The sequence below is a fragment of the Labeo rohita genome, chromosome 7 (assembly GCF_022985175.1).
Source record: "Labeo rohita strain BAU-BD-2019 chromosome 7, IGBB_LRoh.1.0, whole genome shotgun sequence".
Classification (NCBI taxonomy): Eukaryota; Metazoa; Chordata; class Actinopteri; order Cypriniformes; family Cyprinidae; genus Labeo; species Labeo rohita.
Genome location: NC_066875.1, coordinates 28,747,942 through 28,887,974, shown reverse-complemented (window position 1 = coordinate 28,887,974; position 140,033 = coordinate 28,747,942). Strand labels below are relative to the sequence as shown.

The window sequence follows — 140,033 nt, the reverse complement described above, 5'->3', positions numbered from 1 at the left end:
TAATTTATAAATATGTTTGTTAAATTCAAGCTTTTGTTTTTTAAAGTAACGACCAAGCAGCCAGTGGCGATGAGTTGAGCATCAATTTAGCCTTCTCAAATCAACACGACTTGCCTAAAATAAAATCTATAGACATAAAACACTTGATGCATTTCACCATATTAATTTAAACATTTAACCTAGATACATGTGTGCTATTAGACGCATATCCAATTGTTTGTGTGGAGAGTGGAAGCTAAAGTGCGCTTTGCAGGACGTCAAATTGTCAGCATGATCACTATTTTTTTCTTAATAAGAGTGGCAACATAAAATACACCATCATTTTTACTCATAAAGGTAAGAGTAATACATCAATCGGAACTGCAAAAGGTCTATTTTTATTTGTGTGCACTCACAATATCAACAAAACCGTGTGCTTTTGTAAAATAAAGAAAACAAACATACGCTTTCTGCCCTCTCGAGGAGGAACACTCGACAAAAATGATCTGAAACCCAGCGAATATTTGCCACACAGACATGATAAATATATCTATAGAATGCTTTAAATTACTACTTTAAAACGAAAGAATTAATGTAATAATATCATGTTATATTGCGTAAAGTTAATGCGAAAATTCCACCTACTCCGCACCCCCCCCCCAAAAAAGTCTGTGGCATCCAACCTGACTTCACATTTAACATGAAAAACAGCAATAAAAACATAGGCTTTAACTTGGTTAACTGGCTGATTTCTAAGAAAAATAAAACAGTGTTGGCAAAGGTATAGGCTTGTTGGCTTTTCTTTTTTGAAACTCTGATTAATGGATTTCATGAGACATTGTTTTTATTTATTTATTTTTTTTTTTACATGCGTTCAAATATTTTTTCATGTTTATTTAGTGCTGCAAATATTAAAGAGAAAAAGATAACTGATGAACTGATCAAATGGCGCTTGATCTGAGGCGAATATAGTTATCTCACTACAAATTAAAGAGCATAAAAACACATTTATTAATTGTATTTTATCATAAAATTGACAGACTTTATAAGCTGAGACTTGCGTGCCACAAGCATTTATACCGTAAATAAAACAGCTTGTGAATACTCACTTAGCGTTATGTACTTAAGAAAAATCAAGTTAGCTAAGTTGCTGCCCATAATGATTGGGGGGCCGTAAAAAAATTTTTGCATATGGGCCCTGGGCTGACTTTTCACGCCATTGCTTCAACCTATTTTCAATGTGTGACTACAATAGGCCTACTTATGTGCAAAATGACCACAATATTTATAGTAATGTGACATTTTCAATACGCTCAGTTAACCTGCAAAGTCTCAAATGGAACAAAAGACAAATTCTGTTGCTCAACATATGATTACAAACAGACATAAAATGATATATAAAGGTGTGTTACAGCTGGAATCTTCCTGTCCAACCAGCAGAATCCAATCTCCATGACCACAGACTTCTCGTTTTCTCCTCCCCTCCCTCTCCTACAGACCGCTTTTTTCAACCAGCAGCTGCTTTTCCGTTTATCACACTATTACATAAACCCTGGAAAAATGTGGGAGTGGAGCTTAACTTCCCAGTCAAAGACCATCTTAGGTGCAGGATTATAATGATTAATATCCTTAGCAATAGTATATGATTCATAGCAAGAGTTTCTCTCTCCCTATAGACATTTTGTACACCAAAGAACATCACTGATGGTTTGGAGATCAGATCATTTTTGTGACATTAATGCTTGTGCGTTTGGCCTAATGCACTACTGGAGGCTATTTTCACAGTCAAACTGAAACGATAAAGTAATGACCTACATAGCATCACCACCAGGTACAAACAATTCAACAACTTTTGATTTGCAGTTCTGGCAGTGATATTGACCTTAGATATGGTGAACACATGGAGACGGTTTCAGAAAAGGCTTTGTTTGAACAAAACAAATTGTGCAAACACTTAAGGGCATCTGGTGAGTGACTCAGAGTAAGATCAGGGCTTAGAGCTACTTTTTTCCTAAGAATTGTTCACCTCCTGGGCACATATGACTGCAGGCCAGAACACAGAGAGAGAGAGAGAGAGAGAGAGAGAGAGAGAGAGAGAATACAAATAGACAAATAAAAGAGAAAGAGAGAGAATCCAGACCTAAAACGCTTCCAGATTTGAAGGAAAGACAGAGAGAGATAATAGGAGAGAGACTTTCCTCAGACATGAGCTCAGCATCCTGCTTCACTTATGTTTCACTGCTGATTGATGCCCTGAGGAGGCCAGAAAGTGGCCTGTTTGAAGACTTGAGAAGGAAAACTTGGAGTACTGCTGCAGCTTAAATTTAGGGAATGTGTGATAAAACATTCCTTTGTGAGACTTTTTGACTGACGATCTAACCCTTTATCCATAAAAACACATTTTAAAAAACTAGGTCACTTGGACACATTTGTTGTTTTCAGCTGGATTCTATCAATTACAGAACTCATACAGACTCCACAGACACACACTCACTCACACACACACACAATGATACACGCAAACCATACATTAACATAAAACTTAATATTACACTAATCAATGACAATTATTTTAAATTATGGTGATTTTTCAAAAAGCTCACATACACAAAAACATGCACAGATGTATGTGAGAAAAAGCATCTGGAGACTTGAAATACTTGGATATTTTGTAATTCACAAAGGGTTTTATAAGCTCGGCCAAAAAATGTTTGTGTCTTTTCCATCTCTATTTCGTTCAACCCTTCATCCATCATTATGTCTAATTTTAAATTGCAGACCTTTACTGCAGAGTGTGTATAATGACAATGACGTAAATCTCAATAAGAAGATTTCATTCTTAGGTGGATACACTATGTAGATTCACATCTTGGACTTTTATTATCTTTAGATCTGTCAGCTCATTTCAGGCAGCACTTTTGCATTGTTTGCAAATGGTTTGGTACTGCAATATCAGTTGCCAAAAAAAAAAAAAAAAAAAAAACAGTTGGATTTTGTAGCACTGCACTATAACAAAAACACTTGAGATCTGTTCCAGTAACCATGAATTGTTCCTATAAACGATAAAATAGTGAAAAAACCGTGATCCCTGAGAGAATTTTATTTTTAGTTTATGGCATTAGGCACAAAGCTCACAGCCATCTGTGGAGTTTCTGTCACACTTTCATCACTGTTCTCAATAAATACTAAATGTTATTGACCAGAGAGCACAACAGTGGTTTATTTTCCGACTGATTTAAAAAAAAAAATCCAATATAATTGTCCCTTCGCCAAGAGTTTGATTGACAGGCGAGTTAATCAAGCATAACGCAGAATATGCCATTTTTGTCCCACAAACAAAACAAACAGTTGAGATTTATGTCGGTGGAGTTGAACTTGAAAAATGGTGTGTATTGACGGTTGATTAGATACCTTCTTAAGCTCATTCATCTTTATTTCATCCTATAACTAGTAAATAGGACGATATGTTACATTAAATATCCACAAAACGGTATTCATTGTTTGAAATTCTTAAAAAGCCTTTGTTTCATACCTAAAGAAAGCTGCTTTGTCTACTGCTCACTGCGTAAGAACATGATGTGTGGCTTGAGAGAACCTCAAGTGTCAATTTATTAAAAAAAATGCCAGCTATGCCTCTATTCTTGGTAACATGCCGTCATGTGCAATGTCATTTTAAGTGTTTTTAAATAAAACACAGTGGCAAAAAATACAGGGCTACGAATGAAAAGAAAACAAACTCACTGTCAGCTGTGTTTTATTAAATGTGACAGATATTTTTGAAAGCTCAGAATGACCTTGGCACTTTCCCGCTCAATCCATTTGGGAGGAATGTGGAGTTTAATTAGACAGAACTCTGCTTGGTTGAGTTCAACATTATCATCCACAGAACAGATCTGAAGCAAAAGCTGCTGTAGTCACAGCTCACAGGGGGGCCACCATTTTAATGTTGTGCATTTTTTGACACACTGTAATGAATTAGTCATGAAGGTGATGACGAGTATGTCTGTAAGAAAGTGCCAAAGTACCAAAAGAAAGCATCAGCAATACTGCAAAAAAGTTTCTTTCTCAGTCTTTCTCATTTTTTTCTTTAAGAATCTCACATTGACATCTCAAAATGATCATTCCACTAGACACTAGGCCTAATTTTCCTGAGAACTTAATTGACTAGCCCCATGCTGACATTTGCTGTTTTTTTTCTTCTGCTTCTTCGGCGAATACGGCTATTTTCAGTCACAGCGTGGTAGGACATGGTGTGGCGTGATCTGCCTGACTCTGGCAGCATCTTGGGCACAATGAAGGCATTTATGGAGCTAATATGTAGTGAGACAGAACTGCTTCTGCGGCAGCGTTCCTGGCAGATGCATGGAGGTTTAACACTACCGCAGCTATTCCTGTTGAGCACGCTCCAACCATTACTGCACCAAAGAAAGCCCAGTGTAGGTTCACTGTTGGCTCAGCGTGGGTCTCTTCCAGCTGCTTCAGTGCGCCCAACACTTACTGCATGTGGAAAGCATGTGTGATCCTCCTCCCTGCGTTAAATAAGGACCAAGATGCTCTAAACATTTCCACTGTTTGAATATTTTGCACACCTTAGAGCATTGCAGCAACACTCAGTTATAATGAAAACTGAAGTGTGTTTATGTATGTGCTCTTTCACTCTCCTCTAGCCTTTATCCTGCTTTTATGTATGATGGTGTTTAACAGGCCTTGGAAAGACAAGCCACTCTGTGTGCCCATGCTAGTTAAAATGTACTCATCATTATTTGCCTCTTTTAAACATATTGCAGTGCTGACATCACTGTTCTGGTCAGCAGGAGATTCTGAATGAATCCAGAGTGACTCAAAACGTATAACCCTCTTAACAGCACGATACGTTAAATGCCCTTTCATCAACATAAAACTCTGCTTTAAAGTAGTCATCTGATATACTCTGGGTGAAGTGCAAATTATTGTGTAAATTATTGAGCTCATATTGTCAGTTAGAGCAAGCAGTCGAGAGAATATTTTCAAAGTGTCATGATATTGGAGTGATTCATACAGTTTTTGGAACTGGCCTTCGCATATCACCATATACCATACTTAAAAGCTAAGACTAAGCTTAACATAATATTTATCTGTCAGGAATCTTTTTTTTAAAAACACATCAGTTTCCCGGCAAAACTAATAAATCCTGATAAACATATCAGGGCTTCAGCGTTTTTTTTTTTTTTTTTTAGTAAATTAACTACAGCAATCCATTGCTATCATTTAAAGAAAGTGTTTTGGAATGTACTGTCTAATTTATCTCACTCTGTTTTCTTTTAGAGCCTTTTTTTTACTTCCTTATTGTTTCTCACACATTTATCTTTTGTGTTTGCTCTCTCTCTATATCTCTATTTGAAGCATAAATGCATTTAATGAAGGAAAGGTGTGGATTTTATTAAAGTAAAATAGAAATTGATGGATTTGATACAAGTAATTCATAACTTTAAAAACCTATAATTATGTATTATAATTACATAAACATGATCATATTGGTAAAATGTGAAATATTGAAAATGTATTTAATATTACTGATGGGAGACCAATATGCAGCATACATGGACAGAGTGCAAACCATTGCGGTCTGTAATTGCCATGTTGTTAACACAGCATTCATGAATGGGAAAATTAAGCTGTAAAAACTTATCATTATCATAATGCATCAATGTAACATTTGTCAATATTAAATTGTTACATAAAAATCAGTGGGATATCAATGGGATGCCACAAATGTGGCAAGGTTAAACCTAAATACACTTACAAGGTTCAGCTTTAATACATTTAAATACACATGCATGATCACTATTTGGAGAATGAAAATAAACTTCATGAAAATGTCATTACTGGCACCAAATCTTTTATTTATACTATATAGTGCTAAAACTGGTGTAAAATACTATATGAACAGGGCAAAATGCACATATAGTTTATGATGTGACGACCAGTACTACCAGTTGCTGAACATCACAATTTTAGTAAACATTTGGGGAAAAAAATTAATAAAAAACTTCCAAATAACAACATTATGGTAAAACAAACACAAATGCTATTAAAAAAATTTATAATAAATCAGTAGGTTAAAAAAGAGCATTTTAATTGCTCGATTTATTTATAGTCCGGGATGATAAATTAAGCACAGAGCACAGAGAGCCCTCTTGTGTGCAAAAACACGGAAAATGTCCTTCCTGCCAGACAGATCATCATTTACAGTCTTATCCATATTTGTGTTGGTAGCTGTTGCTCTGGTCATTTTTCACCCTCTTCCTTCTGTCAGTTTCACCTTTATTGCTTGTTAATTTCTCATTTTTTGAGATGGCACAATTTAGACTGGTTGACAAGGCAACTCTCAGTTTTTTTTTTTTTTTTTTTTTTTACCAGACTGTCCTTGAGCACTCATTTTTTCCACTCATTATGACAGAGCAGTATGCATACTGAATCCTTCTGTGTCCGCCTGCAGAGTTGGTGTACAGATGACTGGAGTCTTTGGCTGCTACTCCTGCTGTGCTCCTCACTGACTAATAACTCAAAAACCTGCACAGCCACTTAGTTTAATCCTACACAAACACTGAAGTATTTACAGGGAAGCTTTAAAAAGAAATTTAAGCCAGAACAACCCATTTAATACTTTGGTTGATTTAACATAAGGTGCAATACTGGTAATGCAATGCCTCACCTGAGAGCAAAGAAGTCTTACATTGACCAAATAAATAAATATTCAACCAACTGACATATGACCTGTTATTGGAAACTGAGTAACTGCGTGAAAAGTGTTAATTATTTATAATTAAAAAAAAAAAAAAAAAAAAAACATAACAAAATACAGCCTCCAAAGGCGTATGCACAACAAGAAAACAAGTCCAAACCACCGTCGCGAGTAGTCTAAGCCTATATAAATAGAAGACAAGAATACAACACACTTCATTTTCCTTGATCGATCGTGATGTGAGTGCTCTAAAGTGCTAATATGACTAAGTTTGGGCGTTCCTTATGCGAATTAGTAGATCAGTAGCACAAAACTGTCTGAGGAACAAAAGGCGTTTGTGGTTGGACAAACTGAACATGGATTTCCAGGGCAGGAACCTTGACAACATTTGTGTTTGTTCTTATAATTTCCAGTCAGGTAGGTGAAATATTAGGCTAATACCTTAATTAATACTGCTTGTACATATCTTTACCACCTATTAACTTTAGTTTGTCAGAATATTGTGCCCTTTCCTGCTTTCTAAGTCCTTCTCCATATGATTTAACAGCTTCCACATCTTTTTTCTGTGGTTTAGACAGCAAAAATTAGCATAACAACAAATCCTCTATCCACCTTTTTCTGAACACGGAGATCTCGCCTGAATGGAGAAAAGTGCTTTACTTTTCCTCTCTGGTCTCTGGGGTTTGTAGTCAAATTAACATATTCAGATAATATAATATAATATAACGTTACACCTGTGCACATTTTTATATTTAGTTATACTGAAAAAGTTTCAATTCAGTCTGTTTTAACATGGATTTATATGGAGACCAGAACACGAAAGCACCCAAATGGAAGTTAGAATCCTTCATGCCGCCGCTCACCAGGAAAAAGGTGGATAAACCGGATTCTCATCGAACGGAGAGCGGAAAAAAAACAGCTGTATGGGTGTGTACACATCTGTTGTGAGCTTTGCAGAAATTTTGTGTGAGACCTTTATCTGCACACATAAATAATTATAAATAAACAATCAATAAAGGCATATTTTAGTATGTTTGTACACAGAATTTGGAGCAGGCAAAAACTGAGCCACCTCAGAGGAGCTGGTTTTCCCACAAAGCGGGTATGGGACACTGAGAACCATCTCAGACAAAGGGGTGCCAGAACTTAATTAACATACAGACCACAGCTGTTACGACAGGATCAACTTTATTTACATTAAAGGTAGTAAACTGTAATAGTATGTAAGATTTGAGCTTAGGATGTTCTGGGTTAATTCCGACTGTTGAACCCAAGGTATTACATGTGCTTTACACTGCTATGCTGCAATAAACATCTTCATTGAGATCTTCAACGTCCTCTTCAGTTTTTCTTACACCCCTTAAATTCAGTTCAATTCAAGTTTATTTGTATAGCGTTTTTCACGATACAAATCGTTGCAAAGCAGCTCTACAGAAAATTAAAGTTTCTACAATATATTTAGTAGTGGCTTACTATATTAAATTAAATGTGAATTTTACCATGGGAAATCCACCAGAAAATGTGTATTTTATCTCTAGAATACAATTTTAACCAAACCACCATTGGGCTAGTTTTGAGTACCAGTTGGGCACGTTTTGTTGTGAAAACCTGGCAATCCTAGCCTTTACTGTGTATAGCAGGGGTGCCCAAACTCGGCCCTGTAGGGCCGGTGTCCTGCAGAGTTTAGCTCCAACCCCAATTAGACACACCTGAACTAGCTAATCAAGCTCTTACTAGGCATGCTAGAAACTTCCAGGCTGGATACCTTCATGTATGTTCAGGGTTTATAGCAGGCCTACTTGTGTCTCAGTTCTCAAATGCTTAATACAACATTTCAGGCAAAAAGGAGCAAACAAAGAGAACCATGTGCTTTGGAGGTTTCGATGACGTCTTACAAGCAACCCAATAAATCATCATGAATAAATGAATGGGGAAAAAGAGCACCCGCATGCAGCAATTTGTCCAAATCCACACATGTAGCTCATTAGAGCCGGTGGTTCGTTTTAAACATAAACATCCTCTGATCTCACTAATATGTACTAGCCCTTTGGGAATTTACCAAATTACACAACAGGGAAGGGGTGCATTTGTTTATTTCTTTATTTTATTGTTTACCCGTTCCTTGTTTGGAAATCTTGCAATGTAAGCCAGTCTTGTCACTACTCACAGAGGTTTTGTTTCCATTTGTGATCACTGGGGAATAATCGTAGCGTAATCATTTTGGCATTCCATGAATGGAGGCTGATGCACTTAGACTATTGGTAATGGAAGACAAAATGCCCCCCTCTATGTGCTACGTGGATACCGTGAGTAGACAACAGAAGAAGATGCTGAAGTTATGCCAGGAAAGACTGACGAAAGAAAGAAGAGGCAGGCTTACACATAAAGGAAGTGACTATATTATAACTGGGACTGATTATTGGACTCATTTAAATGTAAATTTAAATTCTGATCTAACATTTCACACACTTTCACGTATACTGCACCTATTTAACATCTGACCATACCTGGGTAAATATTGGGCCAATTAAAGTTCAGAGATTCTCTCTTTCTTGAAAGATTCTTTAGAAAAGAGAGTAACTTCAGGACTGTAATGTGCGTGTATGTACATTTGTCTCAGAATATTTCCATATGGAAAATGTATAAATGAATAAAGGGGTTGTGAGGGAAGCAGTTGACCACAAAACAGCTGGAAAAATCTCCTCAGTACTTCTTCAACAAACAACTCCAATTCCTTCGATTCTCCCTGAGGAGATTTACCCGTGTTCCATCCCTCCCTCTGCCGCACTGTCTGATTACTGTGAACCTTTATGCACGGTGAGGCAGATCTTTATCCATAATGGATACATATATATCATAGATACAGATATATCATTTCTGTTGAGTGTGGTTTAGTAGCTCTACAAATACAGTCAAGTGGACCTGTTTTCTGTCTTCTCTCAGCACATTTTAAGCATATCTCGTACTCACTTTTAAAACGTTGTTGTAGTTGTTGCCGGGGTGGTTCTCTTATTTACAAATGGATCTGGTTTGTTTTCAGTCTCTTGAGTGGATTATTTAGTTTGATTAACTGATTCATTTGAACATGTGGCTTTCTTCCAGGGATCAACATTGCTCCTAGATTTGCGTCATGAGGCGTTTTTAACTTAATGGACTTGTAAATCCAGAGGTTTATAGAATTGGGCAGCTATCAGAAAAGCTGGTGTTAGCTCACCATTGGACAGATTTCCTGGAACATGTGTGTATGATAAAGGAAAAACTCAAAGGGACCAAAGTCTTCATTAACCTTCTGACGCATTAGGGAGCAGGAGATTTGTACGTTTTCATGCTTGTCTAACCTAATCAGTCGTATTCCCGGCAAATGAGTGCACCTGTTGATTGTTACTTTCAACTGAGATTGGGACAGTGATAGCTTTTTAACGTTTGCTGGCCTCCCATATTGTCATCTGGCCCTCATCATTAGTCTTTCCACCCCAGTAACAATTAAGATCTTTTCCAAACTTCAAAAAGGTATGTAAAAGTAGTCCATATGTGCTGTATTCCTAGTCTTCTGAAGCCACAAGACAGGGTTCTCTCATAACAACTCGTGGGGATTGGCATGGTAATGTACATGACAATGTAAATATATTTGGTCTTGGCGGAATAGATCTGCTAAGCTGCTGCTGCTTCTGCGGCAGAGCAAGTACCGAGACTCGCTACTGCCAATACATCCACAACATGCTGCTGTGAGCATGTAAGACAGGGGTGCTCAACCCTGTTCCTGAAGATCTGCCTTCCTGCAGAGTTCAGCTCCAACCCTGATCAAACACACCTGAACCAACTTATTAGGATTTAAAGGAGTGCTTAATAATTACAGACAGGTGTGTTTGATCAGGGTTGGAATTAAACTCTGCAGGAAGGTAGATCTCCAGCAACAGGGTTGGGCACCCCTGATATAAGATATATTGCTGCTGCATATATGAATAACCCGCATAGCATACATGAATCACCTCGTAGCAGATCTATACAGGTGGAGCTGGGGAAGGTGGAGAGTTTCTGAAGCATACTGCAAAACTGCTCACAGCTAGCATTAGTCATATATTTGAATGTTACACAGTGAGCTTATTGGCTACTAATACAGGAGAGAACCAACCAGCTGTGCCATGTGATAATGATTCATTAGGTCAGATTGAGTTAGACCTATCAGGATTGCGGCATCTAGACTTTCATGCCAGAGCTCTGTATTTGTGGAAGAAACAGACCATAATTCAGGTTGGATCTTTTCAATGAATCATTTGATTCAGTTCACAAAACAGATCTGAATGATTCATTCACAAGTTCAACTCGATGACTCATTGAACCAGTCACAGAGTTCACAGCTTGAATGAGAGGAAAATTATCAATGAATAACATCTTAAAATGCAGTCTGTTCTTCACACACAGCATTGTATGACTAAAGAAGAACATGAGTTATATTAACTGCTTCATGACATATTTTCTGTGCTTTTGTGGCCTTTTTGAAGCTTAAAAGTCATCATTCAAAAATTTCTTCAGCATTTGAAAACGAAAGCCAGGTCTGGAATGACATGAGGGCGAGTGGATGACAGAATATTAATTTTTGGTCAAACATTATTTACTTTTTTTCTATGAAGTGAGCATGCATGCCAATTTTTTGTGCGTCTGGGCTCTCAGAGGTCTTCTAATAGGTCCTGTAGAACATGATGTTGGTGTATTCTGTTTCATGGCCCCACTGACCATGTTCCTCCAGCATCTGTATCTTTTATGAGCGTCTTGCTGAAAAGCTTCAGTAATTGAGTCTTATTGCCCTGCAGAAAATTCCATGGATTAATGATGAAACAACTGTTCTCCCATAATTCTTCCCTCAAAAGATTAGACCTGGCCTGGAGTTCCAGTTCACGCAAGGTTCACGGCATTTAAGTCAGTGCCCATTTTATCCCTGCCAAGCTGATGGCATGAATTCAATCAAACCACAAAGGAACTGTGTGCAGCTTTCATTTACTTAAGAGGCCCGCCCAAGGGCGACATGATGACTTCAGTAGTGTTTATGATGCATCCTGTGAGTGAAAAGTCTGGCAGAGGTGTGCAACTCACAACATGATTCTCAGTAAGAGTTTGGGCAGTATGGTCTTTTTCTGCAAGCTTAAACTGATGTTTAACTTAACTTTCTATGAAAAATACTAGGAAGCTAACATTACTTATAGACCCCTTTTATTAAGATCATTAGCAGGGCAACAGTAGGGGAAGTTCTCCAGGAGCTGGCATCGTTCCATCCACTGGGGTTTTAAGAGACGGGCTAAGTGTGGCGAGAGAGAGAGAGAGAGAGAGAGAGAGACGGCCCCCTTGTAGTGGATATCTGCAGGAGGAACATTGGGGGAACCAGGTTCAAAGGGGTACAGGGCATCTGAGAAGAGGTACGGATTACCATAAAATGAAAGCATGCTAAAGAATAGATTCTAGTAGAACAACTTTAAATGTAGTGGAAAACGAGACTGCTTTTCTTTCTTTCTCTCTCTCTCACACACACACACACACACACACACACACTCAACTCTTTTTCTCCACTCTAGCTCATGTTCTGCTTTGCATCTGTGCAGACTTTTACTGGACTTTGAAGAAGAGCTATTATTTCACAGGAACTTCGTCTCTTGGTGTCAATGAGATGGTAGGGCACACATCCGTACCGTAATAAAGATACATCACAGCGGTATTCCCTATTACCTCATACTCACAGACAAATACCAGACTGGGAGACTATTTGCCAGGATTCAGTGTTGTAAAAAAACACATGTGAGCATCTTGAAAGGTTTGTGTTGTGTGGGGTGTGTCTGTTGGTGTGTGGGTATATGTGTTTGCTTAAGAGCCATATGGTGAAGTGAAATGAAAGAACGTTGGCCGTGTCTGTACAGTGTCTGTAAAAATGATGAAAGACGGTTGTAAATCCAACAAGGCCCGAGCAAACAAGACTTTCCATGGCCAATGCTCTGATGCGATTCTCTGTGATCCAAGTTTTGGAGTGGATTTGCAAATCCATCTTCATCCATCATGACATCACCATTTTCGTGACAGTTTCCACAAAATGTTTGTCTTTTGGTTTTCTTGGAATGTGTGGTGCATTAATGCCTTGGGCTTTGTAAAAGTAAAGAGAGAGTATATAAGTCTGAGCTCACTGCTGTTCTCTCGACAACGGCCTGCGCAGGAAAGTTGCACATCCTGATGCCGAAGCAGAACAGCTTCTGCTCAGTCTCACGCTCTGTCACGACCTTTCGTCATCACTCAGCCATCCTCTTTAGGTAATCGGCATATGGAGACCTGCCTCTGAGAATGAAGACCTCCAGTATAAAGACAGCCGCCTTTTTTCAGAGGCCTCTCAGACATACCTTCAAGACAAATTGAAGAGAGAAGCATGCAGGATAGCCATCTGCAGTGTCTGCTTTTGTCTCTAATAAGTATGGTCACATTCTTGGCTTTCAGCTCGCATAAGTTTATGACACGCTGCTGTTTATGTATTTTTAGTATTTATCTGAGACAAGTGTGTGCCATTGCAAAAGAGAGAAAAATATAGAGATATAATACAGAAGGTTCAAACACTCACTGATGCTTCAGAAGGAAACAATGCATTATAGCTGGGGGGGTGAACATTTTTTTAAATTAAAAGATCAGGGTAAATTTAAATTATTTTGTCTTCTGGGAAACGTGTCTTCTGTAGTTTCTAAAGGGCAGTACTAAATATAAAAAATATGATATAATTTTTTTATATATAATCTTCAGTCTGTTCAAAAGTTTACACCCCTGGCTCTTAATGCATCGTGTTTCCTTCTGGAGCATCAGTGAGCGTTTGAACTTTCTGTAATAGTTGCATATGAGTCCCTCAGTTTTCTTAGTGTGAAAAGATGGGTCTCAAAATCATGCCGTCATTGTTGGAAAAGGGTTCAAATACACAAAAATGCTGAAAAAAAAATTTGTGGGACCTTAAGGATTATTTTCTCTTGTGGACAATATGTAAATGTCTTTTATATGAAATATCTTAGTACTAAATAAATCATACCATGCGTTTTGTATGATCCCTCTTATTTGGGTAAAATAATTAACATTTTGCAGATTCTGCAAGGTGTATGTAAACTTTTGGTCTGACCCATTTGTCACAATAATAATGTTATTCTCAATTTTATTGTTTTAACTCAGCAAACAGATTTATGTTTATAATATTTTATTTGTCCAAATAATTTCACAGTTATTTAATTTCAGTTTTATTAGTTATCAAGGCATAACTTTACTTTTTGCTAATGTATTGTCTTGAATTTTTTTGCATTGAAAAAGAGCAGATTTTCATCTTTCAATTTTTCTGCATTTCTGTGGCAGCGTTGCACTTTTTTCCTGTTTTGAACACAAAACTGGACACTCTTCTCCCTGTACTTTGCAATGGATAGTACTGCTAAAACAGTTGTTTTTAACAAAAATAGCATACAAAATGTAAATTCTCTACAATAAGTGACCCTGGACCACAAAACCATTCATAAGTACCACAGATATATTTGTAGCAGTAGCCAACAATACACTGTATGGGTCAAAATTATCTATTTTCCTTTAACGGCAAAAATCAGTAGGATATTAAGTAAAGATCGTGTTTCATAAAGATATTTTGTAAATTTCCTACCATAAATATATCATAACTTAATTTTTGATAGTAATATGCATTATTAAGAACTTCATTTGGACAACTTTAAAGGCGATTTTCTCAACATTTTGATTTTTTGCAACCTCAGATTCCAGATTTTCAAATAATTGTATCTCAACTAATTAAGTTTAAACAAATTGAGCCTTATGACTGGTTTTGTGGTCCATGGTCACATATATAAAAATATCTACTCATTAATAACAAGGATCATTTGTATTTATTTATTTTTCATTCATACATGCGTTAGGCTAGCTTCATCCCACCTCCATCCAAATTTAAGATTTGTATGACTTAGGGTTGATTTAGTTGATTTGAAATTGACTTAGTTTAGGCTAACGTCCAGCCAAATTCTAAATTATGTTCCGTAGCTTTCAGGAGCCCTTAACGCTAGTGCAAACTCGCGATCTTTTAATGACAACCCCTGTCTGCTGCTATGTGTGCTGCCTTTTAAGTGAAGGAGTGACGGGCTTGTAATTTGAGAGTCTGACCGGGGGTATTATTATCTAAACCTAGCACAGAGTCCGAACGGCCCAGATGTTGAAACACACACAAGGACAGACACGGCGATGTGGCTCACGCCTGCTGATTTAGACAAAAAACAGGCAGGAAAGCGGACAGGAAAGTTGCAATCTCAAACTGAGGACGATTCTGTGTGATTTAGCCGTTTCGTGTCGGGATTGCTCGGCATTTCATGCTCTGGACATGCGTGGGGCTGGAGTAAGGGGGCTTGTCTAAAGTTTGAACAGCAGAGCTGAAGGTACTACAGACTGTGTGATAAGGCAGAGTGGGCAGGATGGCTTCCCCTCTGTTCCTACTGATAGCCTGTCTGGTCCCAATGCGTGTCGGAGGGGCTTTATTTTCGGGACCTCTGTACCCGGAGATGTCCAATGGCACTTTTCATCATTATTTCGTGCCGGACGGCTACTACGAAGAAAATGACGACCCCGAGAAATGTCAGATGCTGTTCAAAATGACCGACAATCGCAAATGCACCCTGGACGAGGACCAGGACTCGGTGATCCGGGACGATTTTATCATCATCAAGCGGCACATCGAGGACGCGGCGCGGGTGCTCGAGGGCATCGGGAAGAGCATCTCCTTCGACCTGGACGGAGAGGACAGCTATGGGAAATACCTGAGACGGGAGACGACCCAGATCAGCGAGGCGTTTTCGAACTCCGAGAAGTCTCTTCTGGAACTGGAGGTGAAATTCAAACAGAGCCAGGAAAACGAGCTGAAAGAGGAGCACAAAATCAACGACGACTTCCTCGACATGATCGTGCATACGCGCGACGTCTTAAAAGAGACACTGGACATCTCGCTGGGACTGAAGGACAAGCACGAGTTGCTGTCACTCATCATTCGGAGTCACGGGACCCGGTTAAGCCGCCTGAAGAACGAGTATATGAAGGTGTAGAAGACTGTTGTCTGTTTTCAGTAAGCAGGCAAATCTCACTCTGTCTTTACGGCGAGGCATTTACCATTAATTCCTTCAAATTAAGTAGCATTTTACTTGTACTTGTTTTTAGCTAATTCCACCCACTGTTATTTATTAGTCATATTTGCCTAAAGTTTCTAGTAACTATTCCTGTTGTCCTGATTTAATAGCTTGCACGTGTTTATTCAGTACAGATTTCATTTCTGTGAGACATCTGTGTCGATCCTAGTTGTTGCTAGTAATATATACTCTCACTAGTTACAGAACACACACTGGTCTAATAAATAGGTAGTTTGTATGTAGGCTACTCAATTAGTACTATGAATAGTATAGTGAATAGTTACTAATAAAATTGGACAATACCAGCAAAAATTTGAACACATACTAGTCAGAAGTGAATAGTTAATGAACCTTGGATCCTTATAGAACTCACTGAAAAAATGAGGAAAATATTTGGAATCGTCATAGTGAATAGCAGAAAATAAATAATATTGGATGTGAAATATATTAATCGCTACCAAATTGGATTTTCTACCAAAACGAAGTACTAGTATAACAACAGTACACTCTTAAAAATAATGGTTCTTTATTGGCATCGATGGTTCCATGAAGAACCTTGAACATCTATGGAACCTTTCAAATGCAGAAAAGGTTCTTTATAGTGGAAAAGCTTCTTTAGATTTTTTTTTGAAATTCTTCAAAATGGTTCTTTTAAGAACTGTTCACTGAAAGGTTCTTTGGGGAACCAAAAATGGTTCTTCTGTGGTATCACTGCAAAAATAACCCTTTGGAGCCTTTGTTTTTAAGAGTGTTTACTACTTATTTTGAAGGAATAAATGTTCTTTCTCTGTAGCTACTTGGCAAAAGTGACGCAGCTATTTTGTGCAATAAATGAAAGCCAGTATTCACTTAATAGCAGCAGGCATACATGATGGACAGCCATTAAATGTTTTAAACTTGGCAATATTACTGCCATCGAGTTGTAGTCATTAATGACATTTGCAGCTTATGATAATACGACTGGAATTTCAGTCTAACCAATATAGAGGCTTTACCTCTCAGAGGAGACATACAAAACACTGAGTTAGAGTCAGCGTTGAGTTGCTCACTGTTTTCTCAGATATGATGTAGGGTGTATTTGTGGAAACTTTTGTTCATTTGCATTGGCATTACTTGAATGTTTCAGAGAAAATTCATGTTGGTTAAACAAAAAGAATATAGTTTTCATTGTACAAATGTTAGCTGTCATATTCATATTTAGGTTATATAAGAGCATGTACTTGGAACAGTTTTTAAGCATTCAGTCTGACAGTCCTCCTAAAGATGATGGCATGAACATATTAAAAACATCAATTTTATTATTATTGCTTTCTGTGATACACTTGGAGGAATGAAAACACATTTGCTCTACTTTGTACATGTAATTATGTTTTGTGTGCCCTAAGAAATCTATATATTTTATAATGAGCTTTTAAAATATTAAACTGTGAGTGTTTATATTTATGAAAAAGCGTAACTGTATTCATTTTATGAAACTGTACGTGTTGCATTAAGTACTCTTGTAATCCTCTGAGAAGTAATGGGAAAAGGACCATCTGGGATGACATATTCCAGACAAACCAAGATGACTGCGGGCAGGATTATTGGACTTGAAGCGTTCTACCATGTGTAGTTCCATTCCTGAGATATATGTTGTGTATATTCCTTTTTGTAATAAAATCTTCAAGATAGTTTGCGTGTGTGTGTGTGTGTGTGTGTGTGTGTGTGTGTGTGTGTGTGCATTGCTTGAACTGATTCACTGAATGATTCATTGACAAATTGGCAGTGCTGGGGAGTTACTAGTTGCATGTAACAGCATTACATAATTTAATGACAAAATAAATATACCTGTAATCCATTATATATGTTAACAATTACAAAAGGGATTACATCTGAATGTTTTCTGCAGAAAGCTAGGATATGATGAATTATACTAATTTGCTGCTTTGCCTGTTTTAAACGCCGTTTAGTAAAGCAGTGCTTATGCTTTTGACTGGTTCTCTTGTTTGAATTTGCAGCACAGCATGTCTGCCAATTACATCAACCCACATTGCCACTGAAGGCTTTAGGTTACAACCTGTCTGAGAGTCGCCATAGTGGCGAGTGATAAAATGCATTCCACTGCTGGAAATTTAAAAATAATCAGAAAAATCTCAAAATAAAAAGTGATACTAAAGTCTGATTTTGCGTTGGCTGTGCTTTAAAATGAAATTATTATAATCTTAATTCAAGTGATGAAGGATTTTGAAAATCTGACAGTAATCAGTGTTGAGTACTAGTGTAAGGTTAACGCTGCCTGGTTTAAATGTTTGAAAATGATTAACTGTTGAAAACATTTGTTATTCTTTAGAAAAGTAATCAAAAAGTAATCTCAGTACTCAGTTACATTACTTTAATAAAGTAACTGAAATAGTTACACTACTTATTACATTTTAAATAGGGTAACTTGTAATCTGTAACCTACAGTATCACATTTCCAAAGTAACCTTCCCAACAGTGCAAATTGGACTGATCTGGATCTTGAGTTCAATGTATTTTGGTTTGTTTCACAAATATGTATCCTAAACTGGTGCACAGCTTAGAATTTGCCAATTGACACATTACGAATTGAAGTTACAATGAGAACATTTTTTGGCATAACATTATACTTTGTGATAAATTCATTTGTATACACATGGTTGATACAAAGTGACACCTGTATATGCTTAGAGTCTCTAAGCATATCCAGGTGTCCCTTTGTTTCATGTTAAAACACTGAAACAGCTGTTGGAGGACACCAACCTTATAAACATGCATAGCAAGTCAACCAGCTATGGGTGATCTCTCACTTTGTGTGTGAAGAAAAGGGAGAAATTTTTAAATTGATAAGGGGAAACCCAATATAAACCCAGTATATATATATACAGGGGTTGGACACCAACATCACATAGTGACCTGGCCACTGTTCTGCGAAAGGAATGGCTCAAAATCCTTCTGGCTACTGTGCAGGACTTGTATTTGTCATTCCCAAGATGAAATAATGCTGTATTGGCTGCAAACGGAGGCCAAACGGCATACTAATTGTGGTCTAAACCCAGGTGTTTCAGTTTCACTGTCCAACCCCTGTATATACTACCAGTCAAAAGTTTTTGAACAGTAATATTTTTAATGTTTTTTAAAGAATTATCTTCTGCTCACCAAGCCTGCATTAATTTGATTATTTGACTGAAAATATAGCAAAAGCAGTAATATTGTGAACTATTTTTACTATTTAAAATAACTGCTTTCTATTTGAATATATTGTAAAAGGGTCATCGGATGCCCATTTTCCACAAGTTGATGTGATTCTTTAGTGTCTTATGAAAAGTCTGTAATATACTTTGGTTAAAAATTCTCAATAGTTGTGTAAAACAACACCCTTTTTACCTTGTCAAAATGAGCGCAGCAAAAATCAACCCATTCCGAGGGATTGTTCCTTTAAATGCAAATGAGCTCTTCTCGCCCCGCCCCTCTCTTCTCTCTACTGCTCTGAGTACATTTAGCGCGTTTAGCTGCAAACCTTCTACTAACTTCTGTAGGTGAAGCTGGATCACAAACGATTTGCACGAACATAGATGCATTTATGTAGATCCGGAGGTGCATTCCCTTCACAAACAAACATAATTCACTGCATCTTCAGCAGCTCAGATGTCGGGAGTAAGTGAGGACCACTATGTTCATTATTACATCCAGCAACATAACACCTCAGGTCGGACTGTTACAGCTGATCTGAGGTAAAACGCTCATTTTAATCAACTATGGTGGGAGCGGCCTCTGTCAGTGTGATGCCACACCGACAGGCATCTGAGAACGGTCCGATTTGAAAAAGGGAATATTATTTTTACAGATTAATTAAAATAGATTTGTACATACACTGCCAACACACATTAATGTTCAAACAACATGTAAAAGTGAACTTTGCAACCGATGACCCTTTTAAAATGTAATTTATTCCTGTGATCAAAGCTAAATTTTCAGATCATTACTCCAGTCTTCAGTGTCATATCATCCTTCAGTTCCAATATGGTAATTGGCCATTCAAGAAACATTTATTATTGTTGTTATTATTATTATTTTTATTATTTATTATTATTATTATTATTATCAGCATTTTTCTGAAATAAAAAGCTTTTGTAACATACACTAAACCTTTCAAAATCTTGGAGTCAGTATTTTATTATTATTATTATTTTTTTTTTTAAAAGAAATTATAGAAATTAATACTTTTATTTAGCAAGGATGCTTTAAATTGATCACAAGTGATGATAAAGACATTTATAATGTAACAAAAGATTTCTATTTCAGATAAATGCTGTTCTTCTGAACTTTCTATTTATCAAAGAAACCTGAAAAAAGTCTACTCAGCTGTTTTCAACATAATAATAATAATAATACTTTTTAAACAGCAAATCAGAATATTAGAATTAATTCTAAAGGATCATGCAACTGGAGCAATTACGCTTAAAATTCACCTCTGAAATCACAGGGGTAAATTACATTTTAAAAATATTTATAAAAATGACTGTTTTGCTGTACTTTGGATCAAACAAATGCAGCATAAGAGACTTTTAAAAACATTAAAAATCTTACTGTTCAAAAACTTTTGACGGGCAGACACAAAACATTTTTTTATATATATAATCTAAATAAATTCTGAACATAAAAAATGATAGAGTTATTTAGAAAAACTCTCTAGGCTGTATTTTATTAACCGATTAACTGGCACACAATCAATAAATAGTACTGACCCAATAATCTTCAAAAAGGAAACAAGGGGCGAATTCCAGTAATCAGGGTCATGTCTGTCTGTGACCTAAATATTGCCATTATTATATAAGCAAAAAGAACAAAATTAAAACCCTCACTATCTATCTATCTATCTATCTATCTATCTATCTATCTATCTATCTATCTGTCTATCTGTCTGTCTATCTATCCTTCTGTCATGGACACATGCTTAGTTCATACTGTACAATATGTATTTTTTAAATTAATATATAAATAATAATTAACATAAATGAAATAGTTTGCAGAATAGCAGGCCTTGGAAACAATGTAGTATGTCCACATGACAACTGCAATAAAATGTAGTTGCAAAAACAAGCATCGAACAGAACAGTTGTCGAGCAAAGCTGCACGTAATTTTGGCGAAGTGTCAGATCCAGCGGCTACAGTGTGTGTGCAGCAGCAGCAGCAGCGCTACAGTGCGTGTGACCCTTCACCCACTTCCAGAGCAGTGAGTTCTCACGCTCCTCAGCGCTATAAAAGGCTGAAACAACCGAGCACACCTTACCCACGTCTTCACGGTAAGTGCCATATGCCGTTTTTGTTTTCCTTCATGTCTCATCAAATGTAAATAACGACAATAACATTTAGTGGCTGGGCTACATATAGTACACGGGACGTTCGCTTGTATCAGCCCGATGAATGAAAGATCGTTTGCGTCTTTGTCTATGTCTGAAGTGTCAAACTCGTGTTTTCCTCATGGCGCGTGTAATATTTTATGAATGAAAACCTCTAGTGTAGATCTCCTTTAGTCAGCTGCTCCATAGATCATTTACTAAAGCGCGCTACAAAGAGGACGAGTGCTAAAAATACCCGGAAACAGCAGGGCAAACGCATATTTAGCTATTAAGTCTAAATAAAACCAATATATGTTGCTTTTCGTTTGGTTTCTATTTCATAGAAACTACAGTGTTTGTTTGGGTACGTGCTGTCGTAACGCTGGAGGCGGTAATGTGTTTGTTTGCAGGGGAATGAATTGCTGACCTTTCACCTACTTCCGTGTTCCCTGATATATGCAGCACATGAGCCAAGGTGTTTGTACATTACATAACCCACAGGTCTATTTAGAGTACTTTGATTATTAGAAACATTAGATTCTAATAATCCAGTCATTCCATTCCAAATGACATTTTTAGAATAATACAATAATGTCAGACAGTAGGCCTAGCTAGTATATACATCTTAAAAGTAACTATAGCTGCCAACAGAATAAAATAACTGGGATTAATGCACTAATAACAACTAAGAATTTGACATCCAAATGTGCTAAAACAATTTATGACATTATCAGCACTGTTATTATGATGCTTATGAGACTGAACAGTGGATACGGAATTGTAGTGAACCTGTTCAACTGTTCATGTTTTATTGTTTAGATTTTTATTGTTAAGATTTTCTGTAAAACTGTACACATGAAATAGTCTAATTCTTCAGACTAGTGCAAGTAGGATTAAAGTGCAGAGTTCAGTAAGTTATAGTTTGATGGCAGTGCTAAAGTCACCTTATCCCCAGATTAGCTTTGCTTTTATCTCGATTGCTTTGATGTAACACTGTTTGTACTCTGTGTAGTCAAAGTTATGCACCCTTACAGTCATTCAGATAATTCAGACCTGGATGACGTAAGTGCATTAATCATTTATCAAGAGCTAACACAGCTTTTGGGCTGTCAGACAAACAGCACAACAAAATGTCAGTCACCTGCCTTCTGTAGAAATCAAATGAATTGTAATAAAAATGAACTATACAAAACTCCAGCCTGGCTTGTAAATGTTTTGGGAACAAGCCTAAAATGAAGAGAACACAAATGTACACATTTTTAATTTGTGTTTTTGTAACACTTTCTATTACCTTTCAAAAGATTGGAGTCACTAAGGTTTTTTTTAATAATACATTTATTAATACATTTATTCAGCAAGGATGCATTAATTAATTAATTAAGGTGACAGTAAAGATAAATTCACAAAAGCTTTCTATTTTAAACATATGCCGTTTTATTTTTTTTTATCATTCTTTATTCTTTATATCAAAGAAATCCTGAAAGAAAAAAATATCATGGTTTCCACAAAAATATTAAGTAGCACAAATGCTTACAACATTTGTATACAGAAAAAATGTTTCTTGAGCACAAAATCAGCATATTACAATGGTTTCTGAAGGATCATGTGACACTGAAGACTGGAGGTATGATGCTGAAAATTTAGATTTGCCATCACAGAAATGAATTAATTTTATAAATATATTTAAATAGAAAACAGTTGGTTTTAATTGTGATAATATTCCACACTATTCCTGTTTTTACTATATTTTGATAAAAATAAAATAAAATGCAGTCATAGTGAGCATAAGAGACTTCTTTCAAAACCATCAAAAAGTCTTGACCAACCTCAAACTTCTAAATGGTTGTGCGATAATTCTGGAAGTGGTTTGGTGACTATACTATAAGGGCAGAACCCTTTTTAGTTTCTTTAAAACTCTTTATCAAAGCTGACTTTTATAGCTATTTAGTGACTCGCTGACTGAAAAAAATACTCATAACAGTTAATTTTTTGGTAATCAAGATTTACACTACCAGTCAAAAGTTTTCGAACCGTAAGATTTTAAATGTTTTTAAATAAGTCTCTTCTGCTCACCAGGCCTTTTTATTTATTTAATTTAAAGTACAGCATAAATAAATAATACTTAATTATTTTTTTCTATTTGAATATATTTTAAAATGTAATTTATTCCTGCGATTTCAAAGCTGAATTTTTAGCATCTTTACTCTAGTCACATGATCCTTCAGAAATCATTTTAATATTATGATTTGCTGCTCAGAAAACATTTATTATTATTATGTTAAAAACAGCTGAGTAGATTTTTTTTCAGGTTTCTTTGATGAATAGAAAGTACAAATTTTTGTAGCATTATAAATGTCTTTATCATCACTTTTGATCAATTTAAAGCATCATTTCTAAATAAAAGTATTAATTCTATAATTTCTTGCCAAAAATAAAAAATAAAAAAAATATTTCAGATAAATGCTAATCTTTGGATCTTTCAGACCATCAGAGAATCCTGAAAAAATGTACTCAACTGTTTCAAATATTGATAATAATAATAAAAATGTTTCTTGAACAGCAAATCAGCATATTAGAATAATTTCTGAAGAATCATGTGACACTGAAGACTGGAGTAATGATACTGAAAATTTAGCTTTGTTCACAGGAATAAATTACATTTTAAAATAGAATACAATTATTTTAAATAGTAAAATATTTCAAAATTTTACTGTTTTTGCTGAACTTTGGATCAAATAAATGCAGGCTTGGTGAGCAGAGGAGACGTCCTTAAAACATTTAAAATCTTACTGTTTAAAAACTTTTGACTGATAGTGTATTTTTTTAAAAAAATTCATAAAATGTGACATTACTAAAGACTGCGAAATGGATTTGCAGTTGCGTGATAGCAGTTTGATGTATGTTTACTTGACACACCTGTGCACTGCTTACATCAGTCATACTCTGTAAGTTTACAGTACATTCTATTGTGGTGACTCATCGAATTTTTGGGTGAAAGGTGATTTGTAAGGGAGTGACTGAACGCACTATGAACGCAATAACCTTATAAATTCTTTCTCCTCAAACTAGCATCTACTACTCACAAATCAGGATGTTATCCTATCTTACTCGCTGGGTGTCCAGAGGTGCTATCCAGGCACTGAAGGGGACAAGCAGTCGGCCTCAGCTGGTCAAGACACCTCATATTGGGAATCAGACACTGGCAGCAGCTCCTTTACCCTTTGCTGGAGGGAGTCCAGGAGTAAGGCAGGCCCGGGCACTGGACCAGGAGAGACTACTGCAGATTGATTGGGATGATGGAAGTTGCAGTCTGTATCCGTTCACCTGGTTAAGAGATAACTGCCAGTGTCCTCGCTGCACGCTGCAGTCAGCACAAGCACGCAGCCTGCTGTTCTCAAATCTGGACGTGCACACCGGAATGGACCAAGTACAGCTGATGGACAATAAGGTTGGTCTTGGTAAGCAAGTCTTAAAGGGAAAGTTCATCCTAAAATAGAAATTTGTCATCATTTGCTCATCAATTTATTGTGTCATTTAAAATGGATAAGAATTTATTTAGCTAAACACAAATGAAGATGTTTTGCAGAATGTCCATGCTGCTCTTTTTGATACAGTGAAACAGAAGGGGAATAGAGCTGTTGCATTCAGAAACCGTATTTCAAGTTTATTCACTTTATTCCATTTATTCTTATCCATGTTGCTTTTTTCTCATTTTTAATTTTAAAGCTTGATGGCCTCGTTTATTTTCATTGTATGGCAAAGAACAACTTAAGGCCCTGTTCACATCGAGAACAATAACTATAAAGATAATTATAACAATAATTATATTATCATCCACGCCCACAAGATAACGTTCTGTTTATTGTAAGAACATGCTGATGTTTTGTCATCTGCTACTTTAAATGCAGGGTGGATTCTGATTGGCTGTTTTTATCATTCATTAGCTGGAAAAATTGTTTTGAAAGTGATTTCAATACAGTTGTTCCTCTGTGCCCTCATTGCTATACTGTAATTGTGTTGTGGCCTTTTTTTTTAATTTTGAATTTTTTTTTAAAACTATTCACCTTATTTTTGCTGTTCGAGCTTCTGGTCTCATTTGTGTCCAGCTATTTTTAGCTGTATAAAACAGCTGGTTTTGCTGCTTGATATTACAAATTGGTGTGTCTAACCATATTATTTTTAATGTATTATCTTAATTAAAAACACACTGGTTTGTAGTGCAAACCATTTTACCATTTACTGCACATTGTTATTCTTCTCGTTATCGGCTAATGAACCGGAAGCCTCGTTCATAGGCTTACTTCCGCACTGAATAATAAAGTGGAAATAATTAGTGTTATAGTTATTGCCTTTGATGTGAATGGGCCTTTGGAAAGTTTGGAAACAAAATGAGTGAGGGTTAATGAGAATTTTCATTTTTGGATGAACTATTCCTTTAAATCTAACTCTGTATTAAAACATCCTGAGACTAAAGGTGTGGTCACATTTACAGATGTTCTGCGACATTTTGCAGTCAAAATTCATTCATTTAGGTAGGATGAGCAGGATTTTGTGCAGATTTCACATCAGGCTCAAGTTGGTCATGCAAATTCACTGCGTTGACCCACACAAAGCTGTTTGTTTTGTGCGTCAGACATTTCTAAAGTAATGACAATGGACCTTTATTTGCTAATGTGACCTCACCTAAACACTGTATATCTGCTGTAGTATTGTAGTATTGCTGGTTGAGACAGTTAGGAAGTCTGGTGGAGGTTCCAGCACACAGTGAGCAACTATTTTAGTCTTTTCCAGTCAGATTTACATGTAACTGATTATATAATAGTTCTTAAACCTGTTTTTTCTCAAACTCACTGTAGGTGTCCATTACTTGGCCTGATCAGCACAGTAGTGAGTTTGATCCTGACTGGCTAAAGAAACGCTGTTTTTCTTCTGAGGCAAGACAGGCTCTGCAAGAGGAGCTCTTTCTTAATGGTGGGTTCACTGTCATCTATTTGTCTTCATTGCTATAATCTTTGTATTAGTCATGTCTCTCTCTCCCTTTTTTTTTAGCTTTATACATTTCTAATCCTTTGTGGTTTATAATGTATAGCCAATATAAATGAATGCATTTTATATAGCAATCCAGAGATGTTCTGTATAAAGCTACAGTCCAGTTATGCAGACAAAATGCTCTCAGCCTGCTGTTGTTGTTGTTATACTTTTGATTCATGTACAGTTGAGGTCAAAAGTTTTTGCCGAATCTGCAAAATGGTAAATTTTAGTTATTTTATTGCAGATATTGCACATAAAATGTTTACATATGGTCCACATGAGAAAATAATAGTTGAATTGATAAAAATGACCCTGTTCAAAAGTTTAAATACACTTGATTTTTAATACTGTGTTGTTACCTGAATGATCCACAGCTGTATGTGCTTTTTTTTATTTATTTATTTTTTTTTAGTGATAGTTGTTTATGAGTCCCTTGTTTGTCTTGAACAGTTAAACTCCCCACTGTTCTTCAGAGAAAATTATTCAGGTCCCACAAATTCTTCCATTCCAGCATTTTTGTGTATTTGTACTCTTTCCAACAATGACTGTATGATTTTGAGATCCATCTTTTCACACTGAAAACAACTGAGAGACTCATATGCAACTATTACAGAAGGTTTAAAAGTGCTCACTGATACATCAGAGGTGAAAATGGTGCATTAAGAGCTGGGGGGTGAAAACTTTTTTCATTTAAAGATCATGGAAAAATTAACTTTTTAAATTTTTGTTTTCTAAAAAAACATTCAAGTATCTTCTGTAGCTTCTGAAGGGTAGTACTAAATGACAAAAATATGATGTTTATTTTAAAATAAGAAAAATGAACACATCTTCATTCTGTTCAAAAGTTTTCAACCCCCGACTCTTAATGCATTGTGTTTCCTTCTGAAGCATCAGTGAGTGTTTGAACCTTCTGTAATAGTTGCATATGAGTCCCTCAGTTGTCCTCAGTGTGAAAAGATGGATCTCAAAATCACACAGTCATTGTTGGAAGGGCCAACCTTCCGGTTCAATACTAAATAAAAAATAACATGCATTTTGTATGATCCCTTTTATTTTGTTAAAATAATTTAGCAGATTCTGCAAGGCATATGTAAACTTTTGACCTCGACTGTATGTATGCTGAAGTGTGTGGGGTGAATCTGACCATACATTTGTTGATATCCATACAACACTACCACTACTAAGACACACTTTTAATCGAAACAACACATTTTTTCTGATTCTTTCAGTTTAATTTTTTTTTAAATAAAACGAAGCCTAGGTTTTGTTTTAGACAATGGTTTTTAGGATAGCTTCATATATAGTTGAAATGCATGTAGGCTAATATTTGTGCATTATTTGAATTAATATGTGGTGCGTGTGGTCTGGACAGCAGCTACTTTTGTAGTGTGCAGGCATTTCTCCCCAGAATCGCCCCTGAATGGAAAGACTTTTTCCACTTCCTGCCACATGGAATAGAGATTTAAGGCTATTTGAGAAGAGTGAGCTGTTGTGCTTACACCAATCTTGAGGGATGCTGTGGTTGGAGCAGACTGAACATTGTGTCTGCCAGAACAAGCATCCTGCACATTTACGTGTCCTGAGATTTTAAGATTAAATGTTCAAAATTAATGCATGTCACTGGGGCTTTATAACAAATTTTGTTGGCCACAAAGTTTTAAACGTCTTACTACTGTTTTTAACTTTGTGATTTTCCCTTTTAAAGTTTAGGAAGTTATGCTGTTGTTGTGTTCAAAGGCACAAAAGGCATCCCCATGTGTCCCTTAAAACTGAAAGACAACCAATAAATTTACACGGTTTAAAGCATGGACTACACATCGCAAGTGTCTGCTTGTAACTGAGGTGTAAAACGCACAAGGCTTGCATGTGTTTAACAAAGCTCCTTAACTGTCACATAATATGACAGTTCTACCCCTTGTTTTAAGACCTCCCATATAAACTCTCTTCAAACTGCCTAAAAGAGGCCTGTAAAGCTCTCACCTTGGTATGATCCGTCTGTCTTGGGCAGTAATCTGCCAATAGCCATTTCCTGACAGGTTAGCACCATTTGTAAGACAACTAATGTGTCCTTCATGGTGTTAAACAATCTCTCTACAACTGAGGAGAACTAAGGGTTGGGCCTTATGTCTGTTTAATTGTCACACCAACCTGTCCATTCTTATTTTTAAGCTCTATCCACTTTTTTTATTAGTGCAGTGTAAGTGGTTTATTTTTGTGGTGTTTTTCAGAGGTGAGGCAAAATTGCTGTGTAAAAGTATTAAAAGCAATTTAAAGGAGACATTGGATGCTCATTTTCCACAAGTTGGTATGATTCTTTAGGGTCTACATAAAATGTCTGCAGAATACTTTGGTTAAAATTACTCTAAAACTCTTTAAATGCTAATGAGCTCTGCTCACCTCACCCCTCTTTTCACTTTTTTGCATATTTGGTGGTGTGTTACCACCAAAAAGAAAATTCATTGTGTTCTCAGCAGTGATGGGAAAAACTGCGTTATAAATAAACAGCATTATTTTTTTCAGTAACAAGTAAAATGCGGCGTTACTATAATTTATTATAATCTTATTCTAATTTTATTTAATTGGATGCGCATGCAGAGTACCTGTATTTGACAAACCGCAAACTCTAGTGTGAAGGACTAGCCGTCACTTTGTCTCACATGCAAAAATACAGAGCGAGAGTCTTAAACCATACAGAATTGACGCGCTATGTAAACGATATTCTTTGTTGTATTTTCCTCTCAAAAAAACTGATGCTCACCGATTATCATCGCTGTTCTGATTTCAGCAAATCAGTTCGAGCGAACGCAGATAACGTGATTAATATTCATGAACCCAGCAGCTCGTTAATCCTTAGTGCATTTTATATTGTTATTAATAGTAGATTTCGTAGTAGTTTTATCTTGTCAGTATCATTTTAAGTTTTTCCCCCCCTTTTTGTTATAGAAACACTAAATTACAAACAATATCTTAAGCACCACCACCAGTCCTAAGTTCAGTCGGGGCCTGAGCAATATGACATCATACTGCTCCAAAAATGGAAATGGCTTGATATTTGAGAATGTTTAGGTTTTTCAGGGATTAAAAAAAAGGAGTAAATGGATTTTTATTTTGTAGGGTGGTTGTGACCACACACTGCGAACACACATTTATATGCAAACACCGTGTAAAAGTGAATTTTGATCTGATGTTCCCTTTAAATGTGTTTTTGAAAGGATGCATTGATCTCTGATCAAAAATTGCATTAAAAACAAATATATTCTTAGGCCTTTTTTTTTATTTTAAATAAATGATGTTCTGTTGAACTTCTGATGAACTATTCATTAAAGAATTCCAAGAAAATGCATCACAATTTCCACAAGGATGTTATCAGCAGAACTGTTTTTAGCATTGGTTATAATAGGAAATGTTACTTCATGTGATCATGTGACACTGGCTGGAATAATAGCTGCTGAATTCAGCTTTTTTATTGCAAAATATGCAGTAACATTAAAATGGAAACGGTTATTTTAAATTGTAATGATTATTTTTAACCACTTAGCTTTTTTGTTTTTGAAAGTATGAAGTACACAGTAAGATTTTTTTATGACCCAGTGAACTGATTCATTTTAAGGAGGTTTTCTAGTGTGGCTGTAGTGTCTCATTTACAAGAGGGCACAAGTGTGCTTTACTGCGGTTCCAGCATGTCCTGGTTCAGCTGACATCATGCATGCAATGACATCATGATCCTACAGAGCACCAAGACCGCATTGTTCCCATCTAAGTTCAAAAAACAGCAAAACAGTCACATTGCTGCATTAGATGAAAAACAGCTTACCATTCCCACACAGAAAAAGACCACACTGGCACAAGCCAATGATTAAGATTACTTAAATAACAGCTGAAGTAGTACTTCTAAAACCTTATTTTCCAAATGGCTTATGGAAACCTAATGGCTGGACTCAAAAGAGGTGTCTTATTTCATTTTCTTGAAGCTCACGGGATGTGAAATTAATATAGGATGCTGCACACATGCAGACAGAGTTATTCAAATCACATAAATGTATTTTCCATATCCCATTTGAAAATGATCACTGTAAGTGGTTTGTGCTCGGGTTGTGAGCTTCTGTCTGTCCTGTTCTTGGTGAACTCTGCTCTGTGCTGAGCTCTCAGTAGGGACTCTGTTGACTGAGTTTGACTGGACGTAGCTGCCTGCCAGCTACAGCAGCCACGGCTTCACATTACCATAGCTGGAAAAATCACAGAGGATATGCTGAAGGAAACTGTTCAAGCACACATAAGCTGACACCTCTCTTTTCCGGCATGCCTTTGTGTGCATAAATGTATGTGTTTCCATCTGTTTTAGAGACTGAAAGGGTCATTGAAAAATAAAGTCAGCTTTTATTAAAGTGTCTCAGAAGCCTCAGCTGGACAGAATGATAGCATGATATTAATCTCTGGCTCTGAAGTCAGCATTAGCACTGCCAGGAAACCCTAGTATGTCAGAGAGACAGAGAATATTACACATTACATGCTCATAAGAGCCCAACATTACTGACCTGAACTGACTGAACCACTTCACCCTGGGCCCAGTGCCCAGCTCACTCGCTATCGCTCTCTTTTTCCAATCAAAAATGATACCAGAACCTAAATGTTAGTGTGAGATTGTGGGTATTTTCTCTGTCTTGTCTGTCAGTTAATTCTGGATTTGTTTGCATTAACTTGATTGCACGTTTATATGATTGCGTATTCATACTTCTGTCTGTGTGTATCATGACTGATTTAGCAACAGGGTTTTCTCTCAGGGTTACATCTGTTTTCAATGCATTTTGTCAATTTTAAACGACACATTTTATTATGATTGGTATTAACAAAATACCATTTTAGCAAGTCTGCTGAAGCTTCTGAAGATAAAATCATTAAAAAAAAAAATGCATTTTATAGGAGAGTAGTCCAGCAGATGTGCATTCAGTAGTAAACAAAGAGTCACGTTTCATTAAAATGTTTAATTAAAATTTCAGTGCCTCTAGTGATGCCAGACAGAAATGCATCAATCTAGACAGGTTTCTTAAACATTCCCCCCATCTTTCATTGTTCAGATTTCAAGCCGTCCAGTCACAGAATGTTTGTTATGAGCTACAAAGAAATAGGTCTTATATAGTTGAGGTCAAAAGTTTACATACACCTTGCAGAATCTGCAAAATGTTAATTATTTTACCAAAAGAAGAGGGATCATGCAAAATGCATGTTTTTTTTTTATTTAGTACTGACCTGAACAAGATATTTCACATAAATGACGTTTACATATAGTCCACAAGAGAAAATAATAGTTAAATATATAAAAAATACTGTTTAAATATTTACATACGCTTGATTCTTAATACTGTGTTGTTGCCTGAATGATCCAAAGCTGTGTTTTTTTGTTTAGTGATTAGTGTTTGCCCCTTGTCCTGAACAGTTAAACTGCCTGCTGTTCTTCAGAAAAATCCTTCAGGTCCCACAAATTCTTTGGTTTTTCCAGCATTTTTGTGTATTTGAACCCTTTCCAACAGAAGGAAACACGATGCATTATTTTGTCTTCTGGGAAACATGTAACTATCTCCTGTAGCTTCTGAAGGGCAGTACTAAATGACAAACATATGATATTTAGGCAAATTAAGAAAAATGTACACATCTTCATTCTTTTCAAAAGTTTACACCCCTGCCTCTTAATGAATGTTTTTTCCTTCTGAAGCATCAGTGAGCATTTGAACCTTCTGTAATAGTTGCATGTGAGTCCCTCAGTTGTCCTCAGTGTGAAAAGATTGATCTCAAAATCATACAGTCATTGTTGGTAGGGGTTCAAATATACAAAAATGCTGAAAAACAAAAGAATTAGTTGGACCCGAAGGATTTTTCTGAGGAACAGCAGGCACTACTAAATGAAAAAAAATCACATGCATGTTGTATGATCCTTCTTACTTTGGTAAAATAATTAACATTTTGCAGATTCTGCAAGGTGTATGTAAACTTTTGACTTCAACTGTATTTGTGCTCATGCTGCTCATCACCATGGATATCCTGCATGTGTGTCAGCTGTGGTTAAATAAATTGTAGATGCTCCTTTCCCTTCCTAGTAAAGTTTGCAGAGTTGGCATTGTGGCTTCTACCTAGTCAGGGTCTGGAATTATACAAACTTTATTTATCCTGTTGAGGTGTAATATACATCCGAGAAATCTGAAGCTTACGTCATGACGAAGTATCTTGAGGGACGTATCTGTGCCAGGAGAAAATACACTACCATTCAAAACTCTGTTAAAATAAGTCTGTGTTTATTTGATCAAATCAGTAAAATTAGTGGTATATTATTAGTAATACTGTGGAATATTATTACTACAATAATTTAAAATATCTTCTGTTTGAAACGTAATTGCATCTTTTATAACATTATGAATGTTTTTACTGTCACTTTTGATTAATTTAATACACCCTTGCACCCTTTTTCTGACCCCAGACTAATGAATGGTAGCGTAAATGACTTCTTAAATTGGAAAAATAACATAATCGCTCAGCAATTCTTTTCTTTGACTTGTTGGTCCTGAACTATGGATTTCTAGATTCTCTACTGAGACAGATTCTCCAGTGGAACAGTTTTCTAAATTGAGAGAATCTGAGAAAGAGGTGCAGGGCTGAAAACAGCACAGAGGTCCAAGCAATGCATTACAGACATAAGTGCGAGCGTTCTGCTTGCTCTCACGTGCACACTTCTCTAGAGGCCGTCTGTGGAAGCAGACATAAGAACCAGAGTTTTCCAGCAGTATTCCTTCAAACACGCAGGCCCTCACACAGTGTTCTGACCAGTGTGTTCTGGCCTTAACCCTGACACACACGCACACTCCTTTGTTGTGTTAAGACAGACACTAATTGCAACGTGTTTATTTGCATTGAAAATCAGGGTGCTTAGAGAATGAGTAACAGAGACAGGAAAGATGGGAAGAGAAACATATTTAGCTCGGAAAGGATTTTAGCTACATTTTAGTAATGCTGACATCATTCCCACATAATTATGTAGACTTGAACCACTTTTGACTTTGTTTTTTTAACTTACCACTGGACCTTTCAATGCAGTTTCCTGAACTGGGCCTGCAAGAGGTTTGTGAGATGCTAAAAACAAATAATCAAATCCTAAAAAAAAATCCTAAAAAAATTACATTATTTTAGGGTCGCACTTCATGACACTAGACACTAAGTTGTGCTATTGCTTTGTGTTGTGCACTGTAATGTTTCTTTATATGCGTATCTGTGTTTTAGAGCGTGAATACTGGGATTCAAGTCTGCAGATCCCTTCAGGAGATTTTGAGGAAGTTCTACACGATGACAAGGCTGCCCTGGCCTGGCTAGAGGCTCTGAGACGCACTGGCATTGTCTACCTGAGGGGGGCGCCAGCAGAGCAGGGACAGGTGGCCAGATTGAGTCAGAGGATTGGCTATCTTCGCCTCACCTTTTACGGGTATGGTCTGACGCTTTGGATGCACTCTAATTAAAGCAATGAAATTGGTATTTTTAGATAATTATAATGATTTAACAATGGAGTTAGTGAGCAGACACAAACAGAAGCAACAAATACAGTCATTTTAATACTGCAGACTACTTACCCTGTAAAGAACAGTTTGGAAATCTTCTAGACGGTTCTTTAATTGACTGCCTGTTTTCATAGTGCAAAATAGTCACTCAAAATTATATAAAAAGTAATGCACATTTCAAACCCGGTCAAAGTGCAATTACAAACACAGCGGTGGTACTGTAAGTTTCTTAAAAACATCATTTCAGAAATTGTTAAACTGATTTTGAACATCTGTGGATCTGAGTTTACACCATAAATTATGCAAAGCTGCCATTTATGCCAGAACTGCCATTCTTTCTCACTCCAAGGCCTACAAAGAAATACAAATAACCCGCTGCAAAGGGCACAAACCCATCCTTCATGGAAAAAAGTAATACAGTGTGATAATGTGGTCTGATCTTCCACCCTAATGCGTTACATCTGGACAGGTTTATAACTGAAGGAAATAAAAAGTCCCTCAAACCACCATGTCTGCTGAAAACATGGTAGGAGATGTGTAACGTTATTGGTCAGGACATCCGTCTTTGAGGATTCTCTCCAGCAGCCAACGAATACAAGGCTATTTTAAAGGACCAGGTCCATCTTACGCACACCGTGATTGTTAAATATTTCCGACTTTCCACGGTTGTTTGATGAACTCGTGAAAAACGGAGCGAGAGAGAAAGTAATGGTAGTAAACGCAAATGAAAATGGAATGCTAACGCGCTGAGATAACAGTTTAGATTAAAAGAGAGCGACATCAAAGTAGTTTGATAGGTAATATAAGAAATATGGTGAAATATATAAGAAATATATTTTAGACGTTTGATCAACTGAGAGTGATAGTAAGACTACAATTGTGCTTTAAGTATGTTTTGTAGCATTGGTCTTTATACTGTCACTTAATGCTTCCTTGCTGAATAAAAGTATTAAACAACAACAACAACAACAACTTACTGACCCAAAACTATATATAATTTCTCGAACACCAAAACTTGTTAGACAGCATTAAGAAGTACTAAAATTAGGCAATGAATGACCTACCAGCCATTATACTTGGTACTGGTATGTTGTCAGGTATTTCAGTTATTTTGTTCATCCTTGAGAAGAATAATGGTTGCTATTAGCTTTCTCTTTAGTCCTTAACCCATTTAATCCCTTTTTTCCACACAAAAATATCCAGATGATCTGTCATTAGTAACCCTTTAAGATAACCAATAACTGTTTTTTGAAAATTTGTTTTATGGTCACATAAAATTGTGACCGGTGGGATAATGTGTATACTGAGTTAATATATTTCTGCAGTCATTAAAATGTGTATATATCTCAGTCCAGTTATTTTATACTGTTTGATCACATTCTAGGGTTACTATTATGCATAAAAGCCCTTATGCAACACTGATAGGAATACTGAGATCAAAAAAAAAAAAAAAAACTCAACCATCAATGTATTTATTGTAACATATATCATAAAACTGTTATATTAGTGCTACCAGTATAATAACATCAATATTGTAACTTATTTGTAACATTTTAACTTTTAATTTTCCTGCAATATTTTGTCATTGCAACATTTTAGTACAGCCTTCCTAACAACTGCAACCGGATTTATATGTATACCTAAATTCACTGTTATCCCTCTGGTCACAATTGTGACCATAAGCGTACTCATTCTTTTACCACAGTGAAGAATAGTGAATAATGGTGTATTCATATTAATTGTAGACACTTTAAAGATGATGTGGACCAAAAATCTTTGTCATATCTTTATGTTAACATACTTTACTAGCCTTTTGGTTTGGAGCTTTAATGCAGTCGTCATCATCATCTCATGGTGCAAACAGGAAATAACTGCTTTGGTCATGTGACAATTTACAAGAATCATGTGAAACTGCACATATTTAATTGAGACCCTTTATTTTTTCCATATTTGCAGGAAATGCACTAAAACATCAGTCAGTACGATTTTAGAGCTTTATAAATGAAAACCTTCTTTACGGTCACTATTGTGACCGGTGGGATTAAACGGGTCAAATCATATTTCTGTTTCTGCGACACACATCTTGGCTGTTTACTTAAGAATAAAGTAGTGTGTAAAATTGGTAATGCAAGCATAGAGCATAAGATTATCATGGTTGTCACAATATGAATCATCTGGTTACACCATCCTTTGATGAAAGTATTTCGTGCTGTAACTGTTGGCCAACAATCAGAACAATGTTCCACCTCCCAAAAAAAAAAACCCTGCCTTTGACACCATCTGAATGAATGCGAAATCATGTAAAAGAACTTTGCTTTACATTGGTTAAACTTGTTCCATTGCTCATTAATCAAAAGCCATTGAAATTCTGATTCATTTTCTTGCCAGACACCAAAGCCTCTCACAAGAACATGCAAAGAACATTTTTAATAAGAAAAGATGAGTGAATGGAAACCACAGCCTAGGACAGACAGATAGAGGAGATGGAGAGAAGAGACAGAACAGAGACAGACAACCCGTAAGGTTCTGGCTATAATCACGAATCCACGCATGTGAGCTCCCTCTCAGCTGACACCTGTTATGTGACAGGCTGAGTGATTTAACAGCGCACTAGCCCCAGGGGCTCACTCAAACTGGACAAAAAAGCAGCTTCACCTGACCCTGACTGGAACAAAAACCACCGCATCTGCCAAATCAAGAGTTTACTGGCTAGGGATCGTCAGGGTGAAGGAGGAGGCCGTGGTGTGTCTGACATGAAGGATTCTGGTCTCTAATATGATCTTAACTACCTTATTGAGACCACTAATCTGGCTCATTTCCTTTTGAAAAGCCACACATACTCCTTTTTCACACTCCTCTTCCTTCCTTTGTTTTCAATTTGATAACAGCAGAAAATAGCTTTTTATAGATTTTTATATGCTTTTTGCTTTTTTGTGAGCACAAAGTGAAAAAAGGGTTATTAGAATAATTTTTTAAAGGAAAATTACAAAGTGTTTCCTTAAGAACCCAACTGAATCAAAAACGCTAGTTCTGGATAAGTGAGCAATGATTTATGTGACATCATTATATAATCCTTTTTTTTTTAATTGTTTAAGTCTTGCAAAAAAAAAAAATAAAAATCTTATTTTATTTGTGTCTTCCAGTAAAATATCTAAGAAAAACAAAATTATGTAAGACTTTTATTCAGATAATCTATTAAGTTTATTCTTCCGACAGTATGTTTCACAAATCTAACAAGATTCATTAGGCTTAAAACAGTGGAAAAAACTATTTGTCAATAGGGAAAATAAGATGCAAGATAACAGAAAATGTAGCTTGCATTTTAGGAAAACAAGTTTAATTTACACAGATTTACTTCTGGAATAAAAAAAGACAAAAATAGTTATTACAACTTTTTTTCTTTGCAGTGAGTAGGTTCACCAAGAATTCACTACCAAAAAAAAACTAAATAAAAATCACTATTAAGTTCTCGCACTGCGTTGCCACAACAAAACACCCCAGCTTTGTGCTTAGTTCATTGAAGTGATTCTTTAGTCTTTAAATTTACTCTCAAGACCGTACTAAATCAAGTAAGCATTTTACGGCTGTGGTTTCCTACAATAAATACATGGAGAGATGCAGTAAAACTTTACAAGTCCATAGTCACCTGTTCTCATCCATCGCCCCCTCTGTGATTTCACAGACACACGTGGCAAGTGCAGGACAAGCCCATGGCAAACAATGTTGCCTACACATCTGGAGAACTGAGTCTGCATACGGATTACCCCGCTTTGCACCATCCACCTGGAGTGAGTTCACACACAAACACACACACATACCATCCTGTGCTGCATTACTCATTAAGTGAATATATGCATTCTTTAGATCATGAGGACACTTCCCCTCACTGTGTTTTCAGATTAAGCTAATTACTACACCCTAAATAAATAATATAATAACTACTAATATATTTTCTGAAAGGACTGCCGCTGAAATTCCTACAGTATGTGTTTTTAACCACTGGGTGTGTGTAGGTGCAGTTCCTACATTGTGTTCGTCAGGCTGATCAGGGCGGTGAGAGTGAGGTGGTTGATGGGTTTCACATGGCGGAGCAGCTCCGTAGGGAGGATCCTGAGGCGTTTAACATCCTCTCCTCTCTCCGGGTGGATTTCACAGACAGCGGTGCTGACTACTGTGACTTCAGTGTGCAGTCCAAAAACCACATTATAGAGTAAGACAGACTGTGGCTCCAGCAGACACATACATACTCACATAATCACGCATTGCTAATGCAAAGGATTAACTTTGTCACATCTCATGGTCATCAACTCTGACTATACGTAAATAGTGTAAAACAGCACCATCTGATGGTTGGTTATGGTTGTTTTTTTTATCCAACATGTTGTTCCAAACTGGTCGCTCTTTTCCATGCAATTACAAACAACAGTACACTGTAGTAGTTCTCTTAAATCCTGGTAACTTTACAGACTTATATATAATTTGTAGTGTGGACTCTGAGGGCCGGGTGACGAGGATAAACTATAACAACGCCACACGAGACTCTGTGCTGGATGTGCCTCTGCATCAGGTTCAGCCCTTCTACTCGTCTCTAAAGGCGTTTGTGGAGCTGCTCAGCAGGCCTGAAAATGTGTTCACATACAGAATGGAACCAGGTAAGTGTAATCAAAAAGAGCCACATATTAACCTCTTTTACCTAATCAGATATAGCTCACGTTTGCACTGTAGAGGGTTTGCACTTATGTCACGATTTGGTCAGTTACCCGGATGCGCGGCCATACTGGCCATACTCGAATATAAACAACAAGTGGATTGCACTGAATACATTGCTCTGCTACTTTGTCTAAACCACGGGAAAAACGTGAAAGTGGCTACATCATATAAAGAAGGACTTAGGAAACAGGAAAGGGCGCAATATTTTGACAAACTAAAGTTAATAGGCGGTAAAGACACGTACAAGCAGTATAGAGGGTATGCACTGACGTCATTTTCCCGCCGGGCCCCTCAGCCGGACCGAGTGGCAAAAGAGCTTTCAGCATGAATGGATTTAATAGGGAAGATGCGAAGTAAAACAAACAATAATCGGTTTAAACTAAAGGTTGCTGAACTTGATGTAATGTTCCTAACAACTTCACAAATATCCAGTGGTCAGTGGATATGGATTCAGCCAGGAATCGTGTTTTCTAACACTTATGTGTCTGATTTTGACGCCGGGGAAAATAAATAAAGCAAATTTGCCTGTGAACTCATTTTGTAAATACAAAATAGGTTCCCGGTGATCACTTACATCAATGTTATATATATCGTCATATCATCCAGCTGAAAAACGTATATAGTTTTCGTCAGTGTTTATTTAAGAACATCCAGTTATGCAGAATTTAAGATGGTAAAAATTTAGTTGATGAGTTGTCAATACAATATACTATAATACAATATATAGGATATGATTTTACTGCACAATTCAACATATTAACATGAAATGATAACTGCAAATCCGTGTTTTCGCTGCCTGGAGACCATTTGTTTCTATGAATTGCAGCGATTAATTTGCTTCTTTTCAGTAGCTTTCAGCAGTCTGTAAAAATATACCTCAGGTTTCTTGTCAAATCTATTTGTACAGTCAATCGCAAAGCTCGTTCTGGTTTTAGAGGTGTTTTGTGTGTTCTGTCACAGCATTCGTGTTGAAGCCAATGCTGCCACTCAGTGGGCGGAGCTGCATCCGCTCCAGCTGACAGTGACATCACATGCACACCCTCTATTAATTATTAGCCTAATATTTGGTCACCTAATGACCGGAACACGCATGTTGTCAGGATTCTTGCCCTGGGTATCCTGGTTCAGTTTGGCCAACCACAAACCCCTTTTGTTCCTCATTTCCACATTTTTTTGCATTCTTCTCTTTGATTTGTTATAACTTTTGGCAGTCTATAGTACTCCAGATGTTTTTTCCAGTCCGACCGATTAGTACAGCCCAAAACATAATAACTGACCATTTTCAGCAGTAGTAATCAGCAAAATATGTGAGTTTTGTTCAGTTCAATGGCATTGGTTTGCGTTTGGTGCTGCCAATATGGTCGATTGATGACACGTTGTAAAAAACACTGTAGCTGACAGTCATAACTGCATAATAGGCAAAAATGAAGGATTTTTTGTACACTTACATGTCTTAGGAATTTGGGATTTGACTTTGGAAACTTTTCCATTTTATATCTCATGTCAGGGTTTTCATTAGAAAATATCCCATATTTCAAGTATTTTGAATCCCAAAACCTTTCCCTTTGCTGCTATCCTTCTTACTAACCAAATATGACAGCGTATGAATATGTGACTGATGCTGGTTGTTCAATTAATCTGATTCATTTCATCTCTGCGCAGGTGACTTGGTGACCTTTGATAACTGGCGTCTGTTGCATGGCCGAAAGAGTTACCAGTCACAAGGTCAAAACTTGAGACATCTAGAAGGAGCATATTTGGACTGGGATGAGGTCATGTCCCGTCTCAGGGTCCTCCGGAAAGCTGTCCGTGGAGATATCTAGACACTTATCTTCACCTGCCACACTACAGTGACAGTAATGACAGGAGGGAAAGTTGATGTCTGTCCTCTGGTTTTGGGCTAGTGTTGCTTCATGATAAGCTTAAATACATCTGTTCATTGTTGAAAGCTTCAGGCATTTCAGTTTTGGCAAGTAGATATTAGTTCTTCTGTAGCTATTATAATACTATTACTGCGGCCTTTTACTGAAGGGCTCTTGGAGTCTTCAGCTCTTTCTTGCACTTAGAAAGTGCAGTCATTTTCTTCGTCTTGACTTATTATTAGTTCTAATATAAGGGACAGTTTGCCAGAGGTAATTTGGTTTTAGTCTTAATATATTAATGACAATCACAAGTGATGGTGAAATTATGTTTAGAAGTAAACATTTTTAGCCAACTTTTGTTTGTCTTACAGGGATTATTGTTTTAACGGTCAGTACTTTTCCCTCTCCTTCACACAGACATTGTAGTAAGACCAATAATTAATATGATTTTAACTCACAAATTTTACTCTAATGAACCATTAAAATGATACTTGATTGTATTGTAAATAGTAGTTTGGACAATGATGGGACATTGACTCTAAAAGAGAAAAATGTTTTCTGTGGTACAAAATTATTTATAAGCTACTGTCCAAAACAAAGTGTCTCTGTTTTGATATACTGGCCAATTTGTGCTAATGCAGCAACAATGCAAATATAGCTCATGTAGCTAATAAATCTAATTAGTAAATTTGTTAAATTTTTTTGTAAATAGAAATGTTGATATTTAAAGAGCTCAGGATTATGAGCACCTCCAGTGGGTTTTAAAGGACGAGCCTCAATGTAAACAATGCAATGTTTATATTAAAAAAAAATGTTTGAGCTGAAGTGTTATGATGTTTTAGCAGGACTCCGAAAGAGACAATAAAATACATTTATTATATACGGAGATGTCACTTCTTTTCATTAATGCACATACACAACTATAAATCTACTGGGTCAGTTTTTAAATATGTAGCTAACATGAAGGATTTTGATGAAAAACTCAAATTTAAAACTGTATTTTTGTAAATAAAATGATCCTGCGTGAAAACTTATGTCTCTTCCGTCTGTATCATCTCAGTGAGTTTTTACGCATGCGCAGTATGGCGAATTCAACGTTTTCGTAAGTTTCAATGTGGATGAGAAACTTTTGGAAAACGCTTGAAAACGCTAGTGTGGACGGAGAGCGTTTTAAAACGAAAACTCCAATTTCAGATGTATCCGGATTAATGTAGATTAATTAGACGTAACGCAGTGAAAACACTAGACAAGGATCGTTTTCATTTTAAAACGCACTAGTGTAAACGGCCTGAGAATACCATCTCGACGGCCGTTTATGAGCATTGCTTATTCATATTATACATTTAAGCTTTTGGTATGGAGATAAAAGTTATGATTATAATTTATAATTACACCACATCGTGCCTGTAAATTAGCACCGTTTGTTGACCAAGAAGCGGTGATGCATGAGGTCAGATTTAACAACCGGATTAAGATAATACATTAAAATAATATGGGAAGACACAATATTAAGTAGCAAAACGAGCTGTTTTGCACAAGTAAAAATAGCTGGAAGCAGATGAGACCAGAAGCCAGACACATAAAATGTACAAAATAAGGGAAAAATAAAGTGGATATGACAAAAAAAAATTCTAAGAGGCAAGTTATGTGATTGTAATTCATAAAATAACCATACATAGTCACATAGTTGGGTTGGACATCTTTTATTTTCATATTGCCAAAGCTGTACAGGTTCTATAAATATTTTAAATGCTGAAATATTTACATCCATGTCTCTATTTTTCCTTTCCCTCTTGTTCTAAACAATACAGACTAAAACGAAAGCCCGAATAATGTGCAACTGTATCTCTCTCACACTTTCAAACAACATACCTGATCCACTGTCCAACTCAAAACATCTGTTTTGGGACACTTGGACACCGGAAAATCAGTTTTGTGCTATTTACATCTCTAAACCAATATTGAGTGGGCTTTTCAAGTCCATTTACAGTCTGCATACATACAAGAACTAAATTGAATGGAGACGCAAAACAACACTTCGTACATTTAAATTATTAAAAATGTGAGCAAAACATAAAAGAACATTAAAATATGTAAATGCGACAGCTGTACTGCCAAATCTAGTAGTCAAAAAGAGATGATCCGAGAAAATCTGCACCTCTACGAACAGACACGCTCTCTTGCCATCTGTGTTTCTAACACAAACACACACAATCAGACACACACACACACAAAACAGGAAGAGGACACTTCAAACAGGACATTTTGGACACGAGACTTTTCCATCACTATTTAAACAATCTCCAAATGCAGCTGTCTTATAGATTAATGCCTTTTTCATTGCTGTGTCAAAATAACAACAACAAATGAACAGAAAACATGATGCCTGATCCGCTTTCTAATCTCCTCATTATAAACACGGGAGGACAGTGGATGAACTCTGAGGACGTGACTGGACTTGTTCTTGGTACCCACTAGTGATAGTATTGCACATCTAGAAAACAAACTACAGTTTTTCATAAACATTTTAGTTGCTTTTTCAGCATTGCTTCAGAGATGTACAGATTCCTTTTTTAAATATTCATTTTTTTTTAAAGTGACATGCAAATTTAACACAGCAGTTCACAGACAGGGAACTTTACAGCAGAACTAGTACAGTAGTTTGAGCCTTTTGAGCTAAAGAGATACACAGACCTTAGACCACTTACAGCAGGTGGAGGAGGGCGAATGGAACATTTACGAATGGGACAGCTGCTCCGTCGCGGACGGTTAAGGCAAACCCCTCATACGTGGCAGCGCTAGATTGCAAAGACTTGAACATTTCACCCACCACAGACAGAACAGACTGGAATTTACAGTACAACTTAGCACATAAATATTAAATACACAGCCTGTTGACTGATATCAGAAGGGGTTGAAGTGGGGAAAGGCGTTTGCCTGATGTGCGCATGCCAGTGCCAACTCGCAAGAGCTGCGCATGGGACCTGCATGCAACCGAATGCCTCCGATTAAAATAAATAAAAGTGTACAAATGCGAGGACGTCAACCAATAGTAGTCAAAGTCTGTTCTTGTTCTGGTTGGTCCACATTATGAGAATGAAATGCCAGCATTTTAGTGTCCAAGGATTGGAATATTATATCAGGTACGTGATCGGATACATTATATGAACGGGTTGTTTCTTTTAGGACAGATGTGTTGAATATGTGAATACATCTACATTTGAATCGGTACAGGAGCTTGGCAGGAGTGTCAGCTTGTATTGAACAGGAGTAGTATTGCAGGGAGTTCAGGAGCTGAAGGGTTGAAGTAAACGTAGGAGAGAAGTGTGCTAGCTCGGTAGTGGACGAGGGGACAGCATCTTGGGCTTGCCCTCTGACTCTTTTCCCTTGACCGCCGCCATGTAGGAGAAGAGGCAGAGCACCGAGTAACAGATCTGATGTGCCTGTCCGAGACGGAAGAGTTAACAGCTGTTATTCATGCCAAAAAATAAAAAATAAATAAAATATCGCTCTATACCATTATTGTAGAGCTGGGAAAAAAATATTGATTTCCTGGTTAATCTTCTTTTGAACAATCTTGATATTCTTAAAATTACAAGTATATATATTTTTTTCTTTACTAGTGTTTTCTGTACTATATTTCAGTTTGTCACGCCACAGAAAAAAACTGGTTAACCCTCCAGCCAAATATGAATGATTAAAAATAATAATAATAATCGACAATAAGTCATCAAAATTTAGAGAAAAATAAGCATTATTCTCTGGTCTCAAATGTTGGGGGTGTGTCCACTGTCCGTGCTAAAACCACGCCCGCTCGCGGTAAAGCTGCCGCCCTCTCAACTGTCAAATACCGCTACAACCTTAATAGATGACCAAGCTGTTTTATAAATTATTGCAACTAGGTAATACGCACTTATGTGACGAAGGCTAGCTAGAAAACTGTAGGTAATGACAGTAACTCATGATTGAGTGGGCGAACCACTGATGTTAATGCGCTTTAGTTATTATAGTGTTAGGGGAGGGCCCATGCTCAGTGGCTTGAGTGTGTCATCGAGACATGATTTAAGGCCCGCCCAAAAAATTGTGAAAAAATGTTTAACGTTCTAACTCCACAATTCAGTACTACTTAGTTAACAGTCTTTCTAGCATGTTTCAGCAATACATTTCTAACATTTATAATGTGTTTAGAAACAATTCTCTGAACTGCCTTTACACTAGTGTTGCACGATATACCGGTACTTAAAAAGTATTGCGATACCCTGCTTTTTAAACGGTACAAAAAAAGGGTGTTGTTTTACACTACCATTGGGAATTTTTAACCAAAGTATATTATAGACTTTTCATTATCAGAACCATATCAACTTGTGGAAAATGGGCATCTGATGACCCCTTTAAAAGCGGTAGTTGTGTTGCAGTCTGTGCAGGGTCAGAAAGCTCTCGAATTTCATCAAAATATCTTAATTTGTGTTCCAAAGATGAACGAAGGTATCACGGGTTTGGAACGACATGAGGGTGAGTAATTAATGACTGAATTTTCATTTCCTTTAAGAATTTGTGAATCGGATTGGATCTGGAAATCCGTATTGATACCCAGCTCTACTGTATAGTACTGTATGAATACTGAAATCTTACCATAGGAGTCTTGTACTTATGGATCACCACTTCTTTAGTTTCAGGAACTGCAAATCCCAGTGCAAGACACAAAATAAAAAGTTCAACAGCAGTGGAATAACATATATAAAATATTTAAGGGCAGGGGGTAGAAACAGACAGAAAGAGTGAAAGAGACAAGGAGAGAAAAACAGAGAGAAGAGGGGAGGCATATATACGGCCCATGACAAATAAATATTAATAATCTCTATCTGACCCCGCCACATTTCAGACAGAGCTACAGAGCTCGCAGCGCTCATAAAGATCATATGACTGAACAGGATTTATCATCGGTAGATGTTTCCCACAAGGCTGAGAAACTCTTATGCAATGGGGAAGTGAATCAAGGCAGGCTCAGGGAGCAGAAACAAAGCCAGAGAAAAACGATACAGGGTGGTGGGGGATAGATGGAGAAATCAGAGAGAGAAAAAGTAAGAGAGGGAATATCTTAAGTTGAAGTTGGAAGGAAATCCGGGGACTGCTGGGTTTTTCCATCACTTATGGAATGACTTTTACTACAGGCATGAGTTTATGAACTCGAGTGTAGAAGAAGCGGCATCTGACATCAAGGCAGTGCAGTGCAGATCGACAGCCATTAGTGGTGAAAGAGGATGTATGAGAGATGATGACAGATGTAGAGTTAAATGAGGAGGACAGGTTAAGGTAGAGAAGAAAAGATAAAGGTGACAGCACTTTACCTGCTGGAGAATGAAGGTTTTCATAGCAGCAAAGATGAGGGGCGGATTACAAAAAGGAAGCACAAAGACACAGCACTAACCCAGTCTAGAGCGTCTCTATGACTACAGGAAAGACTTCATACACTGCACCTTCCGTCATTATACATATCTCCAAAAGAATCGATCTCTACACAGTGTATTTATCGAACTCTATAAAGACTTATATGTGACCCAGGACCACAAAACCAGCAATAAAGGTCAATTTCTTGAAATTTTGAGATTTCCAATGATGTATGGTTTGCTAAGATAGGACAATATTTGGCCAAAACACAACTATTTGAAAATCTGGAATCTAAGAGGTTAAAAAAAACCTTCGAGAAAATCACCTTTAAAGTTGTCCAAATAAAGTTCTTAGCAATGCACATTACTAATCAAAAATTAAGTTTTGATATATTTACATTAGGAAATATACAAAATATCTTTATAAAACACGATCTTTACTTAATATCGATTATTATCGATTATTTTAGAGCCATACAATGTATTTTTGGCTATTTCTACAAATACACCCGTGCTACTTAAGACTGGTTTTGTGGTCCAGTGTCACATATTCTAAAGATTATGACAAACATTTTAGTTGAACTATCAATTAAAGCAGTATTCCTGATTAAATCCTGTGACTCCTCTTCCAAAAGATGTATCAGAGGAAACAACTACAATCTAAAACGGAGCTGATCAGTTAATTCCTCAGAGACAAACTGTGCGTTATTTCTCAAAGCTGCAATACGTAATCCTCCAGAAGAATCCTATTCCCCTTCCTCCATGCCGGATAAAAAAAAAAAGTGTGTTATCTTGATTTAGCTAATAAATAGAGCGTTTCTTAACCAGATAACATTACGTAAAGCTATCAGCTTGCTAACAGAAGATGCACTGAAAACACAAAAAGAAAATTTAATTTAAACGTTTTCTATACTACAGTGTGATATGTGAATAATAAGAACAATATTTTGACAGATAGTGATTGAGTATTTTCATGTTAAAACTGATTAACAGATAAATATGTAGTGTTTGTTTAAATATATGTGACCCTGGACCACAAAAACACTGATGTATGGTTTGTTAGGATAGAAAATTATTTGGCTGAGATACAACAATTTGAAAATCTGGAATCTCACGATGCAAAAAAAAAAAAAAAATTGAGAAAATCGCCTTTAAAGATGTCAAAATTAACTCCTTAGCAATGCATATTACTAATCACAGTTTTAATATATTTACAAAAGGAAATTCACAAAATATCTTCATGGAACATGATCTTTACTGAATATCCTAATGATTTTTGGCATAAAAGAAAAATTGCAAATTTTGACCCATACAATGTATTGTTGGCTATTGCTACAAATATACTCACGTGACTTATGACTGGTTTTGTGGTTCAGGGTCACATATAACTAAAATATAACACTAAAAGCTCAAATCAATCATTTCAATTGATAGTGAATGTACAGATCACAATCATGTAGAGTATGAAAAATGGATATTTGTTTAAAGATCGCATTTCGATTACATTTCTATTATATTATTTGTGTTTTAGAGATTAACGTTAAGTGAGCATTTCTAGATGGCAAAGATACCTCTAGTGTTACACTAGCTATTTCTAGTTAATACTAATTCTAATATTAATACAATAATTAATATACCACTGTCTCTGACTTTGGCTCCAAGGGGGACAGGATTCTCCAGGGAGATCTGGATCCTTTTAGGTCTCATTCACAGAGTGTGCATTATTGGAGAAACAGCTAAAACTATGGTCCTTCTGTCTTATATTTATCTTTTGCTCCTAAAGCTCATTCAGACCGCCACATCTAACAGTACTGATCATTAAAACTTCTCTGTTCTGCGTGTGACTGAGTTACTGCTGTGTCGCGTACAGGCCTAGAATCAAAATGGGGGTAATTACCAAACTCCTCCAGGACAAAGACTCCTTTCACTGTATTGCACTTTTTAATGTGACTCAGCTCTATGAAAACCTAAAAACAAACAAAAACAAACAAAAAAACAACAGGACACACTGTTACCAACTCAATCACACACTTGTGGGAAAAACAAAAAAAGTATTTTCTGAAGAGATGACAATCTGGACAGTTAGTAACTGTAAACTAGGGAGAAACGAAGAAAGAACATGATAAGCAAGCTGTCGAAAAGCTATCAGAACTAAAATATGACTGCACAGAAAGAGAAGTTTCCATGTTGACAGGATTACATGGGCCTGGGACGCAAATGGAGAGCCGTTAAAGTTTCAACACCTGAGCAGCATTATGGGTCTTCATATTCTAGAGAGTAAAAATAAACTTAGATATATATTATTAGTCATTTTTAAATTGCATTAAGTTAATCAACAAGTCATCACCATAGCTCTTAAGAGACTCTCGCTTTTAAGTAAATCACTGTGTATTTACAATACTTGTTCAGCCAAGAGGAGAACTGCTTTAATTCTACATTCTATTCATTTATGATGTGCTCTTGAAGCGCTGGAGTCTTGTATAACATTTATTTCTGAAGCGCTAAAAACTAAAGAGCTAACATAAACCTGCAGCTGTGACCATTTGCACCAAAAGTGGGAATGAAATCATGGCACCGATCCCCCTACGTGCTGAAAGGGCCCATGCAAAGACATCCATGGAAAATTCCGTCATCAGAAAAAAAGACAGACACAGACCAAAAAGAAACCAAAAAAAGAGAGTACAAAATGATACAAAAGACATCAAAAAAATAAGCACACAAAAAGTGGCGTCTGCCAGAAAAGCTACAGTGCAAGGAAAAGAAAGAAAAGGTAAATGAAAATGTTACACTAAAAAGCAAAGACTGCAGAGGTTGTGTACCTTCCGCTCCTTGCAGGGGGAGAGAGCATGGGAGAGAAACGGTTTGGATTATTATTGGACAAAAAGAGCACAAAACACCCTCTGGTGCTACGAGCCCACCCTTACGGTATTAAACTACAACCACTGATTCCATCCAGAAAGAACAAAGTCTTCGTACATTAACTGTTGATATCTTCCATTATGTTACATTAGTTTTGAATCCCTCATGTGTTCCCACCCCATTACCCTCCATGCCTCCTCCACCAGCAATGAGGACCAGCTCCCTCACACATGCCTACAGCCAAAACAGAACAGTGCCAAAACCATTACAACACACACAACTACACTACAGTCACCATTTTTAAAACTTAGTTTTAATCAGCGCTGAACACTTTTGCTGACCTTTTACTTGTTAGCACTCTTTAAAGAATTAGTTCACTTCCAGAATAAAAATTTCCTGAGAATTTACTAAGCCCCATGTCATCCAAGATGTTCATGTCTTTCTTTCTTCAGTCGAAAAGAAACTGTTTTTGAGGAAACATTCCAGGTTTTTTTCCATATAGTGGACTTCAATAGTGCTCAATGGGTTGAAGGTCCAAATTGCAATTTCAACGCAGATTTAAAGGGCAAGAAATAAGTGTTTTATCTAGCGAAACGATCTATAAAAAAATACAATTTCTATTCTTTATTACCACAAATGCTCATAAATGATGTAGGCCTGAAGTACCGACCCAGTGTTTACAAAGCAAACGTGCAAAGAAAGTCAAACATCGGACGATTTTGAAGTTGGAGGAGAAAATGAGATGGGAGTTTTTCGCTCTACCCTACATTTTTTAACCAAAGTACACAGACAAAGAACTAACCACGTGTGACTTTTTTCCAATGTGATTAGGTAATGCGTGAAGACGCGCATGTGCATTGCAGAGCTGGTGCAAGATGAGCATTTGTGGTTAAAAAGTATATTTCTTTTAACTTTTTTTAGAAAATGACTGATTGTTTTACTAGATAAGACTCTTATTCTTCATGTAGTGCCTTTTGAAGCTGCACTGAAACTTCAGTTTGGACCTTCAACCCATTGGCTACCATTGAAGTCCACTATATGGAGAAAATCCTGGAATGTTTTCCTCAAAAACCTTAATGTCTTTCAACCAAAAAAAAGAAAGACATGAACATCTTGGATGACAGAGCGGTTAGTAAATTCTCAGGAAATTTTCATTCTGGAAGCGAACAAATTCTTTAAAAGCTCAAGTAACTGACTAGTGACCACAGCGAGGCACCCATGTTGTCAGATTATAGCGATTTTTTTGTCATTATTTAGTCAAGCTCATCTAGTCCCAAACCTGCCGTTCCAGCTCTTTCTTTTGCAGAATATAAAAAAGATACTTCGAAAAAATTGTCAGTTTCTGAGGCCAATAAGTCTAAGACATTTCTCAAAATATCTTCTTTTATGTTCCACACAAGAAAGTAAGTCACACAGGACTGGAAACGACATGAGGGTGAATAAATCTTTACAGCAATGGAAGACCATGACCTAAGATAACCCAGCCAAAAGAACAGTATGTTAAAAATAAATGAATAAATAAATGACTTATTTAAGGTTTACATAGTTTCCTAATGATTCCAGTCTTTACCAGAGTATCAGTGTTCCGTAACTACTGCTTTTCTCCTTGAGGGAGTTCAATAAGATATGCGATTTTTTGAATCAAAAACAAAACAGGCTTTTGTTTTCTAGACATATGTTTGGTTTGCACTGGAGCTTTATGAACAGCAAAGTAACAAGAGACAAATAACCAGGTTAAATAATCCCAGAACAGCCATATTAGGTGGAACAGAAGGCGGACATATGGTCTTAATCACTTAAAGTAGAGTCTATGAAATTACTTTTATTAAGAACTATTACCCGATTGTCTCCCATTAGAGTCAATTTAAAGCATATGTTTATATAGTTGGTTAAGTATGGAATTACAACTCACTGAAGTGGTTTTAAATAGGAAATGTATTATTTAAATCTCCCCAACAATGTATTTTGTACATTACTGCTTTGAATATGTTTTGCACAAGGTTCTACGTCTTACCTCTGGCACACCACAACAAACCGACATCACACCAACACTCACAAACCGTAAGGACCAGAGCTGGGCGCCGTGACTATTAACACGTCATACTAACACACACAGCGGGTGGAATGTTCTGACATTTGAAAAAGTAAATCTCTGCTTGTGATTATGCAACCCAAAAACATCCAGCAAATAAAGCCAAACAACAACGACAACAACGGAAAAAAAGAAAACGGCAATTCCTCTTAGAGATTCTTTAGGAACAACACTTCCAGTTTTAGCTTTCAGCTTTTCATTTATTTTAGAGTCCAAGATTATTTCTTTTTTTAGTGCATGTTCTTATTACTTTGTTGGTTGTTCCAAAAAAATTCTTAAAGGAAGAAAGGCACAAATAGAAAGAAAGAGTGAGAGGAAGGAAAAGAGACATGGAGAGATGATGAGATGAATAAAGACAGAAGTGTCAGAAAAGAGCAATGGGATTGGATGGAATGAGAATGAGAGGAAGGGTGGTGTTGAATCTGGCAAGCACTTTGTCATGGTTATGATAAAGGCAACACCTCCTACCTGGCTATGCATAAATTTGAGGTTGATGCCTTCCAGCGTGACCTGAAGGAGACCACCCTCCCCCGTCTTCATGTCCTGTACTGGAAACTCGCCTCCCAGCTCTGGACCTACACACACGGAAAAAGCACATAGCGTTGAGAGGTAAAACTACTTCGTTTATTCCAAGAACAAGAAACAGATTGTTAAAACAGATTATACATCCAAGAACAGAAGGTGCATATTAAAGTAAATTGGGCCATTTTCATTGAGATGTCTGCCAAAACGTGGCGCATTTTAACCGAATTTACCCTACAAACACATGCACTACAGTTCAACATTTTGGGGTCAGTAAGACTTTTTTTTTTTTATTTATCAGCAAGGACACAATAAGTTAAAAACCCTGAAAAAATGCCAGTCTCCACAAAAATAAACGTTTCTTGAGCACCAAATCAGCATAGAATGATTTCTGAAGGTTCATGTGATTATGAAGACTGAAATAATGAAAACTGAACTTTGTTCACGGGAATAAATTACATTTTAAAATGGATTTAAATAAAAAACAGTTACTTTGATTTACTGTCTTTTTTTAATCAAATAAAAGCAGTCCTAAGTCTTTTTCAAAATTAAAAAAAAATAAATAAATAAAAACTTACAGACCTAAATCTTTTAAACGGTTGTGTACAAAGAAGCACAATGTACCTGGTTTGATGCTTTGCTGTCGTGCGGCAGCACGCTCCATGCTGTCTTTAACACAGTAGTACAGTTCCCGACACTTAACATACAAAAACACATAGGAACAGAGAAAGAGATGTACAGTGATTAATTCCAGTCTCCACTGACTATACTGAAAAAATACAAAATTTGTGCATTGAGAATGAGTCACATTGAAGTACAGTTGAAGTCAAAAGTTTACATAACACCTTCCAGAATCTGCAAAATGTCAATTATTTTACCAAAATAAGTGGGATCATACAAATTTCATGTTATTTTTTTTATTTAGTACTGACCTGAATAAGATATTTCACATAAAAGACATTTACATATAGTCCACAAGAGAAAATAATAAGTGAATTTATAAAAATTACCTCGTTCAAAAGTTTACATGCACTTGATTCTTAATATTGTTGTTTTCTGAATGATCCACAGCTGTGTTTTTTTGTGTGTTTAGTGATAGTTGTTCATGAGTCTCTTGTATGTCCTGAACAGTTTAACTGCCCACTGTTCTTCAGAAAAATCCTTCAGGTCCCACAAATTCTTTGGTTTTTCAGCATTTTCAGCATAAAAAAAAAAAAAAACTGTGAGTAGGATAAACTTTTTCTCTGAAAAAATGTGCATAAACTACGATGGAAACACTTTTACCAAATAAATTCCTCCATGCGCATTAAAAAAAGTCATGTGACTTTTCCAAAAAGGTGATTTTGGAAGCTCATTGGAAAAACATAGTTTATTTATTAGGTTTTTATTCGTTTTGTTTATAAATTAATCATTTTATGTTTAATATAAATGGGTTTGTTATCAGCTGACGCCGAATTACAGCTAATTCAAAACTGAAAGTAAAATGTGCACAAGCATTTAAAAGCGAAGAAAAAAAAAGAGAGAAAACTCTAACAAACTACCCCACAACCTCTCCCCCCGGTGATACCGGTATTACAGGTGTTGTCGCACACCGATTAACTGGTGGGAAAATTTCCTTGCACCGTCACATCCCTACTGCTCACCCTGAGGTGCAAGCAATTCATACATTTATATCAAAATTATTATTTTCAGAGGTTTCTGCTAGTTTTCTTAGTGATATTTAGTGCAAGTTTATCAGGAAGTGACAATTTTTTTTCGTTGTCTCGTTGGATAGAAACAGTGCTTTATGCACAAATGTTTTATGCGATATTCCAGTTTTGCACATAAGTTAAATTTGTATCTTTGGATGGAAACACAGCTAATGACCGTATGATTTTGAGATCCATCTTTTCACACTGAGGACAACTGAGGGACTCATACGCAACTATTACAGAGGTTCAAATGCTCACTGATGCTTCAGAAGGAAACACAATGCATTAAGAGTCGGGGGTTGAAAACTTTTGAACAGAATGAAGATGTGTTTATTTTTCTTATTTTACACAAATATCTTCCCTACAGAAGATACTTACAGGCTCATTTTTATAAATGTAACTTATTTTCTCTTGTGGGCCATGTAAACATCTTTTATGTGAAATACCTTATTCAGGTCAGTACTAAATAAAAAATAACATGCATTTTGTATGATTCCTCTAATTTTGGTAAAATAATTAACATTTTGCAGATTCTGCAAGGTGTATGTAAACTTTTGACCTTAACTGTATGTGGTGTGTGTACATCAGTATGCCTTTACATTGCCATGCGTCTTACCTTCTTGGTGTAGAACTTGTTAAGCTGCGTTTCTTGACCATTCCTCCTCCACAGACACAACACTTTGGTCTTGGGACAGTAGGTCATATTTATGAGCTTCTCATACCACCAGCGCTCATAGACTGTGCCGATGTTACTGCGCAAGACGATGCAGTCGTCACACACCTAAACAAATACACAAGGATGAGGAAAGAAGAACTGAATTCTCATTTACAATATATGTTTTCATGCAGACTGGTTAAATAGAATAAAAAAAAAAAAAAGAGGCAGAAGGACACACAAAACTCATACCTCCATGAAAAATATATCACCAGTTGTATCAGTCCCAGCATGCACAACAAATGTCTGCTTTTTAATATGCCGACTGCCACTTGGCCTGATGGAAAGCTCCCGGCCACTCTGGAAGAAAAACAAAAAAACAAAAAAAAACCCCAATCTGTCAATCACTCATCACCTAGTTCTGGTATGTTTGACTACTGGTTTACATGTAGTAAATGTAACTCTTCATCTAACCAGCTCTTATCTTACCAAATGTGCGAGGCGGTCCAGGACTTCATTGACCTCCTGACTGTGTGTGAGGCCAATGTGAGATTTCCCCATAAGACGCCGTACCTTCTTCCTGATATCATTTTTACTGACCTAGATAAATGTAACAGTAAGAGTTAATATTTCTGAGGAAGCCTTGCCAAATAATAGTATTGATTTCTTTAAAAAAATATTACTGGACCCAAACTGTTGAATGCTAATGTATGTATACATATATATAATTTGGTAACACCGAACGGCAGAATATGTGTCACGACTGAACTGTTTACTTTAAAAATATCCATATTCACTTAAAGTGATGAAAACTCTGTCATCAATTACTCACCCTCATGTCGTTCCAAAGACCTTCGTTCATCTTCGGAACACAAATTAAGATATTTTTGATGAAATCCAAGAGCTTTCTGAACGTGCATAGACAGTAACACAACTGACACGTTCAAGGTCCAGAAAGGTAGTAAGGACATCGTTAAAATACTCCATGTGAATATTTTGTGTGTGGAAAGAAAACAAAAAATTATTTCTTCTCTTCTGTGTCAGTCTCCACTACGCGTTCACAAAAAGTACCACAACGCATGCGTGAGGTGCTGCTGACGCAGGAACTGGCGTTCTGGTACTATTTGTGAACGTGTGGCAGAGACTGACACGGAAGAGAAGAAACTGTTGAATAAAATTGTTATTTTTGTTTTTTTTTCCACAATACAAAGTATTCTTGTAGCTTCATAAGGGTTGTCACATGGACTAATTTAACAATGTCCTTACTACCTTTCTGGGCCTTGAACGTGGCGTTTCTGTCTATGCAGGGTCAGAAAGCTCTCTAAGTTCATCAAAAATATCTTAATTTGTGTTCTGGAGATGAAAAAAGATCTTACGGGTTTGGAACGACATGAGGGTGAGTAATTAATGACAAAATTTTCATTTTGGGTGAACTATTCCTTTAAAAATACGTGAAAGAGTGAGAGTGAGTACCTTCATCATAAGCATGTAGGCGATCATGTTGTGCAGGAGAGTGGCCAGCAGTCTGTCCTCATCGTCCTCCAGTCTCTTGCGGTCATGTTCTCCCAGAGAAAGATACCTGAGAGACCACAGGACAGTTGTATTTGGACAACAAATTCCAAACACAAAAGCACAGCTTACATTTGAATCCTACCATGACTAAACAGCTTATACCCCAAACCATTTCAATATGTTGTGATTCTCCCGGTGTGGAACATATGAGGACACATTTCAGCACTGTCAGATGGGGGTAATTTGTATAAAAGCATGTGAACGACTTGTGCAGGCACTTAAAGAACATACTAACCTGTCAATCATTTCTTGTGGTCCCTGATCCATTCCCATTCCTTCCCTTTCCAACATAACAGCATCCAGGAAGGCATCCTCCCAGAACTGCATCTGATCCCACAGAGTAGAGCGCTCCTTACCTACACATATCACACATTTTCACTCTTAACTTCAGTTAAACATTATTTCAACTCAATTGAACATGCCGGCATTAATGTAAACGTCGTATGTTCAAAAACTGAGTATTACAATAAAACAACCTCCATACATTAACTAACAGAAAGAGGCGTCAAGCACCCAAGGCAAATGCACAGCATGCTGTAATAAATAGAGCTTGCTATCAAACCTAATAAAATTAATTTTAACACAGAGATAACACACGCCCCCATACATCTGCTTATTGTTTCAGCATTCACATTCTCTCAAGCAGCTTTTATCACCCCTCAATTTCACACAAACACATTCAATTACAAAATAAAGTTGGCTTATCTGATCCGTCTGGCTTGTGTATATTAATTCTCTCTTCATGCAAACACTTCCATGCACACATTCAAATATATTTGATTTCATGGAACAAAATTAAAAACATCCTACATGCTCCATACAAGACCTAAACATAGTCATAGTATGGACGTGAGGGAAAGCATGTAGTGTCTAATACTACAACTTCACAATCCCAAAATACACACATCCCAAAGGTCAAAGGCAGAGTTCAGCCATACTCAGAGAAAAGGTTTCCATGGCAGCATCCTCCAGTTGGTCCCAAACTGAGCTTTTATCTCGCCCTTCGTGGCATTAAAAGGAAGGAGACAAAAGAAAAAGGAGAGAGGAAAAAGGAGGTAGCGGCAGAGCAAAAGGCAAAGAAAGTGTTAGAAGAGTGTTAGAAGCAAAGCTGTGTGCTGTCAGAGATATGCAAACCAATAATTCATCACACGATGGTTAATATGAGGACACATTTGGAGCTCAAGAGCAAACAGCAAATGAACAGAACACTTTACAAAGCTCTGGTGGTCAGAATACAAGCAGGGTTTACAGAATAAACTGTTGCAATCAGGATAAAAATCAGTAATAGAGGACTGTTCCGGCAGCAGACTTTTTTAAAACGTCGAGGTTATGGGAAACCAACAGAGACAACTTTTGAAAATACCTCATTATTTTAATGAACACGGATATTAAACAATATGCCAGAGTTGATTACTAAAGCAGTGAGAACGGACATGAAAAAAGAAGAAAAAAGGAAACAAAATGAATGAAAGGAAAGGAATGCTGCATAGATTAAGGAAGAGGATTAACTCTTACCCAGCAGCCCCTCACACAGATAGATCCTCATGCTAACATCCTCGAGGGGCACAGCTGGTGCTCCCCTGTTAACACCAACAGGTTCCTTCACTCCTGGTTTCAGCTTATGTGTCTTGCCCTGTATGTGTGACATTGACCGTTACAGTCATGTTCATTTGATCAGATGCGTTGAAGAGGATGACTAAAACAGAGAGAAATACTCACAAACACAGAGCTGGTTGCAGGGTTGGTCTCAATCTCGCTGTCAGACAGTGTGCCACGGGACAGGTTGAGATGTTGAGCGTGTCTTCCTGTCAGGCCGTCACCGGCAGTGCTGCTCAGGTCGCTGTCCGCACCCAGCGTCTCTCCTGAACTGTTACTTACCTACAGATCCAAGGTCAGAGATCAGCATTAGTACAAGAGGGACAATGCGACTTTTTCATAAATCCATCATAAAAAGTATTCCATCATATAAAGCTCTTCTGAAGCAAATCAGTGTGTTTTTGTAAGAAAAATGTCCATATTTTAAACTTTATAAACTGTAATCTCTAGGCTCCACTAACTGTCGTACTGTGTTTATGAGAGTATTCCAGCGGATGATGCAGGATGTAGGTGTAGTGTTTTGTTTACAGCAAAGGAAAACCAGTGTACTCTTGGCTTATACTGACATCCTCCAACATTTTTCTTTACAAATCCTCATTTTGTGCTTTTAATTTGTGACCGGTGTTTTGTTGTGCTCTCTCCACTGCACTCCCACATTCGTCATCGTGTTTGTCTACGTCTTACTGTATGTCATCCGCTGGAAGGCCACTCTGTCGTGAACATGCGTTTGACAGTTAGTTAGATAATCATCAAAAATAGGAATAAAAAGGGATATACTAAATGATGCAAACATTTAGATTTTTAAGTGAATGATCCACAGCTGTTTTTTTTAATTAGTAATAGTTGTTCATGAGTTCCTTGTTTGTCCTGAACAGTTAAACTGCCTGCTGTTCTTCAGAAAAATCCTTCAGGTGCCACAAATTCTTTGGTATTTCAGCATTTTTGTGTATTTGAACCCTTTCTAACAATGACTGTATGATTTTGAGATCCATTTTGGGGGGTGAAAACTTTATGAATTTGAAGATCAGGGTAAATTTAACTTATTTTGTCTTCTGAGGAATGTGTAAGTATCTTCTGTAGCTTCTGAAGAGAAGATATTTAGGCAAAATAAGAAAAATGTTCACATCCTCATTCTGTTCAAAAGTTTACACCCCTGGCTCTTAATGCATCGTTTTTCCTTCTGGAGCATCAGTGAGTGTTTGAATCTTCTGTAATCGTTGAGTCCTCCAGTCCCTCAACAGCTGAAGGAATAGTTGAGTCCCTCAGTGTGAAAAGATGGATTTCAAAATCATACAGTCATTGCTGGAAAGAGTTCAAATACACAAAAATGCTGAAAAAACAAAAAATTTGTGGGACCTGAAAGACTTTTCTGAAGAACTTTAACTGTTCAGGACAAGCAAGGGACTCATGAACAACTATCACTAAACAAACAAATTTTTTTTTATGTAAAATATCTTATTCAAGTTAGTACTAAATAAAAAATAACATACATTTTGTATGATCCTTCTTAGTTTGGTAAAATAATGAACATTTTGCACATTCTGCAAGGTGTATGTAAACTTTTGACTTCGACTGTATATATGATCTGGATATACAGAAATATATTACAGTGAAAAGACAGCAGTGTCTCTGTAATGGCCGTGCCCTACCACTGTGCTAGCCTCTGAGTCCTGGCTGGTGCTTCTTGTCAGAACAGGAGGCTCAGAGCTCGCCAGGGACTCCGTATCACTCTTCTGCAGAGCGAACAAACAGAAGAAACAGAGGTGAAAAAAGGAAATTCTTAACAATATGAACAATAGCATGTACAGGTATATTTACACGCATTAAATTTCAAAATAAAATAAAACATTTAAAACTATATTATTAGATTTATATTATGATTTTGATTAGATTAAAACCCACCTGTGAGCCAGACGTCACACTGAGGCCGCTGTCAGCACTGATCTGTGATTTCTTTTCCTCAGTGTCTCCACCTTCCAGATGCTTTTTTGCTCCATCAGCCCCTGTAGAAAACACATAATCAGCTTCTTCCAGCCATTAAGTCTCTGCACTGCATTCTGGGGCGTCACATGACTAACAGCGAGCTGAAGCCATCTCTGTTCTGGAGAGTGACGTGACAGTTATTGATTTTACCGAGGTGAATAATGCCATTCAGCCGGCTGCCACTCATTAGACTTACGCAGGTCAGGCAGAGAGAAACAAAGAATGCTTGCGGTCATATAGGGGAAACTCACAGAAGCAGATCAGCTGACAGTGGGCCAGATCAGTTCACAGTAGCGCTAGGTATCACAGACACACAGACAGAAGCAGTCACACATGCAGGCAAACACAGTCAATCAATCGGACAGGAGGAAGCTTCAGCTACAACTAGCGCACTCACTGCTTCTCAAAGGAAGAAACCAAAACCAACTCCAACTTGGTTAAAACTGATTACACTGCACTGTATGAGGCATCAAGAAGAAAAACAACAACAAAAAAAAATAATAGTAAAGCTGTATTCCAAATCTTCCACTGTAAAATCAAAGCGAAATAATTAGTGGCTTTTTCAGCATTTTCTTCACAGATGCATGTGGTCTTTCAAACTCTAACAAGATTCTTTGAATTTTTTTCAATACTCGACTGAAAAAAGTAACTGAAATGTGGCATGATGTAGTTTATCTCACATCTTATACTTGCATCAGAATATAGTAAGATAAGTAAAAGGAGGTGCAAAACCAAAGATAACACAGAAGAACTGTGCTATAAATGTACTTAAAAATCATCAGATTGTCATTTAATTACACCACCTGAAAGCAAAGAAAAATTAAATAAATGTAGGAACTTTACGTAAAAAAAAGTAGATGCATGTGAGATAAATCTATTTCATCACAGTTGAAAAATGTGAATGCATTCAAGAAAAGTTGCCAAGTTCAAAACAGAGCAAACCAGTCAAGAGTAGGGATGGGCATGAGTACCTGAGTACTACGAAGAGACAACATTGGTTAAAAATGATAATTTTGTGATTGGTCAGAACAGTCCATTGGGATAGTACCTTGTTGTCTCATTGCTATGATAGGATGCCACCTACACATGGAGACTTTCAGTCTGCATGAGAAAACGTCCCTCATTCCACTGAGAGTACACACTGGGACACATTCTAGCGCAGGGGTCTTACAATGTATTTTTTTTTTTAACTAAACTAGACAAAAAATTGTCAGACAAATCATAAAAACAGTTGGCTCATGGCATGAGGCGCTTAAAAAACAGAAAGATGTGATACAATGGCAAAGGAAGGCCGTCTGACACGAAAAGAGTGCTCATTTACCACCCTCAAGTATCCTCAAGTAGCCCAATATATCAAGTACTCAAGCTGTCAAAATGACCAAAATGCACATCCCTAGTCAAGAGTCAGATTTGCACACTTAGAAATACTGGCCCAAATACTGATTGCACTTCAGTATGAACTAATTCTGTATGCTTACAAGGCTTATTTTCATACCTCAAATTTGACTTCTGAAATTTAAACATTGCATCTAAATACATCGCTCCTTTTAAAGGGGTCATATGACGTTGCTAAAAAGAACATTATATTGTGTATTTGGTGTAATGTAATGTGTTTACACGGTTTCAGGTTCAAAAAACATGTTATTTCCACATACCTTTTTAAAACATGTTGATTTTTACAAAGCTCATCATTCTGAAAAGCGCTGTGTGCTCTGATTGGTCAGCTGTCCAGTTTGTTTTGATTGGCCTGAATACCTCAAATGTGCAGCAAATGTGTGTTACGCACCTTACCATATTTGTAACATAAGCATTCAAAGCAATACTGACATCCATTATAAACGAGGCCCCTGTTGAATCCAGTGGGGACATAATTACCAGTGTTGGGCATGTTATTTTAAAAAAAGTAATTGGCTACAGTAACTAGTTACTTCTCACAAATAGTAACTGAGTTAGTGATTGAATTACATCATTTTAAAGGAAACTAATTACCAGGGAAAGTATCTATTGAAAAAAAATGTTCAAATGTGTCAAATAACTTGGAAGCCCCCAATATTAAATATGTTAAATGATAAAAAAACATTGTACACTAATCTACATGATTTTAATGTTGCTGTGGGACAATGTAAGAGACACCTTCCAGGTGCTAAATATCACGTTATCAGGGTCGCCTCAACCCGCGGACATGAAAAACATCCCACGGCAACACTGTTAAACCCTCTGAGGTCGAAGACCACACTGGTGTGGTCTGTCTTGTTATTTATTGATGACTGCTAAAAGAACTAAAAATACTCCATCATTTTTGATTGTACAGATAATAAGGTGTCGTTTGAAACTGCAAAGGCATATAGGCATGATAACAACAAAACAATGTGCTTTTGTAAAATAACAAAAATAAACAGGGTGCGCTCTCTGCCAATTTGGTCTCTGTCACCTCTTTTCACCAAGTACTGCTCACTGCAGAGCTGGATGGCCTCTAGCTCCCCCTCTCTGGATGTCCAGCTCAGTTAAGGATAGGGTAAGGGGTAGGGATAGGGTGTTGCTAGGTGTCTATCTCCACCCATTACCTCCAGCGAGGGGGAGCTTTTGCAGGTCCTATGGCTGAAACAGAGCCTACTCGGATGAAAACCGCTTCAGTCAGCTCAATGAAAGTAACGCCACATTTTACTGTCAGTAACGCTAATAACAAACCGTTGCTCCCATCACTGATAATTACTGATTACACTGAAACACAACCCTGGATTTTCCAAACTAAAACAGGGTCTGAAGTGTTTTCTAAAGTCTCAGTTTTCGAGGGTCGAAAATGCCAGAGTAGTGTATGACAGGCATAACCGTAGCAAAAGTTATGTGTTTTAAAACCAAAACACACTAGTGTAAATGTAGCCTTAACTTTTAGAAATAATATCTCTTTGGGTTTGAGACTTAAATCTTTGTGACTTTTTGAATCTTATATATGCAAAAACAGCTTGTAACACAAAGCCAAAGGAAAACATGAAATCGCGTCATATGACCACTTTAAATAACTGCAGTTTATTCTCTGACATAATGTTTGGGCCACATGTCTAAATGGGCTTTTTGAAAAGTAGTTGAGTATTTGGGGGTAGATTATGTTTCTCCCCACAATAGAAAGTGGTTTGAGGGGAAGAGGACTGGTGCAGGTAGAAGGAGTCCCTGTTTTGCAGTTCTGCAAAGGAAAGTCTAATTGGGTGCTTAGGGAAGTGATCTTACTCTGTTCTTTTTCCAAAGCTTTTTGCTTTCTGTTATCCTGGTGCTTGCTCCACAATTCTACCCAAGATGCATTGCAAGCAAGGAGAGAAAGACAGAGAGAGAATCAGAGAGCCGGTTGAACTGTCAGATATGAAGGATGAGCTTTTTTTTCTTTCTTAGAGAGAAAAAGAATAAAAAAACAATAAATAAAACTGAACAAATGCAAAATCTAATTTTCCAAAACAAGGATGTTTTGCAATGATCACACAGCCATATGCAAGCTAAATGAAGGATCTGACGTCATCCAATCATTTCAAGCTAATGGGGTCCCATTACAAAACATCCTAAGCTCTGCGACCCTGTTCCTGAAGAGCCAAAATGATGGATTTCACAAAATCAGCCTCATGCCTTGGTTTTCTTTTCCCATTCTTGTCATCCATAATGGGCTCTCCAAGGCGAGGGTGGATGGCCTGGGAGATGCAAAAGGCGTGAGATGAGGACGACAAATCAGCCTCGCAGCTGGTGGGTGAAATGGGGTGTTGCAAAAGCAGGGGGTGCAGTCTCAAAGACATTCCGTAGAATTGCAGGTGCATTATTACCAAAGGACAGACAAGGCAAGGTTATGAGGGTTGGGCTTTGGAGAGGGTGAACGGTCCCCTGTACACAGACCCATATAAGACCGCCAATTAGAGGCCTGGGCCTAAATGTCTTAAATGTAAGCAGACGTCTGTGGTTAGCTTTAGGGCTCATCATAGGACTGTTAACAGGGGAGGCAACAGCTCAGGACCCTTTGAAAGAGAGCAGTGGTACAGTCCAAGACCTTCACCGTCCCACTATGTCACTCTTGGCTACATAGAGCTGCAGGTTTTTCACTAACATGCATCCAATGGATTTAAGGGGAGTCGGGACTGGCATACAGGATTCGAAAAAAAAAACACACGTTGGACATTCCAGAAGTCTACATAAATTGGGTTCATATCCATCACAATATTCCACAAATGTGTCTACACCAACCAATGCCAATGCTTAAAATACTTGTTGGCTCCAAAAGCTACAGAACTTGAGAATATGACAACTGTTTTTGGAAGGATCGCTCACACTACAATGTTTAAAAGAATAGTTCACCCAAAAAACTAATTTCTGTCATTTTCTCAGCTTCTTGTTGTTCAAAACCTGTATGATTGGTGGAAAACAAATGTAGATCATTTGAAAAAGGAGGGTCCAGTGATGTTTTAGACCCCAAAGAGTTTCAAAACATCTTTTTTGTGTGTTCCACAGAGAAAAGGAAGTCATACAGGTTTGAAACAACAGGAGGGTGAGTAAATGATTGCAAAATCTTCACTTTTGGGTAAAGGAACTCTTCAGCCAACTTAGTTCTTAACATCTGGCACAAAGTCGGTGTAGACAGTTAGTAAAATAGAGGATGCGGGCCTAACAGACAGGTGGCCCCCAGAGAGCTCAGGGAACATACGTAACAAGCAGCGAGAAGGGGGGGGGGAGGGGGGCATGCAATGGGGACTGCTGTTTACACACCAATGGACGCAATAAAATTCTCCTCGTTCAGACTCCGGGTATCAAACTGCCGTGACGATTTCCCAGAGGAGGGTGGTGGCAATTGGATACGGGGTACGAGGAGCACGCCTGCCGCCCTGGCGCTCTCCATTCGGCCCGATGGGCTCTCCTTACTGCCTGGGCTGCTAACACCCTCGGTGGGACTCCGTTTCCGCTTTTCTGGGTCTGTGAGCCACAAGTGGGCACCGAGGAAATAGAGCACGGAAAAAAGAAGAAAAGGAAACAGCGAAGACACATGGAGACAAAAGGGACAGGAGTTAAATTTGAAGGCAGGTTACAGGTGATTTCTCTAAACAGGTAGGGAAAGAAAGGCTGAAACCCAAGGATATGTAAAAGTGAGTGCCACCGAAATGCACACGGCTGTGAAGAGGAACATGAACCTTCTACAAAGCAGAAACCACGTTTGATACTATATATGAACAAAAAATGGAAATTCGACTGAAGGTTACCTTTGGTTTGGTAGTGGGTGCGTGCTATCTCTAGCAGACTGAAGACACTGGCCATGCCTCCCAGGCCAGCATTAGTGTATGAGTGCTCCAAACTGGACACTGTGCACTTCAACAGGTCAAGCATGCCTTTGTATACCTTCCTGTTTATCTCCTATATACATAGGCACACAAAAATATAATGAATGAAACATAAGTTAAATATTAGAGTCTTGCTTTGTTTCAAAATCAACTGACACTTCTAACTCACCACATCTCTTATAACTTCCTGCTGAGCATCCTCCTCTGATTGCACTGCACGGTTGAGTTTGCTGAGCACAAAGACTCGCAGCTGTTCGTTCTCTAGCAGGCGGCGTACCTTCTTCATGTTAAGCCAGCCCACACCCTGCCCATCGAGGACGCTCTGGACCACCTCCTTAAGAAACTGCTGGTTCTCACTGCACAGCAAGAAGACCAATTTAAAAAATTTTGCTCTATTGCGTGCATATGAAGTGAATACATGGCTCTTCCACATATTCACTTCATATGCACTCAACAGAGCACAACAGAAGTACAAACAAGAAAAAGAAAATCCATTCATTTTTTATTAATGGTATATTTTTTAACAATACATATTTTTAAAGAGAACCCCAGGTATTAAAACTCGTAAGGCTAAATATAATTTGAATGATGTCACATACTGAAATATGTAGTAGAAAACCGATGAAAGATTTAGGTTATTAAAAAAAAAAAAAAATTTGGACTATTTTTTACAACAACCCAACTTGGAATACACAAATTGGAAATTAAAATACTGATTCGATGACCACAGCTACTGAAAGAGCTTACAGGTGGTGATGGATATAAGCGTAAACATAAACCAAATGCCGTACCATCAGTTTTCCCCACAAATGCCCCTAAACACCCTCGGATATCGAGTGAAATCCGCAATGAGAAACTCCTTCAATGGCTGTGCGTTATGAAAAGCGTCAACATGTTTACATCCTGCCAGGATGCCATCTAGCATTTCTTGTCTCTGCAGTTTATAAGCTCTTTCAGTAGCTGTGGTCTAATAAAACCCTCAAAGGCATCAGGGCTCAGGTGAAGAGAACAAAGACACTGGTCTTTAGAAAGTTTTATTCGTCCACAGTCATCTTCCCATTCTTTTCTCCTCTTCTTATCACTAGGAAAAGTAGTGAAGACTTACATCACTTCTCCTGTTGCCCTTCGACTGAAAATTACAACCAAAAGCCAGAAAAATGTGGCATAGTATCAGTATTTTATTTTCCGAGATGCTTATTCTGAGTTGTGATGCAGTAAAAATAGCGCCAGTAGCTCACCAAGTGCAACCATTTCATCAAATGTCATCAAAAATAATGACGCCCCCCATAATTTGAAATATGCATAAATGTTGATTTTTTTAAATAACCCTCTTTCACAGGTTTTCTACTACATATTTCAGTAAGACAGATCATTTTCATTATATTAAACCATACAAGTCTTAATACTCGGGGTTAAAAATATCAGTCAGGACTTCATGACAGTAAGATTTCTTTTGATTTTTTTTTTTTTTTATTATTTGATATAATATTTAATATAATATTTTTTATTATATTACTAAGGGGTTAAATGTAAAATAAAAGCTGTTCTTTTGAGCTTTTTATTCATCAAGAGTCTTTTAAACATTAAAAATTAAAATCAGCATATGTGACCCTGGACAACAAAACCAGTCATAAGTAGCACAGGTATATTTGTAGCAATAGCCAACAATACATTGTATGGGTCAATCTATTTTTCTTTTATGGCAAAAATTATTAGGGCATTAAGTAAAGGTCATGTTCCATGAAGATATTTTGTAAATTTCCTACTGTAAATGTATTAAAACTTCATTTTTGATTAGTAATATGCATTGCTAAAAACTTCACTTGGACTTTAAAAAAGATTTTGTCAATATTTAGATTTTTTTTTTGCACCCTCAGATTCCAGATTTTCAAATAGCTGTATCTCAGCCAAATATTGTCCTATCCTAACAAACTTGGAAAGTGTATTTATTCAGCTTTCAGATGACGTATAAATCTCAATTTCGAAAAATGGACCCCTATGACTGGTTTTGTGGTTCAGGATCACACAACAATGATTTCTGAATGATCATTCAAATATGACAGCTTTGCCATCAAAAAAATAAATAACATTTTAAAATCTGATTTCAAATAGAAAAGTGTATGTATGTATGTATGCATGTAGAAATTAATAATATATGTATTAAAAAAATATTTGTATTTCTTATTTGTACAAGTGGGCAGTCATCATTGTACTCAAATGATATATGCATGATAGCACTACTGGTTCTGGAGTAATCACATCTGCTTGTATTGTTCTAATTGGCAAGATCCTTAAGATAAAAGAGCCTTAATGAATAAACATTGCAGTACCTGGTGTTGTTGGCTCTGCCCTGGGGAGATGGAGACTCTCTCTTGACGGTGGGGCTGTGCTTAATAACAGAGGATTTCTGATCTACCAGCGCTCTGGGGGCTCGAGCACCTACAACAGACCATTCACTTTGTCAGACTGGATATAGACCTCATAAGTACGCACGTGTGTCACATGAAACCTGCTTCCATGTGTCAACACCCACTTATCCACCAAATTACCCACTTCTATACACACAAATCATTTAAATTCAGTAAACAATTCACTTGAAAACACACATCTAATAAACACCACAGCAGAAACACAATGACTACAGCATTAAAACACAGTGTAGTCTAAGATCTCTCTAACCCCGTGTCTGGTAATAGTACAGAAAGGGTAACATACAGCATTTAAAAGATTCACACCCACTTTAGCAACCTGCAAATTTTCATTTGCACCTCAGTATTTTGGACACTGCAGTAAGGGGGTATTAGATGACTAATGATGCTAACGCTGACAGTTAGAGGTGCGACTGAAGGACTGGAGCAGTAAGGAGAGCTACAGGAGCAATGACGCTGGTTGGAGCCAACACACACACACATACACACAGGCAAGGAACAGAGTGAGAAAGATGAGTGGAAGAATGGATGAGTGAGAAACAGACTGCATGGCAACAAGAAACAACACAAAAAAGAATGAAAAAAAGCCCTGTCAGTTCAGATGATCATATTACACACTTAGCTCTGAGTGTATGGCAACAGCACATACACTAAAACACACAAAGCAGTTCAGTGTGTGTGTCTATCCAGCCTCTGTGCATTCATCTGAACATTTACATGCGTAAAGCACAACCGGTGCATGGATGGTTTGTGCTGCATAGAAGGGCATTAACAGATGGACATCTTTACACAGATTTCACACTGTGTGGTTAGATTACACGTTCAATTGGGCCGGAGAATATATTTTTAGTCAAGACTTACATAGCTCATAACGAAGTCTGAATAACTATATGTCATTACAAACCTAAAACTTAAAACAAACCATAAGAAAAAAGACCAAATGCATGATTTATGAACTGAAGGTTACTAGGAAGATGCAGACATTTAAATACAATCTAATCTGTAATTAGTTGCATAGGGTAAGAAAGTTCAAAAGTAAGTTTTTTTTAAAGAAATGAATACATTTATTCATCAAGGATGCAATAAATTAATCAAAAGTGACAGTAAAGACATTTAAAATGTTGCGAACAATTTCTACTTGTATTTTCTATTAATTAAAAAATCCATTAAAGGGATAGTTCACCCAAAAATGAACATTCATGTCGTTCCACATGGACTGTTTTAACAATGTCCTTGCTACCTTTCAGGGCCTTGAACGTGGTAGTTGCGTTGCTGTCTATGCAGGGTCAGAAAGCTCTCGGATTTCATCAAAAATATCTTAATTTGTGTTCTGAAGATGAAAGAACGTCTTATGGGTTTGGAACGACATGAGGTTGAGTAATTAATGACAGAATTTTCATTTTTGGGTGAACTATCCATTTAAAAAAATGCCCTGCGGTTTCCATAAAAATATAAATAAATAAACTAATTTTTCCTGTGCAATAGTTTTCAACAACAATAAAAATAAGAAATGTTTCTTGAGCACCATTTTTTAGCATTAGAATCATTTCTGAATAACAATAAAATAGAGTTCATTTAAACTTAACATTATTTTGCAATATTACTGTATTTACTATATTTACACTGCCCTCCAAAAGTTTGGAAACACCCCTGGCAAAGTGTGGTTTTGGACGATATCAGCACAAATCCTTAGCATTTTTGGTGCAAATACATTAAAGTAACTTGACATTATCATTGAAGACCAGCAATAATATTTTTTTAATTTTGATTACATGATAATGGCAATATATAAATGTCAAAGTCATACATGCCCCTTTGCCAGCAGTGATGCCTGATTACTGGTTTAAACTTGGCCCAGGTTTTTAAAAGATTTTTGGGTCAGCACACCTTAATAGCTTCACCAATTGATTGCCAATTAGGTTTGATTATGCAGAGCTGTAATAGCTGCTAATGGTGGATATTTTGATGAATCGAAAACCTACGATTTTTCTATGTATAAACTGTTTATGTAACAAAATATGTTTTCGTAGTTTGTGTTGTCCCTTATCAGTGCAAAAGGATTCATGCTAATATTGTCCAAAACCCCACTTTTCTAAGGCGTTTCCAAACTTTTGGAGGGCAGTGTAAGTACAGTGTATTTATTGAATTCTTGATCAAATAAATGTAGCCTTGGTGACCAATTAAAAAAAATCTTACCAACTGTAAATTACAATGTACAGTCAGTAGGTTAATACTGGAAGAACACAGACGGGATGATCAGGACCCCACTGTGGCACAGAACAATCTTCAATAACAACGAGATCATTTATTTTGGGATATCGACTAATTGCTCCTTTTTATCCACATAATCAGCACCTTAATTTTTAAATAAATAAAATACAGTCAAAGTAGCCACTTTCTACCTAGATCAACACACTTTCTTAACCAACTTCATCTTCATCTCATTTTAAAATAATCCATATCTCAAATGCTTAGATCTTACCAGACAAGCCTCACTGAGAACATCAATCTTTCTATCCTGTGCTTTTCCCAAACATTTTCCCAGTTTAATGCAGCACAAGTTCTATTCTTTCTACATTACAGGCCCGGTCCATCAAAAGAAGACATGACATGTGAACAAAAGAGTCAAACGGTTACAATCACAGTGACTGACATTTGACATCAGGTGACTATTGAATGTGAGGAATGAGGAAGCAATGGTGGAACAGGATGCTGGGAGATGTAGCTGACTGGCTTTGGAGAAGCATGCAGCTCACGCAGCAAAGGGCAGAACCCACCTTCTCCGCTCCCCGGGCCGATCTCTGTTACAATCTCCATTAGAGAATTTAGCCCAAATACTGGACACAGAAGCCAGAATTAGTGCAGGGGGTCAAAGAGGGGACAGAGAACAACACCGGCCCAGACAGAACCAGTCCAAACATCAACCCACAACCACAAGCACCGGACACATGTACATATACAACAGAGAAAACCAGCAGAGAGCATGGAATATGAGAGAGAGAGAGAGAGAGAGAGAGAGAAAGGAAAAAGAGAAAAAGAGAGAATAAAATGAGAGAAAGACGGAAATCAGAAAAATATAAGCATTTCAGACTTCCATTTGGTCAGAACAGCTTGTGATTTGGGAGGTCTTGACTAATTGTGAATACATGTGATCAATGAATGAATGAAGCTATTCTATAAAACTCCATTCATAAAATAATAGAAATAGAAATATTCTAAAAATGTTTCAGCCCTAAACAAGTAAATACATAATTTATGAATGAATTGAAATATTTAAATTTTTTTAAGTTGCCATGAAATCTATTTTGTAAATGCATGTTATACATCTTAACTTGAATTAATCATTCGTGCATGTTTAAATTATTATAATATTTTTTTTTTTGGATTCAAGACTCAATAGTGAGGAAGCCCGTTTACGCCACCGAATAAAAAATAAATTTGACTTTTTTTTTTTTTTTTTTTTTACATCTCACTGTTCTGACTTTTTTCTTGCAATTGCGAGTTTACATCCTGCAATCTTGACTTTTTTTCTTAGAATTGTGAGATATAAACTCACACTTGCAAGATATAAACTCGCAATTGCAAATTACAAAGTCAGAATTGCGATTCTCAATTCTGAGATGTAAACTCACAATTCTGAGAAATAAACTTGATAATTTCTGAGAACATATCAGACTTTTCCATCTCAAAATTGGACATTCTTACTTGCAAATTGTGAGTTTATAGCTCACAACTCAGAGAAAAAGTCAGAATTATGAGATATAAACTTGAAGTTGCGAGAAAAAAAAAGTCAGAACAGAATTTTTATCTTGCAATTTTGACCTTAGTTCTTGCAATTGTGAATCAAGCAATTCTGAGAAAAAGTCTGAATTGTGACTTCATATCTCACAAATCTGACTTTATAACTTGCAACTGAGAATTTATTTCACAATTCTGAAAAAAGTAAGAATTGTGAGTTTGTATCATGCAATTCTGAGAAAAAAGTCTGAATTATCAGATAAAAAGTCGCAATAACATTCTTTATAAGTCCCCAATCAAAAAAACAAAAATAAAAAAACAGCAGCTACTTTAGGTTCGTCACAAAATGTAAAGGAATTACTACATGACTTGAAATTCTAACAAATCAGGATACTCAAAACTCTTTTTAATTATATTTTATTTGGATATCCTGTGCATTTTGATGCCGTATGAGAAATATAAACTCTGAAAAGAGCAAAAAATGACTTTAAGTAGATAGCAAAAGGGGCACATTTTTTAACAGCATTACATTAAATTGATTTTTGTATTGTTAAAGAAAACAAGCCCAACAGCACCATCTAAAAATTGACAAGGTAAAACTGCTGAAAGGATTGTCTGGTCAATAGAGACAGTGAAACAGTGAAAAAAGGGTGTGCGTGTGTGTTCACTGAACATTAAAAGAAAAAAATCATTACCAGTCGACATGCTAGCTGGAATGCAGTGTGGTTTTGTCCCCTGGAGTGCTCTATTGGTTTTCTCCTGTACCCAGCTCTAAAAGCAGCATTACTACTGCTCTGCTTAAAGCTGAAGAATATCTGTACGTACAAGCTACAATTCTTGACATACAGTATCATCGATTTATTTTAAACAAGTACACAACCACCAGACCTCAAAGTCTTCTTCATCGAGACTTTCAACCAAGTTTAGTGGAAACTACATTTCAGTTCGGAAGTTGATCAGAGCTTGAAATGTACCGAGTGGTGCACTTCTCCCAGTGTGGTTTTGCTATCTTCAATTCACCCAGGGAGTTCAGGTGGAATTGAAATGGAACAGACCTCAATTCTGTCTCCAGTTGAGATGACACACAAATGAAGGAAAGATCACTTCAAAAACACCACACACGACACAAAGAGCAGTCAAAAATCATATCATTCCATTCCTACAGAAACATCCTTTCTGTATAGAAAGAAAAATGTTCTGAAATGCAACCACAAACTGGCTGTTGTCTTTTAAGAGATGGCACCATTTTTATGTTCATTGCTAATAATCACAGAATAGGAACGAGGAGAAGGAAAGGCATAGTGGATATATGTAAACACAGATATATCCTCTATCTTAGAGGTTCCAAACTGCTGTCCTACACGATTTACTTTCCAACATTAAAATAGCACACATTATCAGTTCATGAAAAAAGTTGTTTGACGCTATAGTTGAGATTCAGGGGTGTAAAAGGAAGGACAGGAGTTAGGAACCAATGCAAGTCTGTCACTCAGGTTCAGAGTGAGAAAAGTGGGCAGAGTTTTTCATTCTCTCAGGACTCAAAGGGTCTATATTACTATACACAGCAACTGGTTTCATCATTAGGGCAGACTACAGATATAGGACATACCAGGACTCTCAGGACTTTCATCACCATCGTCTGAGCAATACAATCATCCAAAATCATAAGCAAACAGAAAATAAAAGTCAACAATAACAACAACAGATATAAGAACTGTGGTTGCTAGCCTAAAAAATGACTGTATGTCTATGCCACCCTTTTCCACGAAATCAGTGTACAGTGCAAAAAGGAGGCAAGATACTTGTCACAGAAGGCAGCAACACTGGATAAAAGACATGTGGGTTGGGGCAAAGAAATCAGGCAACATTCCCACAAACCTTGATCTGTGTCCTCTGTTAAATCAAAATTAAAATATTCTTCCAAAAGAAATACATCAAACAAATTATAAAGGAAGAAGAGAAGAAAGTGGAAAATTGAAAAATAGTCAACTAAGAAATATTCCTTTTAAACAGCTGAGGTTGGAGTCTAATGGATGTACTAAACAGACATGGCGTTACTCTTTCTTAAATTACGGAATTACTGTTGTAGAATTAACATCTATTTGACCCTTAAATTACTTGAATTCAGAGGAGGTAATACAACAAGATCAGTCTAATTGGAGTGACTCAACCATTAGTCACACTGCCTTTGTGAGGACAGAGGTAAAAAAGAAGTAGACAGCAAAAAGAAAGATAAGGAAAGGCTCTGGAAAGAGGAAGAGGAAGAAGAAGAAGAGAGGATAACTGGACTAGACTGGAGAAATTAATGAGAGATGGGTGGATGAGCAGGAAGGTCACATGGAGAGATCAGAGGGGACGTAAGTACCTTTGAGACTGGGGAACGGCGTGTTCTTCTCTCGCGCTTTATTAGGCAGAGCCAGACTGGACAGACTGAAACTGGTGCCGTGGTTTTTATACAGATTACCTGCAAACATACAATTAAGGTGAAACGTAAAACAGGGAACACATGTTTGTGTGTAATGCAACCCCAGTACCAGAAATTACCAGAGTCAGTGTCAATAGCAGTGAAACTGTACAATTTTCAAGCCCTTAGCAAAAGCCAATATTCTTAATTCTGATATTAAATATTAATATACACTACCACCTAAAGCTTTGGGGTTGGTAAAATGTGTTCATGTTACTGAAATAAAGCACTTATACTCACCAAATCCGCATTAATTTATTCAAAAATCTAGTAAAAACTAGGGATGAACCGATGTATCGGCTGCCAATATTTATCGGACAATTTTTGATTCATTTAAAGCCATCAGCATATCAGAAATAGCATGCAAAGGACCGATACCGATGGTTTATGGTTTTTGTGAAATATTACTGATGTTATGAAATATTACGATGTAAAATATTTATTACAATATAATTCATCATTAAAACCAATATAATCAAGGGTGCACATACGTTTTTTCAGCCTAGTTTTTGTAAACACATCTTGAGATTTGGTTTGATCCTCACACTTCACAAAGTGTGACCCATTAAATATAAGTAATAATAGTGATAAAGTAAATAAAGTAATAAAGTAACAATACTGATAATAGTATTGCTTTTTTTTCATTTAGTTTTTTTAAAAATAAAATAATAAACAAAATAATAAAGTGTGACAATACAATTATATTTTAAAATAAAAAGGAGTATTAAATAAAAATATAATTATTTTATAGTAAAAAAAAATAATAAATAATATATATATATATATATATATATATATATATATATATATATATATATATATATATGTAATAAAAATTAGCAAGCTTTTATTTTGGTGGGTTGCCACAACTTGTTTTTCATGTCCGCGGGTTGCCAGTAACATGATATTTATCCCCTGAAATGTGAATTTTAGGGGTACCCTGCCAGAAACACCTGCCAAACCACTTATGTGCACCCCTAAATATAATACTACACTTTTTCAATTTAATTCATTGACAAGGCTGAACTTTCAGCAGCCATTAATGTCCAGTTTTTAGTATCATATGATCCTTCAGAAATCATTCTATTAGGCTGATTTGGTGCTCAAGAAACATTTTTTTGTTTACTTTTTAAATTTTTTTTTTTTAACCAATTCCCACAATTCAAACTTTTAAACGAATATTGAAGGGTTCTCCCAAAAATGAAAATTCTGTCAGTAATTACTCACCCTCATGTCATTCTAAACCCATAAGACCTAATTAAGATATTTTTGATGAAACTCGAGAGCTTTCTTACACTGTCCATATGACATCAGAGGTTCAACCTGAATTTTACAAAGCTAGAAGAATACTTCTTGTGCGCAGAGAAAACAGAAATAACTTCAATCAACAATTTCTTCTCTTCCGCGTAGATGGATGCGCATTCATGAGCGTTTGAATAAATATTATTTTTGTTATTTTTGTTTTCTTTGCGCAAAAGAAAAGAAAATCTGTTCTGGTAGATTCATAACATTATGGTTGAACCACTGATGTCACATGGACTATTTTACTGATGTCCTTACTATGTTACTGGACCTTGAAAGAGTCAGTTGCATTGCTGTCTATGCAGGGACAGAAAGCTCTCGGATTTCATCAAAAATATCTTAATATGTGTTCTGAAGAAGAACGAAGGTTTTACGGTTCTTACAGTAATTAATGACAGAATTTTCATTTTTGGGTAAACTATCCCTTTAACAAAGTTGAAAGAATGCTATGTAACCTTTAAGCACTTCTCATTTCTGTTAGCTTTATTTCAAGCTCTAGACAGAAATAGAGTCAAAAATGCAAGCAAACATCTTCAAACATTCCTGTGTTTTCAGTATTTTTAGGTCCAAATTTGCAACGCGAGCATGAGCTACTAAGGAATGAATAGAGGTTATGTTAGGCTGGCCACTCACTGGCGAAGGACATGAGTCCCCCGAAGCCATCGCTGCTATTGTTGGAGATGGTGGAGTTCGGAGAGCTATTTCTGGAGTCTCCCTCCCCATCAGATTCACCCGGAAGCTTCAGACTGCTGGGTCTCAATGGACGAGATGGTCTAAACACATACACAATTTAGGGAGAGGATGTTAAGAGCTGGCCTGTGCAACTCAGATATAGATTCAGTCTGTTTGTGTAGGACTATCTCCAAGTATTGACTGAGCACATACTTGTTGCCATTGAGATTCTGGTTGAACCTTGGTGTGTAACTCTCCTCCTGCTCATCCGCTTCAGCATCCTCCTCTGAAGGGAAGCCATACTGGGGCTCAAAATAAGGATTATCGTACTCTCGCTTCTTATTGGCTGGGTCAACAGGAACCGGATCAGGAGGGGGTTTTGTAAAAGGTGGAGCTCCCAATCCTGGGACAGAGTTAGGGAGGGTTACGCCTGCTGTCGCCTCCATCTCAACAGGTTCCTTCTGTTCCTACACAAAGAAACACACACTTTAGAGATCACAGCAGATGATGCTTACCTCTAGATTCAGACAACATTTAGTTTGAGCACTGACATGGTTGACTCCCTGTATGACTGTACTAGGGCTGGAACTGGCTGTCGTGCTGGAGCTGGACCGCAGTGGTTGGCTGTCCCCTGCTTCTGGGGGGCCTTCTGGCTCTGGGTCACCGTTGTCCCCCTTATACTCATGGAAGTCATGGATCTCTACCTCATTCGCATCTCCCAGAGCAGCATGGGTCAGGGTGTCAACATCTAAAGAAAGAGTGTAGATATAAAAATGATGAAGCTAAACTTCTAAACACTTCACATCAATTAAAAAAGAAATTAAAAAGGGAGAAGCTAACTTGGTGTGTCCCCTTGTATGTCCCCTTTGATCATCTCATTCACAAAGTCTCCCAGAGACGAGTAGGAAGAGCTGGAGTCATCGTATGCTTCACTGTCACTGCCACTGAAAAAAAAAACCATAACCAATAATAAATAAATACAACTTAAAATAGACAAAACAGTCAAAAATGCATGTGCATAAAGATTTTTGTAATATTTTTGAAATGCTAACCAAGGCTGCATTTATTTGATCAAAAATACAGTTGACAATAGTAATGTTGTTTTTAGAATTTAATATTACAATTTAAAATAAATGTGTTTTATTTTCATATATTATTAAACGTAAATGTGTGTTGGCAAAATTAAATTTTAACAGCCATTACTGCAGTGTTCCCTGTCACATGATGCATCAGAAATCATTTCATTATGATGATCTGGTGCGTCACTTTTGATCAACTGAAAACATTAACTCTATTTATTTCATTAACTCAATTCTTGAAAAAACAAAAAACAAAACCTACTGAATTCAGAATTTTGAAGGTGTATGTATATGTAAATGTAACAAAGAATCAATAGCAATTGTGCATGAGCTAAAAGGTCTGTGTGTGTTAGTGAGTACTGCAAGTATGAGCATTGGGTGTTTTCAACCTGTCATCTGTTGGATCTGAATCATTGGTCTCATCCTGCAGGGGTCCACTCAACGCCTCCGCCAGACGAGAGTTTCCGTCATACACACGGTAAAATACTGGCTGTAACTGGTGGGCATACCACTTAGGCTTATCGCCTATTAGAGAGGGGTCATAGACATCTGAAACACACACACAGTATAATTACTGACTACACACAAAATGGTAACCACATAATGGACAGTCTTTATAGTGAAACTACATGCAGGTAAGAGTAAAGCTGCATTTAAAATGCAACAAACAACAGTGGAGAGACTGGAAGTCACAACTGAAGAGGGGCCTGAGTGGAGCTCTCACCCTCTGCAGATGTGAGATTTGCTTTTAGTTTTGCATATGGGTGGATATGAATAAAGTCAGGAATAATTATTCATATTGTTCGTCATTTTAGCATTGCACAACCCATAATATGTTCCTTCTAAAAGTGCTGGCAATCATGGGCAACTATTCATACATTATTCATTTATTCCTCCATGTTCAATAAACAGATGGTAAATTCTCTTACTGTTGGTTCAAATTGAAAACTAATTGAGAAGACATTATAACTGCCACTAGGGGGCAAACTGTGACAATCGAATCTAATTAATTTACTCACACTAATGTTGTCCAAGATGATCATTTCTTTCTTTCTTCAGTCAAAATAATAATAATAATAATAATAATAATAATAATAATAATAATAATAATTAACCCTTGTGCAACCTTTTGGACATTTTTGTCCTTTTCAGTCTTGTTTTTTGTGATCATTACACCCGTGTTATTTCCAGCTGCATACATTTTGGCACAGGTGTGTATTACTATTTCACCTCCATTTCCTTTAATAAAACTATTTTGCACTAGGTACAAAAAATTGCTACACTCAGCACCTTTTGGACAAAAATGTCCCTATTGAAACCCATTAAAACTGCTATTTTTAATCACAGTGCCATTTAACTGTAAAATGATGCTATTTTTGTTAACAGACTTTCATTCTGTTGGCAAGGCATCAAAATAAATTTTACCAATTTTTACCAGATGGTGCCATTTTTCAGGTTTGGCCTATAAAGCAAATAGTCGCTTTATTCCTGTTTTCTGCTTCTGCAAATTACAGAGCCAATTGGATGAATAATGCAGCTATAATTGTGTGGGTGTGTTGGTACGGATGTCAGAGAGTGGTTTGTACGTGTGTGATAAAAAAAAAAAATTGTGTGTTTGCTTGTAATATTTGAGAGAAAAACTCCACTGCAAATCATAAATTCCAACCACTGTGTGCACCAGCAGAGTTTTGCTGGCATCTTATGGGGGAAATTTGGAAAATCTTCCTGAACACAACTTGTTTAGATTAATGGCTTTGATTTTCTAGCAGGTTTAGAGTTCAACATATTTCATAAAATATATATTTTATATAAAATATTGTTCATAAAGCATTTTCATAAACTTAAATCTCTATACCTTTTATATTGTTTCAATTTTTAAACTTTTTTTACTTCAACAATAATCTGCCATGGGTCTTCTTTAAAATGAGACCAAACTTAACTCCCAAGCTTTGTTACTCTCAGCACCTTTTGGACAAAAAATGTCCCCACTGAAACCCATTAAAACTGCTATTTTTTAATCGCAGTGCCATTTAACTGTAAAATGACGCAATTTTCGCTAGGACGCTTTCATTCTGTTGGCAAGGCTTTAAAATTTAATTTTTTACTATTTTTTTTCTAGATGGTGCCATTTTTTTCTGGTTTGGCCTATAAAGCAAATACTGACTTTATTACTGTTTTTTGCTTCTGCATATTATAGAGCCAACTGGATAAATTATGCAGCTATCATTGTGTGAGTGTGTTGGTATGGATGTCAGAGTGTGGTTTGTGTGTGTGTCATAAAAAAAATAAATAAATAAATAAATAAATAAAAAACTGTGTGTGTGTGTGTGTGCGCTATTACTACAACGTTCTTATAGAGAAAAACTTTACTGCAAACCACAAATCCAACCACTGTGCACACCAGTGGAGTTTTGCTGGCATCTTATGGGGAAAATTTGACACTGCGCCAAAACAAAATCTTCCTGAAAGCTAATGAAAACTGCAGTTTCTTTGCAGCTTCAAAGGGCTTACATGATTCTAGCTGAGGAAAAAGGGTCTTATCTATCAAAACAATTGGTCATTTTCTAAGAAAAATACAAATTTATATACTTTTTAACCAGAAATGCTCATCTTGCAATAGTGTGACCACGCATAATCACGCACACGTGACGTAGGCGGAAGTACTGAGTCTGATCCAGTGTTTACAAAGCGAACGTGCACAAAAAGACAAACACCCTTTACAAAAAAGGTAAAACAACAATGCTTGACAGCTTTGCAGTTGGAGAAGAACATGGGAATTTTTCACCCTACCCTACCGTTTTTAAACGAAGTACACAGACACTAGTGCAAGATGAGCATTTGTAGTTAAAGTATATACATTTTTTATTATTAAGAAAATGACCGATTGCTTTGCTAGACAAGACCCTTATTCCTTGGCTAGGATCACGTAGAGCCCTTTGAAGCTGCACTGAAACTGCAGTTTGGATCCTCAAACCATTGGGCACCACTGAAATCTATTATACAGAGAAAATTCCTGGAATGCTTTCTTCAAAAACTTTATTTCTTTGCGACTGAAGAAAGAAAGACATAAACATCTTGGATGACATTGGGGTGAGTAAATTATCAGGAATTTTTCATTCTGGAAGTAAACTTTGGACAAAGGATGAGATACAACTATGTCTCTCACTGTTATGAATCCTTTGGAAAGCCAGGTTGGTGGGGTTGAGAGCCCACTCTCCATAGTATTCCACCGCCTGGGTATGGGAGAGCTTTTCGGTGAATCCATTCCGCCGTGGCCGAGAGGCCAGGAAAGACGTGGCCTGGAATGCAACCACAGGACGGGGGAAGAGACGCAGAGTGCGTGTGTGCATCTGGAATCCTTGTAGCACATTTGGAGAGTTGAAGAACCTCACCATCGCCACCCTAATAGCAAGATCAAAATAATTTCTATTACGTGCTTAGGGCGGAAAGGTACAACTATTAGCATCTTTTTGTTTGTCTTGGTACAAATTTCACGTTTTCTGTACCATTAACAAAAACAATGGGTCTCATTCAGAAATAATTGTGTAGATTATTTATATTTGTACACACAGAAGAACCTCTCAGGAAAAATTACTGCCTGATTCACAACATGTGCATCCACATATGAATTTGTTCTTAACCTTGTTGTAATGTTAATGAACTTGAAGTATTCCAAACGAGCGACAGCATACCCAAGGACAGTAATTTGCATAAAACATGGCCAACAGTACATTTTCGTAAAAAAAAAAAAGAACACATTTCAGTACGGAAATTATTGATGAATCACGATTTATGAAAGCATTTGTATGCACACACCACACACAAATTTGTACGTATACATGGTTAGTAAATGAGACCCAATGATTATTTAGAAATTCATGGAAGCCTACAAACAAATTAGGAAAGAATCTTTGTTTTAATTCCATTTGGTAGCTCAAATTATACCTAAATCACACACTATTAATGAAGCATTCCCATCACATTTAATACAGTATACAATAAATCATACCTTGTGGCAACATCAACTGAGTCCACATCATTGCCATAGATGAGTGGGTTGAACTCAGTGGAGGAGGGGGAGGCTTTGTCACGACCAGGGGGCAATAAAGACAACTCCTGTCCATCCTGAAACTTCTCCAGGTTTAGAATAGGCTGCGTGTTTAGACTCATGCTGGCCAGAGCCTGCATTGAGGAGTCGAGAACAGAGCGAGAGAGAGAGAAAAGTGGAGGAGGAAGATGGATACAGGAGAGATTAATTTAACAATGAATCCAGACAGGGGAGACTGATGTAAGAGCACTGTCGCCTCAGGCAATCATGTCTTACACTGGAGGCCTACGGTTACAAACTTCTATCTAAAAATCTACCAAATGGCAACGGCAAAAGCATAATCACTCTTTATTTAAATACGATGCACATAATTAAAAAAAAAACAGTTCACCCAAAAATGACAATTCTGTCATGTGTACCTTGATTTTGTTTCAAACAAAGTATGTTTAATATCAACGTATATTTAGACTTTTAATTCATAAAAACACTGATGAATGCATACGCAGAGCACATCAAACATGGTAAATGTGAACAAACCTCACTGGTTCATGTACGTCAAAAACAAGCACATTTGAGCTTTGATTTACCATATCAGATGATGTTTATCAATGAATAATAGCCTAAATTAAATCTGTCCATCATGAACTTATTTAAAGCAATAAAATTTTGGTGAAATGAACTTTCAACAGAAGGACAGTTTTCATTAAAAATATAATTTGTGTTTCAAAAATGAACTAAAGTCTTACGGGTTTGGAGCAACATGAGAATGAATAACTGATGGCAGAATTTTCATTTTTGAATGAACCATTTTTTTTTTTTACATTCAGAAGATGTTACAAAGGGATAAGAGAGAAAGCTATTGCCTGCAGCGACGGTGTTGCATCAAAGATTTAATAGACAAAAAATGTTAGAGGGAAGGGTGCGGTCATCACACAGAGCCATTAACAAAGCACTCTGGGTATTCTGCCATTGCTCACTCAATGCCTCTCAGCCGGCATTCCATCAGACCCTACGCTCGCCACGCCATTTGGCCGGCACGTTACCAAACCAATCGCATCATCTGCTCCTGCTGATTACGATGATTTTTTTGCTTTAGGTTAATGAGCATAATGTAAATGAGAAGTTGCATTGAAACATGCTCAAGCCAAACATAGTGCTATGAGATACAGGGGGCTTCTGTAGGACCTTCATCACACAAAGAGATAGGGAGGAAGAGTGCAAAGAGTTAGAGGCTATGGAGGCAAATAGAGTTGCAAGTGTGTGCATTTGGAAGTATGTTTAATCAAAGGGTGTGGAATAAAGAAGTATCTGTATGGTTTCAATTTAATTTAATTGTTAAGTTTACAGAGAGTGTAGGGCTAGGGGTGTTGACGATGGGGGGAGAGATGCACATTCAAAATGCAAAGATTTGTGAACCTTGGAATCAGAGGCGAAGATCTGCTTTTGGGTGATCACAGTCAACCTTACCAGACACTGAAGGACACAAGAAAAAAAAAATGCAGGAAATGTCACATGACTACCTGTCACTGAGAAAGATTAGGAAATCATGTGACCAAATGTGAGTGGAAGAAGGAGAGAGGAGGGGAAAAAAAACACAGAGAGACAAATAGAGAGAAACTAAGAACAGAACACACCATGAACTGGACAGTATGAGTACAAACAGGAAATAAAACACACCGGTTCGAAGAAAACTAGTGGGTTATCAGGTGAAAAGGAAAGCAGATCTCACACAAACTTATCATGGAGAATGTGCACAAATTTGACTGCAAATATTATTTAGTAGGTGTTAGTCAACACAAAACGCCATTTTCAACCTGTTTTATGTTTACTTCATTAATGTGATGCTTTTCAGAGTGAAACACGATTTTCAACAAATGTAATGTGAAACAGGTTATTCTTTTTGGTGGTGTAACCGAAACAGAAAAGACGTTTTAGTGAGATTTTGTGGAAATATAATGACAATTTATTTGTGTACAAAAATACAAGCAATGTGCATTAAAGAAAGTGCCGGGAATTAAGACTTGTATGGCTTAAAGGTGAAGTCCACTTCCAGAACAACAATTTACAAAAAATGTACTCACCCCCTTGTCATCCAAGATGTTTATGCCTTTCTGTCTTCAGTCGTAAAGAAATTATGGTTTTTTGAGGAAAACAGTTCAGGATTTTTCTCCATATAATGGACTTGAATTGTGCCCCCGATTCTGAACTTCCAAAATGCAGTTTAAATGCAGCTTCAAAGGGCTCTAAATGATCCCAGCCGAGGAAGAAGGGTCTTATCTAGCGAAATGATCGGCCATTTTTTTCTGAAAAATAACAATTTGTATACTTTTTAAGCACAAAAGCTTGTGTAGCACAGGCTCTGGGATGCGCATTCACAATGCTATGAATTAGTGATCGGTTGTTCTTGAACAATTTGTTCATTTTGATTGTGATTCGTGATTCGTTCAGTCACGCATGCGTTACATCCTATTAGGTTCTGTACTGGAATTAGTTCACCTGTTTGGAGTCTTCGGGTTTTTCGAGTCGTTCGTTCATCTTATGTGGCTGTCACGTCATAAACGAACAACTCGAACCCGAAGACTTGAGAGATGAACTAATCAATTTGTCAGATAAGAGGTGAGGTGAGCTAATCATAGACTAAAGACCCAGGTAAACAATGAATTAATCTTCTCTGTTTCTTATAGCATTATAGTTTTGTCTTGTTTGTAGTGTGATCAATGTTTGTGTACACAGTAGATGTGTTGGTGAAGTAACACGTAGCATTTTAATTATATTTTGCTAAAATGAACGAAATTAACGAAATGACTCGAAAAAAGATTTGTTCATTTTGTTGAACAAGACTCAAAGGTCTGAGTCAGTAAAATGATCCAATCTTCCCATCACTACTATGAATCATGTCTAAAAAGGTAGAGTATGGCAAAAAAACTCTTACAACTTCAGAATCACCCGACATCGTTGTACCTCTTTGTTTGTAAACATCGTTTGACTTGCTTGCACTTTCTTAGTCTTTGTGCGTTCGCTTTGTAAACACTGGGTCTGTAGTTCCACCTACGTTCGGCGTGACCTTTCAACGTGATTCAATAGTATGTGAACGTGCATCCCAGAACCTGTGCTACTTGAGCTTTTGTGCTTAAAAAGTATACAAATTTTTTTTTTCAAAAAAAAAAAAAAGACAGATCGTTTCACTAGAAACTTTTTTCCTTGGCTGGGATCATTTAGAGCCTTTGAAGCCTCATTTAAACTACATTTTGGAAGTTCAATATCGGGGGCACCAATCAAGTCCATTACATGAAGAAAAAATCCTGAAATGTTTTCCTCAAAAACCATAATTTCTTTACAACTGAAGACAGAAAGACATGAACATCTTGGATGAAAGGGGGTGAGTACATTATTTGTGAATTGTTGTTCTGGAAGTGGACTTCTCCTTTAATCTAAAATTTGCGTTATTTTAAAAACATAGTTTTATACATATTTTAGACTATGGGGTGGGGGGGGCATTATTCCGATGCGTTGCACTCAGTGAGCTACTGGCACTACCTGTTGCTATATTGCTATATTTTGCTAAATGGCATCCTTGCAGAATATAAACATGCCGATGCCTGTCATGATGCCGCAGCCACTTAAGGAGTTTCTCAGTGCACATTTCTCATATATCCGTGGGTGTTTTGAGTCCTTGTGGGGAGAATCTATGGTACAGCATTTGGTTTGAGCCTACGCTTATATCCATCGCCACCTGTAAGCTCTTACAAGTAGCTGTGGTCATCGTATTAGTATTCAACAGGTAGTGCCAGTATCTCACGGAGTGCAACCATTTTATGTTATTGAAATAATGGCGGCCCCCATAGTTCAAAATATGTATAAACGATGGGTTTCCTACTACATATTTCAGTAAAAGACATCATTTACATTAGATTAAGCTATACAAGTTTTAATACCCAGGGTTTCCCTTTAAGTAAGTGAACAGATTTCGATTTCATGTTGACGTTAAGGACGTTACATAACATTTCCTTAAAATCCAAAGCTAAATTGAGTGAGAAACAGAACTGAATGACAGTCACAAGAAAAGAATTTCCATATTAGCTCATGGACCTCTTGAACCACTACGTGTGGTTCATGAATAAAGAAATACTGTACATCTGTACTCCATTGAAAAAGGTGACCTTCAATATTAATCTTCAATCTTAAGCTTTTAGAACAACCATGATCTAAAGATGAGGACCTGAATTATGGTGATTCATAATGGCGAATGAAGAGTCATGACTCATGGTCTGTGAGACATAACTGATGATTCACAGTATTGACTATTTTGGCTTGAGTTATTACAATGACAGCATGATAATTATGTTTGATGCAAGATGAAACAAAATGGTAAATCAATTTGGCTGAGAAATTCTGCTGCAGACCAGCAAAAACAAAAACAACAGATTGTGACCAAACTATTAAAAAAGACATGAGGAAGGAAAGAGTTGGTCAGTATATGACAATGATTAATGACAACACAGTGAAATGTTTAAACAGTTGATATTAATGGGGTTCGATTAAGCTCAGAGGTGGGTGCCCAGAATCAGGTCAGAAGCTCTAGGGTCTATGAGGGATTGTAAAGGGTTAAGCGAGAAAGCTAGAACCATTACTGAGTCTATAGATAGAGAAACTCAAAACTTATTACCTCCAAGAGCTGGAACAAAAAAAGGAGGAGAGTATACAGTCATTACAATACAAAACATGAATCAGTCAACATAAACTTTAGAAAAAACAGACAATGTCTAATTTTCTGTCTGTATTTGGCTTCAAATGACAGGGTTTAAAATATCTTTGCATTGTCAGCCTTCGCTATTAGAACTGGCCATGTTTACAGCAGCTGTTAGAAGACAGGATAATTACTATGCATTGCTTCTGGAATCCAGTTAGTATTCACTTCAGAGCTAATAGTAGGGCTCCTTAGAGAGAAGAGAACATCTGGTTCGCTTACCTGCTTCAAGTGTTTCTTCAGCTCAGAGGCTTCAGGTTCAGGAAGGGGAGGGAGCAATTCTGCGTTGGTTGGAACAATGACCTACATTGACAAAGACATAGAAGCAACATAAGACCACTATAGTATATACACAATTCATTGCTAAAAGATTTACAATATGGTAGAATCCACAAACGCCTGTTGTCTGGGTAGATCCAGATAGACATACCTTGTTGCAGTCCAGATCCACTAACCAAACGTCATCAGGCATCTTGAAATCAGACTTGTACAGGAAGAAACTGGCAGGCACACCAATGACATATGGAGTGGGTGCTAGCAGGAGCTGGAAAAAGAAGATATGTGCGTGACAGAAATAAAGAGAGCATCATTGAATATACACCAAGTGTTCAAAAAAGATGTCATGTTACCTGTTCTGCGGAGGCCATGCAGGTGGGCAACAGTGGAATGACAGGAAACATGTACTCAAGGGGGTATATCATTGCAACAAATGCCATGACGCTCATCGAGAGGGCGTTATAATCTCGGGACTGCAGTACCACCTACAGACAGCGGAGGGTGAGAGTAAGTCTCCCTGTCACTATCAGCATGACCCGCATAAACAAAATGATGAAGACTAGCTTCATTTGAAACAACAGATCTATAGACATCTATTAACCTTATCCATGACACAGACATAGTGTATATTTTAAAAACAGACTGCAATTATTGCTTTCTCTCAAGTGTCAGCCTTTCCAACACTCTCAGTAATGCAGCATAAAATATTTTAAATAATTAACACAGGTACTTCTCACTATGCATGGCTGTCAAATTAAACACTTCACTTAAAAGATATTTTTGAAACATAGTGACAAAATATTACAAGCTCTAAAGAATATTGGTATAGCGTTGTGAACATTACTGCTATACCAATTAAAATAGTAATATATAAATATCTGGGTCAATAATTGTATTGATTTTGTATTAAAAAATAGAAAAAAAGTTACATATACCATTATTAAAGATTTGGCTGATCATAATTTTCATGCAAAATAATGAATATATACATGATTATTATTGTTATATAATATTTTTGACAAAATAAATACAAAAATAAACACTAATATAAATTAAAATGCATTTTAAGTGAATTTATACTGACAACATAATAATGCACAATACAAAACATTAATTTACACTGAGATTTGCAAAAAATTATATTAAATTGTGTTTTTAATTAGTAGTGTTTTTTAAACTTTAAGTAAGCATTAAATCAGCAAAAGTAATCGAATTGTAATAACAGGGGAAATACAAGCAATACTGACCAATACCGATTATTAAACAGATATTTCACCCAAAAATAAAAGTTCTGTCATTAATTACTATACTAATTACATTCCTAACCTGTAAGTCCTCCTGACTCTGCATAAAATAGTCCATGTGACATTTAGTCAAATGTGATGTTTAATTTTTAATTTTATGAAGCAATGAAAATACATTTGTGCCTAAAGAAAACAAAAATAACGACTTTTCAACAATTTCTTCTCCTCCGTCTCAGCCTTTGACATGCATTCGTGACAGTACCACGTGCATTGAAGACTGAAATTTTTTTAAAGTCATTATTTTGTTTTCTTTGTGCACAAAAAGTATTTTTGTTGCTTCGTAACATTACAGTTAAACCACTGATGTCACATGGACTATTTTAACGACGTCATCAAAAATATCTTAATTTGTGTTCCAAGATAAACGAAGGTCTTGCGGGTTTAAAATGATATGAGGGTGAGTAATTAACGACAGAATTCATTTTCTCATTTTTGAGTGAACTATCCCTTTAAATCGGTGAATAACTGATATGGTACTGGTATATTGTGCATGCTTAAACAGTGAGGAACATGTAAGCATAGACGAACCATAGATGCACTAACAAAAAAGTATTAGTGTATTTCTGGCCATTTACTGTGGTAGTACCATGTTCTTTGATGTATCTTGGAGTACCATTAAAATAGTACACATATAGTAATCTATGGGTCTCTGCCATCTGATCGAGCTGCGGTTCTGTTCCTCTGGCTATCCATACCTTGTGTTCCAGCAGAATGCATGCCAGAACTTGTAGACAAGCATCGACTCCCAGCAGCTCCAGGGGCAGGTGGAGAGGGAAGTCTACAATGCTGAAGCGGGAAGGGTCCGGAAGGGCAAAGGTCAGCGCAGGCTGCAAGTCATGGGGGAGCACTTCCACGTCAACACGTCGCTGACCAGCAACAGGCACCGGGGAGCGCAGCAGTCGATACACCCATGATTCGATCTCCCTCAGGTCCTGAAGCACCTGACTACCCTTTTCCTTTTCCTCGACGGAGAGAGCGCCTGTGAACACTCGCCACATTGTGTCCCTGGGAGAGAGAAATAAACACATACAAACACACGTGTAATGTTTTCGATTAGGATCAGGCTCGGCTTGGGTTCAAAAGTACAATCGAGTATGACAAGCTCTCTTTTCATTATTTTGTCTTTGTTTATACTGCTGTTCAGTTCTATAATTTCTAATTAATTCCGTAATTTTTTTTGTTCATTAATTAGTTCTTGAACTGTCGAGTGCATTCAGGTATTGTCTTAATTTAATGATTTATTCAAGCATCTACACAGAAAACAGAAATAGCACAAAAACAGTGGCAGCTGGCATCTACTGTTCAGGATTAAACTACTAATCACTTCAAGTAAATGGCACTGCAGTGGCCAGACACAGTTCAAAATATCTACAAGCACTAGACCACACCATAACATACACACAGTGGTCACTTGACCATTTACATTACCATATATTTTCATTCTTAATGCAAACATGTATTTGGCCATTCACACAGCACATTTCAATCAATAGGTTGAACTGTGCAAACCAAACATCAGAATTAGGAAGAAAGTACATTTCGAATTACAATCACAATTTTTATCAGAAAAATCATGATTTTAAAACTCTTCAATGTGTTGTGATAGATCACTGTGTGCCTCAGTTCAAGTGGCACGTGAACCTTTCTAGTTATTGCACAAAATAAACATGAATTGAACATCAGAAGGTGTCTTGTTTCAACTGTGGAAAGACGTCTATACACACCATTTTGCAAGATCAAGTCCACCAATGTTAATCTGTTCTCCTGTCTGGTTTGTTTGTTGGACAAAAATGGCAGATTTGGTGTTATAATAGGTCAGATCGCCTGTCAATCAAACTAGCTGCGAAGGCTCTGGGGAATATTTTCTTGGCACATTCAGTAACAACAGAGCATCACTGGTACCAAGTATTATTTCAGACGTAGTCCAACGCAGTTCTACAAAAAAGCATACAGTGCCCTTCTAAAGTTTAGAAGAGGCTTAAGCAAAGAGGGGTTTTGGTTAATATCAGCATAAATCTTCATGATTTCTTGCCATAAATGTTTTAGAGCAGTGGTTCTTAAAAACAGTGGTATATTAGAATCAAATTAAATGTATTGTTATAAATATTTTAATTTATATAATAATCTAATGCTAACAGAAATTACACTACCAGTCAAAAGTTTTTGAACAGTAAGATTTTTCATGTTTTTTAAAGAAGTCTCTTTATTTGATCCAAGATACCTCAAAAGCAGTAATATTGTGAAATATTTTTACTATTTAATAACTGCTTTCTATTTGAATATATTTTTAAATTTATTGCTGTGGTCAAAGCTAAATTTTCAGCATCATTACTCCAGTCCTCAGTCTCACTTGAGCCTTCAGAAATCATTCTAATACGCTGATTTGCTGTTCAAGAAACCTTTTTTATTATTAACAGTACTTAAAACAGTTGAGTACATATTTTTCTCAGGATTCCTTGATGAACAGAAAGATCCAAAGATCAGAATTTATCTCAAAAAAAAAAAAAAAAGCTTTTGTAACATTATACACTATACCATTCAAAAGTCAGAATATCTGGAAAATATAGAAATGAATACTTTTATTTAGCAAGGAAGCTTTAAATTATCAAATCAAAGGTGATGATAAAGATATTTATAATGTTAAAAAAGATTTCTATTTGAGATAAATGCTGTTCTTTTGAACTTTCTATTAATCAAAGAAACCTGAAAAAAAAAAAAAAAATCTACTCAGCTGTTTTCAACATAATAATTATAATAATAAAAAGCAAATCAGAATATTAGAATCGTTTTTGAAGGATCATGTGACTGGAGTAATGATGCTAAAAAATCAGCTTTGAAATCGCATGAATAAATTACAATTTTAAAATATATTCCAATAGAAAACAATTATTTTAAACAGTAAAAATATTTCAAAATGTTGCTGTTTTTGCTGTACTTTAGATTAAATAAATGCAGGCTTGGTGGGCAGAAGAGACTTGACATAAAAAAAAAAAAATCTTACTGTTCAAAAACTTTTGACTGGTAGTGTATATGATAAAACATAAAAATATTTATTATGCATTTCAGTTTATATTTTGAATACTATGTTTGAAAATGGTGGGCCTTCATGTCAAAAGGGTTGACAGTGTTAAAGTAACTTGCAATTATCAATGAAGACCAGAAACAATGATTTTCATTTCGCTCACTATAATGGTTTTAGTTGTGAAGGCTTTTCAGGTCACTTGTTTAGGCATACATAACAGTTCATATCAGTTCACTGCAGCTCACAAGCAGAGTGTCTTCTTCTAAAGATCCAGACAGGCCAGACTATGGCTGTGTGGGCTGAGTAGAGGTACTGCAGTAAGTCATAATTGGTTCATCTGAGAACTCCCACTTCTCACAGCTGCTCTCTGAGAACAGTCAGTGGCCTCAATCTGTCATAAAGCCTGTCTCCACCAGCTCCACGCACTCACTCCAGCTCTTAGCATGTTTTGTTCTTTCAAACTCTACCTGTCTTTTTCCTTCAACTGTCAATTTGTGCTGTCAAAACCACCGAGACATCTTTATTAATTGTACTGTTGCTGCATAGTTAAATTGTTGCATATTAAGGCCTGTTTAGGGACACGAATGCTAATGAAAATGACTCTCCAGTCAAACACAGCTCTGCATCGAAATATGAAAATGCTAAGGTGATATGATAATATGCAAAACAATTGAATTATTGTATTGAAAGTTCCTGCATCTGAACTTCCGTCTTTCCTGTAATTCGTATTACTGGATAAGGTTTTTTTTTCGTTGTTAAAAATAATTGAATACATATTCCCTCCTACTTCTTGATTTTCTATGACCGCAGGTGTCCTGTGTTTCATTGAACGTGGGCAACAATAGAGAAATAGTGAGTTGCTTTAGGGGTTTGAGTGTGCTGATAAAGTGAAAACTGACTTCTGGTTTGTTCATTAGGCCATTGGACTGGCATATGGTTTTTCTCACACAGAACAGCCCAGTTGAGAGCAGTATGACGCACGGTGGTTTGCCATTACAAGGCTGAGTCGTGCATACTGAAAGGCTACAAACGTGGGTAAAGCCAAGGTCACTGCAGTACTGAGAGAACATGATGACTGAGTCAGAAATGGCCTTTAAAGACACTTACTGCAAAGCCACATATACAGAGTATATTCTCTAATTTTCTCTGAGTCATTTCTATTTGAAATTTTCACTGTAATGTGACATAAGGTCATACATTTGAGGCTGCCAAGTAGGTAGGTGCACTGATTAAAGCAATAAGTTTGGGTGTACTCAGGCACGAAGCTAGAATAAACTACACTTTCACCAAGCAACATTAGCTAAACTGTAGTCTGTTTACGGTTGGCAAGCTACTATTTATTAATATTTACAACAGCTAAAAGCTACGTTTGACTCATTCTATAAAAATAGACAAATTCATGCTTTACGCAGACTTCATGACCAAGAGGAGTTTAAACACAGGTGCAATCTGGTTCTATATCAGTAATTTAAAGCAACAGTTCACCCAAAAAAACAGAACGAAAAAATCTGAATGAAAGTTCAAAGAGCTGATAAACACATCACAATAATTCACAAGCAAACCATAGTAATTGAGAAGCTGCATTTCTGTAAAAAAATTAATCCATCAAGATAACTTCAGGCGTCACACTGACAGAGGCCGCTCCCACGATAGTTGATTGACATGTGCATGTTACCTCAGACCCGCCCTAAATCAGCTGTAACAGTCCGACCTCCACCGTTTCGATGCCGGAGCAGGGATGTAAGTTAGACAAGAATATCTCCGATTGAGCGATTGTGTTGCTGAATGTAATAATGAACGTAGTGGTCGTCATTTACTCCCCACATCTGAGCCGCTGAAGATGCAGTGGATTATGTTTGTGAAGGGAAGGGAATGCGCCTCCCGATCTAAATAAATGCGTCTATGTTTGTGCAAATCATTCGTGATCCAGCTTCACTCACAGCAGAAGTGAGTATAAGGTTTTTTTTTTTTTTTTTATGAATCTCTGCATTCACCTTTCCTAATAACATGCAAGCTTTGCTAAATGCGGCTAAAGTAAACAATCTCTCAGAGCATCCACAGAACTGTCACTCCACAGAGAGAAGAGAGGGGCGGGGCAAGCAGAGCTCGTTTGCATTTAAAGGAACAATCCCTCAGAATGGGATGATTTTTGCAGAGCTGATTTTGGCAAGGTAAAGAGGGTGTTGTTTTACACAACCATTGAGAACTTTTAACCAAAGCATATTACAGACTTTTCATTAAGACCCTAAAGAATCATATCAATTTGTGGAAAATGGGCATCCGATGACCCCTTTAAGTACATTAATAAAGTACAACTACTTTGTTACTGTCCACCACTATTAAAGGGGTCATCGGACACTCTTTTTACCTTGCCAAAATCAGCTCTGCAAAAATCATCCCATTCTGGTCGAGGCTGCTTTAAATGCAAATGAGCTCTGCTCGCCCCGCCCCTCTCTTCTCTCTGTGGATTGACGTGCCTGTTTACTTTAGCTGCATTTATAGCATAGCACATTATTGGATCACGAATGACTAGATATATATAGACGGATATATGTAGATCGGGAGGCACATTCCCTTCACAAACAAACGTAATCCACTGCATCTTCAGCGGCTTAGATGTCGGGAGTAAATGACGACCACTAAGTTCATTATTACATCCAGCAACACAACACCTTAATCACTCAGTTCTTGTCTAACTTACATCCCTGCTCCAGCATCAAAACATGGAGGTTGGACTGTTACAACTGATCTGAGGTAAGACATCACTCATGTCAATCAACTATCGTGGGAGCAGCCTCTGTGGGTGTGACACAACAACAGGCATCTGAGAATTGGAAAAAGGGGATATTGTGTTTACAGATTAATTAAAAACTACTGCATGGATTTGTATCATTATAGGGTAGATTTGTACATACACTGCCAACACACATTAATGTTCAAACAGCATGTAAAAGTGAACTTAGCATCCGATGACCCCTTTAACAATATTCAACAAGCTGATTATGCACCAACACCAACTACAGCTAACTGTGGACTAACACCTAGGTATGCAAATATATATTTTCAGTTCAATATTTGACTAAATCCACAAGAAAATGAAAGTAAAATGAGAAAACATTGCATTTACATGGAGTATATGGAGACTTCAGATCTGAACACAGGCTGCGAAACTGGTTAAATTATTCTCCACACTTGTGAGCAAATAAAAGGGGCTTGGCAGGGCAATTCAACTGCAAACAAATTGAGGCCTGCAAACGCGACCGTGGCTCATGGTGGATGTGGTTGCTAGGTTACGCAAGAATAGAGTCTGCTGAGGAAATCACAGAGATAAAAAACCTTCTACTCAATGCTTATTGATCTGCAGCAGAGTGCTATCGTGCAGATTGTTTACCAATATACACTCAAGGATGGAGTTACCGTTACCACTCTGATATGTGAAGAAGATCTAGTTAAAACCTCTCCTGGGTGGAGCACCATACTATAAGACCACTTGCACAACCCTTCAGGAGGAAAACCAGCCCTTCTCTCTCCTTCACACAATCTCAGCCCCTGTCACACGCTTCTTCACACTACTTCCTTTTCGCTCGTCCCTCTCTCTAAGTCAGAAACACCATCACACATCCTTCCACTTGTGACTTCCTTTTATAAAATCATCAGCACCCTGTTACTTGTCAGTCTAATCACAACCACGACACTAAAGGATCTAACAACGTGGAGCCCTTCTGGCATTCCAAGCATTACATATTTAAAGAGGCAATACACCCCACAAAATTAGAAATCACTCATTGTCTGCTCATATTCATGTTGCTAGATTACGATACATGTGAAGGGCTATTTGTTGGTTGAAATGCAATATCAACACATGGAAGAGAGGAAACCGTGCAACAATTTTAATTGGTTCTTACATATATCAAGACATAACAGGTTTGAAGGTGTGTAAGATGAGTGAGATCAGAGAGATTTTTTTCTCAGCGAATGAAAAAATTATTTTAATTCATGTAAATATTAAATGATGATATTTTGCAGGAAATAAGTGGATGATGGATGATGATATGCATAAACAGAATTACACACAGACAGCAAATTTGACTGATTAGGGGTGTGCGATTTATGAAAAAACACATTTAAAAATTCCCCCAAAATTCAAGATACGGGGATAAATATGCTCCCTGATGACCTGTAAAGGTCTTTTATAATAATATACCATCTGCTATAGTTAATATCACACAAAGAGTACAGCTTTTTCTCCAAATATCAGTATGATTGGAAATGTGATATTGATATTATAAAACAGTCCAATAAACAAGTTAATATTAATAGACTTACACTTTAGAAATGCAAACACAGGGCTCTACGTTTACTTTTTAGGAGCACTCAAAATTTTAGGAGCACCTTCTAATGAAAAATAAAAAAAAAATCAGATAAAAAAAATTAGCCTTCCCATTACAAGATGATGTTTGACTCCTTAAAGTGATTTAAAGGGGAATTTTGTTTTTACATTTGTGATGGCATTTTTCTAACTTTATTAAATGTATGTCATCTTTTATGTCAAATTTTCAAAAAATTATATTTTATAAGTTTTTTAAAACTTCTAATTAAAACAACAGAATATGAACAAGTAGAATAAGAATAAGTTACCAATCAAATGAAATCAGTATTAACAAAATTAATTTGTACTACAGATGTAGCACTGAAGAACACAAAAGTGGCCTGTAGGTGTATTTTTTATGTGTTTAATGAGGCTCATAGGTGACATATGTGGAATTAAATTCATGTTGAGATTAATGTTTTAAATATAAAATTTTGAATACAGAAATATTTAATAATTTAATTAACTAAAAAGATACTTTAAAAATGAAACTAAAATTGCCAGTAGGTGGTGGCAAGTCACTGATTTAATTACTGAATCACTCATTTGATTCATTCGGAAGGCTAATTCATAATTTCATAATTGGGAAATTGAATCATTGACTCACTAGATTTGTTTAAAAACACACGTTTATTCATACACGAAACACCGCTGTGTTTGAAAGGTGATGCCCAGTGGCTCAGTTGTGACTTGTTTCAAACTATTTTTGACAACGGAATAGAGCAAAATCAGTAGTGTTATAGCAATAGTGTTATAGTCAGACAACGTAATATCTCATTTACAAACTCCATTATAATCTGCACTGCACAATGAATCTCTTATTTACACTCTTTCTACACTTGGTTTATAAAAGTATTCATGAGATATGTCTGTGACGCATTGCTCAATGTTGCAAAAACACGTAGAAACCTTTGAAGTTCCTTTCAACTATGCTGATCCGGTCAGTCGCTGTAGAGCAGGGGTCACCAGACCCGGTCTTGGAGGGCCAGTGTCCCTGCAGAGTTTAGCTCCAACCCTAATCAAACACACCTGAACCAGCTAATCAAGGTCTTACTAGGTATACTTGAAACATCCAGGCAGGAGTGTTGATGAACGTTGGAGGTAAACTCTGCAGGACACCGGCCCTCCAGGAACAAGTTTGGTGACCCCTGCTGTAGAGTGTATCAAATTTTGTTGATACTGATTTCATTTGATTGGTAACAGCCCTGTAGTGTCTTACTATTTGAATGTATATATTTATTATATTATTATACTAAATACATTTATGTAAACAATATTTAAACATTCTTTGAAGACAATTTAATTTTTAAGCCAATATGATATTGTAAAGTCAACTGAGGGAAGTAAGTGTAAATCACTCAGTTAATACTAAAACAAAACACCTTCACGTTTTGGATTTTGATGCAGTGGGATTTTGGGTTTCTGTCAAGAATTATTTTTTCATTGCATAACTATAATTAATTTTTTTGTGGGAGTGAACTGAAAGGAATAAACAAACCTTGAGATAGTAACAGCATTTGTAAACAGAGAGGGAGAATGTTGCCAGTTGTGACAGTGTGATGCAGAGATAGCATCTTCTGGCAGCACCACAGTATTTGACACTTACTGTACGATATTGCAAAACATTGCAGTCATTATGTATCGCTTCTCTGCACAAGTATTATCTTGCTGAATCTCAGCGTAATGTTACGTAACTGCATACTTCACAGAAACGAATAAGGCTGTTCTCACCGTTGTGTGGACTTAGCAGCACCGGGTCTTTGGTTGAGCCGCTGGCTACAGCAGTCCACCATGCGCTTGAGGATGTACAGACACTCCCTGAACGTAGTAAAGAAGGGGTAGTGGCTCAGAATGCACAGAGACGTTAACGTGCTGTTCCGGTTTTGTGGCGCCAGTCGACCACTGCGTTTGGATCGTGGAGACTTTCTGCTGCTGCCTGGCTCGCCTGGTGGCAAAGTCCCATCTCCTGCAGGGGGCAGCGTAGATTCCCCTGGAAGAGTCAATGTGGAGGGGTCATATTTCTCTGTGGCCTCCACTGCAGAGTCTGTATGAGGGGGCTTTTCTCCTGTATAAAGAAAGATATTAAGAAGAAATTATGTAATGACCGCATCCTTACAGCCATAAGTAGGGCCCTTTGAAATCAGTTTAATTTTTACCCCAAAATTAAATTTTACTTTCACCTAAATTTGGCATTTTACGATTTACTTTTTCTGGTTTCCATTTTGAAATTCTGTGACATTCCACATTATACAAGAAATTCCTGATGCTCAAGATGGGTTATAAATGGTTAGTTGTCAACACCAGGCCACTAATCAGTTAAATTAGGATTATAAAATTGTTCTGTCTCATAAAACTGCTACAAAATGACCTCTGACCTTTTCCTTCAGTTCGTGGGCGGTGATGGCCCTTCTGGAAAGAGCGGTAAAAGTTGAGGCAGATTCCATAGCGAGTGACGCCTGAATCTTTGTCCGTGAGAGTGAAGACGAAAGAGGTGTCGTCACGAAGGCTGACCCGGCGCTGACGGATGCTTAGGCAGCCCTCAGGCTGACAGAAGAAGACAACGTCAGGGGGCAGAGGGAAGTCATTGTGGTCCTCCAGTGGATAGCGCCTCAGCAGCTGAGGTGTTTGTGCCACACTGTCGCTGCTTGGTTGTCTGATTAATGGAAAAAAGACTGAAGTGAGAGACAGGAAGAGACAGATCTTCGGCTTTTCTCACCCCCAGTGCTTGTTCTTTTATGCACCTTGTGTCAGATATTGTAAAATGGCTATACTACTTTCTATTCATCAGAGAATCCTGAAAAAATGGTTTCCACAAAGTTACTTAAGCAGCACAACTGTTTTCAACATTGCGACACTGAAGTCTGAAATATTGGCTGCTGAAAATTCAGCACTGCCATTAAATGAAAATGCGTTGTAATCTTTGTAATTTCACTTCTGAAATATTTCCTGATCATTTACTTACTCCCCTGTCACCCAAGATGTTCATGTCTTTCTTAAGTTGAAAAGGAAATTAAGGTTTTTGAGGAAAACAATACAGGAAGTGAGGAAATTATAAGAAATTATAAGGAATTTTTTTATTCTGGAAGTGAACTAATCCTTTAATTAAGACTGGAAGTTTGAGAAGGGCTGCTCTACAAACATATTTCCCATACGTTCCACTTTTTCCCTATCCATTATATTGAGATCTGCAGTCAAAACCACACCAAACTTCATCATGATAACATACAACTACATTAACATTAACTGTCAGTGTACACCTGAGGCCGGGTGCCTGGATTACACCTGCACAGGTCACATACAAACAAAACACACAATCAGTTCACCTGTGATGCAATTCTCCTGTCAACAATTTACTTAAGCACCTATAGAACCTATGTCTGAGCCATATACACACAAACACACCCACATCCCATTCAACAACCTCCCTTACCTGGCTCCAACTACCACCAGGTAGTCCAGGAGGCGGGGACACAGTTTCTTTTTCTCCATCTTTGAATCAGGAGTGTCTCTAAGTCATGGCAACTGTAGCAACAATCAGTTCTCAGGCAGGCAGTCGTCCAGTCAGGTGCAGCAAAACTAGGAGTTGGCTAATCGAGGCAGGTGGCGTCCAATCATTGCGGTCTGTGGTGTGCAGGAACAGGGTCTGGAAAAGTAACAGCGAACATTATAGAAGGAATTCATCACACAGCAAGTGTTCTGCAGTGAAATGAAGATGTCTGCACTACTGCAAAGCTTATGGCACCACAAGTGATTTTTGTGTTAAACTGCCATTCAAATTGGATTAGTTTGCTATGCATATAGCAGTGGTATGTTTATGTGCCCAAGTGTAAAAGTAATGCACATACTAAATACTGAGGAGGATGCACAGCATTCAGTTAGAGCTACATTATCACAGTACATTATAGTTTAAACCGCAATCATTACTGTCAATCAGAGCACACTGAACAAGCCTCTGCCTCAGCAGTCTTCTCTAACACATCTTGACAGGAGGCTCAACAGCAAATGTAAACACACACACACACTCACAAATTCTGATAAGCTGGAGGGACTGGAGCCCAGCTGTGTCCTCACTGCATGGATTTGCCATTTGTGTTCCTCATGCATTAGCGCCCATATATATTAGCATGTCTTAATGTAAATAGTGTGGCAGGACGAGCAAACGACAGACACTGTGAGCGTGATGTCAGGCCTCGAAGAGGCTTTTATTAAATAAAATGAACAAAAGTGTCCAAAAAGGGGGAATAAAAGTGTCCAAAATAAACAGGGGATCTGGTGTCCTCATTGTGCTGGGGGTTCCATGAAGAAGGGGCAGTGTTCGAAAGGGAAAGGTCCAGATAAGGGGCGGAGTCCGGCAGCTGCACATGCTCCCCTCTCAGGTCCGCAGCCCAAGGGCGGCGGCTTCCTTCAGCGGCTACGTCCACTTCTGGGTTTCAACAGCCTGGCATCCTCGTCTAACAGGTGCAGTACTCGTCCGGACCACGGGTCCGGCAGCTCGTTGCTTCGGCAGCACATGTTCCCCTCAACGCTCCCTTCCTGGACCCACGAGGACACCAGCGTCCACGCACAGGGAAGAGGCGCGATAGGCATTCCAACAGTGGCGGTGATGAGGCTTCATTGACGTCAGGTGTGCCTCATCACACACCACCAGACCTGGCTGTTTCGGCGCCCCTCCTCTCTCGCACGCCCACTCCCGTTGGGAGCCTGGTGAAGGGCGGCGATTAAGGGATGTGAGACGCTGATAAGTAGGGGGAGGCAGCCGACTCGTCACAACAGAGATTGTCTTACTATTGGGGGATGCAAGGGTTTGTATTACTTAATATTTGTCATGCTACGGTCAAAATAAATGCACAAAGAAGAAGATCAGAACAAATAGTGTTTAATAAATCCACAAGAGAGTAAATCCACAAACTGGCAGGCAGGAGACAAATGTTTGCATTAGTAACTTACAATGTTTCTATTAAATTGTTATCATGTTAAACACAAACACACATATTAAAAAAAACATTAGACTGCTTTTAGCATTATGCTGGTGTTGGTTCAATTGCCGGCAATGAAACCAAGTAGGTAAATAATTAAATAAATTAGCATGATAATATTATATATAGACAGAAGCGACAGAGGACAAAGGTGGAGCCAGAGGAAAGGAGAAGCCTGACAGAGCCGGAGGGACAGAGGGACGAAGCGCAGCCGGAGGAGTGCAGTCCCGAGGTGGTGGATGGTCGATAAAGGACAAAGGTGGAACTGCAGGGACGAGGGAGCCCGGTGGAGCTGGTGGACTGACTGGCCACGGTGGAGATGAGGGAGCTAGGAGCCATGGTGGAGCCGCTGGGTCGACGGGCTGAGGCGGAGTCCGGGACTCAAAGGCCGGAGGTGGAGACAAGGGATCCTCCAGCCACGACACAGATGGAGACTGGCAGACCCACGCCGATCCCACCGCACAGATGGTGGGCTGAGAATGAGCAGAGGGGCTGCCAGGAGACAGCGGAGACAATGGTAAGGACTGGTGCAGAGGTGGTGGGAGAGGAAGGCCAGTCAGGAGTTCAGGATTATCAGGAGGGTTGAAATGGTGTGTGTCGCCCACACATACCAGATCGCAACTCCCAATAGCGGAAGCACAGCGGACAGGGGAACGACCTCCATGGTCACAACAGGACAGACAGACAGTTCGGCGTAGACTGATAGTTCTGATGATGGTTAGAGAAGAGTGGGCATGTCCACATATAAATCTAAGTTAGATTAATGGGTGCCTGGGAGGTCAATAGGGCAGTGGCAGTTTGGCCCAATCCAGAACAGAGACTTCAGCGTTTCATCGTCCAAGGCAGTGTTTGTGGCCGACAGGCTGTCAATTTATTAAATGATAAGCTGTTTATTCAGCGTAGCGAAGCCTGTCTATTGACATCCATTAAAAAAATGCAGTCTGGTCTCCAGCCCTGCAGTGTTAAGTTTAGCTGTTTCGCTTTTTTGGCTAAAGGTTGCAGACTTGCCTTCCAGTGGCTTTGATGTAAATACAAATGAAAGAAGCTAGGATTAGCTTAGATACTATCAATTAAACCTACATCACTGTTCAGTAAACCTGTTTATAATTACAAGAATTGATATACTATCTATATCAAGATGCAATGTACTTATGTCAGTCTTTCTGGATTAATTTTCTCGGTTAGCTAAGCAAGCATTAAGACAGTCTTGAAAGGCTGTAAACAGAACAATAATTATGACATGAGAGCCAGACGGTGTTTCAGAAGTAATTGCTTCTGTCTCACTGCAGTGTCTGTGTTTTTTTTTTCTATACTGACCCAAAACTGGGTCAGTGCTTATCTGAAGTTCTTGATACTCCGCACTGCAGAAAGCTTTCAAACACACAGACAGATACCTGCACCCTTCATTTGGAAAACAACTGCATTACCTTTGCTTCAAAAGTTTAATAGTTGGAGGTAATTTCTTTACATCACAGCACAGAAATAAAAAAGCCAGTGTAGTGCCTCTTACTTATCAGGTTTCAGATCCTGAGGTTTCATCAGCATCTGTAAACAGTTTATATCTCAGATAACAATTAATAACTCAGACCTTGATAATGGAAGTCCAAACAATGTTTTTTTGCTCTTGCAGTGAAAAAATAAAACAAATTCTCGACATCACTTATCAAACTGTTCTTTGAGGGTGGACCAAAGCAGCCAAGTAGGCGTATTATGCAAATGTATAACAGGGTGATGTAGCAAAGTCATGTAAATAATGGCAGGACTACAAACAAAGCGTTTCAGGCAAGCGTTTTTCTGTTGGAGAGATTAACTCCTATTGGCAAGGACTTTGTGTTTTTTTTTTATCCCTGCAGATGTTTTACATGAATGCACACTAAAGGAAAGGTAAAAGGTATTGGGAAAAAAAAGCATAATAGGCACCCTTTAAATAGAACTCATGTGCCCTAAAAGCAGAACCCTTCAGAGCTGAGATGGTGTTATGCAATATTATGTAACTGCATATGGCTCACAAAACAAGGACTTCTGCATTCAGCAGCATTTCATCAGGGTCAACATTGAGCAGGCACTCACTTTAGAGTAGAGCTCCAACTTTGTCAAGATTCATGCACCCCAGCTACAGTATGTATATATATTATATATAGATATATAGATATATAGATATATATAGAAAGAGAGAGAGAGTTTATTAAAAAAAAAAAAAACAAAAAAAAAGAGACAGAGAGAGAACTGCTCTGCAATACAGCTGCTCTGCAATACAGCTCTAAACATGCTCTGTTGTGGCTGGTCACAGTTAATGCCGGTTACGAAGGCATGGCATTTCTAAATATAATTTTCATTTTTAAAAAAGAAAATGTTTTTTTTTTTTGATTGCAGTATACACAATAATTTCAAACCTAATTCATCAGAATTAACTGAACATTCCTCAAGACTTGAAGGAAAATGCTTCTTTTACACTCTGCAACATTTTAATTCTGGAAAGAACAGAAACATATTTATCTTGAACCTTGACTCAAACTGCTTTTGAATGACTAGTCCAGTCAGCAAGTTTGGCCTTGTCCGAGGGATGTATTAATCTCCGGTGTGAGAGGAGCCGAAGCGTTTACGCTTTGATTAGTAGCCTCTTCCTTCTGCTGGAGTGGCACTTTCTGCTCTTCCTCCGTCACTCTCAAAAGCTCACAGAGGAAGAGGAAGAGGTGGTGGAGGGAGGTGAAAAGATAGATGGTTTGTGACTAAGACATCAATAACGCCTCTGTTTCTTCCTCTAAGCATCACCCGGCTCATTTGACACCGGGACCTCCATGCTGTTCTTTTCTTAAATCACAGCTCTCACATCTGACCCAACATGAATCACTTGCACTTGGAGCGGAGGCTTCCAGTAGCTATGGGATGCCTAAAAACAGCCATTTAAATTGAAGCAGGGGTGTAAAGTACACGAGTAATTATTCTTCATTTATTTCGGGACATTTGTACTTTACCAGAGGAATACTAAAACTGAATTCTCTTACTCAATTACATTTCTAACAGCAAAATTGATAGATTTCACTTCTCAGAAACTCATTTAGTCCTCCAAAGTAATTTTTTGCAGCTCACTGTGACATGAATCTTTTCACTAATCTAACAGGACAAGCAAATTACAAGCCTGGATGGATGTGTTTAATAGCCAATGACAACCACTTCACTGAAAAATTGTATTGGGACATATCTTTCCTTGTTAAGACATACTGCTTAAGATATGAGAACACGTCTAGAGCCTATGATTTCCGCAGTGCGGAAAACGCGGACTGAATCATGAAATCCCGTCATAAAAATGGAATTTACTGTATAATGTGGAACGTCACAGAATCTGCCAAATTTTGGAAGAATAAATAAACATAATATCTCAAACTGCTCTGAGAGTCACTTAATGAGCATTTTACCATTTCTTTCAAGAAAAATTATCACCATGTCATATACAAGCAGAAAAGTAAAGGTCTTCACAGCAACCCATGAAAATAAAAGTTCGGTTTAACTTGAAGAAACTGTGACAGAAATATGTTACTTAATATAATGATAGTATGTTAAAACAATTTTTAAAGGAATATTTACCAGACAAATAACTAAAAACAAATTATATATACACACACATATATACATATATGCATATATACATATACATTAAATATATATAAATCAATTAAATGGAGATGCTTTTGATTATTAAAAATGAATGAAATCATTCAAACGGAATCTAGAAAATTAATGGAAAACAGAATTTGGTAAAAATAAAATAAAATGCATTTCAAAGGGCCTTAATTAAAAGTGTCATTTTTGTTAAACTTTTAATAAATTGCTGTTAAACTGTGTGTTTCATGATTTCAATTAATTATACATGCTTTTTGATTATTTTTTAAACCAATAAAACTGAATCTTGAAAAATTAAAACAGAAAACAAAACAGAATTTGTAGAAAAATAAACGAAATTTGGGAAAAATAAAACAGATTTCATAGGACCCTACATGTCTTAAGACATTAGTCTGTAAACAACTGTACATTCAAATGTCAATCATCTAAAACTAATTAACAAATTTCCTAAACAAATGAACATATAACATTTATATATATTAGTTGAATAAGGGTTTACCATTTGGTTAGCCCCCAGGTACAATTACCAAAATGTATATAAGGTAATGATTTGAAACATCTGAAATGAACATGGTAATCATACATCCTGTTGATCTGCAAATATCTCCCAGAGCTAAGCAAAGCATCATTGTATTACACACACCAAAGAAATATATTTCCTTTAGCTTGTTATAACTTTCGTGGCATCTCAGAGAACATATTTAATCGAAAGCCAATAATACGCAGCTAAAAAAATTTAAAAAAAATGACGCACTTTGTGTGCCCTCTATTTTGCTTAACTACCTGGTTAATTAGGTAGCGTGGAACAAATCCCAGACCTCATCACCTCCAGGGAACATATGCGTTTATGTGTCTATGGGAAACGTGACATGATCTCGTACCCTGTCAATCATAGTGTGTCTGCCTCATGGCTCTACAATCAGCCTCGGGTAATGAGATTCCACATGGTCGCCGTGGAAACCAATGCTGCCTCTTTTCATGAGCACAGCTGTGACGGCTATTTTAAACAGACAATACACTGTCCCAATCAACATACACACAGAAAGACAATGAACAGCCTTTAGCCAATAAAACAAGCATGAGCAAAACGAAAATGAGCAAGGCTAATTGCTTCTTTCCATCCAGAGAAATGAACAAACAAATGCTTTGGCTAATCATAAATCAGCAATTGCATTCAGTTCTCCAAAGTGGTGCGCTCTGAGAAAACCTTTCATTGTCTGTAAAGGGTCTGACTGAAGTTTAGTACTTTTCATGCTTTCTATAAAGTCGGAACACAAAATTTGTGTTAAATAATCAAAGCGCAACTAAACTGTAGAGTACAAAGATCACAGAGAAAGATGTTAAGATGTGCATTAGAGGGAACCATACCTGAACAACCAGGAAACAACTGAAAATGATCAAATTAGATCAGTGTGAGGAGAACGAAAGAGGATGTTTTTCCTTTTGGATCAGTCAGTGAGGACATTATTTTTAAAGGGATGTGTCCCTTCAAAGCTTTCTCTGAAGCCTGAGGCTGGATGCTGCTTTTGATTGTTTTTAAAAGTAAAAACCAGTGTGTTTTGCTGTACACACAAACAAAAAAGTTCAAAACAGGTATAAATCTACATATTAACATGAGATTTAATATGCAACACTTTACGAACAACTAGGGCTGGGCGATACAGGCAAAAAAAAATGATCAGTATCGATAATCATCACGATAAATGTCAAATTTTATTTCTTTCAAGTTTAAAGTCTAATTTTTGCTCCAAAATGAAAGTTGTAGAAACCAGACCATTCATTTTCCTTAACAAAATAAATATCTAAATAGAAAAATTAATTTCTGCATGTTCTAATAAGTTGTCTAATGACCCTTTTTTTTAAATTAAGCATTGGTCTCCCATAGTAGTAAGCATAAATTTTAAATTATTATAAACACAGTTAAAACCACACATAATGGTACCTAAATACCATGGTAAAAATATAATTACATGGTTTTGTAGGTAGCCTATTTGTATCCTCTGTGAGTCTAAAAACATTCAGTATAAATGCACACATGCTATAGCTTAATCACAAATACATACATACTGTAATAATATACCATTACTCCTGAAATACAATTCTATGTGAATATCCCACACTGCTGCCAAAATACCATGGGTGCAGTGAGTTGTACTACAGTAAATCCATGGTAAATGATGGCGATATGTAGACTGAAAAGCCTTCTGACTGTCTCATTGCACACAGCTTTAAACTAGTTTGAATTACATTTACATTACAATTGCATCTTCTCTAGTGAGCTCACGCAGTTTGAACTTTGGTCCGAGTGGATAAACGGTCTGCGTGGCGTGATTCAAATGAGTCGCGCTGTTTCGTTCCGCTTTTGGCACATAAAAATTATATCGAACATTTATCAAACTCTTCATATCGTTTTATCAAGGAAAATTATAGCGTGATAATTATCATTATCGAATTATCACCCAGCCCTATGAACAACTAACCTAATGAACACAGACTAAAACATATTGCCTTGTACTACATATTACAGCCTTGTTTGTGTTACTTCATTCATTGTCTTGACATGCATGTATCTACCTCTGCAACTAGAGGTGGGTAATGGTGGGCCAGTACTCACATACAGTGCCCTCCACTAATATTGGGACCCTTGGTAAATATGAGCAAAGGTGGCTGTGAAAGTAAATCTGTATTGTTTATCTTTTGATCTTTCAATAAAAAAAAAAAAAAAAAAAATTCAAAATTGTTTTTGAGCAAAACAATTTAAAGTGGGGGGAAACTCACATTATCATTTTTTTTTTTCAGGGTGACTAGGAGCACGAAATTGGCCAGCCATGACTTCCTGTTTCAAAAGATTATAAATATGAGAAACACAAAGGCCAAATTCCCTTAATCATCCATCACAAGGAGTAAAACCAAAGAATATAGTTCTGGGTTTGTATTTACAAAACATCTTAAGGCTAAAAGCAGCTCATACAACATACAACAACAATACAAACCATCACAGAAATTATAATGGTTTCCACTACAAATACCATTAAAAAAAAAAATCTACTTTTAACCAATAAAATCATAAAAAAATGTTTTGGGACATGTTCCATTAGGATTTTCTGGTTTTAACAAGCCAACAATAGAAGGTGACCAATTACCAGTAGAGACCAACAGGCACCATTAAAGTTACCACTAAATCCTGTACAATTCCCGCTATAACCAGTAAAACCATTACAAATTCTGTTATGGTTTCTATTGTTTTTTTGTTTTGTTTTTTTCCAGCAGGGCTAAAATGGCTGTTGACAGCAATCTGCCACAGAATGTAAACATTCTAGAAACATGCTGCATTTATTTGCACGTTTTCCCAAATCCAAAATTTTCCTTTGATTATATCCTTGTTTTCATTAACAATTTGGGCTGTTCTTGCATCCAGTTTGGTTTTAGTTTAATTTGGCATGTCTTACTATCAGCCATGATTATTCAACTCTGTTAATTAAAAGGCTGTTTATATGCATATCCGCTAACTGTTTACGAGAAGCACACATGTAAGAAGCTGACAATTAGCTGAACATAAACTTGTTTAATTAGTGACACTTAGCCTGCATTTTAAAACATTTTTTTAACCTTTTTTAAAAGGAGAGTTTGAGAGGCCAAAGACTCTACAAGGAACACAGCTGGAGAATAACAGATTAGTTGAGTCTTAGGGTCAGAAATCCTAAAAAAAAAAAAAAACAACCTGTACATCACCACATGTTGTTCAAAAGGGTTTCAAGAAAAATCCTCCTCACTCATCCAAAAACAAACTCCAGCATATTCAGTTGTCAGGCACGACTAGAACTTCAAACGGGATGGGCTTCTATGGTCAGATGAAACTATAAAAGAGCTTTTTGGCAGTAAACCCTCCAGATGGTACCTCTTGTCCAGGGTTAAATGTACTGCTGGAGGGTCCTGGACATCTTGTTCAGATACATGGCATCATGGATTCTGTCAAATACCAACAGATAAAAAATCTTAACCTCACTGCGTCTGCTAAAAATCTTACAATGGGCCATGGTTGGATCTTCCATGAGGACAATGATCCAAAACAAACATCAAAATCGACACTAAAATGTGTCACTGAGCACAAAATGAAGCTTCTGCCATGGCCGTTCCACTTCCCTAACCTGAACCCTATAGAAAATGAGGGGGGTGAACTAAAAAGAACAATCACCAACATGGAGCTGGGAATCTGAAGGTTCTGGAGAGATTCTGGATGAAGGAATGGTCTATGATCTCTCAGGTGTTCTCCAAACTCATCAAAACTCAAAGCTGTTATCTTAAAAAAGGATGTTGCACTTTCCATTGTTTTCCTTTAATGAAAGGTTAGAATTTTGTCTCTTTTTTTTTTTAATGAAAGATCAAAAGGATAAATGATGCAGATTTATTTTCACAGCCACCTTTGCTCATGTTTACCAAGGGTGCCAATATTAATGGAGGGCACTGTAAATATGTCAAAATGACTGTCTTGGTAAGTATTGACATAAATTTAAGTCTTAAGTGAGCCTAACTAGCTGGGAGGCAATTGGATGTGTCACAATATATTGGATCCATGCATGAGGTCCTTAAAGTGATAGCAACCTAATGTGTGACCCTGGACCACAAAACCAGACATAAATAGCACAGGTTTATTTGTAGTAATAGCCAACAATACAATGTATTAGGGTTTTCAAAAGGTACCGGGTTCGGTACTTTCGGTACTGAAATTTTAAAAACGTCCATTTCCTGCTCACATTTGAGCGCTGTTGAGCTGTTTTTTAAACATCGCTGATTGGCCATAGTGTTCACACGCTCAACAGACATGACTGTGATTGGCTACAATGATAAGCGCTTCACGCTCCTCACCGAGCGCTCACACATAAGCACAACGGGAACGTTTGAAAGCCGCGGCTGTCAGCGGATCCGTCTATATGCAGATGTATTAGGGATCCGCTGACACACGTGGCTTTCAAACGCTCCCGTTGTGCTTATGTGTGAGCGGACCGTGAGGAGCGTGAAGCGCTTATCATTGTAGCCAATCACAGTCATGTCTGTTGAGCGCGTGAACATTAGGGCCAATCAGCGATGTTACAAATCGGCTCAACAGTGCTCAAATGTGAGCGGGAAATGGATGTTTTTTTTCTAAATTTCAGTACTGAAAGTACCGAACCCGGTACCTTTTGACAACCCTACAATGTATGGGTCAAAATTATTGACTTTTCTTTTATGCCAAAAATCATTAGGATATTAAATAAAGATCATGTTCCATGAAGATATTTTTTAAATTTCCTACCATAAATATATCAAAACCTAATTTCTGATTAGTAATATGCTTTGCTAAGGACTTTATTTGGACAATTTATTTAAAGGCAATTTTCTCAATATTTTGATTTTTTTGCAACCTCAGATTCCAGATTTTCAAATAGTTGTATCTTGGCCAAATATTGTCCTATCCTAACAAACCATACATCAATGGAATGCTTATTTATTCAGCTTTAAATAATGTATAACTCTTATTTTCAAAAAATTGAACCTTATGACTGGTTTTGTGGTCCAGGGTCACATATACCTGCTGTTGTTTGTGTTCTGTGTTAATCAAAAACAACAGCAAACAAAGAGAAAACCTCTTACTGTTCTTGACTTAACTTCTGTGGCTTTAATAAAAATAAATAAATGTAATAAATGAATTTGATGTATACAATGAAGCCAGTTTTTTTTTTATTTTACATTTTAAGCAATTTCTATGTTGTATTTTATTTATTTATGCTACTGCAATTTGTTCTTATTTTATTATTAACAGTTTCTGTGTCTTCAGTAAGCTTCAGAAGTTTTTACTTCCGTTAGTTAGCAGTTGTATTTTTTTCTGTGAAACTGCAGAAGTAGTAGTATATTTTTATTTAATGTCATGTCAGCATCTTAGGCTATTTTCATGGCAAAAACTATTTTAAAAAACAAGTATAGCAAATACAATAAAAACCAGCAAACAAACAAACAAATTATATTACACAAGATTTTTTATATTAACATTAAAACTTTTTCTGGCTAAATTATACTAAATAACTCTTGAAGGTTCATAAAAGAGTTTTCTACATACATTAAAAGCAGGACGATACAACACAATATGTTTCTGTGAAACTGCAACTGCAGCAGCTTTTTCTTACTGCTAACGTGTGGTTTTCTTCTTCATTTTTATTTATACATGGTAAGTTATTATTAAACATTTCATAGAAGTTGTGACATTTAAATCTAGTTACAATAGTTATGTAAATCTAAAATGATAAACACATTTTAATGATAAATCAAAATCAAGTCAATGAAAATCCTTTTTACTGAGGAAAAAAGTAAAAAGATGAGTTACTGTTTCAGTTTACAGGTTATCTTTACAAGGGCTAAATATTCTTCAAGACATGTTCTTCATGTGCTTCATGACAATAAAGCAAATAAAAGACTATTCCTCCACCTAGAAGACAAATACTTTTCCATTTAAACACACATACAGCAGCAGCATAATGAAATGTATACTGCAACCAAGCATAAAGAGCGACAGACGTCTTAGGATGGAGCAGGTTATACGGTTTGTGATCTCCAGAGGAACTCTGAAAAGTCTGAATCTAAACATGACATTTTACTTTGATCTTTGAGGATGCTCTTTTCTAAGAAACTTAGCATCAAATGCTTCCACGTTTCAACAATCCATATATGGACCACAGGTTATATCAAAGGGTTCAGTAGAATTAACATCAACCTGAACCTTTTTCAAAACTCTCAGGACTCTTAAGGTTTTGCACCTCCAGTTTTCACAGCTGGTTTGCAGCAAGCTTCCTTCAAAGGTGGTATGATTTTAACTGTCCAGTAAAGGAGCCACTTCAAACAGATTAGCACTGACAACAAGCTTGATCTGATGGTCAATAGTCAACTTACTGACGACAAGGTACACAAAAGCTAACACAGTCCAAAATCTAAACACACACATAAATAAAAAAAAAGGTGCAAAGTGCAAACAATATATAAGGCCTGTTTCACACATCCATCTGTGACGCATGTATTTATTTTGGTGCACATATTCACACTACCGTTGTGAGCATCATCACTGAGAGCACAGTTTTAAGACTATTTCTCAGCCATAAAAACACACGCACAATAAACCTATTAATTAACACAATACGCTGCAATATAAGCTATATTAAAATGATTTCTAAAGGATCAGGTGACACTGGAGTAATGATGCTGAAAATGTAGCTTTGATCACAGGAATAAATTATATTCTAAAATATATTCAATATAGAAAACTAATTTTAAATAGTAAAACATATTTCAAAATCATACTGTTTTTGCTGTACTTAGAATCAAATAAATGAAGGCTTGGTGAGCAGAAGAGACTTCTTTAAAAACATTAAAAATCTTACTGTGCAAAAACTTTTGACTGGTAGTTTGCAAGTTTGAACAAAAACTAAAACTAGTAAAAATGCTAAACTAAAATAAAGCTGAAATATGTAAAATAAAGCTAAAACCAACTGAAAAACTGGAAAGCTAAACTGAAATTTAAAAAATATATATAAAAATGTTAAAAGCCCATTAAAAATATAATTAAAAACAAAAATTAAAAATGAATAAACACTTTAGGACATAAATAATATCAAAATAACACTGTAATGGTCAGAATCATCAAACATTATACAGTGTATTGCTGTTACTAGAGGAAATACAATGTGAATCACATCAAGTGAATAATATCTTTGAGTCAAATTAGAGAAACCACTCTTTTAAAAAAACTTTCATTTTTTGGGGGGAAGAAAACAAATTGCAGAGGCAGCCTAAGCTTAAATTTGGTTTTGTACACCTAATTTTCTCATGCATTTAGAAGCTGCATTAGACAAAAGCATGGTCATACCAAGTAATGAGTTTGCACAATTTACAATGTCTATCTGACTGCAATTTCCCATACAGTTGTGATGAAATACAGTGTAAACTGTGAAAGCCAGTGGCGATGCATTACTCAGACTTGTTCATGTGGTAGGAGAGACTCTGATTGCCAAAAGCCATCCCACCCGTTGGCAGCACACATGCTCACAGCACACCCCTCAAGCTACTGCTGTGCTCGAGATAAAATAAGCCTTTTCTGGCAGTGCTATCAGACCAGCCAATCAATAATAGAGAAACAAATTATACAGCAATCCCATTGGTTTTCTCTTAAATCTATAACTAAAACCACCCTCAAAGAATCTCAGAGCTGGATTTCTCACAGGCACCTGCTACTGAATATTTATAGGAATAATGAAATCCCACTATACTGTACAGTGAGTTCAGTACGAAAACTCGCTGATAAAGATCTCCATCTTTTCTCTCTGACGATATCGAGCAGAACCACACCCAAGGAGGAGAAATGACTGTGCAATTGCATTCTAATCTCAAAAATGAGCTTCACAACAACTTCTAATCTGTAATTGTGCATCATGTACATTTAAACTACACTCTGTCAAGGAGAGAAACCTAACACAGTGACAGATGAAATGTTTAAGATAGGACATAAACATCAATCAGGATTAAGTGTGAAGAGGAGAGGCCATTTCAATCAATTCAGGACCCAGCGTTCCCTAGTGGCCAAATCAGATCAAAGAAACAGACACTTCAGTCTGCCCACTCCACGCTTACGCACGCTCAGTCACAGCACCATTCACACGACACCACTGGGAACACACAGTGAGCTAAGGGATGAGCTGGCAGGTTTAATTTAATATCGTCCCAGCTAAAAAACATAAATATAGCTATGCTAGTTAGAACCATTATCTAGTCATTTCCGGTGCTGCTCTTATGAAATGAAAACACCTAAAACTCAAAATATGAGACATCAAAGTAGAGAGACTCAATTTGGCAAGAAATAAAAATTCTGTCATTAATTACCCTTATGTTGTTACAAACCCGTAAGACTTTCGTTCATCTTCGGAACACAAATTAAGATATTTTTGATGAAATTCGAGAGCTTTCTGACCCTGCATAGACAGCAGAGCAACTACCACATTCAAGTCCCAGAAAGGTAGTAAGGACTACAGTAGGGCTACCCCCTTAAAAGTGGAAGTCACGCAGGCCGTGACGAACAGATCATTGACGACTGGTCTATGTGGTGATATAGTACATCGGACAAAATATCCAAATGCTCACCGGTCATTCATTAACCTCAAATATGGCTTTTCATTCGAAAGTTGTATAGTAGCAACTTTAAATGGAAGCTCAATCTAATGTTCACCTAGTAAAATGTGCACTATTCAAGTGTCTATGCGGAGTATGGAAGCTGTACAATAGCGCGCGCACTGCATGACAGATGGAGGCACCGGTGCAGTCACTTCCTCATAAAATACTCCATAATTTTTGGTCACACAGATAAGAGGTATACATCTTTCAAATCTGTAAAGACTATATGTTTATTTGTGTGCACTCATAATAACAAAGAAACGTTGTGCTTTTGTAAAATAATTAAGGCAAATGGGATGTGCTTTTTGCGGTCTCTATGAACTTGAGCGCGAAACTTCGAAACTCCATGTATAAAAAAATATATCTATAGAGAGTGAAATGTCTACTTTTAAATAAAACTAATTCAAATATGTAATCCGTATGAAACATGCATACAGTTGCATACACTGAAGATGAGTCAGTGTTGCCGACTTAATCTCTTAAGGTGAAAACAAAGAAAGCTCTAGTTTATTAATAAATTATTAAAACATTAATGCATTCTCCTTGCTGTTTTTCCCTGACACATTCATAATTATTATATTTTTAGCTCGGTGCTCTGTGGCAAGCTTTTTTGATTTATATGGTTTATTAATAAACGTGCGACTAATAGTCGACTAATGCTTAAAATGAACAACTACTAGACGACCAGAAAGTAGTTCAGGGCAGTGGCAAGGACTTCAATAAACCATAATATTATGAAGCTATGAGAATACTTTTTGTGCACAACAAAAACAAAAATAATGACTTTATTCAACAATCAGTCTTCACCGTGCATTATTTTGGTTTTCTTTGCACACAAGAAGTATTATCTTGCTTCATAAAATTACGATTAGTATACTTATAGTTGCGTTGCTGTCTATGCAGGGTCAGAAAGCTCTTGGATTTCATCAAAAATATCTTAATTTTGTAAATATAAAAAAAATGTAATATCTTAACGAAGGTCTTCTGGGTTTGGAATGACATGAGGGTAACTAATGAGAGAATTTTCATTTTGGGGTGAACTATCCTTCTTAAAAAGAAAGATGTAATAATCTAATCTCAGTCTTTCAGTGGGGCCAGAAATTTTACTGATTTATGTTTTTCTTTTGCATTTGCAATTTCATTCACTGATTTCCCCTCTCAAATTTTAAAAATCTCTGTTTTTTTAATTTTCTTAAAATTCTATTTTAATTATTCTGATTATTCAAATGCAGGCGTTATTTCTGAAAAATTACATAAGGTAACACACAGTTTGTGTAAATAAATAAATAAATAAACACCCCTTCAAATGCCCCTAAAAATATATTTATAACAGATATTTAATATTTTAAGTTAATGTCTTACATTTAACTCATCAGCCTCATTCATAATGCAGCATAAACTCTCCACTTACAACAGGAATTGAGAATCACTCATTCACTCAAATTCCATCTGTCATTATCAATACACGGAGACAAACGCCAGGGTTAATTTATCCAGACACTTATACTACTTACCCCTATCTGACCCTTTAATATAAGTTAGATGAAAGCATATTGCTGTGAATATAATTATCCCTTTAGTCCAGATCTAATCCTGTACAGGTTTTGAACAGATTATTTGACATTTAACAGACACTTGCAGTGATGAACTATATCACGACACATCCTATCAACCAGTAAACCAAATTATTCTTCTACACCTAAAGTAGTGCTCATAATATCTTAATGATTTTATAAGCTCAGACTGACAGATTCTTCCAAGAACCACTGAATAAAGAGGATACTTTGCAAACAGTGACCGGAAACAGGCTGAACTGACAAAGGCAAAGAGAGTCTCACATTTCACCCAAGAGAGAAACAACACCACCCAAGTCATCTTACGCACAGCCCGATGTCGCAGCTATTTCAAGTGTCCCCCAAAAGCAAAAAGCTTTACTGTTAATCTTTAAGCTAATTCAGAGAGGTGATGCTGCATGACACAACCAAGCTTTTCCAGCGTCACATCATTATCATCATCATCATCTTGACAACATGATGACATGTCTACAGCACTACATTCAACCCCCTCTGTGTCCTTATGACCTCTGGAGAACAGACAGATGGGCATCTGCAAAGGACCTTACAAGAATCGATTAAAGATCTGATCATTTTTGGAAACTGGTGATGTTAAACTGCCGTTCAGAATCTTAAACCTCATCTGAGTATGAGGACATCAATTAATGATGAGAGCTCTGCCTATCGACAACCTTGTTATTAGGCACTCCTGACATTTCAAACTCTTTGATCACATATTATAAACAGAGATGTAGCGTAACACACATTTATACAGTGGAAAATAATGATAAGCTGCTAGCAGCAGCTAACAGGATCAAATAGCAGCACTGAGCTAGCTGTCAAAGCTGCTTATACAACCAGCTGCGTACATTTCCACACCGTTACAACGTAAACACCTTCGTTCATCCAACGACTGCACCACTGCTTCAGAGCAAACCGTCATATAAACACCACATATCAGTTACGAGGCATAACGTTAGATGTGAGAACGGGAGTAAAAGAGATACTGACCTCCAGGAGCTAACGCCACTGCTACTCGCTTTAGCCGTGTATCTGTGGCCCTGCTGCGGCGAAACAGCGTCTCAAAACACATTCGTCGTTACAGGCGATGACGAACACATGATGTGACAGCGGCACGACGCGACGATCGCACATCCGTGTTCTGCGGTAGCGGACCAGTCAGTGATGCAGTGATGATTGTGCCTGTAGATAAGCGCTGCTCGTCCTCCTCCTCTTTCCGTCTCTCCGCTTGCAAACTGACTGTACTATAGCGACGTTCGAATCGTGATGGAATAGTTCGCTTGAGTCGGTTCCTTTCAATGAATCAGTTGAACCGCTGAATCGAGCGGTTCTAAACTCACCGACTCACTGAACAGAGCGCTTCCTCTATCGGACATGTGTGATTTATAATAAAAAAAAATTGCTGCTTGAACTACTAGCTAGGAAGAGCATTTGGACAGCAAACAGACAGGGTGAAAAGTTAATAACTTAAATAGCTGTTATAGAAGAACTTAAGTTATCACTGGATAAATGACTTTTCGCTGAATTATGGCTGCGACAGTTTAAATAAGCACGCTTATTAATAAACACACACACACGTTACAGGTTGCGCTTGGTAGAAAAATAAACAACGAATGAAACGAACCGGTTCATTGAAACGAAGTGATCAAAGGAACCGATTCGGCGAAAAGAATCGGACTTTCCATCACTACTGTACAAGCTGAGCTTGAGTTCCGCATACAGCCGGAGGCTGGACTGTACCATTCAGTCATCTAGAGGGGACACGCCTTCACGTTTAGGCTTACAGTCAGACACGGTTTTCTGGCTTTTATTAGTTTAACAATGACATGTTGAAACGAGGTTAAAAGTGAAAACATTCGTTATGTGCTAAAGATTCGTTCAAATGGTAAGACAGGGGCAAACTGATGTCCAATTACCTAGGACTGGGAATTTGCATATTGCTCAGAGGGTTCCCATTCAGGCGGTTTACTTGGTACAACACATGACTATGAGATATCGCGCTCTTGCGCCGCCTGCTGAAGACACCTATATTCACACCTGAAAGGCCAATGACGCATGACGACGTGGGCGGGGCTACCTGCCCACAGCATATAAATACAGTCGCGTGCGTCATTCCCTTCGTTCTTCAGCTTTTCACTGCAGTTAGAACCTCATCACGCCACAATCACAAGAAAGGTGATAAGGAAGGCAGTAAAGGAGAAGTTTTGAACTCACGTTTAGCACAGCTAACAAATGGCTAATGAACTTTTTCCTGAGAAATGTTTGAGCATAAGATCTCACCCCTGTCCAATGGCATATGGGTGTTGTGTATGGTCACAAGCACAGACCGGAGAGTTTGGGAGCTGTCCAGTCACAAGGGGCAGTCGCCAAACACGATCCGCTCCAGTCTTCCAGTCTTATCCTTATGCGGCCCTAGCCATTGTTGGGGACGGCCATGGAGTGTTAGGACACCGTAAGGTCGGTGTAGGGTACACGATTAGATTCTTCTGGCCGCCCCAGAGTCTGAGCATTACTTCAACTGTATCGCGGCTCCCCTCACCGCTCTCTGAGGCGGTGGATGGAAGTGAGGTGATTAAGGGCCCTTGCGTGATTTTAGTTATTTATAACGCAACATCCATGTCCCATAGTCATGTGTTGCACCTCGTTTCTCTCCTTCTGGGAACAGCTGTTACATGCATTACTCAACGTTTTATTGAGTAAACAAACACAATACTGCTTCCGTCGGAAGCTCATGTTTCCTTAAATTAGGATGCTGAGAGACACTAATAGAGAGATCACTGACACCGTTGTTGTAAGCTCAGATTCAGTATTTATTTCCAGGGTCAACCCTGATCTATTAAAAAACAGCAGAATAATAAAAAGACAGAAACAATACGGAGGTTCCCTGTTTTAGGTAAATGTATTTCTGTATAAAGAATAGGCTTTGAGTCATCTAAGTTTTTCAGCATTTTTTATCAGATAAATATATACTCTCACAGAACAATAAATTTAGTCTACTTTTAATTTATACATATAAAGCAGTATACATCCAAGGACTTAAGGCGTTAAAACATAAGGTTGCATTTCTATGATGTCATCCTTTCATGACCATATTGAAGACTAATGTTAATCAGAGCAATGAGGTCCACTGAGCCGAGAGGGTACAAATAAATTAGAACTACAATCAACTTTGCATTACACTCTGCTTCATGTAATAACATTGTTAGAAAATCATTTCAGTTTGGAGAAAAACCATAGAGCAACGAGTAAACGCTCATTACGGTGATGACTACAATTTGTCTATGCCCTCATCACATCTCATATGTGCACAAACAGATGATACGCAATGACAAATCATCAGGAAGATCATTGAGGTTCAACAAAGTATGTCTTTCAGTGGGTTTTATACCAGGTTTCAGTTTGTGAACTGTATTTTCAAGCCCTTGTGAAAGATTGGAAATGACTTTAATGAGCCTGGACAAGTCAAAATGATCAAATGAGCCTTGAGGAAAACTATCTGACAGAAAGGTGGTATGAAAACATACGCATGGGCATCTGATTCAGCAAACAAAGTCTCAATAATATGCACAGTCAGGGCAAAGAATGCCACAGGAAACCAACTGTATTAGTCAATCATAGAAATGATGCTTATGTTAGTTTCTATAATTGATTCACAACAACCCATGTCTATCAAAGAAGTGGTTTTAAGATCAGTAAAACCTGAATTGTACATGGTCACACTGTATTTGCATTGTTATGGACCATAATAAGACATTACAAAGTGCTCTCATTTGCCTAGTCCCTTTTTTCAGAGCTACTGCTGTGATACCGTTCGGTTTAATATTAAAATTAGGTTGTTTCGCAAACATCGTCGACCTCTCTGGATGTAGACGGGACAGGTTTTATTCTGAGTGCATTCAGACTATCTGAAGTGAGGTACAACAAAACTGTTAAAGCAGATATTGCAAAAATCACACAAAAAGGAATCTTAAGGATTTAAATTAAATTATTTAGTACGTGTAAATAAAAGTTGACAAAACTACCCTCATTGAAGAATGGGTGTATATAGAACTAAACAATGCTATTAGCAAAAAAAAAAAAAAGAAAGAAAAACAAGTGTAGGTGAAATACAACAATGGCCCAAGTTATTTCTATGACAATTTAAACACTGATTTGATGATATGAACAGTTCATTTGAGTTCAAACAGACAACTTTCATAACAGAAATGTTCAAAAATCATGTTTTCTCATTGTGCATTCCAATTAATCTCAATCAAACTGTAGTTGGGTTATTTTGATATAAAAGTAAAAACAAACAAACAAACAAACAAACAAAAAAAACATGATAACATAAAAAACATGATTTTTGAAAAAAAAAAAAAAAAAAAAAAAACAGTTCTGTTTTTACAAATAAACTCTCCATATATTACAGTATTGTTCATTTGTGATCTTGTTTTGACCAAAAAGACACTGATCAAGACATGGGCATCAAACTGAGATTTAGTTTGTGTATATATGTTTTCAAGAATGAATTGTCAAACAACATGAGCCCTCCAAGTAGAACCGATGCGTCAAAAAAGAGAAACTACAGCATGTTAAGTTGGAGATTGCAGTAACTAAACATGACAATGTAATGGAAAAGGAATTATCATGGTTTAAGATTTCACACTTGGAGGTTATCTATCTATCTATGTTTCTCAGTAGTTGCTGTGAGTTGAGCAGCATACTGATTCAGGTTAGCGGCTCCAGTGACACTTACCGATCCCTGCCAACCATATGCTACACTGATAAGCACTTTTAACCACTCCAAAACATTGGGTTGGTGTGCAGAATACATCTGCAGTACGTTTGACCTCATAAAATCAGGCCATTTGGTTTGTCAGTTCTTCTGAATATTCCAACCAGCAGAAAACAGAATTTCCTTGTGTACGTTGTGATATGCTGGATCCGTGTAGCATGGGTTCTGAACAGCTTGAACTGGTAAAGCACTGATTGATTTTGTCCATATAAACCGAGGATTGAGTTTTAACATTAATTAGAAAGTAAATGCATGTCAGACATCATGTAATAAAATTGAGCGAATGAGAAAACTCTGTTACTCATTGCTGTGCGTGATCTAAGCATGTTAAAAAACAAATCAAATGGCCGTCTGCCATTTCCAACCAATCAGCCAGAGTGGAATCACAAACTACATTTCTGTAATGAAGAACCTTCAAGACAGCCTCTTTTGTTAATTAGAAAGTAGAAACCATTGCCAAAACCTTTTGGTACTGGAAACATTAGGTATAAACATCAACAGCAACTTAAAAAAAAAAAAAAAAAAAAAAAAAATCATGACCACGCTTTTTGTGGCTGCTCACTCTAGCAAGCAAGTCTCTGAATCCCAACCCATCCAGATACCTAAGCTCAAATGATCATGGTCAAATAACCATTACCTGTTCTGAACGGTCCCTGAGCTACTTCTGGCCATACAGTCTATCAATAGCACATTCGAAGGAAGCAGCTCACTGACCACTGGGTCCAAAATATAGAAGTCAAGGAAGAGAATGATAAAACCAGGCTTCTCGTGACAGTGGGAGACATGTCAGCCCTTAAGGACATCATGACCCTGTGTTCTGTCTGTGGAGGACCCCTGCCCACCCATGTTTCCCTGACACTGGCTCATTCGGTCTTGGAGGCGGGGTGCCGGTTCACTCGTGGACATCCCAAATTTCCGAAAGCAGAGGTGGGAGTTTCTTGTCTTGGAGGCGCAGAGCAAACACTTGCTCCGAGTGGACGCTGCTCAGTGTGCGTAGGCTAACCAGCTTCATCAGCATCCGGGGAAACATCAGATGATCCTTTGGTGGGGATTAATGAGCAGGAGACAATTAGGAATACATAGTAATAGCAAAATTGTATCAGTTATACAGTGTTGCTACTGTTAACGAAAAGTACTGAAATTATGTAGCTGAAACCTAAAATAAAATAAAATATCCAAATATCCATCTTTTTGTCTATATCTATATATCTATATATATCTATATATATATATCTATATATATCTCTATATATCTATATACATATATCTCTATATATATCTATATATATATATATATATATATATATATATATATATATATATATATATATATACACACACACACACACACATATACATATACATATACATACATATATATATTTATGTATGTATGTATGTATGTATGTATAATGAAAAACTAACTGAAATGAAATGTTTAAGCATTAAAATGACTAGAAATAAAACTCAAAAATAAATAAAAATAAAACTAAATAGAAATATAAAAAACAAATAAAAATGACAATTACACTGAAAACTGAAAATACTATAATGGTACATAAACAGTACTAAAATATAACTGATTATAGCCAATTGTTATTATATGTTATTGGTGCAAAGGTAGAATCACTAGTGCCACCAAATGGATGTAAAATGACACAACAGGCCAAAAATATACTGGTCTTGTGACAAACGACTAATACACTTCCAGTCAAAAGTTTTTGAACAGTAAGGTTTTTAATGTTTTTTTTAAAAAAGCCTCTTCAGCAAAAGCAGTAAAAAAAAATTTTTTTCTATTTAAATTAACTATTTTCTATTTGAACATATTTTAAAATATAATTTATTCCTGTGATTTCAAAGCTGAATTTTTAGCATCATTACTCCAGTCACATGATAATTCCTAAATCCTTCTAATATTCGGATCTAATATTACTGCTCAAAAATTATTATTATTATTATTATTATTATTATTATTATGTTGACAGCTCAGTATAATTTTTTCAGGTTTCTTTGATGAATAGAAAGTTCAGAAGAACAGCATTTATCTTTTGTAACATTATAAATGTCATTATCATCACTTTTCATCAATTTAAAGCATCCTTGCGAAATAAGAGTATTAATTTCTATTATTTCATTCCCAAAAAAAAAGAAAAAAAATTACACCAACTCCAAGCTTTTGAATGGTATAGTATATAATATTTCATATGCTTTTTATTTCAAATAAATGCTGATCTTTGGATCTTTCTATTCAAAGAATCCTGAAAAAAAAAAAACTCAGTTTTAAATATTAATAACAATAATAATAAATGTTTCTTGAACAGCAAATCAGCATATTAGAATGATTTCTGAAGGATTATGTAACAATAAAAATTCAGTTTTACCATCACAGGAATAAATTACATTTTAATATATATTAAAACACAAATGAGTTATTTTAAATTATAATAATATTTCATAATATTCTTACTGTTTTTTACTGTGTAAATGCAGTCTTGGTGAGCATTAGAAATTTTTTCAAAACATTAAAAAAAATCTTTTGAATGGTAGTATATGATTTTAAAATGAACAAACACTATGAAAAAAAACACTAATATTCTTTTAGCACTCGTTTTTTCTTGTTTAAGTGTTATTTTTGCCCTCTCAGGTAAATCGTACTCACATTAGGTCGTTTTATTCTGATGTAAGAGTGGAGAGCGTCCACATATGGCTGCTGTAGTCTTTCCACTAATTCGTGATCCTGCACGTTCGGTCGGTCTGACCCCCACCACGAACAAACAAGACAAGAATAGCAAAGGTGATTGACACAAATGAATAAGAATGATGCTGCACTTCATTTGTGAAGAAGTGCCTTGGGAATTACTGTAGAATGGATCATTAAAAATCTCTCAATAAACCAGCAGCACAGCAGATGCCAATCTCAAATTAGAATCAAATAAACCTAATGATATATTAAAAATGGCTTCCCCTTTCAAAACATAACATTTTATTAAACCCCTCATGGCACTCATACAAAGTGTAATCACTAGAAATCCATAATAGCAAGCTGAATATAAATACTCTTCTATAGTGGGAGGTTTCATGCTGCTTTTTTTTTTCTTCACCCCTGAAAATGGGGCGTATTTCTGAACAGGAATAGGGCCAACTAAATGCCTGATAAGACTCGCCAGAAGACAAACAACATAATACTGGTGCTTGTGTCAAACTGACCTGCTGAGAAAATGTTGATAGCGATGAGCAAAGCGTACTCTGCTTCATCCAGGTGGAGGTCATTCATGCCTTTTGAAAACTCAAAGATGGGGTTGATGAACTCAAACTGCAGCCCTGTGGACGAGCCAGAGAGGACAGAGATCATTTTAGGCCATGAACATCAAAAACAGGTCTCAAACCACACAAGATATTCATAAGGCTTGAACTAGGGGTGGACTGTATTACTAAAATAAATGTATTTTAATTTTTTTACTAATGATGAGAATACATTTCATAATATAGCTATTTTCTCAATAAGACGACATAATGTTCTTCATTATTGTAAACATCAGGCGAGTTTAAACCGAGCATGTATTTAACATAATTTCATTCAGTACCTGCTTTGGCAAAATCCTCTTTATTGTAACTGAAGTCTTTGAGGAAGGTGATGCTCTCTATCGCTGGGTTATAACGTCTGGAAGTCTCTAGCAGCATGATCTACAGGAGAAAAGAAAGTTTAGCGGGTACGTTAAACAAGCAGGCTGTGCTTGGTTTTTCATGAGAAACAACATTTGTCAACAGGTGGCATTTTTTCTAAAGCACTTTGTGTTACAAAATAACAGCAGAAACAAGTCTGCCAAACAACAGTGCTCCATCTGCGCACACAAAAACAGCTACAGGACATGACCAGAAAACAATGTGTGTTAAGGGTCGACCAAGTCTAACCTCTATAGTTGAGGTCTTCAGCAGGGCGATCTGGTCCTCTCGGGTGAGCTCCAGGAAGCCAGGCAGCTGTTTTGCAAAGTCTACAATCTCCTGCACAGACATGATGGCCAGCTCAGTGAAATGAGCAAACCGCTGCTGTCGAACCTCTCGGTTAAGTGGATCCTGACTCTGTGGCCAAGGCTGAAAAACAACAGATCTGATGTAAATGTTTAGGAACTGTTCATTGCAGATTCAGAAAGATTCAATCTACATTGCACAATGCATAATTGCATATTTGAAGGATTAAAGTGTTAGTTCACCCAAAAATAGAAATTCTGTCATTAACCTTAATGTCAGACTATTTTAATTATATCCTTACTACCTTTCTGGGCCTTGAACGTGGTAGTTGTGTTGCTGTCTATGAAATGACATGAAGGCAACTGCAGTTGAATAAAGCTCACTTAAATGCACTTACAGTGACTTTGGGCCGGTCCAGAAAAGAGCGTTTGTTGCACTGTTTCTGCATGGCCACCAGTTTTTCGATCATCTCCTGCTGTTCAGGAGCCAGAGGGGGCATCTCAGGGGCAGGACTGGGTGCTGCCACTGCAGAGGTACGTGCCGTCTCTTCTTCCTGTTTTTTCATCTTTTTCAGTCGGATCTGCTCTTCTGACAGCACACCTATAAGAGACAGTGAGATAAAGCTGTTAATATTATGATAAGCACTAATTGATTACAATGCCACATGAACATATCATAACAGATAAGATAAGAGATTTGACGGCAGCTGTATAAACCGCTTCTGACATCCATGTTTAATGAAAAAAGGCAGACATGGGTTAGTTACATTGCTGTTCCAAAGTTTGCTTTTTATCAAATGAATACTTTGATTCAGCAAGGACACATTAAATTGATTGTGACAGTAAAAGTATTTATAAAGTCACAAAATTGTCCGTTTCAAATACAGTGGCTTGCGAAAGTATTCATACCTCTTTATTTTTAGACTGCTAAAAATTACCTTTTTCCCCCACGTCAATCTACACTCCACACACCATAATGCCAAACCACAAAACAGGTTTGTAACAACTTTGCAAATTTATTAGAAATGTATATATATTTTTTATTATTTTATTGCATAAGTATTCATACCCTTTTCTGGGACACTTGAAATTGAGCTCAGGAGCACTCATATCGCTTGTAGATGTTACTACACTTCGAGTGGAGTTAACCTGCAGCAAATTCATTTGAATGAGTTTGATTGGAAAGACACACACCTCTCAGAAAAGGTGTAATAGCTGAAAATGCATATCAGAGCAAATACCAAGCCCTGAGGTCTAAAGAGCTGCCTGTAGAGCTCAGAAACAGGATTGTGTCAAGGGACAGATCTGGGGAAGAATTCAGAAAAAAAAATCTGCTGCATTAAAGATACACAGAAGCATGCAGCCTCCATTGTCCATAATAGAAGAAGCTTGGAACAACAAGGACTTTCTAGAGTTGGCCTGCTGGCCAAACTGAGCAACTGATGGAGAAGGGGTTTAGTTAGATTGGTGACCAAGAAGCTGATAGTCAGTCTAGTTGAGCTCCATGATCATATATGCAGATGGGATATACTTATGCAAAGTACTTTTTTCCAGTGTTTTATTTTTAATAAATTTGCAAAGTTGTTAAAAACCTGTTTTTGCTTTGTCATGGTGTATGGAGTGTAGACTGATGTGGATAAAAATAATTTAAAGCAGTTTAACATAAGGCTGCAACATAACAAAATGTGAAAAAAATTGAAGGGGTATGAATATTTTCGCAAGGCACTGTAAATGATGTTCGTCTGAACTTTCCATTCATGAAACAATCCTGAAAAAAGTATAATGGTTTTCAAGATTATCAATAATTAGAAATGTTTCTAATTCAGCAAATCAGCATATCAGAATGATTTCTCAGATATTACATATAACTACAATAAAGGTTGCTGAAAATTCAGCTTTGCCATCACAGGAACAAACTACATTTATAAATGTATTAAATAGAAAACAGTTATTTTTAATTTGTAATATTTGTGACCCTGGACCACAAAACCAGTCTTAAGTAGCATGGGTATATTTGTAGCAATAGCCACAATATATTGTATGTGTCAAAAGTATAACTGGAAATCATTAGGATATTAAGTAAAGATCATGCTCCATGAAAATATTTTGTAAATTTCCTACTGTAAATATATCAAAACTAAATTTTTGATAAGTAATATGCATTGCTAACAACTTTTTTAGTATTTTGTCAGCATTTTGATTTTTTGCACCCTCAGATTATAGACTTTCAAATAGCTGTATCTCAGCCAAATATTGTCCTATCCTAACAAACCATACATCAATGGATAGCTCATTTATTAGCTTTCAAATAATGTATAAATCTCAATTTTAAAAAATTGACGCTTATGACTGGTTTTGTGGTCCAAGGTCACATTTCACAATATCACTGCTTATTGTGTTGTATAGTGTTACTCACATTGCTCTAGCATGCCCGCCTCCCTGCACTTGCGCAGACGGCACTGCTGACACTTGCGGCGCATGTACATGTCCATCTCGCAGCGGCCCGAATTCTTGCAGGTGTATTGAGCTCCTTTGATGACACTGCGTCTGAAGAAACCTTTACAGCCCTCACAGCTCAGCACGTTGTAATGAAAGCCAGATGCTTTGTCTCCACATACGCTACACACCTCATTCCCCAACATCTTGGGAGCAGGGCCTTTCTTTCTCTTTACTGGCTGACCCTCTGCACAAACATAGCCAGCACAGAAACACTTACGGTCTTTGCAAATCCAAAGCCTCATTCACAAATCAATCATAAAATAATACCACACAACTCATGAATGAGTGCATTGGTGTTTACTTAACCAGTTGAGCCAGTTCATCCACAGATAATCACAAACTGACAAGCATGTTTATACATGAGTATAAGTCAAGTGTCGCACATTATGTAATAGGTAAAGTTCAACTGAACATTATCTGAATCCTTTCACACTATAAGCAACGTGAAGTATCCTATCTGTGAAATTAGTTCAGAAGTATCCTCCGGTGATTCAGTCTCACCTGGTGCGGGTGTGTCCTCTGTGGGGTACATCTTGATGTCACCGTGCTCCATGAGCAGCGTGTCGTTCAGCTCATTGTGTGAGGTGCCGTATGAGGCCGTCTGACTGAGAGTCTCCTGTTTCACTTCTGCTGTCGCTGCTGAAGGGCCCTCTTCACTGCCACAGCACAGAGAGTCCCCTGTACACACACAACACAACCAGCTAGTCAATTAATAGGAACGATTAGATTTTTTCAGAGATATTTCTCGTAAATATTTCATATTAAAATTGATTTGAATGAATGACTCAATGACTTACTCTTAAATACTTCACTTAGTTAATTACTGGATGAATGAGCACTTTTAAACTAATCTCTTGAAAGAATAATTAAACAACAAATAAATTAAGTCACTAAATAGGGCGCCACAGATTGGCGAAACGATGTAATCGCCACAAATATTATTTGACGAGCCAATTACTTTCAAAAGGGTGATTTGCTACAATAGGCATCAATGTTTATATGTGAACTATAAACTTTTATCCTGGTATTTCTGTGATAATATAAATGATTGTAAGATAGGAATAATACTGTATGTTTAAAAAGACTAGGTTTAATACCTAAACATGATAACTGCTGTCTCTGTGTCAGATTTTAATGTTCCGGTATAATTGTTTTCAAAGGTTTAACGGACACAGATGAATCACTGACATTTAGAAATGAGATCGCGTGGGTGTTTGAATTGAGATCACGATCTTTTCACGATTAATCGTGCAGCTCTACAACCAACAAACAACAAAATGCATAAAATATAACACAAATGTCCCACAGTTTTATGTATCAATTGGTTATTTACAAACATCAAAACACCCTAAAAATGGTTTATATGTATTTAACCACACCTCTATGCATATACATTTATTTTCTTGACTTTATGCAAAAATGCATTTTTCATGTTACTACTAGAACGGTGTACAGTATGCTTTAGTCCATTGGCTGATTTGAACTGAGACTGATTTTAACTACACCCCTAAATAAAATGATCAGGATATAATCCTCGTCTCTCATAGATACAAGGTGTGAGTAGATCACCATCATTTTAAGGTAAATGTGTTCAAAAGTCTAAAAAAAAAAAATCTGCGTGTAACTTTAAGGAACGTCACTACCGAACATCTTATTTTCTGCAGTCAATGACACTTTTAGGGAAATCATTCCATAACATTTAGTTTTTACAGTGTACAGTGTACCACTGTTCAGAATTGTGCTAGGTAACCATGTACTGATTAACATCTTTGAACTAGGTTAAAAAAAAAAAACATCTAAAACTGTCACTACCGAAACATTTAGTGGCGTTTCGGTAGTGACATCTTACCAAAACAGTCACAACTGAAATGTCAACACTGTTTCATTGCTGACAAACAGGAACACATAATCCTTTATTTGGGGGAAACAATATTTTAGTATAGTTATGCATTTAGTATATTTATATTTATTTAGTATAGTTATATTTTTAGTAGTGTTTTAGTATGCAAGATAAAATTCTGTAACGTGATGTTTTTGCTATCAAAGCATCACTGTCACTACCAAAACATGTGTTGTCATGACTCGAAACATGGGATGTTTTATCAAAAATAAAGCATACTAAATTATCAACTAAGATGATATGATAGTTTTTGGTTCAATGTACAGGGTGGGCCATTTATATGGATACACCTTAATAAAATGGGAATGGTTGGTGATATTAACGTCCTGTTTGTGGCACATTATAAGTGGTCAGAAACTTGTAAATAACTCACGAAAGAATAAAGTTACATTAAAACACAGCACACAAGCACACCATTGTTTTTCTTGTGAAATTTCCAATAGGTTTGATGTGTGATGTATCCATATAAATGGCCCACCCTGTATATTCAAACTAATGAATCCTTAACTTTCAAATCAGTATGATCAACTTTTTGCCTTTCACAAAGAAAAAAATGATTAAAAATACAACAAATCTCACAAATTACACTTCAAATATTGCTAAAAATGTAACTTCTTGATTAATCTCTGAAAAAAATTAATATACACTGCCCTCCAAAAGTTTGGAAACGCCCTAGAAAAGTGGGGTTTTGGACAATATTGGCATGAATCCTTTTTTATTTGTGATAATTTTGCACTGATAAGGGACAACACAAACTACGAAAACATATTTTATTACATAAACAGTTTATACATACAAACTTAAATTTTCGATTCATCAAAATATCCACCATTAGCAGCTATTACAGCTCAGCATAATCTGGGCCTAAATTCATTGTATTCTAAACTAAGATCTTAAGGTGTGCTGACCCAAAAATCTTTTAAAAACCTGGGCCAAGTTTAAACCAGTAACCAGGCATCACAGCTGGCAAAGGGGCATGTCTGACTTTGACATGTATATATTGCCATTATCATGTAATCAAAATGAAAATTATTATTGCTGGTCTTCAATGATAATGTCAAGTTACTTTAATGTATTTGCACCAAAAAATGATAAGGATTTATGCTGATATCGTCCAAAACGACACTTTGCCAGGGGTGTTTCCAAACTTTTGGAGGGCAGTGTAATAGCAAAAATTAATATATTTACAATTTAGATGCAAGCAAAATCTTAATAGGTCAATATAACCCTTCTAATTAAATTATATATTACTGTGTTTCAGTAGTGACGAATTCAGGGAGAGGACAAATATTCCCAAACTTTCTGAAAATACAATATAAGAATTAACTGCACAATTAATAGTAATGTGTACCTCGGATATTATACAATTTGCATACACAAATATTTTTTGGAAAAATACTTTTTTTTTTTCCAAGACGTCTCCAACTCTGACTTTGGACCAATTCCATAGAATGGCCCTATACCAAAACATACCTTTACAGAAATGGTAGCTATATTAATCATGCTAAAAGACAAATCACACACACACAAAAAAATCTTATTTTAGTTTCCACAGAATAAAGAAAGTCAATACTAACAAAATGTCTAACAGGTTTAATATTTTGTTTCATACATTAAATTTCATACATTATCTCACAAACCCTTTTCTGCCTGAATATTGCATTTACTTTTAAATAACTGGTGATCCGAGTGGTTATATAAAGTTAGTTCCTTTCATGAAATATGTTGTAAAAGTAAAGCTTGTGTTGTTTGTCTTTGACATTCATATATTTACAGGTGTGACTAAAGTGGTAAAACATGTTCTGGCAACTTCTGATTTTTTTTCCACCCTCTGTATGAGAACATTTTCACATTCTAGTAAAAGAAAAATGAGAGTCTTACCATGACCAACATCAGTGATATCAGTCGCAGAAAGGGTGGACATCTTCCACACAGCCACTTGTCATAACGAACCAAGACTGCACCTGCAGAGCACAATAAAAGCCAAATCTGAAGTCTTAAAAGACTGCCTGACTCTCTTTATAATGTTAAGATACCAAAACTGACACTAAAACCTTTGAATACCAAATTTAATGATTGATCAAAACTACCTACAAAGTAAAACAGCAAGCAGCAGAGCGTATTCAACAAGCAACGACACACCTGATGCATACAAAGTCAGCACACGTTATATGGGGAGCAGTGGTCTGCCACTCTCACTGCCTGAATGCACGCAACTGCCAGTACAGTTCCTTAAGTAGTCACACTTCTGTATGCAAAAAGCACAAAAACTACACAGTCACCCTTTCACATCATGGGAATTTTTTAAGCTAAACTGTGCGCAGCAAAAAAAAAAAAAAAAAAAAAAAAAAACAGTTGAGAAATATTCATCAAATGAATGTGAATGAATATTTTTGCCAACTAAGCATGCTGTATGCACTACCTACTTGAGAATAGGAATTGAAAGTAAAAAAAAAATGGTCAAAACTGGTCACTCATGGGCGTTGCTTTGAGAGTTTTAGGAAACTGTTCTAACAGAGAGGGACATCTGATTTGAGGAAGGATACTTTGGATAAAGGTTCAAACACATTAACCACAGCATCACAAAAGTCCATGGGCAAAATGAATTTGTTAATGTTATGTAATTTTTCTAATGTACTTCCAACGGTGGATAAATTTCACATTAAAGTTTTTTGAACTTTGACATGTTCTGCTCTGACCAAACAGCAAGTTACTTAGGTCTGCCAGTGACCTCTGTGTGGGCCGTCCACAAATACAGATCCTGCCTACTTCTCCTGGGAAATTTTGCCACGCAAGGGTAAATGTGACCACGCCTTATAAATACAGCAAAATATGCTGATTCTGTTCTATAATATGAACTTTTCAGCTATTAGCAAAAAACCATGACTCACAAAAATTAAATATTACTTTTAAACAAATTCTAATTTTAACTTTTTTTAATAACAGTGTCCTTAACTGACAGGCCAAATGTATCTCCTCCTTAAAAAAATATTATACTGGTGAAGATATCAAGAGATTCATTACTTATTTTAAAATACACAGTTAACTGCATTTCTGAACAAATACACACAAATTTTCATAAAATACCTCAGTATTTAATTCAAACAGAATACCTAATTTCAGTTTTAGCCCGTTTATTTAGTTCAGTTTTCAGTACATTTTACATTTTCTTTCCTTTTTTAAACAGTAGTACAAATAGTGTAGATTTATAACATAAAAATTTTTTGTGCATACAATAAAAACACCTATACAATAGGGGTGTCCAAATCTCCAACCCTTATTAAACACACCTGAACCAGCTAATCATGGTCTTCAGACTTACTAGAAACTTCCAGGCAAGTGTTTTGGAGCTGGCTGCAGGGGATTGGCCCTCTAGGAACAAGACTGGACAGACTCCTGATAGAGAGTGTGTGCATATGGGAGCTGAAGCAGCATAATACATTATTGTGAGTGAGGGCTCCACTTACCCCTAAGCGTGACGATTTGTTATTGTCTGTCCATGTTGTTCTCTGTGTCACTAGCAGCACATCATGTTTATCCTCTCCGAGAGTCTGGATGCCATCGGAAGAAACGTCTCTCCTGTAATAGACTCTTCTGTGTCGCAGCTTTCTCACTGACAGCAAAACAAAGAGAGGAAAAACAAGAGTCTGACTTCTGTTTGGAGGTTATACAGTTCCAGTGCTGAGGTGTTCTGAAGACCTTTATAAAAACAAGAAAGCAAGTGAGAAAACAAGCAACTGGAAAGAATGACAAAAGAGAATGTGGGTGAGTAAGTAAGAGAGGGAAAAAGGAGGGAGAAAAAAAAAAAAAGAGAGCAAGAGGGCACATGAGAGGTTACTAGCGGTCGTTCACATGGCTGTGAAATCCCCACAGAGGCCTGAGCTCAAGCCTTTCCCTCTTGTAAGTGTGTCTCCCAGAGCACATCTTTTACACATCTTGGAATTTAAGAAGATACACTGAACAGGTGTACAAAAAAATGTGGAAAACACTTTGTACAATAATTGAAGGAGAAATATTCACCACTCAAATTATGACATTCTGCAAACCCAGGACTTTATTTATGCATTTACTGATTTAAAAATAGGCACTAATGAGAGTCCTGCCACTAGACATCATAAAATATTTGTGCTTTAACACTGTAACAGCCTTAACATGCCACATCCCACTGTTACAGCTTTGCCTGAAACAGATCAAAGTCCAGGTTATGTCACCAGCCATATAAAACTTAGGAAATAAAACAAATAAATTTTAAACTGCAATTACAAATTAATTAAAGGACAGAAACTCTTAGCAGCCCCAGATAATAAACAACAACAACAACAACAACAAAAACAACCATTTCTAATATACAAACTGGAAAGTAAAATACACTAAGATTCTAAAGAAAACCAACGACCATGGTTTAGTTGTAAAAAGGAAAAAGAATCCTGTCTCAATTCCCTTTTATTCAAGGGTGGAATAAACTGTATAGATCTTATGTGAATTAAACACTCCTTAAATTCACACTGAACATAACCTGAAGTAAACCAATGGTAGTCTTCTTTCAGTGTCCAATGTTCTGCACTTATCAGTGGGTAGTTACCTTTGTCCTGTAAACCAGCGTGCTCTACATCTGCCAGATCAAGAGTCAGCTCATCTGCTGGCAGATATGATAGCTGGACAGTCACAATGAACAAATGAAACAAGAATAACAGGTCATTATTCAGGCTACTTAGCTTCAAAAGAAATATTTCATTTGCAATGCGTTTATCGTAAATCGCCTCCTGAAAGTTTCAAACTCAGAAATTGGTTAAAGTTAACATTCAGCTTGTTTTAGGAAGTGGTATTTTCCAATTCTGTACAAGCTTCCTCTAAATTTGTCATGAGAATTAAGAGGAAGAAATCCTTACTATACATAGGATGCAGATTCATAATGCAAGGCGGCAACGTACGATTTAGTCTAAAAGTACTGTTGGCTTACATCCTCAACAAGGAACTACTTTTGCTGTTCACAGATGCAAAAAAACCAATGCAACATATAGAGTTGATGCGTAGGCTGGTTTCCACCCTATGTCTAACACCAAACTAAAAATTATAACACAAACGGCCACAAAATTCACCCACCGTTTCATGCACGGTATAAAATGGTGGGTGAGAGGTAAATCATGCATGAACTATATATGAAAAGGGTGTCACACTGGTGGTATTGTCCTGAAGGCATGACTATAAACAAACAACTTGTGAGACACAAATAACAGAGCTAAAAACTGCTCTTTCACAAACACATGACAATGACTGCACACAAACCCCTACATTGGAATATTCCTCACAAGTCTTGAATAAATAACATTTCAACATAGTTGAAAAATGCTTCAAATTTCAGCACTCAGTGCTGATAAATGTGCTTTTTACAGTGTGACATGTAAGTTGTATGTAATCATAGATGTGCTGATATTAAAGTTGCGATGAAACAGAAGTATCAGCAGATTTTTTCTTCTGTATTCTGATGTACATCTGAGTGTAACGCACTATTGAAAAAAAATGTAGGGCGGGGAACTGGCTCTATCCAACGGGTGCTGACTGGATTTTGAGACACAACCGTCGCACTCAAAAATAAGAGTATGAGATGTCTGCAGAACAAAAGTGGGCGTTTCTACATTTGTGGGTGTGTGTGTTAATAAATCATGCAATGAAAATTAAACACAATTTAACATAACTGTGTTTAAGCAAATCGAGAGGCTGCTCACTGCAGAGCCAATGGATGGAGCTTGACATCCAGCTCCCTGCTGGACTTAATAGGTGTTACTAGATGGCCCAACCACACCCTAACCATCTCTGAGTATAAGGCCACCCATTAGGTACAGGTGGAGGGCAGCGCTGCCAAGTCTGCTGTTTTCCCGCAGAACTTGGCTACTTTAACACTGTTGCTGCGGGTTGTTTTTCATGTCCGCACGTTGAAGCAACCCCAATATTGTGATATTTATCCAAATATCCAACCAAACATGTATTTTACCCTGTGGAACACGACTTTTAACAGGGGAAACATAATTGAGCTAGTTTTGAGTATCAACTGCGATGTCATTTAGATGTCATTTGGCTCTGCAATGAGCACTACTGGTCTGGTAACCAATGTTGCCAAGTCTGAGGTTTTCCCATGGAATTGGGCTACTTTAACACTGTTGTCACAGGTTGTTTTTCATGTCCACAGGTTTAAGCGACCCCAATATCGTGATATTTGTCCCCTGGAATGCGAATGTTACCAGGGGAACCCCGCCAAAAACGCATATTTTACACACCAAAATTTTTAACGAGGACCCCCATCGAAACTAGTTTTCCCTAGCTTTGAGTAGCAATTGGCCCTTCGCAAACAGCTTGACTGACAGGCGATCTGACCAATCATAATGCCAAATTCACCATTCTGTATGAGCTTTTGATGGACAGTTGCTCTCTGACCTGGAATCACAGACGGTGACGTCAGTGTCGCGCATATTGCGGTGTGCAATAGGTCGTGCTTTGTTAATAGAAACTATCAGAACTGTTGCACACTGTACATGAATAAAACTTTTATCGATGTTATTGATTAACGTTACTTTAGCAACACGAACTTACTTCAAGCTGCCCTGAGGGACAAGCTGAGGTGGAAGATGATGCCGCTCCGTGTCTCTCCTGGGAGCTCATCTTTAGAAACTAAGAGACGACCGTAGGTGAAATACTAATAACATTAATACTTAATATAAACAAAGCACGAGGCATTGCACACCGCAATATGCGCGCCACTGACGTCACCGTCTGTGATTCCAGGTCAGAGAGCAACTGTCCATCAAAAGCTCATTAGCTAATCAGAGTAGATCGCTGTTAAGCCCGCCCCCACGAGAGGTTTGTGCCAAAACAGCAAACGAAAATTTGCGAAGCGTAAGCGAAAGCTGTGGCAACGCATTCAGAATCCATGATTCGCGAAAACGATTCTTTGAAAATCATTAACAAAGAATGAAGCATATTTGAAGAGCATGTTAAATTCGTGCGACTGAGTTCATTTTTTCATTTTCATTGTGTTTTTCTTCTTTTGCAGTGGCATATTTTTGATCGTTTCTTGGAAAGTTACGTTCAGTTTTACAAAGTTACGTTCATTCTTATTGGCACAAAAATAATCCCATAAGGCAGGAGCTAAGTTACACAACTACGTTTCGATTCTCAAGTGAAAACAGATCTATTAAAAACAGTGACACTGTTGTCATCCCAATAACTATGAGCACATTTGTTACATCACTCGATCTGTCACATTAAAGGACCGCAGCAGTTGTATAAACAGCTCACTATAACTCTGTAACTACTGTATCACACGCACTTCTGTGAAGGATTCTGAGTAAATTAGCCGGCTTTAGTCTGCACTTCAGCCCAAATACTGTAACTCTAAAGATTAACCTCTAATAAACTCAGGACATGATCAGCAAGGCTGATTACGACTCATAAAACTGTACTGAAAAGCAGTGTTAGTGGTGATCAGTTAGCCAAAACACCCTGTTAGCCTGTGTTCCTTAAAACAGTGGTGTAACACAGTAAACAAAAAAACAACCCCTGCAACTACCATCTAAACACCGAGAGATTAAATCTGACAACTTTACTTTAAGTGAGTCAAACAACTTCCGTTTGATCCGGGGTGTTTACAAGCTTTATATTAAGCACCTAGCACTGACAGACATGTCTCCCATCATGACAGCTACGTGAGCTAACATATATACCTTACTAAACAGACCCCGGCGTCGCGTAAACACTCGTGCAACTCCGTACTGAGATGACGTAATCAAATGGCGGACAAATGAAAATAACGTTCATTTTCTAATGATACCTCGCTTTGCTGAAGATGACAAGATCTTTAATCCAGCACGGTGAACTTTACACTGGCGATGTGAAGAGAGAAACGCCTAGGTAGGCCGTGGAGAGAGAGAGAGAGCTCTAAGATGGCTACATACAATCACAGGACTATTATTGTTTTCTGCCTTCAAAATAAAAGTCCCTTAACGACAAGTGTATCTCTTTTAACGATACGCCATAATCGCAATAAATATGTCTAATAACTAGTTTGGAATAATTAAGATTATTTTAAAGAATTAAAAATATTCAGTCAAGAAACCACATTTTAAATAAGACATGTCTAAACCGGTATCCGCTAGTTGGTGATATGTACTCGTTTGATTAAATGTGACCCTGGACCACAAAACCAGTCATAAGGGTCAATTTTTCGAAATTGAGATTTATACACAGCCTAAAAGCTGAATAAATAAGCTTTCCATTGATGTATGGTTAGTTAGGATAGGACAATATTTGGCCGAGATACATGAATTTGAATATATGAAATCTGAGGGTGCATAAAAATCAAAATATTGAGAAAATAGCCTTTAAAGTTGTCCAAATGAAGTTCTTAGCAATGCATATTACTAATTACGTTTTGATATATTTACAGTAGGAATTTTACTAAATATCTTCATGGAACATGATCTTTACTTATTTTCCTAATGTTTTTTGGCATAAAACAAAAATCTATCATTTTGACCCATACAGTGTATTTTTGGCTACTGCTACAAATATATCCCAGCGACTTAAGACTGGTTTTGTGGTCCAGGGTCACAAATGGTACTGAGAGGACAGCAGTCTAGTTAAAATAAATTACTGGGTAGCAGTCAAACAACACGGACAAATAACTTGGACATTGTTTGTATTTTGTATTTATGTAAGGGAAATTGTGTATTTTTAGATACTGTAACTTGTCAATTTACTTAATCTCATATTCACTCAATGTTTTGTACTCTGGTACTATCATTAGTGGTGGTAATAGCGTATCATTATTAGAAGTATAATTTTAGCTTCTTGACGCTGTTCAGTAAAAATATGGATAGTTTGCAAACAGATAGTCTTATGTCATGTAAAAAGGCATGTAGATAATATACAGTGTGATTATAAAAGCCCAAAGACACTTGTATGTGTACTGTCATTAGCCTGCTTTTGGAATAGAACACTGGTCTTACTACGTCTGCCGTATAAAGGTATACCTTTATTGCAGAAATAGTAAATTAGGGCGTTTTTCAAAATTTATACAAGGAGCAGAGCTGGGTAGATTACTTACAAATTGTAATTCGCTACTGATTCCCAATTACATGACAAAAATTGTAGTTAGTAACGTAATCTATTACATTACACCAGAGGTCCTCAACCCTGCTCCTGGAGATTGACCTTCCTGCAGAGTTCAGCTCAAACCCTGATCAAACACACCTGAACCAACTAATTAGGAAATGAAGGAGCACTTGATAATTACATACGGATGTGTTTGATCAGTGTTGGAACTAAACTCTGCAGGAAGATAGATCTCCAGCAACAGGGTTTGGCAGCACTGCATTATACATTTTAGGTAATATAATCAGATTACTCTTAGATTACTTTTGATTTAACTTCTCACATTGATTTAAATAGGATAATCTTGTACCATATTGACATAAAAATACAAAGAGTAAGAAAAGATATTATATTTGTTGTATAATGAATTAAATCCTAAAAAGGTTAACTTAAAATAAATAATTTAGAAATCAATCAAAATATAAAACTTGAAAAAAAAGAAAATAAATATTTTATTTGTTTACCTGCATGTGACCATAACCAGCGTTCACCAATGAACATGCAAATGTGATACTTAATTATTAAAATATTTATTTTAAACTCTATGGGGTACTTCAAGTAAATATATTAGGTGAAAGAGGATCAGATGACAAAAAAGTTGTGAATTTGTGCATTTTAATGTGTTTGAATAACAAAAGCCTTTCAGAGACATAGAAATACATGGTTAAATAACATACAAAGTGATAATTCAAATAAAAATGTATGTGTTCATCAGCAGTTGATGCAATGTTGAAACACTTGTTAAAAATGAAATGATTTTTGTAAATCAGTGGTCAAATGCTGTTATGATTATAAATAATTTATTGATACTGTGTAAAAAATGTATGCATTCATGTAGTCTGATTACGAGTATTTTAAAATGCAATTTAATCTAGTTACAAGTACTTTATTTTTGGAATCTGATTACGTAATCCAGATTACATCCCTGCTAAACAAAAACAAACAAAACAAACAGCTAAATCCAGCATAAGATGGTTGGCCGGTCTTAGCTGGTTTAAGATGGAAGTAGCTGGTTTTTGCTGGTCTCCTAGCCTAGCTAGGTTAGGCTGGTTTTAGCTGGTTGTTCCAGCCAGTCTCCCAGTCTGACCAGCTAAAGGAGGTGGCCATAACCCCTGTAAAACCAGCCTGCTGACCTGCTATGACCAGCGAAAACCAGGCAACGAGCTTAGGCTGGTTTTAGGAATTTTTATTTTATATTTTTTTTAGCAGGGATGTGATCAGTTACTACCCAGCTCTGACAAGAGGTATGTTAGAAACTGAATGGAAGGTATTATTGAAGTCCGGCAGATGGCAGTAAGAGCCCTAAATGTTGCGCTGCAGTCATAACTAAAGAAAAACTAGTGTAGATGTCACGTGATTCAAACAAACAAAAACAACGTCTTAAGAAACAGTTTGACTGTGTGTATATCAGTGAACTGAAACTGAGTTAGATATAAGTCGCAAAAAAGTCGTATATTAAGATAAAACGCATAATACATGTGAACTTTTATACTTCGGTGTAGGAGCTGGCATGTGACTGAATGAATGAATGCTTGGCTACGGAAAGATAGCAGAGTTAATCGATACAAACTCTTAAAATTACTGTAAACTGTCTACAATTAACCATGCGGAGAAGACCACAGTCTGCAGCTTTCACACCGGCATTTTTGAGGTCTGGGCATTTCGGAGAGAGAACTGTTGTGTGTTGTTATCGCCGACGTTATCTACAGCCTAATGCTACAATGTAGTGGTTCATATTTTAATGCTGCGATGTTATTATTTGATGGTGCAGTGTAAACAAGTAACAAGGTTGTCGCGTGATTTACTGTACTGTCAAAAATGATTCGTCTGGCAGCTGAAAAGCATGGCATGCTTCTTTTTAAACTAATTCTACATTTGTTTGTTTAATGCTAGAATTATAATGAACATGCTGTACTTTGTTTTAAAGAAGGGCTGGGAGTGAGAAAACAGTTTCTACAGGTGCAGCACAGTCCCAGTTTCACACGGACCTCTGGCTCTGTTTCACTGTGCAGAACTGGATATTGGACTTTGGGAGGCCAATTGCTATGGTACAAGTTGAACCAAGCTGATAATTATGCATTCGTGTAATTTTTTCTTCTTTGATGCCAATAACAATTCTTTATATTCTTAATTTAGATCATAATGCCCCTGGAGTGGTTTCCTCTGAATAAACCCAGTGTTGGAGATTATTTTCACATGGCATATAATGTCATCACACCATTCTTATTACTGAAGGTATCTTTCTTTAATGCTTAAAATATTAACAAAATGTTTTCACACACACTGGACCTTAACCTCAACTGGTAACCAGTGCTGGGAGATAAAGAGAGGTGTGACTTGGCCCCTTTAAACTCATTTAAGTTGTGCTGCTGCATTCTGAATTGTTTGTAGATGTTTAAATGCACATGAATTCAAGCCTAGAAATGACAATGGCTTGGTTAGGAAAGTGTTGTTTTGATTTAAACATGACTGTCTTTTTGTAGCTGATTGAGCGGAGTCCCACATCTCTTCCTCGCTCAGCTGTTTACGTCTGCATCATTACCTTTGTCATGGGAGCTAGCATACACCTGGTAGGAGACTCTATTAACCATCGTCTCATCCTCAGTGGATACCAGCTTCACCTTTCTGTTAGAGAAAACCCTATTATCAAAGATCTGAAGCCTGCCTCACTGGTACAGTAGTTCCATGTACACATCAACCAAATTTTTTTACATTTTTTAAAATGATAATAGTAATAAACCTTTATGTGGTTTCCAGATTGATTCATTTGAACTTCTTTATTACTATGATGAGCACTTAGGGCATTCCATGTGGTAAGTGTACCTTCCATACTCGCATCTTATCTGTAATTGTGTTATAATTTACAAGTTTACATTACAATTTATATGCCCACCTCACTCTGTTATCATTATAGGTATGTCCCTTTCTTCCTCATCCTCTTCTTGTATTTCACTGGCTGCTTTACACAAGTTAAAGATGAGAAGATGCCTTACTCAGGCTGGCTGCTACTTGGCCCCAGTGCGGTGTATTATTGGTAAGTCAATTGCAAGCATTTTATGAGATGTAGAATTTTAAGTCTCAAGCCATTTTCTTTCTGTATTTCCACATGAAACAGAATATTTAGTGAAAAAATGAGCTAACAAGACATTAGGTATTAGATATTAAAGGCTAATGTTGTCTAAACATTAATGTGGTTGATTTCAGGTATCTGATAACTGAGGGGCAGATCTTTGTCCTGTATGTCTTCACCTTTTTTGCCATGGTTGCCACTGTGATGCGCCAGAGGCGGATGGGCTTTGTGTTAGACAGCAATGGCCGTTTCCTCTTTTATAACTTCATCATTACTCTGGGATTAGTTCTGGTCTGGGTGGCATATCTGTGGAACGATAAAGTTCTACGCAAAAAGTATCCCGGTATCATCTATGTTCCAGAGCCTTGGTCCTTCTATACCTTACACATCAAAGGCAGTTAATTACTAACAGCAAATCTGAAGTACATTTCATTGACATTTCTACAGTAACAAAAATGATATATAATGCTTTGACCAAGTTTAATGGAACTTTGAGTGAAACTGATGAGATTTGCACTTGAATTCTGGTTATGGGCTACAGTTTCAGTGTTACTTAAAGGAATTGCTCACTAAAAAATGAAAATTCTGTCATCATTTCTTCACCCTCAAGTGAAGAAACTTGTATGAGTTTCTTGTTCAATGTTGGTAACCAGTAGAGAAGAAAGAAACCTAAACCCGTTTGGAGCAATTGAGTGTTAGTAAATGATCAGTTTTCATTTTTGGGTGAACTATTCCTTTAATGAGTTGGATCTATGTTTAGAACTTCGCACAATGCCATGTTCGTAATTTTAGTGTACTGAATAATAAAGTCATGTATTTATTGTGGCTTACTGTAAAAATGTTGCTTTTATGTCCTTGTTTTATCTGAATAAAGTTTGTACCCCCTGTTATGTTATGAGTCATTGAGTGTGATCATGAGCTGCACCTACTGTAGCGGATAGTATAATGTGATAGGTGGAATCCTATATCAATGTTCCTATGACAACGAGGCTATCATTTACGTCAACACCGCAGTGGACTTTAGTTCCTAAAGGTAATCCAGAGGGAGTGACTATTTCCCTGAACATCTGAGACGTGTGTAGACATGGTGAGTCTGATATATTCTTTTTCTCTTCTAAATTGTATTTTTCATTAATTCATGGTATATTTTTCAACTAAGCTGTTTTTTTATCTCTTTTCAGGCAAAATTTTTAACGCAAAATCAAATTGATGGTGAGCTGTGTTTCACAGAAGTAATGTGTTTTGCGAACCATGAATATAACAACAAACTAAATTGTTCTTTTAAAAAAAACAACATGTACAGTACATTAGCATTAAGAAAATGTGTGGCTTTGGTTTATATCGTAGTTTGCTTGTTCTCATGCAGAGTTCAAAGAATGTTTCTCGCTTTACGACAAGAAGCGAAAGGGGAAGATTGAAGCCAAAGACCTCATTACAGTCATGCGATGTCTGGGTACAAGTCCCACATATAATGAAGTGGACAGACATCTGCAAATCCACAAAATAGGTAACAAACACATTACATTGAATTGTGGATATGTCTTTCATATCTGCTCTTCCATAGCTTCCTTGTATCGCCCGTGGCTAACAATTGGACTAGTGGTCATAGACATAATCTGAAGTAAATTGTTTAGTAGTTAATCTTGATTTTGAATTCTTTGCTTACTTCTTACATCTTTTCCTGTATCCTCACCACAGAAAAGACAGGGGAGTTGGATTTTTCTACATTTCTAACCATGATGCATAGACAGATGCAGCAGGAAGATCCTAAGGCTGAAATTCTGGAGGCTATGCGCATGACGGACAAACACAAGAAGGGCTACATTCTGGCCTCAGAGCTACGAGC

The 140,033-nt window shown here is 36.9% G+C and overlaps 6 protein-coding genes across 50 annotated transcripts in view; 4 read left to right on the top strand and 2 right to left on the bottom strand.

The window, feature by feature from the left end:
- Nucleotides 1-14,874: 14,874 nt before the first annotated feature.
- fibinb (fin bud initiation factor b) lies at nucleotides 14,875-17,547 on the top strand. Its single transcript, XM_051116053.1, has one exon. It carries the CDS (start codon nucleotides 15,172-15,174, stop codon nucleotides 15,793-15,795), a length of 624 nt encoding a protein of 207 aa, XP_050972010.1. The 5' UTR covers nucleotides 14,875-15,171; the 3' UTR covers nucleotides 15,796-17,547.
- Nucleotides 17,548-21,041: 3,494 nt separating this feature from the next.
- On the top strand, nucleotides 21,042-41,236 carry bbox1 (butyrobetaine (gamma), 2-oxoglutarate dioxygenase (gamma-butyrobetaine hydroxylase) 1). The gene is made up of 8 exons (XM_051115909.1): nucleotides 21,042-21,179; nucleotides 24,285-24,663; nucleotides 26,072-26,186; nucleotides 33,513-33,711; nucleotides 37,467-37,572; nucleotides 37,798-37,994; nucleotides 38,270-38,436; nucleotides 40,157-41,236. The coding sequence occupies exons 2-8, from the start codon at nucleotides 24,307-24,309 to the stop codon at nucleotides 40,315-40,317; spliced, it is 1,302 nt and encodes a 433-aa protein (XP_050971866.1). The 5' UTR covers nucleotides 21,042-21,179; nucleotides 24,285-24,306; the 3' UTR covers nucleotides 40,318-41,236.
- A 2,175-nt stretch (nucleotides 41,237-43,411) lies between these two features.
- madd (MAP-kinase activating death domain) lies at nucleotides 43,412-114,084 on the bottom strand. Of its 44 annotated transcripts, none has more exons than XM_051113607.1 (40): nucleotides 113,817-114,084; nucleotides 96,897-97,109; nucleotides 95,842-96,119; nucleotides 95,198-95,531; nucleotides 86,771-87,080; nucleotides 85,125-85,256; nucleotides 84,926-85,039; nucleotides 84,718-84,798; nucleotides 81,165-81,221; nucleotides 79,710-79,882; nucleotides 78,867-79,102; nucleotides 76,090-76,249; nucleotides 75,462-75,565; nucleotides 75,173-75,369; nucleotides 74,835-75,088; nucleotides 74,583-74,722; nucleotides 72,549-72,647; nucleotides 72,062-72,100; nucleotides 71,793-71,822; nucleotides 69,223-69,282; nucleotides 66,347-66,455; nucleotides 64,186-64,372; nucleotides 63,939-64,089; nucleotides 63,451-63,654; nucleotides 61,939-61,995; nucleotides 58,633-58,733; nucleotides 58,383-58,463; nucleotides 56,854-57,012; nucleotides 56,650-56,767; nucleotides 56,073-56,135; nucleotides 55,370-55,490; nucleotides 55,036-55,141; nucleotides 54,052-54,162; nucleotides 53,815-53,922; nucleotides 53,524-53,688; nucleotides 51,841-51,913; nucleotides 51,163-51,269; nucleotides 47,641-47,710; nucleotides 44,989-45,035; nucleotides 43,412-43,799 (listed from the first exon to the last, which is right to left on the bottom strand). In XM_051113607.1, the coding sequence occupies exons 2-40, from the start codon at nucleotides 96,953-96,955 to the stop codon at nucleotides 43,686-43,688; spliced, it is 5,109 nt and encodes a 1,702-aa protein (XP_050969564.1). In that variant the 5' UTR covers nucleotides 96,956-97,109; nucleotides 113,817-114,084; the 3' UTR covers nucleotides 43,412-43,685. The 44 variants fall into 44 exon arrangements, with proteins under 44 accessions (XP_050969564.1, XP_050969563.1, XP_050969582.1 ...); XM_051113606.1 differs by having other exon boundaries at nucleotides 58,380-58,463; nucleotides 113,817-114,083; XM_051113625.1 differs by lacking the exon at nucleotides 47,641-47,710.
- Nucleotides 114,085-115,759: 1,675 nt separating this feature from the next.
- Nucleotides 115,760-132,339, bottom strand: nr1h3 (nuclear receptor subfamily 1, group H, member 3). Its single transcript, XM_051115248.1, has 11 exons — nucleotides 130,553-132,339; nucleotides 129,438-129,583; nucleotides 127,852-127,934; nucleotides 124,572-124,748; nucleotides 123,988-124,254; nucleotides 121,970-122,172; nucleotides 121,516-121,695; nucleotides 121,188-121,287; nucleotides 120,811-120,924; nucleotides 120,263-120,357; nucleotides 115,760-118,642 (listed from the first exon to the last, which is right to left on the bottom strand). The coding sequence occupies exons 3-11, from the start codon at nucleotides 127,892-127,894 to the stop codon at nucleotides 118,496-118,498; spliced, it is 1,326 nt and encodes a 441-aa protein (XP_050971205.1). The 5' UTR covers nucleotides 127,895-127,934; nucleotides 129,438-129,583; nucleotides 130,553-132,339; the 3' UTR covers nucleotides 115,760-118,495.
- A 4,110-nt stretch (nucleotides 132,340-136,449) lies between these two features.
- Nucleotides 136,450-139,077, top strand: cln6a (CLN6 transmembrane ER protein a). Of its 2 annotated transcripts, none has more exons than XM_051116086.1 (7): nucleotides 136,450-136,768; nucleotides 137,048-137,165; nucleotides 137,254-137,352; nucleotides 137,601-137,789; nucleotides 137,875-137,930; nucleotides 138,032-138,151; nucleotides 138,322-139,077. In XM_051116086.1, the coding sequence occupies exons 1-7, from the start codon at nucleotides 136,722-136,724 to the stop codon at nucleotides 138,587-138,589; spliced, it is 897 nt and encodes a 298-aa protein (XP_050972043.1). In that variant the 5' UTR covers nucleotides 136,450-136,721; the 3' UTR covers nucleotides 138,590-139,077. The 2 variants fall into 2 exon arrangements, with proteins under 2 accessions (XP_050972043.1, XP_050972042.1); XM_051116085.1 differs by having other exon boundaries at nucleotides 137,045-137,165.
- A 110-nt stretch (nucleotides 139,078-139,187) lies between these two features.
- The window catches only part of calml4a (calmodulin-like 4a), a 1,474-nt gene continuing 628 nt past the window's right edge, over nucleotides 139,188-140,033 (top strand). The window contains exons 1-4 of the mRNA XM_051116087.1: nucleotides 139,188-139,274; nucleotides 139,369-139,399; nucleotides 139,554-139,694; nucleotides 139,886-140,033. The exon at nucleotides 139,886-140,033 is cut by the window's right edge and continues 41 nt beyond it. Of these exons, the coding sequence (XP_050972044.1) occupies nucleotides 139,272-139,274; nucleotides 139,369-139,399; nucleotides 139,554-139,694; nucleotides 139,886-140,033 (323 nt within the window). The 5' untranslated portion in view covers nucleotides 139,188-139,271. The remainder of the gene's footprint in view (nucleotides 139,275-139,368; nucleotides 139,400-139,553; nucleotides 139,695-139,885) is intronic.

What these genes read in the sequence shown, in the direction of transcription:
- madd (XM_051113606.1), bottom strand. Translation starts at nt 96,955, where the DNA reads ATGGAGAAAAAGAAACTGTGTCCCCGCCTCCTGGACTACCTGGTGGTA. An exon ending in ACTCAGAGGCTAGCACAGTG is followed by an intron (nt 57,013 to 58,379) that starts GTAGGGCACGGC and finishes TTGGATCTGTAG; the next exon opens with GTAAGTAACAGTTCAGGAGA. An exon ending in CTTTGTCCTGGAGGAGTTTG is followed by an intron (nt 45,036 to 47,640) that starts GTAATTACCCCC and finishes TGGGATTTGCAG; the next exon opens with TTCCTGAAACTAAAGAAGTG.
- bbox1 (XM_051115909.1), top strand. Translation starts at nt 24,307, where the DNA reads ATGTTATCCTATCTTACTCGCTGGGTGTCCAGAGGTGCTATCCAGGCA. An exon ending in CTTCGCCTCACCTTTTACGG is followed by an intron (nt 33,712 to 37,466) that starts GTATGGTCTGAC and finishes GTGATTTCACAG; the next exon opens with ACACACGTGGCAAGTGCAGG. An exon ending in CACATACAGAATGGAACCAG is followed by an intron (nt 38,437 to 40,156) that starts GTAAGTGTAATC and finishes ATCTCTGCGCAG; the next exon opens with GTGACTTGGTGACCTTTGAT.
- nr1h3 (XM_051115248.1), bottom strand. Translation starts at nt 127,894, where the DNA reads ATGTCCACCCTTTCTGCGACTGATATCACTGATGTTGGTCATG. An exon ending in AGAGGATTTTGCCAAAGCAG is followed by an intron (nt 120,925 to 121,187) that starts GTACTGAATGAA and finishes GCTCGTCCACAG; the next exon opens with GGCTGCAGTTTGAGTTCATC. An exon ending in TCAGAATAAAACGACCTAAT is followed by an intron (nt 118,643 to 120,262) that starts GTGAGTACGATT and finishes TCCCCACCAAAG; the next exon opens with GATCATCTGATGTTTCCCCG.
- cln6a (XM_051116085.1), top strand. Translation starts at nt 136,722, where the DNA reads ATGCGGAGAAGACCACAGTCTGCAGCTTTCACACCGGCATTTTTGAG. An exon ending in TTCACACCGGCATTTTTGAG is followed by an intron (nt 136,769 to 137,044) that starts GTCTGGGCATTT and finishes TTTGTTTTAAAG; the next exon opens with AAGGGCTGGGAGTGAGAAAA. An exon ending in CACTTAGGGCATTCCATGTG is followed by an intron (nt 137,931 to 138,031) that starts GTAAGTGTACCT and finishes TTATCATTATAG; the next exon opens with GTATGTCCCTTTCTTCCTCA.
- fibinb (XM_051116053.1), top strand. Translation starts at nt 15,172, where the DNA reads ATGGCTTCCCCTCTGTTCCTACTGATAGCCTGTCTGGTCCCAATGCGT.